At 38.7% G+C, this 121896-nt stretch overlaps 3 protein-coding genes across 3 annotated transcripts; 1 reads left to right on the top strand and 2 right to left on the bottom strand.

The window, feature by feature from the left end:
• Window positions 1-2854: 2854 nt before the first annotated feature.
• On the bottom strand, window positions 2855-74661 carry adamts2a (ADAM metallopeptidase with thrombospondin type 1 motif, 2a). Its single transcript, XM_057360610.1, has 22 exons — window positions 74479-74661; window positions 73242-73660; window positions 43346-43514; window positions 26296-26495; window positions 22163-22246; window positions 20829-20985; window positions 20439-20544; window positions 20097-20240; window positions 18983-19115; window positions 18378-18491; window positions 18145-18290; window positions 17892-18067; window positions 15686-15819; window positions 14704-14827; window positions 13548-13628; window positions 13068-13231; window positions 12773-12932; window positions 12544-12676; window positions 12245-12452; window positions 9146-9275; window positions 8850-8924; window positions 2855-5154 (listed from the first exon to the last, which is right to left on the bottom strand). The coding sequence occupies exons 1-22, from the start codon at window positions 74564-74566 to the stop codon at window positions 4427-4429; spliced, it is 3873 nt and encodes a 1290-aa protein (XP_057216593.1). The 5' UTR covers window positions 74567-74661; the 3' UTR covers window positions 2855-4426.
• Window positions 74662-86018: 11357 nt separating this feature from the next.
• Window positions 86019-99847, bottom strand: cnot6a (CCR4-NOT transcription complex, subunit 6a). The gene is made up of 12 exons (XM_057360538.1): window positions 99739-99847; window positions 96885-97006; window positions 96481-96667; window positions 95800-95885; window positions 95489-95590; window positions 93842-93910; window positions 93441-93598; window positions 90624-90778; window positions 90316-90470; window positions 89970-90203; window positions 89686-89888; window positions 86019-89604 (listed from the first exon to the last, which is right to left on the bottom strand). The coding sequence occupies exons 2-12, from the start codon at window positions 96994-96996 to the stop codon at window positions 89392-89394; spliced, it is 1674 nt and encodes a 557-aa protein (XP_057216521.1). The 5' UTR covers window positions 96997-97006; window positions 99739-99847; the 3' UTR covers window positions 86019-89391.
• A 10384-nt stretch (window positions 99848-110231) lies between these two features.
• Window positions 110232-112143, top strand: adra2db (adrenergic, alpha-2D-, receptor b). Its single transcript, XM_057360602.1, has one exon. It carries the CDS (start codon window positions 110409-110411, stop codon window positions 111783-111785), a length of 1377 nt encoding a protein of 458 aa, XP_057216585.1. The 5' UTR covers window positions 110232-110408; the 3' UTR covers window positions 111786-112143.
• The last annotated feature ends 9753 nt before the right edge of the window (window positions 112144-121896 follow it).

Raw genomic sequence — 121896 nt, 5'->3', positions numbered from 1 at the left:
TCTGTCTACCTGTTATTGTTGCCAAGGATGACTGTAAAACGTCAATCTTTATAGTTGAATGTGGAACTGCTCTTCTCGGAATGGATTTGATTAATGGACTGCATCTCAAATTTGAAGGTTCTTCCATACTTCCAGAATCTGCTCAGTCATCAGTTCCTGTAATGCGCCTTTCTGCTTCTGTGCCTGTTGCTAAGCTAGGATATGCAAAAGGCTTTGCGCATAAGGTAAAATCCAGATGTGAAACCTGTACATCAGAAGCTCAGGTGGCTGCCATTTTCTGTTAGAAATGATGTCAGTGATGAACTTCAACGCCTTCTTGACTTGGGTGTCATTGAACGAGTGGATGCATCGCAGTGGATTTCTCCAATTGTAGTTGTTCAGATGTCAGCCGGTATTCGCATGTGTGTAGATCTGCAAGAAACAAACAAAGATGTTGTTGCAGACAATTATCCTTTGCCCCATATTGATGAGTTGATGCATGGAGCAACTGTCTTTTCTACAACTGACTTGGAGAATGCTTATTTCCGGCTCTTGTTACACGAAGAAAGTCATGATTTGACTGCATTTATCACCCTTGAGGGTTATTCAGATTCTGTCGAGTACCTTATGGCTTGGCTTCAGCCCCCTCTGCATTTCAGAAAATGTTAGCAACTGTACTGCAAAGATTGCCAATGTAGCCAATTATCTGGATGATGTCATTGTCAGGGGATGCACAAAAAGTGAACATGACCACATGCTCAAAGTGGTTATTCAATGCATACATGATGCAGGTTTACAATTGAATGATTCAAAGTGTCACTTTAATAAAAGCAGTTTGTGCTTCCTTGGTCATACTGTGTCTGCACATGGTGTTTACCCAGATGAAGATCATCTCAGTGCAATGCTTCATGCTCCTGTTCCTAATGATGCACACCAGCTCCGTTCTCCCAAATTCATGAAAACAACACCAAACGTATTGTTGCATTTGCTTCAAGAACATTATCTACTGCTGAACGTAAATATTCAACGCTTGAAAAGGAAGCTTTAGCATGTGTCTGGGCTGTTGAAAATGGAGAGCTAACCTTTGGGGTTGAAAATTTCTTCTATGTACAGATCAACAAGTTTTGACATTGCTCCTCTCCTCTGAAAGCACGGATCGCGCTGGAATGAGGATAGCACGTTGTGTAGAAAGCCTCTTGTGATTTAACTATGCGGTGGATTACTATCCTGGCTCTCAAAACCAGGTTGCTGATTATCTTTTCCATCTACCCTTACCTGCTTCTGATGAGGATCTTGCCGATACTGAACCTGAGTTTGTTGCATTTTTGTCTTCTGAAATGTCTGCTGTGTCTCCATTTAAATTAGCTTCAGCCTCTGTATTATGTTCAGAAATGGCTGCATTACCTGCTCAAATTTCTCATGGATGGCCTTCTTCATCAGCTGCTGTGGACGTTGCTTTACGTCCATATTTTCAAGTATAGTACGTGATGAACTTACTGTGCAAAAGGACTACGTATTTAGAGGATCACGCCTTGTTGTTCCTGCTTCATTGCGACGTGTCTTGGTGAATCTTTCCAATGAAGGTCATCAAGGAATAGTGCACATGAAACAGCGCATTCGTGAACTTTACTGGTGGCCTGGGATTGGCTGCTTGGTTAATGAACAGATTAAGGGTTGTGAAGTTTGCTTGTCTTCTGATAAGACTACAAATGTCTGTGTTGCACCTTTACAACCTGTACCTTTTCCATCAGCGCCATGGGAAAACGTGGCTGTTGACATTGTTAGCCCATTCGAAACTGCTACCTGGGATTGTCGGTATATTATGACACTGATTGACTATCATAGTAAGTTGCCAGAAGTAGCATTCACTTCTTCAATCACAAGTAAAAATGTGATCAACTTCTTGACATCAGTTTTCAGCAGATTTGGAAAACCTCACTACATTGTATCTGACAATGGATGTCAATTCAAGTCAGTGGAGTTTGCTGCATTTCTAAATACTAGAGATATTCAACACATACAGTACATACATCAGTGTCTCATCCAGCTGCAAATGGAGGTATTGAAAGGTTTAATCAAGTACTGAAAGTTGTATTCAATCTGCTATTCTGTCTGGAAAGACACAGAATTCAACAGTAACAGAGTTTCTTCAAACCTACCGTGCTACTCCACATTCTGCTACTGGACGGTCTCCTTCAGAATTACTTTCTAGTAGAAAAATGAGTACTCATCTCAATGTTCTCCCTCTTCCTATTGCTTGTAAGGATGCTGCTGTGAGTCATAAAATGTCATTGGCTCAAAAGAAGATGAAAACATACACCTGAGACGAAGAGCTTGTAGCCTACTTAAGACATCAATTCTCGTGTGCTAAATGAGAACTTAATTATGGTTTAATATGCATGGTTACAGAATGTGATATGTATTGTTGAACTATTTGTAATTATTGTATTGAATTTGTTTTTTGCACCAACAATGTATTTTCAAGTAATGGGGAATTGTTGTGTTGTGTATTTGTCAGGAGATGGCGCTGTAGTCCACATGTTGTTGCCTATAAAAGGTGCAGAGTAAGAATGGAAGAGGGTTGCACCTGCTGCCAATCATGTAATTCCTGGCTATGTTGGCTTGCTTATGGACTTGAATAAATCTTTAAGAATTGAGAACCTTCGTGTCCTCATGCTTTGGATTATCTGGATTGAAACATAACACAAATAAAACCACGAATGAAGGGGCACAACAGAATAAATCAGGGAACACTGAAAGTCGAGCCAACAGAGGGTCAACAGGGAGGCTGCGCCATCTTGTGGTCATATGTTTGTAACTCAACCCACTTAAAATATGACGCTTCGGAAATAAACCGGCACTATTGCTTCATTGCAACCTTATTTATTGAAGAATGTGATGAATCAAGAATGTAGACCCCCACTGCAGTGCTCAGACAATGTGGTGAATAAATCATAGTATTGGTCGATGACATGCTTCATGATATGTGCAGAATTCTCACTAATGCCGCATGCACAAAAAAAGCGCAAAATGGACAGATAATGCCTTTGGGAAAAGCACAGGTACGTCAAAAATAAATACCAAAAATAAAATTCTCGTACATATTTACAACATTTAGCAATAGATTGAATAGATGAATGGAAATCTTAAACTAGATTAATGAGTTTAGAAATAGTCATTGTGGAATTTTACGTATGATCTTAAGAGCCATTCACACAGAACGCACCCCAGCCTTCAAAAACTAACAGAGGCGTGCTTTGCAAACTTTTTTATCCTGATTCTGATTAACAAAGGCTTTCAACATCATTTTTGCATCGTTTACTTATATAGGTTGTGTGTCCTAAATGCCCTGTCTAGTGCACACTTTTAAAAGGGCTACTTTTGTCCAAACTGGATTGTTGGTTTCTAGAACGTTCTGGGAAGATTAGTTTTTGGTTGCAAACTAAATGTACAACCAGAGAAATATTCTAGGTTGATCAATGTTTTCGACTATGTGTCACCTTGCCGTAATCTCACGAGTGCCACATTTTAAAACAATATCGAAGCTGATCATCTTTTTTAAAGGTGTTTAAGACACCTGCTGTCTGTTGCATCCGTCAATATGCCTAGCCAGCTAAAATATTTGGTTCCCACAATGTTCTGGCAAGGTTAGTTTTTGTTTGAAAAATTTCAAACTTATAAATAATTACTAAGGAACATTCTTTTTAGGTTGTCTATAAATAACCATTCTTGCAACGTTCTTGGAACGTTATTTATTGGTTGCAGAAATAAACCTAAAATACATTATTTTTTGTTTTGTAAAAAGTATACAAATGGGAAGCAAATACTAATGTTAGGGTAATATTCTGTGTTTGTTGGGTAAATGTTTTTAAACACATGAGTGAGTGTGTCTTGTGTGAACAGCTCCTAGTGGTATGAAAACAACGTTTTTCAACATATGGCTCAACATAAATAAACAGTGTTATACAGGATTCTTGTAACTGGACAGTTAGCTTTATAAAATCTGTATTGTAGAGAATTGCAGCAGATGAACCAGATGTTGAAAAAACATTCAAAAATGAATCCACAACCTTTTAGAATCACAGGTCGGAGAAATATTGCAATACTTTTTGTTGTCCAAATACAAACCATGATTACTGGGCCTCTGAAGCTGACAAATGCAAATTCAAATACTCTCCTGTGTTCATTCCATCTGTTTTCAAACGTGGCAAATCCCTGCAACGGTCTCATTTTCACTTAAGCGTCGACTACGGTCGTTTTTCTTTCCGGATCGCATGTGTTGAAAGGCCTCGACAGATACTGCACGAAAGACTGAGATCTGCTGCAATTTTCTGAATAATAACGTAAATGCCAAGAGTGAGTGTAGCGGCTTTAAAATCACTTTGAAAAAAGTACTCCCAAAACACCACAGGATCAACAGGGATAAGCAAACACAAGAAGCTATTTCTCAGTCTCCTGGTTTCCTTTTCAGTCTGTGAAGGAGATTGTCTTTTCTACTCTCTGCGAGGAGCTCTTGGATTCTTTTATTTTGCGTTTTCTCGTGGAACGGCACTCGCTTTATGGGTATGAGGTGGTTGAGTGAGACTTCATTTGGATTGGTAATACTGTAGGAAACCTTGTCATTTGATTTATGGAGGCTTATTATAGTAGGAGGGCTTGTCGCAATCATTCGAGTCGTGTCGAGGTCATCATGAGTACTTGTGTATCGGGGAGTGGTTGGCCATGGCTTTGTAGATGGAGAGATGTACGCCACTATATGTACTGTTGAAGTTTCACTCCATGTTTCCTCCTCGCTGAAGGTGACGCTGGTATCTTCTTCATAGTGGGCCGTGCTGGGACGGCGATTGTCTGTAGTGGGAAAAGGGCTCTTGTGGGTGGAGGGGGTCAAAGTGGTCATGTGGCTCCAAGGTGTAGGGTCGGTGGTGGGTCTCCATCTGCTTACTGATGGTGTGATTGTTAAAGGGGTTTTGGGCTTCGGTGTGGTGTGAGCAGGAATGGAGGTTATGGGAGGTGCAACAGTGGTGAAGGTCAAGGGTCTGGTAAGGTTGAATTCAGCAGTGTAGTTGCCTTCTTTGCAGGACTTGCAGCACATCTGCCTGTAGCCGGGATTGGAGCAATATTTACTGAGAACCTCCATCCGACAGAACATGGATTTGTCTCCTTTGCAGCGTAACCCTGTAAAACAAATTAAGAGACTTACAACATACATTTGTATATTTTTAAGTTTAATTTAAAGGTGCAATGAGATGGAAATTATAGCAGCATCTAGTGGTGAGATTGCGAAATTGCAACCAATGGCTCACTCCACCATTCACCCCTCCCTTTCAAAGCACTACGGTGGCTGACACAGAACTAAGATGTCGTCACGTTTTCGCTTCTTTGTCGAAGGAGATAACATATTGACGAAACGTGCTCTGTTGAGCAGTTTGTCCGTTTAGGGCAGTTGGTTCTCAACAGGGCGCCCCAGCTGACTTCCAAGGGCGCCTCGGGATGACTGATAATTTAAAATGAGCATTGAAATGCAGATTAAAACAACTTAAAACCAAGATATTTCTTATTATTTGTGCATTTTTATATTGAATAAACACTTTTCCAGGTAATGTCAAGCTCTGAAATATTTTATTGGGTAGGAATTTTGAGTTTTTGTGAGCGGGAGGGGGGCCTTTTAATATTGTTGAATACAGTGGGGGGCCTTGGAGTCAAAAAGGTTGAGAAACCCTGGTTTAGGGCTACTGTATAAACAACATGTCGAATTCCATGTAAGGGAAATGGTGTATTTAGATAGAAATAGCTCATTCTAAGGTAATAAAAACATAACGCATTATGTAAGGTCTTTATAAACCGCTGAACACATGGTTATGTATATTCTATTTCATTTCTGTTAATAGATCCTCTAAATAAATTACACACAGCACCTTTAAATATTGACTTTCTGTAAGTTATAAAAACAAGTTGAAATGGCTCAACTTGTTTGGATGAGGAAAAGTAATGTAGATTTTTTTTCCTTGACTTGGTAGTTTGGATGCAGAGTGAAAGACTTCAATAAAGCCATAGGAAAATAATTAGTAATATACTGAAAAAAGGAAAAAGAAATGAAGACAAGGAAAATTTAAATAAAGTTAGTAAGTATATAGCGAATATAATAGCGAAACAAGTCATTTTTTATCTGTTGCATAAAATTACAAAGAACAAGCACAGAGAGTTTAAATGTCCAATATATTACTTGACCCTTTATTCCCATAAACACAGCAGACAAGAAACCTCATTAGTTACACAGAGACTTTCTGTCAAATACTCTATAGAGCGTGTACAACACATAAAACATTTCTCATTACAATGTAAACTGCTTTGAAATGTCACACAATTTTCAGTTTAGAAAACACTTTGGTTAAACATCTCATAACACCGTCAAATCCATTTAAATTGTACACAATTCTGAGGAATATAACTGTATAAAATGATAATGGCACATCCTTGATGACAACAACACGATGTAACCCCAGATAGCAAAATGAGATGCAACACACTGGAATGAAAGTGTAATGTCAAGTACGACCTGCAGGGGACAGCATTTAGCAGCGTAGCAGGACCAAACGCTGCCTTCAACACCACTATAAATGTAATTAATATCAGGTTTAACCTTAATTAGTCTTCTAATATGTCTACTCATATTGCCTATATGTAATGAAAAATTAAGATGTGAACTGGCAGAACAGTTTTGGTAAATGCTACTGTGCTTCTTTATTGCAAACCTTGTCTTGTGTGTTTGATGTTTAACCTGGACCCTGTTTATTTATTTCACTTGGATAAAGAATCATCCTAATAAAAACAGCAATACCTCACACGCACACACATAAAGTACGCAGACATGAATAAACTTTATAATCTTTTAAAATATCATATTAACATTAAAGCCCCAGTGAAATTAAAAATTACAATGCCTATTTTTTCAAGAAATATTGCAGCGTTTATTGTAAATAGTTTATCAACGTGGGTCATTCTCTTTTTAAAATTTGTGTGCCCTCATAATCTTTATTTAAAATCTGAAAATGCACCTCCTTCCTGTTATGACTATCCATCTTAAATGACATATGTTAGATGGCTTGGGCAGCGCCTTCAACTGTCAGTATACTGCCAATTCCATTTCAAAATGCAATGGCTGTTTTTATACATCCAAAGCCACGCCCACTATTTTTCTCATTAGAAATTCCATTTCACTCGGAAATGATTCAAAATACGGAAGTAAAAACAATCGCAACTTCCGGTTCACGGGGACTTTAAATACTCTGAGCTCTTTCATAATAAAAGTCTCTCAAATCAGGCAAGGAAATCTGGCCTGTAAAGTCAAGAGGATACATATACAAACACAATATTTTTGTTACGGGTGTAAGCGATAACAGTCATTTAATACGTTATTAAGGTTACTAAGTATGTCAACATAATTTAATATGTATATATATACACATAAATATATCTACATAGACACAATTGTTGTATAGTTTATAAAAGGCCTTTAGACATATTGTCTGCATTGCTAAAGCTTTGTCTTTTCACACACTTACAATCATGATACACAAGTGAGATACCACGATATAAACATCTAATGACCAGCAGCTATCTGACTTGACTGTAAACATCCACAATTTGTGGATTTTTAGTTTCTTTCTGATAGCTGCCTCTGTTGGGTGGGCATGCAGACTTAGTGATACCAATGTCACATCTCTTCAACCTAAATTAAGGCAAAAAGTTTTTGATGTGAGTGTAAAATAAACCCTTTTTTACAAGTTATGCAGAAGCATGAGGTATTTTTAACCCTTCACTTCAATGTCAAACATCAACACGCAACCAATATCTAAAATAAAACATATTGTAAAATAGTTCATGTGATTTATGAAAATGTAGGCTACCAGTTTTCCTCAGCATCACTACAGAAACATTTTTCGGGTTAAAAAATTAAAGGGGACTTGGTAATATTTTTCTCACCGAGAATGTTTTATCTCTAAAGTAATAAATAGCATTTTGAAATAAAATTGAAAACCATGTAACTCACATGAGTCTAATAAAAGCTGAATTATTTTACATAGAGAAGGTCGTCTCATGGTGGCGGCCATTTTGAGATCACACGACCAATCAATACTACTCACTTCATCTCAGTAACCCCTGTTACTAGACACACACAAAAACAAGGGCTGACTGCAAATTGTGCATTTTTACAATTGCTTTTGTGTGGCCAAATAAACAAATAACTGAATGCACATTTAAAGAATGAAAGCTGCTTTTTTGTATTGTGATCCGTATCCGCTCTTAAACCACTACTCGAGAAAATATGTACAAAAATACATGACATTTACCGGTCAAAACAAATTGGGATTATAACTTCATCTTTTTATAGATATACAGTCTTTATGCTCATAGTGTATATGCATATTATTAAAATCAAACTGACTGGAACGTTTCAGTCACTAGTGATAGCAAAACACCTCCGATAAACAGAGAACCCTTTTCCGTTTCCTTGTTTAAATGATTCTCCCTGGAAGTCTTAACAACAGTCATATCCATATTACCTGACACAGCCTAACCATCACAGCATTTTAAAACAACCCCCTCGAGCATTTACTGCTCTCTTTTGACGCAATTTCAGAGGCAGTGGTTACCCCTCAGCCCTGCAGAGACCATGTGGAGAGCGGACAAGGGCAGAGCAAAGAAACAGCCCGCAGAATTCCCTCAGAAGGAGAAGTTAGGCGTAGGAGCAGATTGAGAGGGTCAAGGCAAAGTGTAACAGAGCCAGAGTGTAAGAGAGAGAGGAAGAGTCCAGGTCAGAGCAGCCATGCAGCACACAGAAGGCTCCTGACTGGAGAACGGCCGTTTACTTGAGGAGATCTTGGGTGCGGGGAACTCGGGGTCTGCTCTGGAGAGCCACTGGATGAGGAAGTTCCCTCGGTCATCTGAAGGTTGAGAGAAAAACGGTTGAGTAAAATCAATGGTTTGGATTAAGGAAGATAAACTGAAGTCCTAAGGCTGAAGTGTGTAATCGTTAAATACTTTCTCAATTTTTATTACAGATACAGCATTATTTGGTTACACATATTTCTGGCATTTTTTTGTAACAGTGAATTACACACATCACCTTTATATTTACTTTGTATATAACTATGAGGTTACTCACTTGCACATGGGGTCAGCAGACAGGTTCTCATGTTCTCAGGTTTGTTGTCCATACAGATGCCGATGGCATTGTCAGGGGTGCTGCACATAACCTGCCGTTCCTGAGCTCCATTACCACACGTCACCGAGCACTATACACACATACAAAACATATAAACATGCATATATACACTCTAAAAATGCCGGGTTCAACCCTACACTCTTATAAAAGGGTGCCACAAAAGTTCTTGACATCATTTTTGGTTCCTCTAAGAACTATTTACTCAAAGGTTTTTTATAGTCTAATGAACATTTTTCCACTACAAAGAACCTTTTGAGAAATAGAAAAGTTCTTCGAATGTATGACAACCATACTGCTGTCTCGTTTAAATAACCGTAATAAAATTTTATATTACTCCTCGCAAGTTGTAAATAGGGATGGGCGATATTATATCGTTTGCGATATACCGGTAGAAATTCCCCACACGATAGGAATTAGTCTTCCCGCGATTTAAACGATAAATTCTAGTCGATGACGTATTTCTTTGTGAGACCCATTCACAGCTCATATGTGAAGCGAAAACGGGTATAGCGGAGGGCGGACGTGAAGCTGAGAAAGAGTTTGCACTAAAACGGAGCTCTAAATCTCGTTTAGGTTGGCACTGTAGATGCATCCGAGTTAATGTTTAGTTTCACTTTCGTTTTATTTAATTAGTTTGTTAAGTATTCGTTGATAGTCATAATACGTTACACCACAACATTTAGTTTGGCTAAAAGTATTTATTTAAACATTCGTTAGATGTTATGCGCGCGTGCGCAATTTGTTTAATATGATTTCTTGCCTGTTATATACAGGATGAACGGAGCGTCCCGTGCGCAGCTCGCACCCACATGTGCTTTCATAGCGACACAACGCGCACAGCACTGCTGCCTGTTTACATACAGTACAAATTGAGAGTTTGTATTACGTTATTTTAAATACGTTTATGAGCGTATAAAAGCATGGATTATTTAATTAGATTTCTTTTATCCGCATGTTTCTGTTCTCTTTCTGTAGCGAGAGTCATAGACAGATTCAGTGTATGTTGCTGTGAGAAGAGAAGGTTCACACAGTTCAAGAGAGAGTGATTGACAGCGTGATGCGATCGATCGTTTCCACCCAACAATAGAATATATACAGTTTTAGGTATGACATGATGTGTTTATTGAGCTTTAGTTCATTTAACTTTTCTTTACGACAACCTTTTGAAGTTGAATCTCACTATTATATTTACAAAAATACTGTAGGTATATTTTAGGAGCTTTTTGATTTGGGGTAAGTTTTACTCTCTGATAATATTTGTTTTTCTGAGGGTCTAGACTACATGCAGCTACTATCACTTGACGCAAAAAACAGCAGCGGATGGCGTTATGGATATATCGTCATTTTTATCGTTATCGCAACAAATACCAGGAATTATCGTGATACGAGTTTTAGGGCCATATCGCCCATCCCTAGTTGTAAAATAATATAGTAATTCTTTCTAAGTTTGCAATTCTTTCTAAGCTTTGCGTAATAGTACAGGGAAAAGGGTGGAAACTGCTCTGACCCAGATCGTTTGTTTGCTGCAATATGCTGTGATTGTCGCCAACTGGCAACCGAGCTGTCGACATACATTAGTGGGTAAATCGTGAGTGGGCGGGGTCACACGGACCAAAACAAAAACAGACATTACGGCACGAAACGCATACAGAGTGGAATAACTGGCTATAGCATTGTTTTTTGGACAAACCAATATATGAACTTAGCATGTTTCCTAAATGTCTACAAACATATTAAGGTGTTGTTTTGATTTAATACAGTAAAATTATATATTTTACCCACCCGGGTTGATACAAACTAGCATCTTTTAGAGTGTACATAATATAATATATATGTATACAAAGTGTCCAGAACTCATTATTGTAGCATATGAAATTCTTACATTATTTATTATTTGGCATCTAAATTATTTTTCCACCCCTTTATCTCTTATGTAACACATATCCCTTATATAACAGCCTCAATAACAGACTCTAGGCAAAGCCTGGATTACAATATAAAATGTGCCACAACATTTTTCTTAGCATATTGACAGATATTTCTTCTTGTTTTAAAGGTCCAGTATGTGAAATTTAGCGGTATCTAGTGGTGAGGTTATGAATTGCAACCAACGGCTCACTCCACACCTCTCCTCTCCCTTTCGAAGAACTACGGTGGCTGACACATAACTAAGATGTCGTCACATTTTTGCTTCTTTGCTGAAGGAGATAACGTATTTACGAAATGCGCTCTGTAGAGCAGTTTGTCCGTTTAGGGCTACTGTAGAAACAACATGGTCAATTCCACTCAGGGGGACCCGCGGTGTATGTAGATAGAAATAGCTCATTCTGAGGTAATAAAAACATAACGCCTCATTATGGTCTTTAAACACCTCTGAACACATGGTTATGTATAATATATTGCATTTCTGTCAATAGATCCTCCTTAAAGTCACACATTGCTTCTTTTATGCGTAAACAAACTTGATTTTTCAGAAAGCAAGACATAATATCTTCATTTTGATTCTCAGTTTCTAGATTCTTGGACTGAAAGCAAGACAAAAGCACTATGTGAGAAATTCATTTTTCACAATATGATCACTGATATTGTTGAAAATAAACTAGTTACAAGGTCTGACACATTTTCTTTGTCGATACTTCTTTTGGTGTTGAACAGTGATGCTATGAAATAGGCTTTCTCATAAAGTTTAGTTTCGGAGTTTTCAAGTTTCTGATCACATAATTAACGTGTAAACACTCTTCTGTACAACAGATGGATGTGGAAATCAAGTCTTTTTTTGCATCTTGGTTTTAATAAACGCTCTTCTTGGACTGTGGAGGAAGTATTGAGTTCTGAAAGTTACAGTGTGTTCTTTTATCTCAGGAGATCAAGAAAAATGTGATTCCTCATAATCTCTTTAATGTCCTCCTCAACATAAATCATTATTCTTTGTTCTATGGCAGGATGGACTTAGCTTTTGTGCTTTATCAGACAGTGAAAAGTCAAATTTGGGGAGAGAGTCACAGCTCGGGGGCTGTTGTTTCACACCCACATCCTTACCTGAGACCAGGGTCCGGATCTCCACTGCGCAGGGCACAGATGACGATTACACGGCCGGCGTCCTTCGGGCCGATCATCATTACAGTATTTGGCATTGATGGCTTTGTATGAACCTTCCAGTTCAGCTCTGACACAGCGCACAGGTCGTGTTTGAGTACCAGATTTCCCGCACGATTTACTGCACTCCTCCCATTCGCCCGTGACCCAGCTGACGTACAAAACACAACAAATACACATCAAAATTGTTTCTACCAGTCGCACATCCAGTGTTAAACACTTTGTAAACCCAACATGCTTACATTGGTTCCGAGCACTCCTTCTGGTTGCAGGCTCGGCTGATGGCGCGAGGTTTGGGTATGTTGGAGCAGAGCGTGCGGTGGACCATTTTGCCATCCGACTTCCTCCGGCAGCCAAATCGTGTATACTGCTTCCCTACAAACCAGACAAACATGGTCGAGCTGTTCTCTTCTCGGCACTGAAGTTTCAATCAAAGTTCACGAGTCACGACTGTGTATCATGTCTGTGTACCTCCACCGCACGGCTTGGAACAGTGTGACCATTTCCTCAATGCCCACTCGAAGTAAAGCGTGTCGTCTTGAGGAAGCGTGTTCTCCATGGATGAAAGGGGGTCCTCCGGCAGGATGTATTTGTATGAAAGCGTGACCTTAGAAAAACTTTGAGACTGAACCTGCAGTAGATTTGAGTGACATTAAAGCAGCGTGTTATGGCTTGAGACATATTTTGTACAAGCCTTTGGAGAGCCACGTTTTTAACCTTCACCGATGAATGAATCAGAAATATTTTTTTTAACTTTCATTCTCACCATAATGAGAACTCCATATTTGAGCGGTCCAGTCGTCTGGAGCGTCTCCATATCATCATTGTTAGTGTATTCCCACGCCACGCCTTTCTCGATCACCGTACGTGACTCTGGAAAATCACCCTCGTCGTTCAAAAACAGATGATCCGTGGCTTGGTTCTTCACCGCTGTCAGAAGACAAGTCAACTTTAGTAACATCTCCATGTTGTGTAATTCACACAGAGGAACCTCGTGAGAAAAAACATAGATCAATCTCTAAGTCCGACTTTCTATGTGTTTATTCTGACTATAAATCACAGTATTGGAACGCATTACTTCCAACCGGCAAAGGTGCTTCACGGCCGCTGCGCTGGAGCTTGTAATATTCTCCGAGCCAGAAGTCTAAATCTCTCCATCAATATCATCCAGTGGGAGGTCAGACACTTGAGTTATGAGTGCCAGTGTCTAGTTATTAATCACACAGACATCTGCTGATGCTCCTACCTAGAATGTGTGGGGTTCCTTTGAATTCACGAATAATAATGTGGCGTGCCCCTCTGGGAATCTCCAGGATCTTCAGAAAACCTATAAGGAGACAAATCCCCAAAACTGTCAATAAGCCATTAATAGTATAAGATACCTAAACACTAATGAATGAAGAAATCAAAACTGTGGTCTTCACACACTATATTACTTGCATGAAATTACATGACATAATAAAAAAAATTGTCCAGAGCATATTTGATGATTTAAAAGTTTACATATTTACAAAAGCCCTGGTTTTAAGCAAAATCTGAATCAGGAATGTTGCAGGATGTTTCTGTCGTCATGTACTCACCCTCTTGTCATTTCAAACCTGTATGACTTACTTTCTTCTGCAGAACACAAAAGAAGATATTTTGAAGAAAGTTGGTAACCAAAAAACTGTTCGTACCCCTTGACTTCTATTGTATGGACACAAAACCAATGACAGGTCAACTGGTATCTACTTTTTTGTTACCAACATTCTTCAAAATGTGTTTTGCAAAAGAAAGGACATGAAGGTGTTGACATATTTAAAGTAAAGTGAAAGTAAACATAACATGTTTTTAATTTTGGGGTGAGTTCTCCATTTAAGGTTCTTTATCCTGACCTCAAATATACATTTATTCCCAAAGATTGCATAGTCAAATGAGGTTTCCACCGAGCTTTCCAAATATCGCTGATCATGTCCAACTAGAAATTTTAAAGGGATAGTTCTCCCAAAAATCATTTCCCTTCCAGTTGTTCAAAACCTGTATCAATTTCATCGTTTGGTTAAACACAGAGAAAGATATTTGGATGAATGCTCGTAACCAAACAGTTCTTTGGCCCCAGTGACTACCATAGTAGGAAAAATGACAATGGTAGACAAAAGTGCACCAGAACTGTTCCTACGTTCTTCAAAACATCTTCTTTTGTGTTCAACAGAATAAAAAAAAACTATAAAGCAATTTTTCCTACTATGGTAGTCAATGGTGGCCAAGAACTGTTTGGTTATAAGCATTCCTCCAAATATCTTTCTCGAAGGAGAGTAAATGATGACAGAATTTAGATTTTTGAGCGAACTATCCCTTTAAAATGAATGCGGGATAAAAACAGACCTTGCCTCTGAAAGGACATTGTCATGGAGTTTGCTCACCTGGTTTTCTTGTGCTGCGGGTGAAGTTGCCCTTCATGATCTTGCAGGTTGAATTGCCTCCCCCACACACCCCACACTTATCGTCCTCTAGCTCAGACGCGATCACATGGTCACAGCCCACTTTCTGTGCAGAGAGCAGAGTTAACAGAACCAGGAAGATAAAAAAACAGATCTTAATGATCCTAGATCAGCCATGTCAGATCCACAGAAATGTACATTATCGTGAACTTTTAACTTCACGGTGTTTCTTAGGAATTTGGGTGTGACAACACAAAGCGAACTTTAGCCAAAGCTTAATCAATGTCATGTTTTAACTTTCGATTCTGGATTAACCTGAAATGTTGTAGAATTTACATTTGCAAATGTACTGGATGCAGTCTTTTATTAAATGGATTTAGTCAAAAGATTTTTTACATAAATCCAACATAATGGTTTAAATCCCTGTTTAATTCGTTCTGTCATGTCTAAGAGTAACTTGGAGAAAAAAGAAAAAAAAACTATAAATGCAATTATAAGTGAAAGACATGTGTGATATGTGCTGTGTATTTACACGCAAAAGCTCTCTTCAGCAGACTACCTTGTGAAAACAATCACAAATCCCGTCATTCGTTACCCGCCAATACGAATGAAAAAAAACTGTCCTTCTCCAGACGTTCAGATCCCTCACGGATTATAAAGCAATACGTCTTGGCATGCACTCCATCTTTTAATCCCATTAGCAAAACACAGACATCTAAGAATGTACTTTATCAATCTGCTTCAGCCGGATATTCCTGTCATATATTCCACCACAAACAGAACACAAAAACAAACCAAACGCATAACAGGATTCTACTTGAGCTGGCAACAATGAGTGGAAACCTTAATAAACAGAAATAAACTGAGGTTTGTGCGATTAGGCCCGATATTATTCATTCTATGGCATTTCGGAGAATGAACGTCAGTGACGGATGCTCAGTGTGAGTGTCTGAATGACCTTTACCTCACATTCTCCGCGCACACACACGCTGTAAGGGTCTTTGTAGGAGCAACGCGTGCCGTCGTGCACCATTCTCTTCATGGACACCACGTCTCCGGTCTCCTTTGACTGACAGTACAGCTGACATCTCTCCTCATCTGTCCAAAAACACAACACAGTTGGGTTTGACAGGATCGTGTTTGTAGGTATGCATGCATAACAGAATCTAACATGTATAGCTTGTTATGTACGTAAAGATGCTTCAGGGGTCCCCAAGCAGAGATGTTTTTTATGGGGGAACCAAAAATGACTTAAATGATCTTAAAATGATTTTTAAACTAGTTTTCAATAGAAAATATTGTTAGACAATACTAAACATATTATTCTTCATTCAGTTCTATGCAAAAGAATGAAATGTGGCGATATATTAGCACAGACTTTTCCACTTTAATAGAGAGGCACCAAAGAACCAGTACATAACATTACATACAGATGCAGAAGGCTCCATGAATCACGTGACACGCGAAAATTGTGAACTTCCGTTGGCGCAACTCTCCCTCTCAATGACTCTGCACAAGGCATGGAAATGCCGTTGTGATTGGTCGATTAAGTTACCAAATATGTTTTTTGCCCGATAAAGGGTTAAGTCTAGTTTTTACTTTTTATAGGGGGTCCCTAATGCTTTATGGGGGTCCCGGATCACCCCCAATTCAAGCACTGCCTAAAAGTGGTTATTAAAAATAAATGCTAGAATTTAGAGTTATAAGTTTGTTTTCAGTTTTATTCATATTTTAAATTAGCTTTAATTTTTGTATTATATATTTGTATTTTTTTGTGTTGTTTTATAAAAAAATTGTCTATAATTTATTTGTTCTCTTTTTATAGTGCTGAATAAATTTAATTTAATTTAATTTCAGCTTTAGTTTTCGCTTAGTTTTTATTTATTTTCAGTTGATAATTTTAGTGCCATAACTAAACCACAAAAGTAAAAAAGCTGTCATATTTTGGCAGTTGGGGGGCAGAAAAAAATGTAAAATAACATTTATTTATAATGAAATTTACATGATTTCATGTTATTACACAACCGACTTGTAAATATTTTACAGCATTTAAAAAATATGTTAAAATTATTTTGTGAGATTAAACCTTGAAATTTTGTAAAATTACAGTTTTTACAGTGTATTTCAGTTTCCGATATCTTATTTGATTTTAATTAACAGAAATGTTTTAATAGTTTATTTAGTAAACTATAACAACTTGCTAGACTCTTCCTGTACAAACGTGTTTGCAAACCAAATCATCATAAATAATAAAATGTAATAATATTGTCTCTGTTGAAACGTTGTTCATGCTGTTTTCTTTCTCTCAGCAGTAGATGGTGAGGTTGGAACGGTTATTAGCTGGCTAACTGCATTCCCTCTAATGTAAAAGCTATCTGGCCCCAGCGGATAACTGGAGATGCCATTGCTTCTTAATCACATTTCCATATGTTTCTTCCAACCACCGTTGTCCAATGCTTGGCCCAAACCCATCTTCCTGAGAACAACTGGGTCAAACCTTTGGCAAGAGTTTGCAAGCAGCTTAGAGGAACTCTTCAATTAAACAGCAACCATACTGTATCTACAGTCCTATTGGAAAAGTCACTGTAATTGATGTAATTGCAGCATTTTAAGTGAGAGAAATACCAGCAAAAATTCAAGAAACCCAAACCAAAAACCCAGTTTTTCCAGACATCTGTTTGTCATCTTTGTGCCAGGAACTAACCTTCCATTTAGATTATGTAAGAAAAAGTTTTGATGGCGTGCATCAAAGCGCAGAAAGGATTGCAGCATCCAGACACCTGAATGCAAAATATGTTGCATATGCCAAATAAAATTGATATTGTAAACACGCAGGAGATATTTTTCAGTTCCTTATTAATGCATGGAAAATTTGAAGAGAAAAAAAGTCGACTATGGATAATATTTTAAAAGGACATTCCTCTGAATGACAATAAAAACGGTCCAAGACACATGGCAGACATCAGGAGGCATTAAAATGAATATACTCGTCTCCGTCAACGGCATGCGTGTATGCCAACTACAGATACACTTCTGTTTCTCCACCATAAAATATAAATCTTCATTGGGAACACCTCTGTAACTGATTAACAGCTGTTCATTTACAAAATAACAACAATACAATTAATAGCTTTAAGAACGAAAAAAAAAACAAATCCCGTATGACTCACGATCAGGATGTTCGAATGGCAGCCAATGGTGTTTGGTGCCCTCATGCTCAAAGTGGGGGTTCCACATGATGCACTGCTCCTCTCTGAAGTCAGCCAGGTCCTTTTCGCACTCCTCAATGTTGCACAGCTGGAACTCGTAGTTGTTTCCGTAACAAGTGCGCCCCCCATTGGCTGGTCTGCGACATAGCGGATATCAGGCTAGTTCGTGGCGAAAGCGGAGAATTGCAAAGGTCTGATAACAAAAGACACTCACATCGGGTTGTTACACTCACGAGTGCGGAATTGAACCCCACCGCCACAGGTGCGAGAACAAGAACCAAACTTGGTCCACTGACCCCAGTGGCCGTCCTGCCTGAGAATGTCCGGTGTCAACTTAATACAGTGACCCTTGAAACAGTGCTAGAGAGAACGGTAGATTTGTCAGAAATGTATTTTCTTTCGGGCTCTATCAAATGTAATAAACACAGCAGGTTCTGAAGTTCTAACCTTCCCTGTTGCACACTTGGTCCCATCTATAGGAGGGCCCTTCTTGGTCTTGCAGAAGAAAGGGTTCTCGGGATGGCTGCACCACAGCTGCTTGCACGGGTCATAGGTGCTGTACTAAAAGAAACACGCATGCTCGCATTCATACACGCAGTCTGTGAAAGCGAAAGCCAACTACAAGCAGGCCGGACCACATGTACATATGGAACATGGGACAGTAGCAGCTGTCAAGTGTTTACTTGGACAGTTTGGAAATGTTATTTCATTTCACTGGTTGAAGTGAAACCAACAGGGCTTATATTCTTCTGCAGAAAACAAAAGATTTTTTGAAGAATGTTGGTAACCAAAAAACATTGGCCCCTATTCACACAAAACCACATTCTTCTGACATTTCTCAGAGTATCTTCTATTGTGTTCCACAAAAGAGGTCATATACAAGTTTTGAGTGAACTATAGTATCCTTTTAAGTCATGACTTCTCTGTATTTGACAAAATCCTGAAATTAAATTTCTATTTATACTTTTGTACCCCACTGTAATGTGCTTTAGTGAGATGGAGAGGTCATGTATTATGATGATGTCATCAAGATAAGTCACTCTTACACTCACCGCAGTGCACATCATGTAGCCCATGCCAAAGTCAAATCGACACTGTTCATTCATAGAGTAGTGAAGACCGGGCAGCTGGGGTAGAGTCGGCCACTCGTGATCAAACGGGTCATCACGCAGACAATCATATGTACTGTAAACGAATTGGATGAAAGATAGAATTATGTTCATATAAAGCAGTGAGAAAACCATCAAAACCATTAGGAGTATCTGAGAAAGTGCTCAAATCTTGATCGGTCTAGACATTGCGTTCTTCCAAATGACCAAAAAGTAATTCGCTATGATATAAATGCACAGTAGTTAGTTGTAAAGTGTTGCATGAAACAAATATAAAACCAAGTCATGGGAAATTTCTGTTTTCAGCTTTATAGAAAACCATACACTAACCACAGGGTTAGAAAAATCTCAATTTGTTTTTATTATTTATTAAACGTGCAAAAATATGACCCATATAAACGCAAGTTCAATGGTTTTTACAGCTGTTTTTTAAAGAACTTTTAATTGTCTCATTCTTTAAACCATCTACATTGGTGCTGATCCCAGAAACCATTACACTCCATTGTCAAAAGTGAACACTATTCACGTGACACACATCTGTAAAAGCTTTGATAAAAAAATCAAATTAAAGGTCCAGTGTATGAAATTTAGCAGCATCTAGTGGTAAGGTTGCATATTGCAACCAACGGCTCACTCCACCCCTCCCTTTCAAAGCACTACGGTGGCTGACACAGAATATAGATCTCGTTACTGCTTCTTTGCTGAAGGAGATAACGTATTTATGAAACACGCTCTGTAGAGCAGTTTGTCCGTTTAGGGCTACTGTAGAAACAACATGGTGAATTCCATGTAAGGGGACCCGCGGTGTATGTAGATAGAAATAGCTAATTCTAAGGTAATAAAAACATAACGCTTCATTAAGTATGGTCTTTACACACCTGTGAAGACATAGTTATGTATATTATATTACATTTCTGTCAATAAATCCTCCAAAACATTACACATTGGACCTTTAACATAGCTCAGATGCAAATGGTGAATGATGAATCCAGATTAACTACCAGTTGTATGATCTCTCTCTGTGTATGTGACAGGAACAGACGGTGTTGTAACTCACCTGAGGTACCTCCTGAGTTCCTGATGACTGCATCTGGACCAGTGAAAGCGATGAAAGGCTGCTTGAACCAGAGGAGCCATAATACTGCCCATCGGCACCTCATCTCCACATTCATTCGCCTGGCCATCATGTTCCATCCCCAGACTGAACAGATATATATAAATATAATTATAATTTATATAAGTTATACTGTACATTTCCAAACATCGAGTTTGAAAAAAAATTGGGTCTTTTTAAACTACTTCAAAACTGTAAGTTGTCAGGCTATAGGCTACGCATAGTTTAAAGCAGTTTCTCTGGCGGTTTGTAGTGTCGTGGTGAAAGTTCTGATCGAGTTCTCACACATGTCCTGTCTCGTGGGCCACCACGAAAGCAGAGGAGAAGCCGTCCTCGTGGTTCAAAGTGCAGCTTCTTACAGGGTGGCACATACCTGTCACAGGAGCATAACCTACCAAGAGAAAGAAAACAAACTCTGAATACAATTTAGAAGTATTTGCATAATCATAATACAGTTGGATACCAGACCATGCTTAGACAAACAACAACTGTAAACTTAAGCTTCATTCATATTGAAAGCACATAAATCACTATATAAGTAATTCCAACATTATGTATAACGTTGCTTAGTTAACATGGGGTTCAAATTTGGGTTGAAAATGGTTAAGCCCATTGTGAAAAGCCCAATTTGTAGTGTCATGAAAGTCTATGATATTTCAGAAGCACCATTATTACCCTGCATGCCAGTGGGCCCAAACTCTTGTCTGGTGAGAAAGATGGCGTGATCGTGGTATTCTGCATCGTTTTTGTCTTCCTTCTGCTGGAGGAAAGCCCAGCGGCAGACGTTCTCCAGACTCTGAGAGGCGTTACCCAGCTCGATCAAACCAATGGACTGATCATAAAAACAGAAACTACAGGTTAAAACTGTACAACATGATCAAAAGAGACAATCAAGCAACAATTAGAAATCATACAAATTTGAACCAGAGTTATAACAGTTTTGATTTTTAATTTTATTTAGTTTTGTTAATATTTTAAATTAGCTTTTATTTTAAGTTTTAGCAATTTTGGTATATGCTTTTGTCATTTTATAATTTATAGGTTTATTTTTTATGTTGCTACAGTATATAAGACTGATTAATTTTTATTTTAGTGTTTGTTTATTGTTATAATTTTACTGCTTTAAACTTACTTCAGTTTATTTTTGAGGTTTTAAGTTTAGTAAACGAAAATAACCTTGATTTGGACACTTAAAGGGATAGTTCACACAAAAATAAAAATGTTGTCATCATTTATTCATCTTCATGTCATTTGTAAATTTGTATGACCTTCTATCTTCTGTGGAACACAAAAGAAGATATTTTGAGAAATGTTTTGTGTTCATAAAATTGAAGTCAATGGGGGCCAATGTTGCTGTTCTTCAAAATATCTTCTTTTGTGTTCTGCAGAAGAAAGAAACTCATGCAGGTTTGGAATGACAAGAGGATGAATAAATGACAGAATTTTCTTTTTTAAGTAAACTATCCCTTTATGTCACACCTAAAATGCATGAATGTCAATACACACATAATACACAAAACTATAAAACCAAGTTGCATTGACAAACAAATTTTCTCAAAACTAACATCACTTTAATGACCTATTTTTGCTATTACTTTCGACCAACTTTCTTTATTGCGCTTGAAAAGCATGCATGTGCTCTCTATTTTCAAAACATCCTCCACTTGTTTTGATATTTCGTCTTATGTGATGACATTCATGCATTTGGAAGTGTGTCTTACAGCAAGTTTCCAAACATTACAAGCTGCCAATGTGTTTTTCAGAGCAAAGCTTTGCTTTTGCACAACTGTGTCCAGATGCCGAAAGACATCTTAATTTATAGCAATTTTTTCAGCTGTAGTGTTTAGACTGTGCCTTGGATTGCAATATGATAAATCTTCAATGCAACTGCTGTTGGATAGCTACTGCAGACAAATATAATATTTGAGACATTTTGTACTTTGAAGTGCTGTTAAATCATCCTTCAACGTTTCAGAAGTCTGTTGAACACATAACAAATGCAGTCTTACCTTTTGTGAACACAGCATCATGATTCTAACCAGCACAACATTGATCTGGGCACCCAGAGAACTGTCCTGATAAATCTCATTCACCTGTGGAACAATTTATAAGAAAAACAAACAATAAACAAACTGAAAAAAATCAATTGTAGGTTTTCCTCAAAGGGTCTGGTGTGATGAATGGGTGTGTAATTCATCTGGGCAATAACACAGCTACGAAAATTAAGTAGGCATGGAAAACTGTCACACAGCCAAATGCGATTTGAGAACACTTAAAGAGTTTAAATAACAACTCACAAAGTTTACTCTCTTTACAGAACACAGCGCTTAAACCCTATCACCTTCAAAACCTTTTACTGGTTAACCCTGAACTCTTCATCATGTCTGCCAAAAATATATTTTTAATAAAGAAAAAAAATGGGTCCAACTGTTTTGTATATCAAGTCCCTAACAGAATAACCAGATTCAATATCACCAGTGAATGTACAGTAAATAAATCCGCAGTGAATTTGCAGTACCGATTCAGTATCGCATTGTCTTAGAAAACCGAAGCATAGTTTTTATCATATCCACACCTGACTTCATCTCTCCACTCATTTACACAATGCCCCAGGGCATCTTGGGAAGAAATCTGTAAGGTGGAACTGAGAGTCTCGCTGGATGTCCAGGGTGTGTGAAGGAAACCTAATGAAGCCCTGATACAGACCCTGACAGATGAATGACAGCTCGAATAGAGGCTGTTTAAAAATCTGAGTGTGATTAAACAGAACACATTGTAAGACAGGCTTCGTCCGAAATCGCATACTGTGACAGTACGTACTGAATTTGAATAAGTACCTATCCATCGGCCATCAAAACAGTACGTTCTATATAGTATGAGTGGGAGTAGTATGAATACATTTGGACATACTGCGTCCGCCATGTTTTATGGTCATGTGACCCGTATGCTCTTTGACCTATGACCTATTAACAACAACCTACACGTGAGCATTGATTAAAAACATAATTTGAAATTCATTTATTGACACTTACATTGAAAACGGACGTCCGCCTCAAAGTTTTCCGCTATATTTATTTGATTTACGTTTGAAATTTGACCGTTGCTCAGCTCCCGTGGCATCATGGAATAGAGAAGTGTCCATCCGATCCACACTCACGAATCTCGGTGGAAGTAGTAGACCATCCGGGTATTTCTCGTCTACTGCATACTGAGGTTTCGGACATACTATTCATGACTCATACACATTTTTGCCTACTATATAGTATGGAAGTAGGCGATTTCGGACGCAGCCACAGAAATTCTCAACTCCGTCTTTTTTTCTCACAGTGTGTATATACATACAATTTTGCATATACAGTATATTCCTAAAACAACATGTTGTGTTGAAAAATCCAATACAGTAAGTAGGTTTGTGCAGATAACTTCAGGTTGCTTTAGGATGATTGTCACTTTAATAAAACTGTAAAAACACAGCAATCTACTGGAAAATTCTATGGATAAAGGCATCTATTAAATAAAAACTTGCTATAGACGGTTTCCTTGGACGCAGTGTTAGGCCTGGCCTGGACGGATGTTAACTTCCGGTCTGTGGCTAATAAATGTATAATAGAATGCAATGTAAGTCGCTTTGGATAAAAGCGTCTGCCAAATGCATAAATACAAATGTAATAATATAACTCTTTATATTTAACTTATTACACGGCTCGTTGGAATGCTTGATTCTGATTGGCCAGTCGCGACATTTGCAGGTTCGTTATTCCCAGGTAACAACCTCTCAAAACTAATAACACATGGTAACCCGGATGCAGCAAATCATTTTGACAGGTTTTTTTTGACAAATTAAATATAAATATGTCTTTTAATAACATATATGACATTATATTTACAAATAATTAAACCAAATTGCCTGTTTCTTATCATTTGAACATCGTTTCTTACCTTAACACCGAAAATAAACAGCTTTTCCTCGCGGAAGGTCTGCATTCAATAAAAATGAGCTAATAAAATATTTCTAATTCACATTTCATGTCCAGTTTTTTCTCATGTGGCAAGTAGCCATGTAATAAGTGGGACAATGTACAAGCAGCTGGCTGTTATCCTCCGCTTTGCGTCGGGTCCTGATCACACTGTCGGGGCTTATTTCTGCGATAACAACCGGCTGCCTGTACATTATCCCTTACTTAATTTATAATATTGATTTATATTATTATTTTATTGTATAATAATTATATTTAATAAAGGATATATTGAACTTTGTTGTATGTTAATTTTATGAAATAAACAATTTGTTGAATGGGTCGTGTAACTTTGTCGCATTTAAAGAAATTGTATGGGACATTGATATCTAGCGGTTGAGCTTGGTATCACAGTCTAAATTCAAAATATTGGAGAGGCAAGTTTAGCCAAGTAATGGTTCTTGGTTTCTTTAACTTTTTATCAGAAAAAAATCTACAGGCACTCTATTCTTTGCAGATGTGTACCGGAAGTTTTGTTTATGTTGTTGCTTTGAAACCATTTATAATATTCATATTTTAGAGTTAATTTATATGAATATGTTATTGTATATCAATTGTATTGAATTAAATTAAAACTACTAAACGTTTATTGACTCTTTGTGGAGGTCTACCGGAAGTTAGGTTTGGGCCACATAACGTTTTGTTTATGTTGTTGCTGCTGAAACCGTCTATATTATTTACCTTCTGACTTGATATTTAACATACATAACATATTCAGAATGAAATTACATATGTACAGAAAAAGTGAACAAAAAATGCTTTTGATTAATCAATGAAGCATTTAACATAAAACAGCACTAAATGAAAAAATATTAGATCACATGATAAAAAAACTTGATGAAAAACCAACCTAATAGAAATGTCAGAGCACTTCATGTAAACATGTAACAGGAATGCCATTTTTGACCGATTTGGGAAAACCTTAATTTAAATTATATCTTCACTGTCCCGAAACCTTGGGTGTTCAAATTTGATGTTTTTCTGGAAATGGAAAAACACAGTACTTTTTAAAATACTGTGTAGTCAAAGTTGACAAGCACTTTTAATGCTTAGATATTCGTAAAACCCAGAGACAAACTTAAACGGTGACTAATAGTAATGAATTATGGAAACAAAACAAAAAAATATCACGAAATAAGGAGATACAAGGTTTCAGAAGGACAGCAGCCAAATATTCCTCAGTAGAGCAATAAGAGATCGTTTTTCTCTGGGTTATATAACAGTTCATAGTTGTTGTTGCTGAGGTCTGCGTCTGTACCAGGTAACCATGTACACACCTGAAACTTCATAAATACACACCCACCCACACGCACACACACGCACGCACGCACGCACGCACGCACACACACACAAAGGACATTCTCAACCACTGGCGAATAACAGCTCATTAACTTGCCACGTAAATGTCTATTATCAGCAATGCTCAACACACTCTCTCATTACCATGTTTATTTATTCTGTTTATCCATGATCTTGCTCACACACACACACACGCACGCACGCACGCACGCACACATACACACACACACACATACACACACGCACGCACGCACGCACACACACACACACACACACACACACAAAACAGTACTAATCACTTTAGCAGTAAGTCTCTCATTAGCACCGGTCTCTCTCTCTCTCTCTCTGGCCCTCTGCAGGACCCGGTCGGTTATTTATTAGTGCAGATTCTTGCATGTAGCAGGCAGGTAGCTAATTGATGGAGGCCAAAATGCCAGAAAATCATTAGGACCAAATTAATAATGCAGCAAGGTCTTCCATTGGAGCTTCTCTCCTGCTTAGCAACACAACCGTCAGGCGAAAAAATTGTATGTGTATGAGAGAATTACAGGCATGGACAGAACATTGCGAAACACTCAAAAAATAAACAAGACAGAATGGGAGGGACATTGGAAGAGTTGATAACTGGTTAAAGTTCAAGTTCATTGCGAATCTGGTCTTGTCAGGGATCTCGAGTATATCAATCTTTCAGGTAGGAAACCTTGTCAAGGATGTGGATGGAATTTTGAAGTTGTCAGGAATAAAATGAAGGTTCTCAATCAAGCACCCTAATGGTAAACACAGTACAGTAATAAAACAGAAATTACGATGGGGCCTGATAAACTTACAATGTTCATGAGGGTCAGCAAGTACTTCTGGATGTGCTCTCTGCCATGAAACATCACCACAGAGCAGTCGACCCCCAACAGAACCTCAATGTTAAAGATGTCATCTTCATACGTCTCTCTGCGGGCTCGTGCGTTACTTGCTTTCGTCATAACACTGTGGTGTAAATCCTTCATTCCAGCTAGACCGCCCAGAGGGGAACCTGGAGGCAACACACCAAATTGAATTAAAAATGAAAGAGTATCATTAAAATGTTACATCCTCATGCCTATTTTAAACTAGTATTCAGCCTGTCAACAGAGGTGGGTAGAGCAGCCAAAATCTTTACTCAAGTAAAAGTACAAGTAACTAGAGAAATGTTACTCAAGTTTAATTTGATTTATTTTTCCTTTATTTTCCCAGGAAAGTCCCATTGAGATCAAAGGAAATCTCTTCGTCCAGGGAGTCCTGGCCAAGATGAAGGTAAAAGTAAAAGTCACTATTTAAAAAAATTACTCAAGTAAAAGTATGCAATGAAAAAACTACTCAAGTAGCTAGTTACTAGTTACTTTGTATCTGATTACATACTTTTCATAAAATTGAAAAATGTTTTTAATTATTATTATCATAAGCAGATATCTTCAATAGTGACCAATTGCAGAACAGCAGAACCATACGTCACAGCAGCCACAAGGCAGCAGCGCCATGCCGGAAGTGGGCGGAGTCACAATCTCAGATCGGAAGTGGGCGAAAGTAGTGAGAAGCAATCGAACGTCATGGTGGAGAAAGAGTAACCGGTAAAAAGTTGTGTAGTTAATCGATTGTTGTTGGATTATCTGACGTTTAATGAGGAAGACCAGAAACAAGCTCTTCTGCAGCTTTCACAGGCAGAAACGAATGATGAGACTTTCACGTTTCGCTTTGAATTTAAGGGAGATAAGGACATTTTCCTTAATGAGCGCCTAGACAAAACATGCCTCAGGATTAATTGCATGTTTTAAGAATTTTTATTTATTTAGGTTACCGTTAAATCAAATTTAGTTGGTTTCATTTTTGATTATTATTGTTAATTGTGTGCCTTCTGTGCTATAACTTTTGTTTGATTTTGTAATGGTAGTTTATGATGTGTATCATGCAAGAACCTGTGGACTTCATGTGCCATCATCATGCGAGATCCTGTGAACTTAAAAAAATAAAATCAAGAGCCAAAAATCAAGAGCCAAGATGGACCTTTGTTATTTTAAAGGGATCATATGACCCGGCTAAAACAAAAATATTATCGTTTGTTTTAGATGTAATGCAATGTGTATACATGATTTAAGGTTCAAAAACGCTGTATTTTATATATTATTATACTTTATATATAAGATTATTGGACTGAATTACTAGTATCCAAGCTCTGTACGAAATATGTACATTGAACGAGAAGAAGAAGATTCAGAACATCTTGTTAAAAACTAAACAGATTTAGGAACTCCTTTGTGCCAACATCAATCAGACTGCTGAACATGGACCATCTATTTTTATGAGTATGTCTTATCACGTGTATATCTATTGTGTGAATGTTTCTTATGTATTATTGTATAAGGTCGGAGTCAAAACACAACGTTTGCTATTGAAGTCCAATGCAAGAATACGTATGCATCTTTTCAATGAAAACCTTTTAATTAAATACTGACTCAACATTACATTACAACTTTGAAACGCTTCGCAAAACTAAGTAGTTTGATCAAGTTTGCTCCGCCCACTTCCGGTATGAGACTGCTGCCATGGCGCTGCTGCCTTGTTGTGACTGCTGTGACGTATGGTTCTGCTGTTCTGCAATCAGACGTATCTTGATATACACAGAGACTAAAGAATAGACAAACACAGAAGAGACAAGCATGTCTGTAAATTTCCCAATGTATCCTACACAACTTATTTACAATAATAGACCGTGCAAACTAAAGTGAACCTGCAGAGTTTTGCGTTTACAATGCATTTAACTAAACTCAGAGCATTTCCTAAGATGATCTAACATCTGCAGTGCTCTCTTATATGAAATACAAACTGATTTTAGACAAAACTCATGATGTGTCACACAGAAAGATATTTGGAAGAATGCCTATAACCAGACAGAATTTGCCCCCATTGACTTCCATAGAAGGAAAAAAACAATGGTATTCAAAAGTGCCCCAGAACTGTTTGCTGTCCTACATTCTTCAAAATGTCTTCTTTTGTGTTCAACAGAACAAAAAAACCGATAAAGTAATTTTTCCTACTATGGGAGTCAATGGGGGGCAAGATCTGTTTGGTTACAAGCATTCTTCCAAATATCTTTCTCTGTGTTCATCAGAACAGAGAAATTTATACAGATTTGGAACAACTCGAAGGTGAATAAATGATGACAGAATTTTCATTATTGGGTGAACTATCCCTTTAAGTTTCCCGCTACAAGTAGTGAGTAACCCGCCGCTTCAGATCGTGCTGCGATCTAAACAAATCATTTGAACTGATTCGTGAACCTATTCAGACGGTTTTGCCCATTGTTCAATTAATGCTTTCAAAAGAATCAATCACTTGGGAATGCCTGTAAAAAGAGACGTCAACCTTTAAATAAGCAACGCATTTTTAATGCATATTTTAAAATGAAGGAACGTCACGCAGTGTAACGAAGTAAAAGTTCATATTTTCCTAATAGTTACTCATGTAAATGTAGCGCGTTACCCACCTCTGCCTGTCAATGAATATAGAAACAGTATGGCAGCAAGTTAAAGTTTCAACTAAAATGTTTGCAGTCTCTCCATTTCTGTACGTTCTCTCTCTTCACTTAATACACAGTATCAACACAGTCTCAACTCAAAAGCTTTCATGTTGAGATGCCGCAGCACTGAGGCGTGTCTCTCAGACTCTTCTGTGTCAGAACCGCTAGAGCGAGGGACAGTGAGGTGAGAGAGAACTAAACACGATGACAGGCAGAAAAAAAGATCACTGTACAGTTCAGTTATTTCTCTGACTCCTCTACAGAAAAAGATACTGTGGTAATACTACGGTGCAATGAAGACGTCAGATGATAATACAATGGCACATGTCTATAGCAAAAACTCTGTCTATAGAAAACACCGATTGTTGGCTTTGTGTGCATGTCTTTGTATTTCAGGAGTAAATGTGATTTGAATACAAATGTTTATACCAGTTCTCTGTATATTCTGTAAGTAATGAGAAAAACAATTATTTTAAATTTTGGAAATGCATCTTACAAAAAGATCTCCACAGCATGATATCCTCTTGTATATCGTCACTGTCCTTCCAAAACCTCTGATGTCCAAATTCACAATTTTTTAGGAAATGGAAAAAAAACAATTAAATAAAATTATTTTGTAAAATTATTAAATACTGCATTGTCAAAGTTGACAAGCACTTTTTAATACTTTACATTTTATAGAAAAATGCCAAACCGTGCATTTGTTAAGCAATGATTTATGCTTTTGTAAAAGCCACAAGTAATTTTAGCTTTTAAACTACAATACCCATAATTCCAAAAGAAAAACCATCAACTTAAAGGAGTGATGAACCCTTATTCATCAGCTGATGTCATGTAGAGCCTTTCGAAGCTGCGATGAAACAGAAATTTGGACTTTAACCAACAGCCCCCCGTTTAAGTGCACTATATGGAGAAGCCTGGAAAACTTTCTTAAAAAGCCTCAATTTGTTTTCCACAGAAGAAATAATCACACGGACAGCTTGTATGACATGTGGGTGAGTGAATTACCAAAAAATTTTACTTTTAAAGTGAACTAATTCTTTAAAGGTATAGTCCACCCAAAAATGAAAATTCAGTCATCATTTACTCACCCACAAATATTTTGATGATATTTTGAAGAATGTGTGAAACTAAGCAGTTCTGGGTCACCAATGACTATAAGCATAGTAGTTTTTTCCCTACTATGGAAGTCAATGGTGCCCCAACTGTTTGGTTACAAACATTCTTCCAAATATATGAACGAAATTTACACAGGTTTGGAACAACTTGAGTGTGAATAAAGGATGGCAGAAATCAAAATTATTGTATATTTTATAACCAAAATAAACATTTGTATTTTGTATTATCTGATTTGTATTATCATCTTATTTGCATACAAATTAAATGAGTAATTAATTGCCTCATAAAAACACGAACACCTTAAAATTGATTTTAAATGCCATTTGGGGAAATTAAATTGGAATATTTTCTGAAGCGAATTGCCATCTCTGTTTCACTCTGCAGCAGTGACATGTTATTTAGCATGTACTTACTATAGTGCACATAACTGCAGAGCTGGTACCCCTGGAGGAATAACCCAAGGTTAAGTGCCTTCATCGACAGTCATTAAGATGGATTCCTGAGTCGTCTCTACATCAGAACAATCCTCCAATTTCATTCTTAGCCATTCTGCTTCTGGCTCCATCTCTCTACAGAGATCCAACAGCTCTGTGTTCAGTTAAACAACATTCCAACCATTTGCGTAAAACAAGTAAAGATTTTTGGAGGATCAGAGATTGGGATGTTCAGATCAATACACATTGTTAATGTGAAGTCTAATTAGACCTTTCGAACTTATTGGTACACAACATGCACACTCTCTGTTTATCACAGAGTCTAATTTAAACAAATGTTCTTCCTCAGTTGCTTTAATTTCTTAAATAGATACCAACCTGGTCTCATAGGAAATACGTACCTCTGTACACTTTTTGCAGTGCCACAAAATACGTACCATCAGGTACATATTGCAACCCGGTATCACAATTTCCAACAACAGTAACGTTAACAACACCATATTATATTATATTGGGTTGTACTGATTTAGAATTTAATTAGATGTCATCGTATTTTGTGTACGTTTATTATTTAGTACACACAATTTAGACGTATAATATCTCACAGAAGTGAGTACACCCCTCACATTTTTGTAAATATTTTATTATATCGTTTCATGTGACAACACTGAAGAAATGACACTTTGCTAAAATGTAAAGTAGTGAGTGTACAGCTTGTATAACAGTGTACATTTGCTGTCCCCTCAAAATAACTCAACACACAGCCATTAATGTCTAAACCGCTGGCAACAAAAGTGAGTACACCCCTAAGTGAAAATGTCCAAATTGGGCCCAATTAGCCATTTTCCCTCCCAGGAGTCATGTGATTCTTTAGTGTTACAAGGTCTCAGGTGTGAATGGGGAGCAGATGTGTTAAATTTGATGTTATCGCTCTCACTCTCTCATACTGGTCACTGGAAGTTCAACGTGGCAAAGAACTCTCTGAGGATCTGAAAAAAATAATTGTTGCTCTACATAAAGATGGCATAGGCTATAAGAAGATTGCCAAGACCCTGAAACTAAGCTGTGTTGCGTCATTATGCTAGTTTACGTTAAGAAATGGCATAGGGAGCTGAGGAGATGACATATTTTTATATGCAAAACCCGGAAAAGAGTTAGCATTTTAGGCCTTCCGGTTCCATAGGTCCAAAGTCTATGAATTTTTTGGTAAATCGCCCGAAATAAGGTCTGTGGTAAACAAAACCAATTATAACCCGCTTGTGATTTTTTAAAGCCTTATTATGTCTTAAAAACGGCGGTTGCTAACATGTTGCTAAGAGTGACTACTTCCTTTGGCGGGGACGTTAGACGTCATCACGCATATAAAGCTCACAAATAATGCAACAGGGGCACAGATCTCTTAAAACGTAGTTGCAGATTCATTCACGGAGTAGTGAATTTTTAATAAAGTTTGAAAGAGTTGTCGGAGGCTTGGTGGTGGTGACGTTGATATTGAGCAACCATAAGTGTAGTCTGATTATAGCATCGTTATAGCTTTTTACTTCTGCCCATTGTATTTCAGCTTCAAAAGTAACAAATATTGTGTTCATTTGTAAAGATTATCTTGATAGACAAAACGTGTAAACATCATAAACCACTGTCAATCACAGAGCTTATTTTTTGCGATCTTCCAAAAGTCTATGGGAAAAATTAGTTACGTATTTCCTATGAGACCAGGTTGAATAGTACACCCAAAAATGAAAGAATGTTGGCAACCAACCAGCTTTTGCCCGCACTGACTTCTACAAGACCACAGAAACATTTTTCAAAATATCTTCTTTTGTGTTGCACAGAAGAAAGAGTCATATACAGATTTTCAACAGCATGAGTTTGAATAAATGATGACAGATTTTTGGGGGAGCAGTTTCAGGGTAATTTATTTAATACAGTCTATTAACATAGTTACTTAGTTCTTGCAGAGGCCAAGGACTGTACATCTAAATAATAGATTTGATCAACTTTTTGTTATCAACTGGCATATGCAGCCAAAACAGATACACAATAAAGGTCAGCACCCAGTACTGCGTGAATGATTTATAACAGCATACGTTTATATCAAGATACACAACCATCTGACAATGTTTATATGCCTGTTTAACATGAAAAATCGCCATACGAAGAACTTGTAGGCTTTGATTGTGCAACAGACATCTGCTTTCCTATTTCTGAATCATCAGCGTGTATTCAAAAGCCCAGTACAGTATAAACAAATTGGCAACCTTGTACCCTGTGACTCAGACTGTGGAGTTTCAGTATAGAGGTTAATTAGACTCAGGACAACAAGATCTAGCATGTTAGGGTGACCTGTGAATGTGCGTCTGTTGGAATGTCATCAAGTATGAAAGCAATTACCAGGGCATCAACACAAAAGGCCAGTGTCATGGACAAAGGTTAAGAAATGTCTTTAAATGACTTTTAAGCAATAGCACCCCTATGACTGTGCAATTGTATTACATGGATACGGTTTTTGCTCAACGTATGTTTTTTTTTTCTCTGAAGAATCCCTCTGAACAATATGAAACTGATACTAGAATAATATGCCTAATATGCCACATTCAAGTTTTCCAGCATGTGTTTGCAAAAACATTTTTGATGAAAGCAACGTACACAGATGGGCATTCTTGTGCAGTGCAGCACGACTCTACACCATCACTGCAAGCGAGTCAAGTGACTGTCACTTGACACGCATTTGATAAACACAGTCATCATATTTCAAGGGTAACAGCCTTCAATACGCTGTTGTGATCCTTTGCTATTGGCTAAAAATAGAAAGCCAGAAATAAGCACAAAAGACATGAACCCCCCCTTAAAAAAATAAATGGTAGGGGCTCCCCCCAAATCTTGAATACTTGGTTTCTTCCTTGCCCTGACCTATGTCTATGTTCCTTCAATAGCGGTCTGCAGAAATGATGCAGATGTACAGAATATTGATGAAGGCCGGGCAGTCAGTAACTGTTGCCAATTATCATAATTCCTCGGATCGATGAGCGTTGGGGTTGTCAGTTCTGACATGCCTGGCTTAACAGGTTATTTGCATTCAGGAAAAAGAGAGAATCATAATACAGGGATGAAATAAAAGTTTTTCCATTGAAAACACTGCCGTGGATTGCCAGTCTTTACTAGTTTAAGCTGGTTTAGACTGAGGCAAATTACATTTTCAAATGTATAGCTCGGAGTTGCGTCATTGCTAGCAGATGTAACTGTTTCTGGGCAACCCATGAAAAAACAAACAGTGAGGAGTATAAAAGCTGTGCTAAATGAGGAAAACAATCGAATGCTAAAGTGTACATGAATGAAACCATTCTCTAGTTTTGCACTGCAACACTACTAACATGAGGCATGAAGTCTGGTCCTCATTGCAGTTTATTTTGGCCAAGAGAAATCTATTACTCCACTGAAAAACTATGTTGCTTTGCAGCCTATTTGAACGTCCACCTGCTTAGACAAGCAATGACAGAATGACTCAGTATGAGGATATATAAGCCAACATACGTACATAGGCTACTCATGTACGCAAAAAGGCTGATGTACCATCGATGTTTGGGTCAATGCCGACTAGTCACAATTTTTCTTTGTATAGTAAGCCAAATCTATTTGGAATTACGCAAAGGAAAAAGGTGCATTTAAAGAGCATGTTATTTGTGAACAACAAAAAAGACAAATTATGAGACGTAATAAAGTTTTACCTAAAAATACAAATTTTGTCTTTATTTATTCACCTGCATCTCGTTCAAAACCTGTGTTTGATTTCTCTTTATGTGGAACACAAAAGAAGATATTTTGATAAATGTGTCCATACAACTGAAGTCAATGGGGGCCGTTGTTGTTTGGTTACCAGCATATTTCAAAATATCTTCTTTTGTGTTCTGCACAAGAAAATAAAACTTTGCGATGACATGAGGATTAGTACATGGTGAAAGAGTTTTCATTTTCAGGTTAACTATCCCTTTAAAGTGCTCATGCATGCCTTTTTTTACAATAATTTCTCACCTGCATCAGGACATTTCTCTGCTCTGAAAAAATTAAGTGAGTCATTTACAATTAATGTAACAATTTGACTTAGTGCCATATTCTACCAGATCAGCTATAGGACCAATCACTGCAACAATTATGAGTCGAAATGCATGAATATAAATAACAAGTTGGCCAACAAGTTGATCAATAAAATTGTCCTCTCAGGGCCTCTGGAGCCTACACCTAATATGCGTTTTGGTCGATCGGATCACAAGCGGACTACGCTAAATACAGGTGTAAACAGGGTGTGAAACGTTTTGAGCTTGTCGGCTTTCTACCACTTCCAGAAGAAGTCGTAAACGCATTCGACCAGATTGTGTTTGTGGTGTAGACGCTCATGTTTGAAGGCGTTCGAGCAGCCACAAAAGACCTCCTACTCTCCGCGCGCTAGCCAGTCAGGATTTACACTTTACCGGCTAAAGACCTAAAAGGTTGTTTTAAAGACAAAAACAATTATAAAGCACAATGTTTTCTCACCATTCCAGACTTCTATCACACACTTACAGTGTTCAGCATGGCCTCTCGACTGTCAAAGCAGAAATAAAAACCACTGCTTTCAGTTTGTTTTTCTGTAATCTCCGGTCGCGTTCATATATAAACTGCATGCGCTTATTTCGTCCATTAGATCTAACAATTTCTGTATACAGCTGCTTAATAGTGCTCAAGTTTTAACTGTCATCGTCCGCTTAACGGTAAATACCCATTTAACACTTTAAAGGCACCATGCAATCAAACAAGAAAATTTTAAGTGTTTTACACAGTGTTGCAGTGATTATTATAAATGATTTATCTGTGCACACCATTATTATTTTTAAATTCATTTGCACTTGTAATGTTTAATCAAAAACGTTAAGCTCCTCTCCCCCTCTCAACAAAAACTCTTCACCACATGACGTATGGCATTTTTAGCCCTCCCCTCCAGGCCCAACTTACAACAAACCAATCAAAAAGGAAAGGGCAAAATAAAGCCCCGCCCTACATTTTTTTCTAATTTCAGAAGCCGTTTCACTCGGATACACATCACGACACGGAAAAGAAGTCAATCGCAACTTCCAGTTCATGGTGACATTAAAGCGGTCATATGACCCGGCTAAAACAAAAAAATTATCATTTGTTTTAGATGTAATGCAATGTGTATACACGATTTAAGGTTCAAAAACGCTGTATTTTCCACATACCGTGCATGTTTATATCTCCTCTTTGCCCCGCCTCTCTGAAACGGGCAGATATTTTCCAAAGCACATCACTCTGAAAAGCGAGGTGTTCTATGATTGGTCAGTTAACCAGTGTGTAGTGAATGGTAGAATACTGCAAGCGTGTGACGGAAATGTAACGCCTCTTACCATATTTGGAATCAGGTTCCAAAGCAATAAGCCCTTTTCACATGATGTCATGCATATTTCGTTCTGCCGCGACGCAGTGTATCGTTACTTCCGCGAGCACTCCAGTTCATAAGGTGGCAGTAATGCACCTATAAGCTGGTTTACCAACCGCCAGTAAAACTCAAGAAGAAGAAGTTACTTCCGCTAGCGCCTCAGAATGGAGTTTACCAAGTGCCTTGCGCATCTGCCACAAATACGGCTAGATGATGTACAACGTCTTGCAGACAAATTTTCGCTAACGACAAGATCAAAGCTAGAGAAAGGATACAAATTCTTCGTTGAACAGTACTTGTTTGATTATGAAGGTAAGTGTTTTGTTTTCTTTTTGTGCTAGCGAAGGTGCTAGGATAAGTACTTGAATACGTGTTCTGTCAGTTTTTTTCACTGGGTTTAAATTCCAGCGCGACGGCAAAACGGAAGTTCTTCTTCTTCTTCTTGTTTGTTGCAAGACGGATGTTATGATACACTGCTTTGCGAAAAGGCGGAAGTTAAGTGACGTCATTGTGAAAAGGGCCTATTGTACTGACAGGTAAGCCCACCTTACTTGCATATACATTTGGGCGGTCTTAGTCAAATCATACAGATCATCAGATTTGTGGGGGTGTGGTTACACGAGGATTTTCAGGCAGATCTGGGTGAGCCTGCGCTTTTAGATAGAATGCATCTTTTGTTCCGACCCTTTCATTTTTGCAATTTTACGTGTCTAATACATGCATGGGCAACTTATAACACACCAAAGACACAGAAAAACACGTATTCACGCCATATGACCCCTTTAAAGTAAAAAAAAAGCATATGATGGTTGCTGTCACTTAACTTCTCTTTGTCTAACGTTAGAAAACTTGTCAGCTCAGGGCTCACCCGATAGCCAGTGTGAAAGATGCTCAAGACAGTTGATGGATTTGTGACTTGCTCGATCAGGCCACGCCTCAGACATCTCTCTTCCTTTCTTTCTGTGTCTTCTTGTGCTTGAAGGGACAAATACATACAGAAGTATGTCAAAATACCCAAATTGACGAGTATCCTGGAAAACGGTCAGTTAAGTTATGTCATTTTTATATGTAATACAGTGAAGAATATCTGAAAATATTATTCTGCATTTTAATTGGCTATTGCATTTGATTATATCTGTATCTGAACACCATTAAGCCTAAAAACCTAAAGCAATGTTTAATTTACAATGTTCTGTTTATTTATATTATGTGCTATAGCTTGTCATTTTTTGTTCATTTGTTTTTATTTACTGACTGCATGCAGCGTAAAGACACCTGTGGTGACCCGTGATAACGGGAGCAACCCGAAAGAGAGAGATAGTTCTTATTTACTGACTGTTTACTTGTCTTTAATAACATTTGAACAATATATTTGTTTGGTCAATAGTTTTTGCTGTGGTATTAGATGGAATCTAATTGTGGAGACAAATAAATTTACTAATTAGAATACAAGATGACATGATGGGTCAAAAACAACGATAACAACAACTATTTTATTTTTTTGTGGCAGGGCCAGTGAAAATGTTGGCAGAGCAAGTAAAAATTTGAATCACTGCCTGGGTTGCACCAACAAGGATTAAAGTAAACAGAGTTTAGAACTAATCTAGGGTCTGTTGATCCTAGTTTTATTTTAATTCGAGTTGTGTTGCACCACTTAAATTTAAACAAAGATTAACAAATTGTGGATTAAAAATTTAACCCGTATTTAAACTGTCATCTGCGATTAATTTTGTCCGCCATGATGGATTCGCCGGTGTAACTAAATAGCAACAGTGATGACGCTGTCATGTAAAAAGGAAATAAACAGCTTTTGCATGTAAAAGAAACGTAATTTTGCTATTTAAAACCTCTCTCTGGATAATTAACCGGATTATTTTTAAACAAGGTTTACAGTTTGGTGCAACAGAATTATTAAATAAACCTTGATTTAATCTAGATTTAAGCCTCATCCTTGTTGGTGCAACCCACCCTAAATTTCTGTTTATCATCAATAAACCTGCATCATTCTCTAACTCATCTCCAGTGTTTTGTTCAGAAATCTGGTAGTGCCAGCAGCAATTGAAAAATGAAAAAGAATTGCACACTATATACTTGGCCCTCTGCAAATTGTGGCCCCAATGTGGCCCCTGCTTTTAATAAATCCTAGTCCGCCACTGATCCAGACAGGTACGTTTCTCTAAGAATGTGAGGTCAATTTCTCATTCACAGTCATACAGACATACTACATAATTTTTAATCCCGCCAGAATCAAACACTTCTGTGTTTCTTAGAGAAACTTAAGTGGAGAGCAAATTAAGTTTTCATTTTGTGGTATTATTTTTACACACACGTCTTCTTATTTATTACCTTTATCGAACACCATAAATTAAGTTACATGTTTTGCGCTGAAGTACCTTCATATGATTTTTGAGCTTTTGGAAACTAGATATCATCACATGATAGTATCAGTGTCCGGTATGAACCTCACCTTAAAGGGACAGTTCACCCAAAAATATAAATTCTCTAATCATTCATCCTGTATATGACTCATTTCTTCTGTGAAACGAAAGAAGATATTTTGAGAAATGTCTCAGTGTTTTGTGTCTATACAATGGAAGTCAAAGGAGGCCGATGTTGTTTGGTAACCAATGTTCTTCAAAATATCTTTTGTGTTCTGCAGAAGAAAGAAAGTTATACAGGTTTGAAATAAATCAGTGAATGAAATCACACACGTTTTAAAGACGGTGCTAACAAATTCCTCTGTATACAGGGGAGGACAGAACCATGAATCTGAGGCCTTTTCTATGTCAGGCAGCAATATTTTCACAACCATCTATCAGACGCTCTACAAGATATAAAAGTAGTCAAGCAAACCCTGTGATCTCTCAGTTACTGTCTTATTCACCTAAGCGTCATCCGTTACTACAGCACAGATCTTTCACAGAAGTGGAAATCTGAGCCCTCTCTCGAAGGCACAGAGAGATCAGTCTTCATAACCGCTTCAGACAAAAGGCTGCTGGCCTCTTTCTTAAGAGATTCTCTTAACTTGTCAGTTCTAAGTCCCTGCAAAGGTGGCCCAGCACGAATGGAGATATTTCCAGAAGTGGAGGAAGCTGAATGCTCCTCCTCAACACAAGAGCAGGCCAACAGCTATTAGTCAATGGAACACAACTGGAATGCTGTCGTTTCAGGGATGTTAAATGAAAAACACATGCGGTCTGCACTTCTACAGCTATGGACACACACATACAACCACACACACACACAACCCCACATGACCTTCAATAGCTATCTGCCGGCGTTAGGGTATATTTGGGATGCTTTGGTGTTTTATGTATAAGGTCATCTCCAATTAAACAATTAAATGTAGGATGGTAGACTTGTTGTTTAATTTCTACGTAGCTCCCTGGAATACTTGATTCTGATTGGTCAATCTCACTATTCAGCAGTTTGAAATTAACTCCATGCTTTTCCAAGTTTTTACCAAAGGTTTTCACCATGCCGATCAATATTTGGTTTAAATACCCACACTATAAATAACAACGATAGGATTTACTTAAAGATCGGGTAACACACGCAGTTTCTGAGAGTCTCATATTAATCTTGAGTACCTACAGTATACAGTAGTATTGCATACGTCATATCTTCGAGATACAGCCATACGATTGTTTCCGGAAAAAAGACGAGCTGCTGAAGGCAGGCAGGGGGGACGGAACTACAGCACAAGAACACAATACATCATCGCATTAATCCCTTCGTGTTTTTTACTTTATGCACGTACACACGATTGCCAACAAAGCAAAGACATATGACTTAGTTTGACGTGCAGTTCATGTCCGGCATCTTTTAGCACTGGGACCGGGCCATCTATCAGTTTCAAACAATCTCCAAATCCAGCATTATATCCACCGTTTATATAACATCCATCACTGAAATGCCGTGAACAAACAAACACACAACTTCTCTTACTATAGCAGGAGTAACGAGCTGCAGCTGCAGGCCCACAGCGCAGCCAATCTTGACGCAGCGCAGCCAATCTGATAAGCGGGTCTTCCTATTGCTGGTTGGTTGGCGTGTGGGCGGGCTATTTCTTTAACCTTGCCATGGGCATGCTTTTCAGGGAGAACTGCCCAATAAAAGGAGCATCATTTTTCCCCCTTTTAAAATAGAAAACTTGTGCAAAGACTGATATTTTTCTGATGTCTGGATTCTATCATCAAGGATTTAGTAAAACATGAACAGATGATTCAAAATATTGGTAATAAATACATTTTTGAAAAATGTATATTTGAAGTTTTGTCTGAGAATGTCACCTCCATAACGCATTAATTTTTCTCTTTTAAAACAGAAAACTCCTGTGAGACAGATGATTCAACATATTGGTAGTAAATACATTCTCTAAGAATTTCAAGATATTTTAAGATTTGACTTGATAATGTCACATCCATAATGATGGAAGTGCCCAAATAATAACACCCACTATTCCAAGACTTGTATGTTTCACATCGTAATAAAGTAACTTCAAATAAAAAGAAATACTATCTTTGGGTTCCAAGTTTGTGCCCAAACAGTTACTTAAGTTATGTGACAAGTGGCCTTAATAAACTGGACAATGTACAGTCAGCCGGTCATTATCATAAAATAGATTCCTTCTAGATAAAGCGTGATATTTTGCAAGACTGACCGACCGACTGTACATTACCCCTTACTAATGACCATGTCCTCCATTTGTTCGGACAGATAGTGGTCTTCAAGTAGCAAATGGTCCACAGCAGAGGTCATGTTCATCCATCAGTGAAGCAGTGAAGAAAATGTTAGCTGAGAAAGCACAGAGTAATGACGATTTAGTGTTGTGAAATCCTCCTTCTCAGTTTACAGCAACATGAAGTCATTTGATGATCCAGTAAGTGAGTTTTCACTTGTGAATGAAAGTTCTTCAGAATGAGAGCCTCCAGAGCCACTGAGGTCATTTAGATGTTTGGCACGGACCAAAATCCTATACAACCACTTACAGGGAGAGCTTAAAGGGATAGTTCAACAAAAATGAAAATTCTGTCATTATTTATTCTCCCTCATGTCATTAAAAACCAGTATATGACTCTTTCTTCTCTGAAAATGTCTTCGTGGTTTTGTGTCAATACAATGGAGGTCAATGGGGTTCAATGCTGTTTGGTTACCAACGTTCTTCAAAATATCTTCTTTTGTGTTCAGTAGAAGAAAGAAAGTCATACAGGTTTGAAATGACAAGAGGGTGAGTACATGATGAACTATCCATTTTTGGGTCGCAAGTGCAAGATCTTTCTGAAGGTCAAAGAGCAAATCAAGATCCAATGTGCACGGCAAATCCAGAAAACACTCATTTACATTTATATTCAATCCCTCTGACAGACGCTTTCATCCAAAGCGACTTACAAATGAGGAACATCACAAGCAATTTATCATACAAGAGGCAACAATATCCACAGTACCGCAACGAGTTTCAAGTTTCAAGAGTAAGCAACTCCTCTAACACAGTTATCTAAACCATATAAACTATGATCGAATTATGTAAACAAAGCCAAGAAGTTTTTCCAGCAGCTCTGATTATGAAACTCAATTTCGCAGGCTGTGTTCGAAAGGAAAAACTTGCTCACTGTTCTCTCTTTATTTCTTCCCCCGCCACTTTTACAGTAACTCTGAATGTTGAGCTTTCTGCGGCTGCCAAGAGGAGCTTAAACTCTCATCAGACTTTGCCACGTAGACACAGACTGTCTGAGTCCAGCATGCCTCTGCTGGAATTCACTGAGAACAACACTTCCAGAAGGTCTTATGCTTGTGCACACACACACACAGGCACAAAAACACACAGACACAAATAGCGTTGCTCAAGACTAGAGCTTCACATAGGCCTACATCAAATACTGTTCTGTTAGCTTCAGCACCTGCCTGGGCAAATCCACACTTGAAAACAATCTCATGCCTACTGCCACATGTGCAACCCTTCCACCAAGAAAAAACATCTGAAGAATTACATTGTGATTTTTTCTGAGAGTCAGGCACGTCTGTAAGGAACATGACTGACAGATGTACTGCTTTCCTCAGCCAAGCCAAATTCACATCTGATTTTTTAAAATGGAAACAGGACGTAAAGATCCCACATTCCCCTTTTTTATTTGTATTAAATTACAGAGTTTTGTCGAAAGGTACTGCAGTCAAGAGATTCCCGCAGTCCTCCAAAACAACCATCTCAGCAAGAGAAATGAAAAGGGACCGTGACGCATGTCGAGACTCCCCGTATCCCCCGGCTGAACTCCACCGCTCAAACCCAAAGTGACATGTGAATGCTTTTTACAGATGTTTATGACTTGTGCTGCGTCTGTTCTCACACGTCTCACACAGGACGCTGACAGAGTCAGTGGAGGTACTGGACAACAAGGGCAATGACTCAGCCCTGGAGAACTTTGCTCACTATGTCCTCATATCCTGATTCTGACGAATTCTGCAAGTCAAGGAAAATAGTTTGTTTTCTCATCCCAGTGTTGTTCCAAACCCATATTCTGCAAATTTTGCATGTGTAACATGAAAATACATTTTTTCCTGAAGAACACAAATGGTAATGATATAACAATGTCTAAAATGCATGTGGGAGGGACATATTTGTATTTACTTTTATGTCCCCTCAGGTGAGATTATACCAAAATATGAAGTGTATCGTATATTGTATACAACATTGATAAAACGCTAAACTTTAAAGGTATTTACAGGACAAACCACAGCACATCATGAGGGTTTTATTCTAATATACCAAAAAATGCATAGAAGAACAAAAAGCTCAACAAACCTCTCTTGTGGTAATATTTTTTAGACATTTTTAACTTTGCACATGTGTAGCTTTTTGCCAAGTCTTCTTAAATTATTCTCAAAGCTGAGCTTCGGTTTGTACTCCAAAACAGGGCCGGGCATTGCCCCCCCCAGATTTTTCTTGTGCCCCTCCAAAAATATCCACCAGACAATTAAAAAATATACAAAAATAAATTCTTCAAATAAAATTAAAAACATGCAATGACTGAACTATGATTATATATCTGTCCAACCAGGATAATATAATTACCCCCCGCGTTGAGCCAGCCTAGTACCGGGACTGCTACAACATTTTAATGCATTTAAAAATATATACAGTATATCTGAAAAAAAACCCCAGCAAGGATGTCAATTGTTGCCAGACAACTTGTGAGGATGCGCAGAGAGCAACTCGATACAACCGGATAGACCTATTTTCAGCAAACACACTGTAATCCACAGTAAAATAATTCACTTTCTCGACATTACCTCTAGTCATCAACATGCATGCCATTGTGATGTCATGAAGGGAAAGGTTGAGCGGATCTGACCTTTGGGGTGAAAGTCGGCCGGCTGATTGACAGGCGGCCTCTTGATGTCAGAGGAGCGGTAGACGATGTGATGTCGTCCTGGCCCTCCTTCCTCTTCTCCTGTCATGTCTCCTCCTCTCTCCAGCGGCTCGATAAAAAACTCCTCTTGACCTGCTCGGATCATCCCCGCCTGACAGCAGGTGGGCGGGTTGAGAGGGAGAGAAAGAGAAGAAAAGAACAGCACAGAAAGTCAGTAAAAAGAGAGAAACACGTCTTTTTAGAGACAGAGCTTGCACATCAAGTCCATCAAGTGAATCGGCTATAAGGGCTATTTCTGTAGGCCTGCTATCATGTTTTCATCAGCTTTGGAAGGAACCCTCGGGCAACCTGATCTCCAGATCGATTCGTTCTCTTTCTACTTCCAATTCAGCATCCAGGCCACCACCAGTCCAGAAACCCTGTGACACCGGCAGCCATGATAAAAAATCAAATAAACACAAGCTAATATTCCTGTGCACTCACAGATTTTATTACAGAGTGAACATGAGATCTTTTAGTTTATGCAATTTACAAAACCATGGGTGTGCGAGTCCAAAGAGGGAAATTCCAACCGTTTGCAAAGATCAATAAGAATCTCTTTGCCAGGGTGAACAAACCCACTGACAGATATATACTTGACAGCTCTTGTTCAGTTCTTGCAGCATAGTTGAGATTCATTTGGTTTGAGTGACGGGTTGCGCCTGGTGCCAGGGGCACTGTGTGCATAACAACAGAGAAAAGAGAGAGAGAGATTTTCCAGGGCCTTAGACACATAGGTCGAATCGATTAAAGAGCACGGAAGGGACACCCAACGCTCCCAATGACTCGCTGGCTTTCCCTGGTCCTTTCCCTTTGCGTCCATAGCAAATTAGACAGCCCCGAACGAGAGTGCAGATCGATAGCAAGGTTAGCTCCCTTTCCCTGATGTGCCGGAATATCAAATGTGAACTTCAAGTACGGCCATTAAAGTTGTGCCGGAGCTACAGTCATCACAAAACCAAAGCCCAACAGACCGCAGAGCCCAGCCGGGGCCGCTGAGCTGGTCGTTTAGCTCGGTCTCCCAGGAAATATTACACAGAGAGCGGTCCCATCCGCCTCCCTCACTGCCGCCCGCATCCCCCGGGGGTTCATTACGAAGGAAATGCCCACGCAAGGCATAAATCGACACCACTGCATGAAGGGCTGTCGTTGCACGAAGTCACGGAGGAATGCTAGCCAGAGTGAATGTGCTGACAATAAAGCTAAGCAAAACACATAGCATTGTGCTCTCCAAAGAAGCATCCAAAAACCAGTCTGTATGATCTCAAACGCAGCAGGCAACGACTGTGTCGCAGGACAGGTTTAAGAATCTTTTCCTTTCCTAATGTCCTGAATAGGTCTACCAGACATTCAACAATTCGGGAAAAAGTGAGAGGTGAGGGAGAAAATGATGACATAACAAACTTAAGTCATACTGGATTTTTTTAAGAAAAATACGTTTTGTCAGTAAATTAGAATTTGTATTTAATCGCAAATGATTTTATATGTTTGCTAAGGAAAGCCACTAAATTAAAACACAATTAAAACACTGTACTATGGAAAGTAGATTTAAAATGTTTACTTTTTTTTTTTTTGATTTCACGAGTGCCACATTAAGTCTACTTAAAAAATAGTTTAAATTGCATTTTGGTCCCATGTGCATCTACCCAATTACTGTAACATCCAAACTGTGAAACGATATTACCAAGATTTATTTTAGTACAATATTTAATAGTATGTTACAAATCATTAGACTTTTTATTTTGGGCCAAATTTGGTTTTACACATCTTAAATAATTATTAGTCTCATTCAGTTTTACTATATTTAAAATGCTGTATGATGTTTCCACTTTTATATAAGTAGCTCCACATGATCTGCAGAAAAATCTTAATATTTCATTTTAGCCCAGTGGTTCAATTAAAATAAATCAGACTTGAAAAGTATTAAAAAGAGAACTAAAAATGTTCGATTCCTGTTCAAAGACTTTCGTTTATAATGCCATCTTAAAATTCTTTATACTATGAATCTTGGGAAGAACTCGTCAACTGGGGTTTTACTGGACAATCGAACGAGTGTGGCTTTCAAGTGAATAATTCTTTCCATTTGGAGTCCTTTGGGGCATATCCAAATCCTGTAGGCCTAATCTGAAATGGAACCCATCTTCAAAATCAAAGCCTTTCTTTCCTCATGGAAAAACCATGGCTAATGCCTATCTTTTGGCTCACAAAAGCAGAGCATCAACAATTTTAGGGTTTTATAGTCATGTATAAACAGTCCCTAGTAAATGTTTCTAGTCTGTTGGGGTATTTGCAAAAGGAAACAAAATTCAGCAACAGAACCAGTCGAACCAAATGCACCCTTCCATTGATTTCAGGGCCTGTTGGGTGGCCTTTACCTGGACTGAACTGTCTATGTACTAAAAATCAAAAGAGTTAAAAAACAGATACATAATGGGTCATACATTCGTACATACAGTATATGAGTGATTTGCGCGTAAAACGGACCTTCCCGAAAACTCTCCTCCGGAATCACAAATACTTTGTAAACGTCAGATTTGATAGTAAAATGTGTGTATGTTAATGAAATCCAATCATTCGCAAATAAGGCGTGCATGCACGATCATTCATAATTAGCATAATCCCCGCCTATAAATTACAGCTACGCAAATTATGCATCTAGGAATGCTGTGGAATGGGCTCTATGCATGCGTGACTTCTGCGTTTCACGGTCAGAACCCTAGGCAGTTTCCGGTTGGGGAGACTTAAAGAAAAAATGAGAAAATAGTTACATTTAGAGTTAAAATGCAGAGGTCCCCATAGCTGACAAGTAGGTCACTCTCAGAGGACAGGTCCAGTAGAGGATAATCAAGAACTGGCCAGGAAAGAAGAAGCCAATGGCTGTGGTTCAGGCAGATGGACACAGCATGGGCTGCCAGATGACCTTGCAACAAGCGACACACAACCAGGTCAGATCAACCTGCGGTGGGCCTCCCTTGACTGAAGGTGTCTTGTGATAAAGGGCCGAAACACCCAATGAGGCTGAGGTGCACAACTGATGATGTGTCACATTGATGGGAACCACACAAAGGGCATTATCAGCAGCACCTCACCAAAAAGCATCTTTCACCCAGGATAATGGATGTGATGAAAGTGGGTTTGGACACACAACTCATGAGATGCCTCTCTGATAATAGCAAGGAAAGGTAAGTATGCTATGTATTTCTATAATCATTTATCTCACAAACACAGAGGATGCCTACCCGACGAACCAGTGAAACCTCAGACCACCTTTCCTCTATTCATATTCTTGACTGCTCCCCCCCTGTCATGCATAAGGCATGGGAAATGTCCTATTGGGCAATTCAACTGTGCCGAAATAGTGGGATTATAACACCTAGTCCTATTAAAGGTCCAGTGTGTAATTTTTTGGAGGTGCTATTGACAGAAATGCAATATAATATGCATAACTAAGTCTTCAGAGGTGTATAAAGAGCTTACACAATGAAGCGTTATGTTTTTATTACCTTCAAATGAGCTATTTCTATCTACATACACCACGGGTCACCTTGCATATAATTTGCCATGTTCTGTCAGCCGTCGTAGTGTTTCGAACGGGAGGGGTGGAGTGAGCAGTTGGTTGCAATTTGGAACCTTGCCGCTAGATGTTACTGACGAGCTTTAAGCGAATCTGTATTTATATACTATATACGTACACATACACATATTTAGGAAACACATATTTATTTATATATAAATGTTTATTTTTTTTAAATATTTTTCTTAAATGTATGTGTATGCAGTTATAAATTCAAAATTAATATGCACAGTACACAAACATATATTATGTAAACACAAACATACACAAATTGCGATGATTAATCGTCTGACAGCCATAATATGTATTCAAACGTTTATTTGATTTAATATAATATTTTCACAATAAGACAATTCTTATTTCCAGCAATAACAATGAATGTATGCATATTGTTAATATACGCCCCTCCTCTACACAAATGGATTGGCCCCCCATTCAAGATGTGGTTACAGCCCTGATATACTGTATACTAAAAATCCATAAACCCCTGCCTCTGTTGTGACTCTGTATAAGTACTAAAAATGTTGATCTGAAACTTTTTCTGTTTATTGTTTATTCAAATGGAATAAACAACTCAGAATGAATCAGAATTCCCAATGCTCCATTTGAGAGAAGACAACTTGTGTGAGCATTTTCTGCTGCCTCAGTCTACTTGTAGACACAATACAATATAACCTCAAAACAGCTGCATAGTGCACACCATTCCTCGCTGGCAGACACAGCTTGTTACTAGAAAAGCTACACTATTGTGAAAACAATTTGGCTCCCCTCAGGCTCCTGAAATATTAAGTTACTAGATAAGTTACTAGCATTGCCGCCTTTAGTAAATTACCGCTCTCTATGTGTGCGATTGCTGATATTGGTTTTTCGACAGCTATTATTGCAATTCAGTTCCTTCTACTGCCTCCAGTTTTCTCGGCTCCAGGTGGCCGGTTCAGCTCTAGCGTAACTTTTCTGGATGTCGGATGTAACAGGAGTCGATGGCCAAGATGCTTCATCAAGGTGCAATTTCAATCTTCCAGCACCTATCAAATTACTCTCGCCACTTCAAGGAGTAAGAATGGATAGGTTTCATTTACACTCAATTCACACCTGGGAGTAAAAACGATCAGCGTCAATTTGTAAGCTCCCGTTTGCATTGAGGCGTCACGGTGGAAGAGAAACACTGCTTTGTCATTATGATATAAGACACGGCGCTTACGCTTGTCTCCAAGCTGACTGATTCAATTCAAGTTGAAAACGAACAGAGATTGAGACGAGACCGAGTGCTAATGTGTTGGACGGTCAGACACACACAAAGAGGAAAACCAAACAGACAGCGTGAGCTCAACGAATGAGACGGTAGGAAACGCGCTGGAATCCGTTCATGCAGGAGGCTGTTTATATAGTGTAAAACTGAGCTGTGCTTCACGGCCGATGATGAAAAGAGGCGCGTGTGGGTGGTTGTGTGTAATGATATATCAAGACTATAGTGGCGACGGACAGATCACCACACTTACATGTTATATTGTCCCATTACTCACTGGAATGTTGCCAGATTGTGGGTCATGACAAGTAAAAAAACATGAGCTACTATTTGACTCGAGTCAATCGCAGGAGTCATGTGACTACACACTCTTAAAAATAAAGATGCTACACGGTTCCATAAAGAACATCTGAATAACCTTCATGTTTCTCAAAATGCTGTTTGCTGTAGACAAAAAGGTTATAAAAAATAAAGAAAGAAATGCTTCGTTCACTGTAAAAAAAAGTATTGCAATTTAGTTGTTTTAATTTGATTTTTTAAGTTGATACAACTTGCAGTATCTACATTTGATCATTCAACTTAATATTTTGAGTTTTTATTGTCTTAACTAGTTTGTAAGTGGACTTTATGAGGGTATTTGTGGCCTCAAAAACATTTTGTTGAGTCAATTTAATGGCGATATCATATTCTCAACATATACCGCGAGGTCTTGTGGAACAAACATTTTTTTTACAGTGTATATGAACCTTGGAGTGAATGGTTCTTTGGAGAACCAAAAGGGACACCACATGGCATCTTCCATGCATCGCTGTAAAAAAACCTTAGCACAGTTTTCTTTAAATGCAGGATGATCTCTGCTGGGGAAATTTCGGCAAAGAATCTGAACGTTTGTTTTATTCCTGTGGGCTGTTGGGCAGATACTTTCAGGGATGAACAGGTCTGCCATTGACATAAATAGGAATGTTAACAGATTACAGTCTTCCTTCTGCTGGAATTCTTTGCTTTGGATGAGTAGCAGCCAGAAAGGTTGACTGTCATTTGTGGAGTACAGCACATGGTAGACCAGCTGTGTACATTTTAGGCTCTTTGAATTCTGGATGAGAGCAGTTTTTCCATAGTTCCTGATGACTGTTATTTAACACCAGCCTGGGAGTACGAGGGGCGGCAAAGGTTTAGGTTTCATTCGAGATCGAATTTGGACGATCTACAAACATGACCTGGTTATACTGTAGGAAAATGGGATATTAACCTTGTTTTTAAACAGGCTTTGCTTCACTAAGAATCGCAAAGAGAATCTGCTTTGCTTTGTGTTTTCATTCATACAGAACATTAGTAATGTGTGTACACTTTTCATTTTAAGCAAAGCCAAGGCACATCTGAGGTCTTTGAGAGTATTTATACATGACAGTATGTATTGAAGACCAAGATCAGTCAAACTCAACTCGTTCTCACTCCGGACTCATCATATAATGATGTTTGGGAGGAGCAGATAATCAGCTCGGCTGATCCGCTATCAGCAATCACAGCATCTACCCTATCAGCTCAAGCGAGCTCTCCTATAGACAAGCGACATACAAGCGATCAATGTTATACAGTTCAATAAACATGAAGTGAATATTACACAGCATTAAATGACTGTTTTAGCGCTACTTCTTCACCAATTCCAACAGTTTAAAACAGAACGCTTGCTTTTCTCTGAACAACAACAGCAGCCTTTCGTTTTGAATGAATCCTCTTTTCGAACGATTCTGAAGAATCAGTGATTCAGCGAGTCACCGAATCTGTTTTGAATGAATCGATTGAATGTTTCACTGCTGCAACCTACCAGCTGTTTTGCTTTTACGTTTAAAGTAAGTCTATCATTGCTCTACAGATGAACTTTTGCACATTTAATTAATTCCATCGGGAACAGTGTCGTAGAAATACTTTAGAATTTACCTAAAAATGCAAAATGAGTATCATTTTTAGGCTTATATTTTGGTAAATCTTGATTTATTTTGTAGACGTAAATGATGAATCACCACTACTTTGCTTGCACAGTGATACAATTTGGTTTCATGATACTCCAGCTGGTATAGTAGGCTATCGCAAGACGTGTTTATGATATCGTGACAACCCTAGTCTGTACCATACTCTGTATTTTATTAATACATAATACAGCCAAATGATCAATAAATCTGTTCTATTTGCTCACTTCTTTGTTTTTGTTGGCAGACTATAACAATATGAAATGGTGAGCGAATGCAACCAGTTAAGGCTACACGTTAACCAGCAGTCACTTCAACTGAACCGCTAAAATCCATCCGGGTAACACTGTGCCTATTCATAGACAAGCCGCTTTCATGTCTAGCCATACAGTCATATAGGCCTACGATCCTGTTGCTCACTCCACCTCCATACATTATAGCCTTATCTCATTTTAAGAATTACAATTACTACAATACCAAAAGATCAACTAAACCACCACCTTAGCTTTCCTGGGGCTCGGTGGTTAGAGCATGGCGCTAGCAACGCCAAGGTCATGGGTTCGATCCCAGGGGATTGCACATAGTCAGAAACAAATGTATAGTACAATGCAATGTAAGTCGCTTTGGATAAAAGCGTCTGCCAAATGCATAAATGTAAATGTACATTGACATAAACACAGGTCGCGGTGCTTGGCTGGCCAAGTAGACATCACTTCTGCTTACATAGTGATGCCCATTCATCCGGATCGTCAGCATTTATTCGGCATATGCTGCCACAGAAAACTTTCTCTTTCCGTCTGCCTAACTTCCGGCCGCAGAGGCAGCCCTAAAATTCCTCTGTCCACGCGCTCGAGGATCAAAGATCCCTCACTAGCTCAAGCTGCAACAAGCTCAGTTTACGGATAACCTTCCTTGAAGAACGGGACAGCCTATCCTTCTTTCATAAAAAACAGACTTCTCTCCCCATATATACCAAGGCCTCTGGTTCGCATCTACGTGGCCCCCCAACTTTTGGACATACCGCAGTGAGTCACTAACATCCCCAGCACTGTTCGAGTCGTATCCTCTGGTCGTCTCAGCCTTCCCGTGGGGGACAAAACGGTCCACCACCAGCATCACAAAGGCAATGAAGCAACCGTGCATTACATTAATAAAAACCGTTCCCATTTCCTCGCACTAATGCCTTTCCTAAGACACCTTATTTGGATCTCAGCCAGTCCTTCATAACCACAAACATACCACTTAACACCAACATATCACCCATAGCCAAACATCTCTGCTTTAACCGTCCCAGTAGCGCGAGCATGCCTCTGCCGGCGGTTCCGGCCCACCCACTGCCCTTCCCCACCTCTTTCTTAGGGGTGGGAATCTTTAGACACTTTACGATCCGATCCGATTCTGGGAGTAATGATTCGATTCCAAAACGATTCTTAACATACATTTTTGGTAATTAATTATTCTGCTGTGCAAATACATGAACTTTACATTTTAACCAAGTTGCTATGCTTTTTGTTTGTAGTTAGAATCTCTGTTTGACAATATTGCCATCTTAAAAATGATAATGAAGATTTCTTTCAAAACTTTTATTTTATTAACAAAAGCTATTACATTTAGGTCATTTAGGATATACAAGCTAGCATGCAATGGAGCAATTAAACACGCTGTGGGGCTGCTCTCTTCTGACATTAGAAGGGTGGCATCTTTCATAGGCTTAAGGGTGTTTATGACATCCTCAGCGCATGAAATATCCGATTCTGTGAGAGTGAAAATTTCAGCCGCGCCTTTTCTCACCTCGTGTGATAGTAACGCAGCACAGACAGCCAGCTGTTGTTCAAGAAATCTTTCAAGCATCTCGTTCCATCTTGTGACGACGTCTGATTTCAGTTTGTTTTCACTATTTTCCATTCGTTTGCAACATTGTGCAGCAGTTCAGCAATATTCACGCCTGTGTGACTTTCATTCATAGCACGCGTTTGCAAAACACAAGCCGCAAGCTTCCATTCATCTGTAATATAGTGTGCAGTAATTGTGACATACGATTCTGTTGTAATTGATGTCCATGCGTCGCATGTTATTGCCACTCTGTCCGCATTGCTTAGTGAATCTAAGATATGACCTTTAGTCTCACTGTACAGTGCGGGGATCGCTGTCTCACTGAAATAACGCCGTGAGGGCAAACTGTACCACAGCTCAAGAACCTGTAACATAGCGCGAAATCCTTGGTTATCCACGACGGAGTAAGGCCGCAAATCTTAGGCGATAAAACTCGCCACTGACCGGGTAATTCGCTTCGCCTTTTCAGAATCCGGTGGAAGCTTTGCTACTTGCTCGAGGGTCCTTTGACTGAAACTGGTAGTGTGCGAAACAGAATGCTGTTTCTCCAGCTCTGAGTGAAACCGCATAATGTTTCTTCATGTTAGTCGTGTTGCCGAAATATTTGAATGTGGCCCCACAGACTTTGCACACAGTATGGCTCTTATCATTGATACCTTTCTCTTTGTCTTCACAAAATCCAAAATGTTGCCACACAGCCAATTTCAAATTTGATGGCACAGGTCGTAGTTTGTCCATCTGGGTCTAAACGAAGCGAATTCGCCAGCACACTTATGTTCATCTGTCAACGGATATTTCTGTTTGGCCCGCGCCCTTGCACAGTGGCAATTTGAACTGAACACAGAATCGATTCTGAATTTTTGATCGTTAGAAAATGAATCGCGACGCATCGATGCATCGAGTTTATCTCCCACCCCTACCTCTTCTTCCTACGTCCCCCTCCCCCTCCCCCTGCCTGTGGCCCGCTGCCTCTCCGTCCAACTCTAGGTTGGGTTAGCCTCCTTCCCTTTTGCCTCCGCCCCAAGAGCAGACCCTAGCGTGAGGCTGCCTCCGTTAGTGGCTCGGGCGCTATCTATGGTCTTCCATCCTCCTCTTCCTATCCCCCCAAGTGAGTAGCCCGCTGCCCCTCCGTCAAACTTTAGCGTGAGGTTGTCTCCGCTAGCAACGCAGGCCCTGGCTACCCTCCCAACTTTCTACCCTCCCCAGGAGCCATCTCAAGCGAGAGGTTACATCCGGAAGCGGCTCCAGCGGCCGCCTTTCTTCCTCTCTCTCTTCCTCAGGCCCGCCCTTCCTTCATGCTGTCCACAGCCACACCGATGCCCGTTCCACTGAACGCCCTGGCCCTGGAACCACCTCCCGTCCCTAGCAGCATCAGGACGCAGATATTTGCAGTAATTCAGGCTGCTGGCACCTCCAAGCCAGCTCAATTAAAGGCTATCTAAGGGGTATTCAGAGTTTTCAACAAACTCCTTTTTGGCTCTTGGCACATTGACGTGGCAACTACAGCCGGCAAAAAAGGCCTCTCCCAGCCACAAATCCAAGCTCTCGGCCCCTGGACATCAGAGGTATTCAAATGCTACATCCGGTCGGACCGCTCACACATAGAAGAGAGAAGGCCATCGGACCCTCGTCTCCCGAATAATCTAACTTCAGCTCATCCTCATCTCTCTTAATGCCAACCGAACATCTTCGCTCTAAACCGCCGCAGCAGCAATCCTTCACGCAGGAGCCCATGCTTCCAGTTGCCAGGGGTTCGCATCTCTATCCTCCGCTGCCGCAGCAGACACTCCTCTCACAGGAGCCTTCATCTTCTCCCCGCTACCGCAGCAGCGCTCGCACCCTCAGGGCCTAAATCCTCCGTCTCTCGCCTTACTCCAAACGTAGGCTACCACCTCTGCAGCCTCTAGCCTTGCGTCTTTTGGTGGTATGCGTTGCCCGGCTGCTGTCCTGCATTAATTATGCCTTTTGGGGTGCGCTCTGGGTTCGGGCCCGGACCCGCTCCCCGGACAGCAAAGAAAATACGCATACCATTTTCTACCCCTGCTCTATTGTTATTATCTGCATAGGCAAACTCGTGAAATTATGTTTAATTAACAAAGATAGTGTCTGTGTGTTGACGGCAATTGTTTCTCATGGAAAGGAACGGATAGCCCGCATGTCGAAAAACAACGCCAAAGGGCTACCCCGCGCGTTGAAAAGCAATGCAGAGGGGAGCTGCTTGAACATCAATATGTGACGAGTCGGGAGTGAGAATGTGTAGTCAAGCTTGAGCTTTTTCAGGTCTGTTATACAGCACCAAAGCCGATTGTGCTTGCCTGTGATGTAACTTTAATCTGTCTCTTCTATCTACAGTATATTAAATACTGCGGTCTACTGTAAAGCACATAAAAAGGACAGACACACTATTGCTCTGTGCACTATTATGACTTTGTATATTACAATTGCCTGAGCTCATACCCTTGGGATTTTAAATATTTTAAAAGGTGCATATCATGGAAAACAGGATCTTCTTTGGTATTCTAAAATTAAATATTTTGAGATACAGTATAATGTTCATGCAACGCGTCCAAACCATTAAAAAGCTTTGATGTCACAGCCATTAGAATATTAACATACGACTGCTTGTATTTACTGTATTCAGAAACGTCATGATCGACAATGTGCACCACTGTGCAAAAGTTAGCCAGGTGGATCAGGTGGATGAATAGCATCAGTCTGCCTTATTCTAAAGTTCATAAATTATAAACACATCACATTTCGAATGTGAATTTTCGCCATGCCAGTTTGTGTTACCAATGTGACAGATTGTGCTTGTCCAATGATTCAGGTCAGATTACTCAAGGATTATTGAGTCCTGATTTAAGACGGGCCTTGATTCCAAGAAACCTGAGGATGTCTGAACTGACACACAGCCGAGTGGAAGAGTCATTATAAGAGCTATCCCACAGAGAGAGGCATGGCTTTGTGTGCTCCTTCTGATCATTTATCTCCTGAGCTGGGCAAAGAAAAACAAGCTCCCCGAGCCAAAGCTACTGCTCTGCCACAGAGCGTCCAATGGCTGGCCTGGATTTCATACAGATGTCCTCTTCTCTCAATATCTGACTGGGAGTAGACGGCTCTCAGAGTGGAGGAAGAACTTTTAACCTCTTTTACATTTACATTTTAATGCATTTGGCAGACGCTTTTATCCAAAGCGACTTACGTTGCATTATCCTATACATTTGTTTCTAAGTACTGTATGTGCAATCCCCTGGGATCGAACCCACCATGACCTTGGCGTTGTTAACGCCATGCTCTTACCACTGAGCTACAGGAAACCTCTTGCATTTTTGAGGGTTTTGATGACAGATAAAGAAATATACGCTGTTAGAATTCCACAATTCTGGCAAAGAGCTTTGAGGGAATGTTTGTGATAAAGCCAAAAACAAGGTAGTTTTGCAATGCACATTATGTATTTGAATCAAGACAGACCTCACACAAACACACATTCACAGTAGGAAGTCTGGACAAACCTTAATAATTTTAGTCTCAGAAATCCTGACTTTCTGTTGCAATACTTAAAGGTATAGTTCACCGAAAAATAAATATTCTGTCATTTGCTAACCCTAATGTATAGTCTTTTGAGAAGATATTTTGAGAAATCTCTCAGTGGTTTTGTGTCCATACAATGGAAGTCAATGGGGGCCAATGTGGTTTGGTTGCAATCATTCTTCAAAATATCTTCATTTGTGATCTGCTGAAGAAAGAAAGTCACACAGGTTTGGAATGACATGCGGGAGAATAAATGGAAAAAAACCTCTCATTTTATTGTACGAACCATCCCATTAAGCACAAAAAGTTCTTCCCATATTAAAGTGCTAATGACCTATATAAGATGGAAATAAGCATATTTCCACAAAACTCTTGAGCTCTCACTGGAAACCTTTTCTATCAATGGGACTCTGGAGGATTTAGGTCTTTATTGGTAACTGAAACCCATGATCTCATGTTACAAGCTCTTCGCCACATCATCAGCTGCCAAGAATTCATTGTCTTGTTCCTCTCTTCTCCATAAACACAAGGAAACGTCGTCTTCCAACAGCCCAAAAGGGCTCATGTGACAGCCCTTTTCATCTCTCTCCACTGGCTACCGGTTGAAGCCCGTATCAGATTGAAGTCACTAATGCTTGCCTACAGGACTATCACTGGATCTGCACTGGCATACTTTCACACCCTCCTACACCCCATCAAGAACCCTGCGTTCAGCAAACGAGCGGCATCTTTTATTGCCTTCTCATAAGGGCAGTAAATCGCTTTCCCGCTCATTCTCTGTCACAACTCCTTCCTGGTGGAACATTCTTCCTGACTCAATCCGGTCAACCACATCTCTCACAACATTCAAAAAACTACTTAAAACCTTCTGTGAATACTTGACAGACAAATGAAAAAAAACTAACCCTCTCTCTTTCTCTCAACAGGTATTGTTCTGGCTTTTGCTGAAACTAGTAACTTTGTATTAGCACCTATTGTATTATTGCTCCTGTATGACATATCGCTTATTGCTCCCTGAACTCTTTGTAAGTCGCTTTGGATAAAAGCAGAAATGCAATATAATATACATAACTATGTCTTCAGAGGTTTATGAAGACCTTACATAATGAAGCGTTGTTTTTATTACCTTAGAATGAGAATTTCTAGCTACATACACAGCGGGTCCCCTTGTATGGAATTCTCCATGTTGTTTCTACAGTAGCCCTAAACAGACAACTGTTACAGAGCGTGTTTTGTAAATATGTTATCTCCTTCGGCAAAGAAGTGTAAACTTGACGACATCTTAGTCTTCTCTCAGCCTCCGTAGTGCTTCGAAAAGGAGGGGTGAGTGGTGGAGTGAGCCGTTGGTTGCAATTTGCAACCTCACCACTAGACGCCACTAAATTTTATACACTGGACCATTAAAAAGTCAGATTGCATTTATAACTTATAAAATGAAGCTTAAGTTTTACAGTGAAATCCTCCTGCTCTAGTATTCTAAATAATTTTGTAGCTTTTTACATTTACTTTTCTTACTAATTGTCTTAACCTATCCACAAAATTACATTTCTTGCATACATGCAACAAAATGTATTGCGGTACATGCTTAGAAAAGGCATTGGTGTAAGAAATTAATTATTATTTTTAAAATAAGATTATTTTATTATTATTCTCTGAAGAAATCTTAATCAACTATTTTAATAAGCTTCAATTCTCAAGTTAACTTATCTAGTTTTAAGGATTTTTAGGCACTTTTACTGTAAGCCACATGATTATGGCTCGATTCACATTTCGCGTCTAAACCCGCGCAGAAAACGTGAGCTGCACTGCGTTCTCCTTTTTTTCCAAAGCGCCTGGACTTTGCGCTCTCCTGGCGTCTGTCGTCGCTAAGAAACCATGGACCACGATAGCCGTTGAGACGAGGAGGTATAAACAAAGGATATATGGATTCTATGCAATGAAAATACCTTTCAGTAACTCTGCTACTAGATTTAGTTATGCTGTGATCATCTGCGTCTCCGTCTTCATTGATCTTGTCTATATTGGCTGGTTGGTTCTTGTCACATGACCTGCGGTGCGCTTGCGCCTTTCTGAAAAGTTGAGATTTTTTTCATCTCGATGTGTCGCACCGCATGCGCGCCGCCCCGCGTCTACATTTAACGAATATGCTCGCGGAAAAGACGCGAAATGTGAATCGGGCCTATCTTTTGCAGTGGTGTGCTGTGCTAAGCCTGAGACTGTCAATATATCATTGTAAAAGAGCAATATATCACACTATCAGCCCAACTTAGGCTGGAGAGAGCAAGAAACCGAACTAAAAGCAAAAACAAACTGAATGATGTCCAAATGTTTTAAGTGGGAATTACCTCTTTGTCTCCAAGAACAACAACAACAAACATATGAATGTCATTCAATACTTTCAGGAATTTTGCTTCAAGGTTCTTGCAGTGAGTTCAGTTAAGTACAGCCTTAGGGAGGGACTTCTTATATAACTTATGATTTCCTTCACAGTCCTCTCTGAATGTGTGTGTGTGTATCGGTCAGGAAGGAGAATGTTGTGTTTAAGGTATCAGGAGACTCTCTGATGCAGCCCAGACCACTCTCTCATTCACTCTCTTTCACAGATGCCACATCACACTCTTAAATTGAGGTCCACAATAAAAGCTCAGAGGCCATTCCAGAAACGAGAGTCATCTTCCATCTGGAAGTTGAGGATTTGAAAGAGCAGTTGACCAATGCTCTACTGTGATTTCATTTGTAACTCTGAACCTTAATTACTTTAACACACCGAGCAGAGCTCCATGGCATTTTGTTCTAAGTATTTATCTTTTTCTCCATTGCTTTACGTTTTGGAGACCTCGCTGGTGGAATGTTAATGACATCATCAAAGCACTCCGAAAGATTCCCAGGCGACAGGTGCCAGGAGATTTCTGGAACAACCCTACCTGACTAGCTCTCCCCTTTCATCCTCCGCACGATGCGATGACACACACACACACACACACACACACACACACGCACGCACGCACGCACGCACGCACGCACACACACACACACACACACACACACACACACACACACACACACACACAGCAAGGTGCCACCAAGGCCCTGATGCTTAAGTCTGACAGACGGTACTGAAAAACGGCGTCTGGTCTCTCATTTGGAGAGTTTTTCAATTCACTTGAGACACACTGCGTGCCGAGCTTCTGCAATAGTCGCAGCTCTTGTGGCGTCTTCTAAACCCACCCTGAACAAACCTGACATCAAAGAGCGTGTTCGCAAGATTAAAGGCTATTGGTCTGATCCCGAATCAGTGTAATGTACACTCGGTTTCATTAAAGGTGAAAGAGTCCTGTTACAAAAGAGAGGCAAGGTTGTATCAGAACAGAGGCTGACAACAGATAGTAACACAAGCGAATTTGTGCATATGTGCGTGACTTGAATCAGGAAGCACCAATCTGACTAATAGGAAAATGGAGGATTGTTAACATAAAAGTGACTTTTCATTCTCACTCAGTTTTCCAGATGTTTCTGTATTCCCTCATGTGTCGGACTAATAATGGTGCTATAATCATCAGGGTGGGGCACAATTCAGAATCTATGAAATGGGTTCTTTTGGAGACTGGAATTTGAAACGAACAGGTTACACCCAACATGCTTTGAATTTCTTTTGATATATTTTTAGTATTTAATCAAAAACAACACTTAAATAAATTTCATTCTATTTAAAGTCTACTCCTTAAATTGAAACTACAATTCTGCACCCTGTTTGCTCAATTTAATTCAAATTCAGAAATTGCATTGGGATTTAAAAAAGAATTCTCAATTTATTTCTGACTGTTGTACAACCTGATAACAAGTCTCGGCAGTGAAATTATTTGTGACCCTGCCTGTGAAAGGTTCAGTAGACTATTTGCGCTTAATCAATGGTTAATGTCATGGTGTATTGATCAGAAGCTGCTCTTTGTTAATAATTTTGATCTGTTCTGGGAGCGACCTAGGCTCTTCCGCCCTGACAGCCTGCACCCCAGCAGCATCGGAGCGGTTCTTCTGTCTGACAACATCTCAAAGACGCTACGCACCGTTTGACTATGTCTCCCACTGGTAAGTCAAAACTTTAACCATAGTCTGTGTTCCTCCCACTCAACTGTTAAAAACGTTACTGCTTCCAAATGCATAGAGACCGTGTCTGCCCCCCCGAATAATAAAACAAAATAATAATTTGGGAAAAAGTCAGAGAAAAAATCTGATCGTGATTAAACCTGAAGACAATGTAATAAACGAGCAAAACAAACTCATAAAGTTCGGGCTACTTAATATTAGATCACTAAATTCAAAGGCAGTTATTGTAAATGAAATGATCACAGACAACAGTTTTGATATACTCTGCCTTACCGAAACCTGGCTTAAAACAAATGATTATTACGGTCTAAATGAGTGTACCCCACCAAGCTACTGTTATATGCATGAGCCACGCCCGGTTGGTCGAGGTGGTGATGTCGCAACAATCTTTAGAGACTTTCTTACTGTAACTCGTAGAACAGAGCATACATTTAAATCATTTGAAGTGCTTGCATTGAACATAATAAAACATCGTTTTTCACCTATAAAACAGGAAGAAAACCTATAATTAAACTTGTTGCAACATCTAAACCTACAACATGCTTATTAGACCCCATACCAACTAAATTTAAAATAAAATAAGTTACTACCTGTTGCAATTGAGCCCATTTATAACATTATCAACTCATCAATTAATCTAGGCCATGTCCCAGGACCCTTCAAGCTGGCCGTCATTAAGCCTCTTATCAAGAAAGCAAACTTAGGCCCCAGTGAACTAGGAAACTATAGACCGATTTCATATCTCCCTTACCTGTCTAAAATACTAGAAAAAGTAGTGTCCACTCAGTTGTGCTCTTTCTTACAAAATAATGACATACACGAAAAATTTCAGTCAGGCTTTAGACCGCATCATAGCACTGAAACTGCGCTCATTAAAATTACAAACGACATGCTTATAGCATCAGATAAAGGTAACATCTCACTCCTAGTACTGCTTGACCTTAGTGCTGCGTTCGATACTGTAGACCATAACGTACTTTTAGATCGCCTACACAATTATACCGGTATTCAGGGACAGGCACTACAATGGTTCAGATCTTACTTATCAGAAAGATATCAATTTGTCCATTTAAATTGGGAATCATCAAATCTAACGCAAGTAAATTATGGATTACCTCAGGGATCGGTTTTAGGACCCTTGCTATTCTCCATATACATGCTGCCACTTGGAAACATTATTAGAAAACATGGAATTAGCTTCCACTGTTATGCAGATGATACTCAGCTATATATCTCATCAAGACCAGATGATTCCCTCCAGCTATCCAAAATGGCAGAGTGCATCGAAGATATAAAACATTGGATGACTTGTAATTTCCTTCTTTTAAATTCTAATAAAACAGAAATATTACTTATCGGACCAAAGACACGTGAGCAGAATATTTCGGATTATAACCTGCAAATTGAAGGCTGCACTGTTACTCCAACAAATACAGTTAAAGACCTAGGCGTTATATTAGACAGCAACCTGTCATTTAGAAATCACATCTCAAATGTCACAAAAACAGCCTTCTTCCACCTTAGAAATGTTGCCAAATTACGAAATATTACACAAGTAGCTGACACAGAGAAGCTTATTCATGCATTTGTGACCTGAAGACTTGACTACTGTAATGCACTGCTTAGTGGTTGTCCTGCATCATCAATAAACAACTACAGTTAGTTCAGAATGCAGCTGCCAGAGTTCTAACCAGGTCCAGAAAATACCATCACATAACCCCAAAGTTATCAACCCTTCACTGGTTAACAATTAAGTATAGTATTGACTTTAAAGTTCTTTTAATCACTTAAAAAACCCTAAACGGTTTAGCCCCTACCTACATAACAGAGCTTCTACCACACTACAACCCATCACGCTCTCTAAGATCTCAAAACTCTTTTGATAACACCTAGAATAACTAAATACACCAAAGGGGGCGGAGCTTTCTCATACGTAGCACCTAAACTCTGGAATAGCCATCCCGATACTATTCGAGGGTCAGACACACTCTCCCTATTTAAATCTAGCTTAAAGACACATCTTTTCAGCCAAGCATTCACTTAATGCAAAATATGCTAAATAAACCACCGGATACTGCATTTATTAGATATTACTTACTAGAATGATCTTGCTTGTTCTATAAACACCATGCACTGTACTGCGTTTGACCGTTTTTATGTTTTTGTGTTTTTCAAATTTTCTACTGTAAAGCGGCTTTGGAACAATGCACACTGTGAATATGTGTATATAAATAAAATGGAATTGAAAACCCAGCTGAAGCAGGGCCGGGTCATTTCCCCCCGAGATGTTCCTTGGGCCCCTCCAAAAATGTCCATTTGACAAAAAAAAGACATATTTCTTCGATAGATCTATTAAACAATGATTTGTCAAATTAATTTCAGAAAAACATCTAAATTATGCATGCAATAAACTGAGTAAATTAATAGAAAAACTGTTGCCCATCCAGAATATGTGATTGCCCCAACAGTCCAGCCAGCCTAGTACAGGGCCTGCTTTCACGCAAGTCTTTCAATATAAAAGTCTCACATCAGAAAAACATTTTTTTTGTTGTTGATGTTGTTTCTTAGACTTCACACTCCGCCTCCCACTTGGAACGGTCTTGCGACCCACTTTTGGGTCACAACCCACCAGTTAAGAAACAATGATGTAAAGAACCTTCTGTGAAAATATTACACATCTTTAATGTTGACTGTAAGGCCATGTCAAAGATTGAAATCATATTGAAATCAAACTTTGATGCTCCCCATCTCACATTTAGATGTTAAGACTTAGCCTGGTTTTCACAAGCAGGGTCACATTTAATAAAACTACATCTCTTGAGGTTTCACCTCTCTATGTCTACTGATCTATAGGACATGCCCATTTGCAAAGGCAACCTTACTTTTCCACATTTTAAAGTGCATTTAATCCCATTTAATTTTGTTTTCATTAGTTTGATTATCCTAAAAATTTCAGGCTTCCTGTTAGAAAATAGCTTTGGATGCAGTAACAGCTTGTGCCCCTGCTGGAGAACCGAGGCACATGCCCGTGATGTTCATCTCACTCACTTCACACCTAGCAGGGGTTTAGACCTCATGGCGCGCACCTGTGCTACTGAGCATCCCGACTGCCTCTGCATCAATGAGCTTTAAGCTTAAACCTATACTACACACAGAAAATGAGCCCTTCAGTTCTCCTTGTTCAGATTTTAGCTAAGACTACATAGGAATAGAAAAATTGATATGTTTTTCGTATATAATGATAACATATTTTGTTAAAAAAAGTGTTCCTCTGTCAACGTGCATAAGTTATCAATAACCAATTTGTTGGATGACATCCCAGAACAGTAAATACTGTGAATCTGTGTGTTTTTTTCAAACATGACAAGATCAGTCTGTTTGGAACAGCCCGCCTGAATCCAATGTTTGTGTAACACTGTGTCTACTGACATGCATTCATCCGGCCTTTCGCACGTAGCCGTACTCTTTGTGGTTATGGCTGAGTCTGAGTAAAATGGGGCTACTACAAAGAGCTAATGAAAACATTGTACCGCTTGGGTAAGATGAGTCATTGATAGCCTACAAATGCCAACAGCAAAGTTTGGTACCAATTACGGACTTGTGCAATAGGTCTGTGCAATTACGTAATAATGCAATTAAAGATACAAATTACAAAGGTATCAGCCTTTCTAAGAGATGAACGTTAAATGTTTTGCCAAATAAATTAAGTTTTGACCCCAAACCTGAATGGGCGTGGTCAGTGGAGGTGCATTGAGCAGCACATGAACACAGGTTACAGGTACTCAAAGCTGATGCTGAAGATTTACTTTCCAAGTGTAAATTTAGTTCCAATTGTAAACAAAAAAACCTGAAAGAGCAGACTGACATCCTAGGGCAGCGCTATTCAATTAGTTTGTCATGGGGCCAGTTCACGAAAAGCACCCCAAATGAGGGGCCGGAGAGATATGGCTTGCAATAACAATAAGAAATCCGTTTTATTTTTTCCCAAATTCCGTTTTTTATGTTTCGGTTCTTTATTATACAATAGTAATATATTTGCCCACATGAAAAATACTTCAGTATACTACAGTATTCACTTATAAACTATATTAAAAAACCCTGCAGTAGATACGTTGAACCACACAGGGAAAAATAAAAATAGTATAAAAATATCTTTTGTTTTTAAGTCTACTTAAAAAAAAACTACTATGGGTTCAGCCCGCGGGCCGCCAATTGAATAGCCCGGTCCTAGGGTTTACTTCAAAATAGGCAGATATACGGTTGGGATTGAAGCCATCAGGAATGTTGATCTCCAGAAGCACCAGGATTACACACCCCTGACCAAGGGAGGAAAATGAGAGCTGCCTTGGCAACCAGAGATTAGATATTTATCATTCTTTGAGTGTAAATAATAAATCTATATTAAATCTAATCTAATAAATCTATTTTGATTGAAGTATTTATACAGTATTGCTGCGTGCACAGAATAATAGTAGTAGAATTCACATTAACATTAAAAGGTCTACATTAGCAACATCACATTTTACAGCGTAAGTAAGTCCCAAATACAATATATATAATGCTAAACTTGATTGTTTCAGTTGCATAAAGGATAGTCAGACAAAATGCATACAAATGCTCTGACTGTTATGTAATGAATTGAAAGTATGTAAGGAAAGTATTTTTGTAAATAAACTTCCAAAGATAAAAAAGTTTTATAATAAAACATACATTTTTATAAAGTAATAAAGTTTCCTGAACCTTTATATTCCTTGCATTCCTACCAAAAGACTGTATCGACGTTTTATTAGAGGTCACCTATGAACGCACACAGTAAGACACAATGACCTCTTCAGATACGATTTCTGACCTCCCCTCAAATTTTATATAATATTTATATCAGTTCAATATTTTATAAGATTTATTTAATTTTATTATATAAGAAAAAGGTATATGCAGGTGTGGGTGGGGGGGTTCAGACATGAAATATTCATGGAATTGAATATGAAGTCTGCATCAAAAGTAGACGGGCTGCACAGTCACATGCTTTGAACACATTATTAAAAGTACACTGTAAACCCAAATGTTCAAATTAATCAAACAGATTAAGTATTGTAAACTTATTTTTATAAAAAACTTCTACTAGTTCCTAAAACACTTTTTTTACTTTTGAGTAAAGTATAATTATTATTTTTGATTAACTTGAAGTTTTGACTAAAACTCAAAAAATTGATTTGCTCCTTGTTCAATTTACTTAATTTAAACACGTTAATTCAACACAATTGGTCAAGAGGGATTTCCAATTCCCAGCATGCTTTGTGTCAGACTGCATTAGGAGAGTAAATTAAAAAATATATTATTATTTTATGTTTTTAGTAATGTTAAAGACTTGTTAGTGTTTAATGTTCACTTCTCTTAGATATTTAGAAGAGTTTGACATATTTTTCAGTTTTGTGATTACCATGGTTTAGAAGAGTGGTGCATGTGCTTAGGCTCTGCGAAGCATCAATTGACCTGTAACGTGTTATACCAGTGAGCAGTAACTGTGCTAATGCCAGTTCTTAGATCAGTCTCTTCTTGCTCATTCTGGGTTGCACGAGTCAAGGTGTGTGATTTATGCATATTAAGGCTAAGAAATATGTAAAATAAAGAAACTGAAAGAATTTAGTTTAGTTCACTTAAAAATTCAGTTTTGGTGTACTTATTTGTTTAAGTTCTGTCTACTTAATTTCATAAAAAGGATAAATTAAACATTTAAGTCGCACTTGCTAAGATTTGGTAAGAACTTTAACTTAACAGTAATCAAAATTTGAAAGTTCTGCTTACTTAAACCAAGAACCTCTAAAACTCAAAAATGTTGAGGCAACAATTTGCCTCAAAATGTTTGAGTATTGCCAACTTATTTGGGTTTACAGTGTAGCCTATGAACAACTTGGCATTGGCCGAGGATTGCGTACACCGCCCTGTCCGCAAAACTTAGTCTTACAATAACACAACTACACAGAGCTGAGCAGGTGCTTAGATTTAGACTGCGTTTCGAAAGCTTAATGGAAATCGCTCAAAAATGCAACATTAAATCCCTTTTAATCTTTCATGAGGAATCTAAAAAGGTGACCGTTTTCCCTTCAGATTCCACCTCCAGAGTGATAACCTTGCGGGTCAAACGCAATAATCCAGAAATCCACTCTACATCGACTAAAAGCCGGGCCGCTCTCTCCTGTGGTGCTGGATGTGTCTGCGAGTTCACTGCAGGGCTACTGTCTCCCCTCCTCTCCGCCTGCAGTGCAGGAGTCAGCTGGAGTGGAGGAGCAGGGGCTTGTACTTGTGAGGTCACTCTAAAGTGTTTTCCGATGCTGCCCAGACATGCTCAGAACTCCACGTGCTCCAGGCGCAGAAATGTAACACCCTCTGCATGAGGAACGCCACAAAATTGCAAGTACAGACAGTGGATGGCTAGCATACTGTATCCGTTGCTGTGAGGCCTAATGGCAATGGAAAGGTGCTGTTCACTTTATTCTAAATAAAGTCCTTATCTGAATGGAAAAAGCTTATGTAGGCGTAAGTTTGATTTTGACATTGTCACTAAAGTTTAGCGCCGTTTACTTGACTTATTTAAACAATATAATAATTTAACAATGCTTAAAATAGTTTTATTTGAAATAGTTTTCTAAACTGTTTTTCATTGTTGTCACTCTCATTGTTACACTGCCTATTGCTGTCTACAGCAGGATCAGTTTCCTTAGAAATACACCAGAATATACAACTAGCTACTTTTTATATACAGTACATACGTATTTATGCCTACTTTGTTAAAACTACTGCATGTATGACTGAGTGCTTAATAGATATCTATAACAGTGCAACCAGTGCCGATCCTAGACATCTGGGGGCCCTAAGCAAACCTTTTTGAAGGGCCCTTGTCATAATAGTTCAAACTAGATATGAAAATAACTTTAAATTATAAGAAAAAAAATCAATTAACACACTTAAACGAATAAAGACTGAAAGACAAAAAAAACATTAAACTGTCAGCAAGAACAATTAATTCTAAAATAAAATTCACATTTTGTTTGACATGTAAATTAGCAGCTTTCCTGTGGCTCAGTGGTTAGAGCATGGCACTATCAATGCCAAGGTCAAGGCTTCGATCCAGGGGGTATTGCACATAGTCAGAAACAAATATATACATGTATAATACAATGTGCAATGTAAGTCGCTTTGGATAAAAGCATCTGCCAAATGCGTAAATGTAAATTATTATTTACCTTAATTAACATGTGGCTTGGAACCATCTAGCTGTATAACATGCAAATGTGGTGTGTTTTTTCTAACCAAATGAGTGATTAACAAAAATAAAGAATGATAAATATAGTTTACTTAATGAAGCTGAGTATACGAAAACACATCAATAATTCTCTAAATATGATGGCACAAACTAAAAATTGCATATTATCATGGGCAAACCAAATGCAGTGGATTGCAGTGGTGTGCATTATAGCTGAGACTCACATGAACACTGTAGTTGGTTTTGGGCCTGTAAGTCATTCTCTCTAAATGCTATTGAGCTTTAAACAATCATATATCTTTTGTATGAACCCATATAGTAGATGGGTTTAATATACACAGAAAAACACAAAGCAATATTTACATATGATTTGACAGTTTATTGTAATAAATATAAAAAATCAAAACCTGTGCATTATAGCTGACACCCACATGAACACTGTAGAGCTGGTTTTGTGGTCTAAGCTTTTCCCTTTAAATGCTACGGAAGTTAGAAAAGTGTATTAATATGTATGTAGCTTTGGAGACGGTCCCTAAATTCACGAATATCAAATGTCCAACGTCAAGCAACTTTATGCCAGTGTTCAAATACTGAATTTGTAAATACGTTCTTAAATATTTTTTAAAAAAAAAAAAAAAAATAAAAAAAAAAAAAAAAAAAAAACAAATAATAATTTAAATTAAAATAATAGAAATTTTTACATTTTTTCCCTGTGACCCTGCCTATGCCTCTCCACCTGGGCTACAGCTGCTTCTGACACCTAATAAAATGACACAATTTACCCTTCGCAAGCAGTTTGATTGACAGGCGATCTGAAAAATCACAACGCCAATATTATGTGCCCCCGTAACTGTCCGCCATTTTGTCCGACAAACAAACCAGTCCAACAAACCTGGTGTAGTAGAGCTTTGGTGATAATATGAAAAATTGCTTCACATCACAAGTAACGAGTTCACATCACAACTAATTTATACCAATGCAAATACGAGACACGATATTATTGGAATCATTAATGTATTAATTACAGACGGAAGCATTCTGGAAGTGGTGTTTTAAGGCGGAATATAATACGTATTGATTTATTACTTACATATTTCATGTATGAGCAAGCTGCCAAGATATGCTTTGTGTCCTTGTGATGTGATGAGCGCAGCTTCAGCCTTCTGAGAGCAGCATTTGCAGTGACATTTTAAAGGAAATACGTTTTCAGCAATGAAGTCGTAAAGCAACAGCTGTACTGTGTTTGTAGTATTTAACACAAATAAAGATTAACACACTGATGGATTCTTTTCTGTACTGAACTAATATTTAAAAGTTTGCTTTCGTTTTCACAAAGAAGTATCACGACCGACAAAAAGTCTGCCCGAAGTTACTCTCTCTAAAATTGTGATTACTACAAACTCCGGAGTAAATTTAACACTTAATACACCACATTTAGGTTAGCTATACATCCATTTGAGTGACAGTAACATTAGTAGCCTACTGCATCGTGCAAGTTTAGAATTAACGTAACGTTACCGTCTGCTGGTGTGGATGCAAATATAAGTATAATTATTGTTACAGTTATCTAAAATCCTGAAAGTATCCCTCGAATGCATATGGCAGACCTTTCTGTCTGAAATCAGAGTGTCATTTTTCCAGAAATTCTACACCATTTCCCCAGGGAGTGCACAAATTTACACTGGGAGAGGATGGCTGATACCGAAAGCTTGTCGGACATAGTAACAGGAACGAAGGGTGGCGGGGTTTTGCGAAGGGTCAATTGGAGGTGCATGGCATCTAAACAATTCAAACCTCTCAATCTAAACACACACGAAGAAACTATACTGTAAATTGTCAACCTAACATTTGTCACAGTACCTAATTTCACAACTGACCTACTACTACGTCATTGTTTGACCTCACCTGTGACCCTGCCACATCCACAACATGACAGGCCTGCTTCTGACACCTGACCTGACAAAATAATGCATTATGCATTCCATATGAACACATTTATGACTTAGATATCTAGAGCTTATAATCATTACAAATGCAATAAAAAACAATTAAGAAAATGTTTAAGTGACTTACTTTGGTTTGTTTTATATTTATAAGGTTCATGATATACATTTTATATTGCCTAAAACATACACATCAGAACTAATCACTAACAGAAACATAATTTTTGGATCATAATTTGGAAAAATGCTTATTAAAAATAAGCATTTTAGCTAATAAAGGCATATGAAACCGTCGACTGTCATGACATTCAACTATACAGGTATGTATTTATCCTAATAGATGTAGACAAGTACGTACACACACTAACGTTTAAGTTAGCAACTCATCCGGTGAATAGGGATTGTCATGCAATGGGGAAAAAACTGTTCCTGAATCATTATGTGACGCAACTTGTTCCGTATTTTTGTCAATAAACACTTGGTAAGAATGTTTTCTTACCGGGTAATCTGCATTATCATGCTCATCGCGATTTATTGAAAGAGATTTGGCGCTTACTGTCGGTACACGATCCGGGATGCCTGCACGATCCGTCCGCGCATGCGCATAATGACGTAGTAGAAAACGCGCATGCGCAAATGATAATTCTGTTTTGCGACGATTCAAGACACTGCACGATCTGTTCCACGCTTGCGCACCTTTGTACCGCGACTTTCACTACTGCCCACCTCTGGTCTCATGTCACTTGTGTGTGCAAACTATGCGTTCTTTCAAGTAATTTCCATTGTCAGTTTGTACTCTGTAACGTTTCCCCAGACTTGTTTGTAGTTCTTTCTTCATGTATAAGTGCAGATAGTCTAGGCAGAAATGCATATTATGTTCCTTATTGTCTTCTGTAAACACCATTGAAGGGATTATTTTCCTCATTTACATTATATAGATAGATGTATTAGCCTATATAGACCCATACAAATTACTCAATTTAAAGTTAACTAATATCAGCAGCTTTTAATAAAAAAATGACACAAACCGTCTTTGACAATACTACGGACCTCAGATCGAAACACGGCAAGTTAAGTAGGCCTAATGCCATACAGCAATGAATCGCAAAGGGGAGTATGGAGGAAACTGAAGGTTTGCAGTGACAGAAAGACTCAGACTTTATTCCACATCCACACCATATAACAAAATCGTGTATGTTCATGTAACAACTCCTTTATTATTTTGGATTAGCACCACGTAAACACATCGTAATGCATAGTGTAAGATATATTTAAAAACATCAAAATAGACTCGCCGTGAACTGTTAAATGAAAAACACAATGCAGCCTACAAAAATATGCCGCCAGTTGTGCCGCCTGGCCTTCAAGTGTTTTCGTCGCATGCGTGTTACCAATAGTGTAGGGAAACCGTGACGTGGTTTACTATGTAATTACGCGCATGCGCAGAACGGATCGTGCGGGCATCCCGGATCGTGTACCGACACTTACAACCGAACTGAATCAGCTGCAGTCTACGTCACGCATTAGTGAGAAAAGGCTAAACCAATCAGAGAGGTTAGAGGGTTAGAGAGGCGGGGCTCAAGAAAGGCAAAGCCAATCCTATTAGCGACGTGAGCTAAGGAGGCGGGACTCATTGCAGTGAACGAAAATTAACCATTTGTGTACCACAAACTGCGCTATTTTTCCACAACGCGGTTGTAAAAGATTTTTAATTTCAATTAAATGATTACTTGATAAATAAATGTTGAATAACATAAGTAATAAGTACAAAACACAAGACACAGATGGAAATCAGTGGTTATATATAAACAATTTAGACAATTTAGTGTCCCTGAATATTGGTAGTCCACAAGGTGATACACGTCTTTGTGTCATTTGTCACGTACACCATAAGATATGCTTACAGGGGTCATATGGCGCGAATACGTGTTTTTATGTGTCTTTGGTGTGTTATTAGTTTCCCATGCATGTATTAGACACGTAAAATTGCAAAAATTAAAGTGTAGGAACAAAAGATGCATTCTATCTAAAAACGAATGCTCACCCAGACCTGCCTGAAACGCCTCGTGTAACCACACCCCCACAAATCTACGTCAGTTGGTGGTATGATTTGACTAAGACCGCTCAAATGTATACGCAAGTAAGGTGGGCGTACCTGTCAGTACAATTGCTTTGGAACCTGATGTTCCAAATATGGCAAGAAGCGTTACATTTCCGTCACACGCTTGCAATTTTCGTCCAATCACTACGCACTGGTTAACTGGCCAATCAAAGCACACCTCGCTTTTCAAAGATGAGATACAAACATGCACGGTAAGTGGAAAATACAGCATTTTTTAACCTTAAATCATGTATGTACATTGCATTACATCTAAAACAAACGATAATATTCGTTTTAGCCGTGTCATAAGACCCCTTTAACTGTTCTTTACGGAATCCCTGTAGGCCAGGGGAGGTACTGGAATTTGTTGCAATGCATATGCGTTGAACGTCTGTTGCAATACTTTGCAAGGCTGTGCATCTGATTCTGTGCATGCGTGTAAAAAAATAAACTATACTTAAGGTTTATGGAATTGCGTTAGCAGTGCAAAGATTATGGGTACGATCCCAGGAAACAAACATTCATTAAAAATGTGTATGTTGAATGTACTGTAAGTCACTTTAAATAAAAGCATCTGACAAATTGCATGAACATAAACAATGTAAATAACTGGCCACCTTTTCTCGCTGTTTTAAACTGAATATTGTGTTGTGCACACATCTTTGTAGGTGAGCAAGGCGATGATGTCTTCTCTTATGTGTATTTCGGTACAAGTTTGGTCAGGTAAAGTTCCTGCAAGGTATTTCACATCATTCTTTATTAATTGGAGATTAAGGTGGAGTTGTGGTGGGATACAGTAAGAATTGCCACAGGAGGCGATATCGTTTGTATGTTGTGATAGGCAGATGATTAAATGATCTTCCAGATTTTCACTTAAAACCTGAATTTAATTTATGAGCTATTTTGGCTATTTCTGACTTATTTTCTCAGAGCTACAATGCAACAGCATCAGTCATCCATTTAACTGCAATTCCATTTAGTCTATATTTTTCTACAATGTGTAAAAATTTTGATGTAGCTGTTGTAACTAAAGTGTAAGTCGGCAACCTCATAAAATTTACAGGTAAAAAACTTTTGGGCGGAGCTATCTCAGGTCCATGTCCATGTTTATCTATCTTTATCTATCTATCTTATCTATCTTTCTTAACCTTTTTAACTTCAAGGCCGTCAATTGTATTTAACAACATTCAAAGGCCACCCTCCCATTTACAAAAACTCAAGATTTCTACCAATAAAATATTTTAGAGCTTGACAATAACTGGAAAAATGTTTATTAATTTTAAAAATACCCAAATATTAAGAAACATCTTTTTTGCGTATTTCAATACTCATTTTGTCTTAAAATAGTTATATTGAGCCCCGCCTGAGAGTCAGCTGGGGTCCCCCATTGAGAACCACTACGTTATGTGTCAGCGATTAGAGACGTAAAGCATAAAAACTGCCGTATAATTTGTTGAGAAGTTCACACCAGAGCGGACTTGGCAAACCGGAGCATTGGGGCTATATCGCAGAGTCACAGGAGCTCATAAGTTTCTATCTAAATTATAACACTTGGTGTGGACCTGTGCCATTTTACGACGGAGCCTGTGCCAAAATTAAACCTGGGATTATTTTGTGTTTTCAAACAGGAGACAGCCGGTGACATTACCATGCTAGATTTGAAAAACTCCTGCAACTGCGCTTGAATAAAGAATCGCACATCAACTCATCTCCACCACATTCAAACCACCAAAGAGCAGGAGAATTCCTTCAATTTCATCCAAGATATAAGCACATGAATAATATCTATGTCGATGTCTAATTCATGGACCACTTCCAAGCCCGAATAGCTTCTTCAAGGGCGATTTGCGGGGAGAACTGTTTGATGCTGGAGAATACTTGGCATGGTCCCTCAGTAAAGTGATGTTGTGAGGTATGGAAACAAAATGTACACCACATCACTCGCAGGGTTTCTGGCGATGTCAATAAGTTGTAACTGGCAGCCTCTTTTCAAAAGCATTAACCATGCCAATCAGAGGACAAGCACACACAGGAGCCCTGCATGAAGATCCTCTGGCAGAAATCCAATAGAAGAGCCATTCTAAAGTTGCTAAATAACCTGCTCAACACTGATGAAGACGATATGCTGTACACCTCCCTAAGTTATTACTACAGATATCTTTCATGACGACTTTGAAAACATAATTGCCTCATATGGCAATGCTTAACATCATTACTGTACACCTTTAGAGATCAATTTTAAAAATCAGGACCCCGTAATAAATCATCAAACTTACCAGGCCATCACAATTGCTGATAGCCACTGATGTGTCCTGCATGTTGGTAACATGACCCACAAATAAACAGTCACTGGGCAACAAGGGTTCAGAGTGCGTTTGGTTATCATCCTCCAGCCACTCCACTTTGGCTCCTGGGGCCACGAGCCTGGAATTTAGCCTGAGGCGAAGGTGAAGCTCCTGTCCGAAAACAGTAACGTTATAGAAGAGCGTCTCCTCGTGCCTCAGGTGGTCCTGCTCTGAGTTTGTCTCCGACTCATTGGTCTCTCCATGCTGGTTGGCCTGCCTCCTCCTGCGCCGATGGGACCACTGCCCACTCAGCCGGCTGGCAGAGACGGCGTGGGAGAGGAAGCGTCCGTCTGCATCCACGTTCACCGGCTTCACTAGCCCGTACTCCCTCAGGACATGCTGCAGGGAATCTGCCGGGGGTATAAACACAGTTACACACATTCATTTGTGCGCACACAAACACACACAAAGCATTCACCAACAGTCAGAATCTTTCTGCAATAGTTACAGGCACAGTCAAGCAGTCTAAGAAAATGCAATTTTGAGTGTTTACTTAAAAAAAACTTGGCGTCCGGTGCTTATTGAAAACAGAGATGTATATGACAACATGTGAAAATAACATTATGTCATGCATTCCGATCGTTCTGATGAGAGAGCAGTATTTGCTTGCTCTTCCGTTTTATGCATCTCATGCAAGTGTCCTCCACTTTATTAGAAAAGAGACTGCAGCTTACAGGCAGTGTTGTATAGCTGGTTTAAAGTATGATGCATAATATTCTGTTTAATTCAATAATCTGTGCACTCATCAGAAACATAATAGAGCTACATTTAGGACAGTTATTTCAAGCAAGAGACTAAGCGTCTGCTGTTTGAAGTTATTAACAGGTCGCGTGCATTTTTCCGCAATGTAACATTAAATCGCTTATGGGTTTAAATGCATCACACCAACATTGTGCAATGTTGTTCTTTCTACTATAACAAAAGTTAGAGATGTTTAAGTTCAGATGCTGTAAAAAAAGTTACACTGTCTCAAATTCATGGAAAAAGCTAATGACCCTGACATCTTTTAAACTCTTTCGTCTTTTTTCTATACAAGTATAAGTGGCTGAAACATGCAAAGACAACTGAGTTGCAGCTTCATAACGGTGGATCTCTGCACGGATCGCTATCTCCGGCGTAAAGTAGCCTAACCGTGATCAGGACCGACAATAAGCACATCTCCACGTACCTATACTGTCGGCGATGTAAAGAGATTCCGCGTGCTGAAAGTAAAGGAAAATGATAAAGAATAGACATCCAGGAGCAGCAACATCCATGGCAGGTCCGCGGAGAGGGGAGCGCGCACGGACGCGAGGAGGACTTTGAGATCTCAGATAAGCGATCCAGCAGCGACTCAGCGAGCGCTGCCCCCTCCCGCCCTTCCAGACTGACTGCAAAGTGCACGGTGGAAGATATGCTCCCATTCTCAACCCCCCATTCCCCCCCACCACCACACCTCCATCCCTAATCCACGCTAAATGCAGACACTCAACAACACAAGACCACCAGAATTGTTAACATTTGGGTGGGAAAAGGGAGAAATCTGTTATAAGTCACTTTTGCCCAAAAGTTCAGTAAAATCTTGAGTTGCTTCTCTAAAGACAACAAGCATAAGACATAATATTATATAAAAAAACGTAGAAAGAATATGTATAATATTGCATGAGATTACTGAGTTTACTGCATATGTAAAAACCGCGTCTCTCTGGGATGTAGGCTATGGAAATGGGTTTGGTAATGGGTATTAGCTGTGATCAGTTGTGTTTATATGACCAAAAAGAGAGATAACGCCTGCAGATTCGCTATAATACTAAACAACAATCAAAACACATTTTAAAAGACACCCTTAACGTTTTCCATGAGAGCCTTTAAACCATGCAGGAAAGTTTTAAATGCATAGGCGAGGCCTACTCTGATTTGGCAGTGATCAAGTTCTTGTCTTACCTCAAAACCCACAAAGACCCATGAACAGTACCACATTCTCCATTTTTGATTCAAAGTGCTTTAAGACAGATACATTTAACTGCTGCACTTCCGGAAACATTACAACAGAACCGCAACAAAATGACGCAAAGACGCTATTGAAGACGCCACAATAACGCGCATCAGAACGCGCACAGTGCCAAGCATTTCACTGACGAGTGCATAATCTGGGTGTCAAAGGCAGCAGTTGAGGTAAATTTTAAGTAAATTTCAAGACATAGAAATACCACTGTCCATTAAGAAAATAAACCATGGTTTACTACAGTAACATTTAACTATATTTTAACTATTATTTGTATTTCTAGGCTAAAACCATAGCAACCATATACATTTACCATCATCTTACTGCAGGAACAATTATCTTTGTAGTAAAAATGTGGTACTAGGCTAAATCTTGTATAAATGCGATATAATTTTACTTGATATATTTTAATAAAAACCACTGTAAGCACAATAAGAGTTCAATAAAATAACACCAACAGACTTTGCTGTTTGAAAATGAATGTCATTTACATTTATGCATTTGGCAGACGCTTAGACTTACATTGCATTATCCTATACATTTATACATAGGTATGTGCAATCACCTAGGATCGAACCCACAGCCTTGCAATGCTGTTACAACTAAGCTACAGGAAAGCTTGTCATGTTGAAGATGTAAAAAAAAAGAGTCATGTGCCAGTGACGTTCCTATCCATGATGTTGCAGAATATTTTTTGATTTTGCAAAGTAAACACCGCCATTAGGGTGTTTTTAATATCTTGCATTACATTCTGCAAAAAAAGAGCACACCGCAGTTGAAGAAGAAGCATCCCGCTCTGTTATGAAGTTAGTGGATTATTGAAATAAATCACCTGGCGAGATTGGATGCTGGGTTCTTGGAAAAATAATTTCTAATGCATCTCTGAGTTGCGCGGGAGGAAATGGATCATGTGCCATCTATCTGTCAGCACCTTTACTTCTCCAAGCGTCTCAGTGGGGCGAAGCCTCTAAAAGTACAATGTTAGGCCTTCTGTGTATTCCAGTGTGTGTTGTGCACTGACGGGCAATAACATGCAAGGATCCATCACCCGGCGAGTTACTTTGAGGCAGAGAGCTTTCATTTACAGTGGGGTAGAGATTTTAGGCAAACAACTTGATGCTAACTGTTGTAGCTAAATGTGGCTTGTGGTTTTCCTTCTTGGATTATTGAGATACCCCAAATAGTGCATCACAGTCGTGTTTGCTTTTAAATAAAAGGAGTAGTGTGCTCAAAAATGAATTAATTCATCTTTACAAAATTTTCACTGACTTGATTTTCAATGCACTTTTTACTCAAAGCTTGTATTTTTATAGTTATTTTTGTTTCAATAGAAAGCTTTGTAGCCTTTGGTCAATGTGCAATTGTATGTACAAATGTACCTTTTATGACATAATTGCACAGAGACCTCAGATCGTGGGAGTTTTTATGTGCAGAGGAGAGACTTTCTGCAGGGTAAGGCATGAGGACAGCTGGGACTCTGTCCATTTCTCATGCTTCCCTGACTGAGGTAAAAGAATGAGGTTGTCGGTGCGGTTACGGCAGACGGAGGTTTAATCGAAATTCGAAATTCCTGCTCCTTGCTTGGCCAGGGTCATGCCATCACATTCTGCTAGAGTGATCGTCTTACCGCCTGTCCCGTGGTTGGCATTCTTGATGTAAACTGGCAGTGAAGTGTGTATACAGTATTATTAGGCATTACTACATTTTAAGATCTATTTTTTTAATTGCAGCCCATTTTAATCTGTAAATCCTAAAACATTCATGGGGAAGGTCACATCCTATGAATAGCTGAGAATTTTGTGGTATGTGCTTGCACGAGGAGGTCAAATGAGGAAAGGCTACTTGAGTTTTGGTTCACTGAACTGAAAGAAGTTGCAAAAGAGTGATTCTGAAAGCAGATGGTCATGTATATTAATCCTTGTCTAAATAACACCCTCAGAGGCAATCTGCGAAAAAATGAATATTTTCGCATTTTAAAGAATCGCAGTACCTCTATTATGTTGAATAAATGTCTTTCCTATAACACTGGGGTAGTGCATAGCTCACACAGATAAAATTACACCGAATACATATTCATGCAAACCACCTACAGTTAAGAACCCACTTTTTTATCGCTAAATTAGTGAACACCTTAAATATTGTCGGGAAACAAAAGACTTGCTATTCCTACCCATTTACTGCCCACTTTGAACAAAAAGATGACTCAGCAAACTTCATGTAATAGAGCCGGAAGGGAAAAACCAATAGATGCATACTGCAGCTAAACACAACCTTTAGATATATACCGGCAGATACATATAGCATCTAGACTGAACCTACAAAAAACCCAAACACGATTACCCTTGGTAAGTAAGGCAACTTCATTTACATCGTAAGTCACACCACATGTGCCACAACATGTCATACCGTGTGTATCACACAGTGTGGATTTCTATTCCATTCCGGTGCAAACAGCCAAAGCCGCCATATGCATCTGATTCATTCACCCATATGGATGTTCTGTACGCAGCCGTAAATCCAAATGGAAGAGGACACATCAAAAAGCCAGGCGTATATGGAAGAGCTTACCGGCCCTCTGGTTTTAATGTGGAAGTGCACAGATAAAACCCAGAGCTCTGAAGGGACTTGTTACTGGTTAGTGGCTGTAAAAGTGAGTTGGAATTGTTGGCCTTCCAATGAACCATGGCCGAGTCGGTGTGTCCCGCCAGGATGTGTGTTTCACATTTGTTGCTCCGCTCCTTCTCTCCCCTCTCCTCCTGACACTCCTTCTGCGCAAACTCACATGTCACACGAGCTCTGAACAGACGCGGGGATCGCATGAACACATGCACACACGCTTAAAGACATGTACACAAATGGAACTTTGCATGAAATCGGTGAGAATTAGTGTGTCATTGTGTTTGTATGAATTTAACATGCATGATAGCTCATATATCTGTAGGAATATCAGTAAAATGATTTTACAGTTCCACCTGTAAATCTGGAGAAAGGATTACTCCAGTTGTGCCTTAAATAACACTATTAAAAAAACGTAATTTTACAGAATTTTTCTGTTATTCTTTTACAGTTTTTCAACGTATAGTGTAAAAAACTGCACTTTTAAGGCATTTTTCTGTTTTTGTTTTTTTTTTACATATTTTTCATTTTAAAATAAGGTCAAAATTTTTTAAATTACAGAAAAAGACCACAAATTTACAAAAAAACAGGGCAAACGTGAATTTACAGCGCCCCAGCTGCCAGAACAATTCCGGGGATTTTTTACAGGATTTTTTTTACAGTGCAGCATCTCTAGATGTATTGTGGCAATTCCAGTCAGTGTCTGTTGAATTGCAATGGAATCAAACCTCAGGAAAGTCACCCAACAGCAATGTGAAAATGAAGAAAGATGAGAAAATGCAAAGATGTGTAAAAGTTGTGAAAAAGAATCAGGCTAATTCCATCATATTCATTTGTGACATTATCCTCAAATAAATGTAAAACCATTAGTATTGTGTTGTTTAAACATGAACTTGTTTTCTTTGCAGTATTCAAGATCTGCAAACATCACATTTTTACCAGTTTGTCCCTCTTGTAAATAAATGCAAATAAAACCTATTTTCATTTGGAATTGGGAAGAAATGTTGCCACTATTTCACAGAATGAACCAAAAATGATCATTTTACTTAAACACATCTATAAACCGTTCATTCAGAAAAACAGAAAATAATTTTGCAGTGGTCTCTTCATTTTTCTTGACTGAAATAGGGCATTTAGACCTTAGTAACATGTTTTAGTAACATGTTTTACACCTCAGCACCAGTGACCACGTATGTAAAATGTGTTATTGGCATGTTTTTCTATCAAACACAAATCAAATAAACAGAGCAAAAACGGCCATCACCACACACATATTACACTCCTCCTGAGGGTTCATACGCCAACAGCTGATTTTCCACTGCGAACCCGTTTGCTTTCATTTCGTTGAAGGAATGATGATTTCATACCGTGTTTCAACCCATAAGAAGAAAATCCTTTAGGTTCGAGAGCGAAAGACTCAAGAAAAGCTTCATCTCTTGGCAGCATGATTTACATGTGATATTTACAAGACCAGAAAGAAAACAGAGGACCAGTAAAGGGAGCTCACCGGCTCTGTTATGAAAGTTCTTCTGAAGGTCTCACACGCATGTGCATGCTCCTATAACCCTGTTTGGACACACGTTTCCTCATTTTCGACAAACAGAAGTGGACGTGCCAATAAAACCGAATCTGTTTCATCTGTGTCATCAGGATTTGAGATCAGAGCCGAGCTGACTATGAGGAATGGGGAGGGATTTTTGAGGAATGCCTTTAAGGCGTGTGTACATACATCGTTCTTTCAAGCATTACTGTATCTTCATAGCGTTATGGTGAAGGTTATGTTGTTTAATGGAGGAAGATGAGGACAGCTCCCTGCTGTAACACACAATAAACCCACTGAGCAGCCATATGCCAGATCAGCAGTGCACACTGTGGTCCAACAGGACCGCAAGGTCTTCTGGATGATCTTCTTCTCTCTCGTTGACTCAGAATCCACTAAATAGTCACCAATGCAGAACTGCAGGTGAAACCCGAGTGGGCAGCCTAAGATATTGTGACAGCAACCGGCGGGATCTGTCTCTAAAATCGACCAGAGAGACTGTCACGGCGGTTCCACGCAGCGACACCGACGCTCCTCATTAGAGACTGTTTCATAGACAAGGTGTCTCCTGCAGCAAACACGTCCTCCTCTGAAGCTCTTCTTCTCGACGGGCAATCACAGCTGAGGAGAGACGGGGTAGGAGATTAGAAAACCGGGGGGATGTTGCCAAAAACACTCGATACGCTTTTGCACGTCGATGATGAAAAGTCTAAAGACAAGGTGAGAAGAGAATCCTTTACTCAGTAACATCTGAATATATGAACTGAATGTTCACAGAAAACAAATTCATCTGTTTAACCAGAAGCAGCCTCTGTTGCTGGCTTCTGCTTTTAATTCCATGATCAAAGAGATGAAAATGTTGGAAAGGAAAGAAATAGAATGGAATGGGGGGAAATATTCCAACAATTATTTCAAGAATTTAAATCTCCTGTTTTGGGAACAGTTTGTTTTTAACTGTTGGTGCTGTATTTTACCAGATCAGTAAATCTGGTGATAGGCGCTGGGATGTTGACGACAAAAAGCATCAATTAGTCTATTTTTATTTGAAAAAAAATACCAGTAAAAGATACAAACCAAAGCCCTAAATCAGTGGTTCTCAACAGGGGGGCCGGGGCCCACAATGGGACTCCAGCTGACCTCCAAGGGGGCCTCAAGATGACCAATAGTTTAATTTTAGACAAAATTAGCATTGAAATACATAAAACACAAAAATAGAACAAGATATTTCTTATTATTTGGCCATTTTTATAGTAAATAAATGTTTTTCCAGTTAATATTAAGCTCGAAAATATTTTACTTTGTGAGTGGGAGGGGGGTGTTGTAGGTAGGGTGTTTTCAATGCATCTAGAGGTGGATGTTGTAACACACTCAAAACAGTCAGAGTCAAACTTAATGATGGGACTTTTTATTTTCCCAATTAAGGCCAAAGGCAACAAAAAAAAGGTATATATTCAAACATGCAATTAACTAAGCTTTTCCAACAAAACAAAACTGACATGCGAGTCAAAACAAAATAAATCAACTTCCAAAACATGTTTAAACTTGGCATCATGCTATCCAGAAATACACATCACATATGTGACCTTCTTCATTAAAGAGTCTCTTAATAGTCAAACTGCTTCCTTTAAATAGAGTAAATTCCCGCCACACTAATTGGTCTAAACCACTGACAAAATATCTTGGGGGTGTGTGAATTGTGTTAACTTGAAAACATTAGTAAAATACCATATTACAAAAGTAGAAATTTACTACACCTACAATAATTACTTAGACATTTACCATCTTCAATAAACAGAATATGCTAGCACAACTTAACAAAATAACAATACTAAAACAAATTACATTATCCCTCCTGGAGGTAGAAGATATATAAGAGATGCTCACTAGGGGCGCGCGCCCTTAACGAGACCTACTCACAATCAACCATGACGGTAAGACAATGCAAATATGTAAACAGCTTCACCTTCAATAAATGCAATTTTATCAAATGAAAACCGTATATGGAGTGGCTATTTTAACTGATAAGAGTATTCACTTATGATGTGGTATAAATGGTAGATGCAAGTTTGTTCTCTTTACATTGCCATCTATTTAGTCGGTGCACTCAACCAAATAAATGCATATCTGCATAAGTACCATTAAACACATAGTTTACACATAAGTTCCCCAAATCATCAGGTTATTATATACGAGAAACAATGTTTCAAGTTGAAAACCAAATGTTTATAAACAAAACATAATATTAAAAGTACACAGTCCAATGGCAGCAATGACTGCCGTGACGGGACATCATTCATCCCGTCACAGGGGGCCTTTGAATATTGTTGAATACAATGGAGGGCCTGGGGTCAAAACATAAACATTTAAGGCAGCTTTTGAACTAAAGTATTTAAATTGAATTTTTCTTGCACTAACAACTGTATTTTCCCTTTATAATCCCCATAAACATTAAATCCAAAAAGTATATTTTTATCATTGCATCTTAAGGGTGAAAGAGTGACCCATTTGACTTCATTCTTGTGGCGTGAACACTTCAAGGCCAAGCTTTAAAAGCCTTATATGGGCAGTAATGTCAAATCCCCACCCTTTATTTCTCCAGATGGTCAGAAACTTTGCAAAGTTACTTGAGGATGACAGACATCACATCTTATGTAGAAGTTCGGGACGAATAATTTTGTTGGATCCAAGGACACGTTTCCACACGTAAAGTTAGAGCTTCTTTTTTTGTTTTACAGTAAAAAATTGAGATGCAAAAAAACATGCACTGAATTTCCCATATTTCAAGCTTTGAGCTGAAATAGAAACGGCTCTTTTGAAAGCCAAGCACGTTCCCCATAAGCAGATTCTGGTAAACAATACGAAATTCCCATCTGCTCAGCCGTGTTTGCTTGCGCCTCCTCACCCCGCACTTTTGCAAGCTGCCTGTTCTGTTAACTTCACTTCAGACCGCTGAGCTCAGCGTTTCTCCACACATTCAGCAGCAGTTACCTGGAACTGCTGTCACCCTGCATCTCCTCATCCTACCTGCACCTCCAGCTGAGCCTCGCTCCCCCGCTAACAAACATCAGTGTCCTTGATGTCCCGCCGACACTGTGGCAGAGACAAACGCCTCTCCCTGCAGTCCTCTAAATCTCTCAACACAGAGCACGGCTTCATCAACAACTCAATTTCGAGGGATTCGCTTAAATAACTCTTTGCCATAGCCGCGGTCCTTGTGAGTTTTAGATGGATGACGGCGAGAATTTGAAGTGACAAAAGTAAGGAAGCAACTCGCCGGGTGACAAGTAATCAATTGGATTTGTTAGGTAAAGGGTGAAGGGATTTCTCGGAGAAATGAACTTTTTTGCTTTCAGTGAAAGGTGAAAAAACAGGTGGTGATGTAAGTGGAACACAACCCAGGGAAGTGTAGAGGGTGCATTTGGTAGCTGTCTGCACACATTTACATCAAGTCATCCACTCAGAGGTGACTGTAGTCAAGACCCATCTGTGACTCTCTGCATTCACAGCAGTGATATTTGCATTGCCACAAAATATTGCTTCCCCGTCATCGGCATCTGATATGTCGACTTTCACAAACATGTCTTTGTCTGGAGTTAAGAGACTTAGTCTATTATCCTTTTGGACTGGAATCCACTTAAAGGAATTTTGTTACTTGAAACGATTGGATGTACCACAGAAGACTGTTGTGTAAATGATAGCACATGTACAATAAGCAACATCTGAAATTAACACCCAACTTTGCAGTTTATTTCTGTAATTTAACATTTTGTATACCGCATTTAAAAAATGTGTGAAAATTCTGTAAAATTACATTTTGTAAAGTGCAATTTTACAGAATTTTCACACAGTTTTTTTATTCTGTAACAATGGTCAAAATTACAGTAACATGAAAAACATGTCATTTTACTTTGCAAAAAAATGCATGTTTTAAGTTTTATCCTGGCACCCAAGCTGCCGGAACATTAACCTGTTTTTTACAAAAAAATGTACAGTGCGTTGTTAAAGGTCCAGTGAATGAAATTTAGCAGCATCTAGTGGTGAGGTTGCGAATTGCAACCAATGGCTCACTGCACCCCTGCCTTTCGGAGCACTACAGTGGCTGACACAGCACTAAAATTTCATCACATTCTCGTTTCTTTGCTGGAGGAGATGACGTATTTATGAAATTTTGCTCTGTAGAGCAGTTTGTCTGCAGGGCTACTGTAGAAACAACATGGTGAATTCCATGTAAGGGGACCCGCGGTATACTGTATGTCTATATATATAGAAATAGCTCATTCTAAAGCAAAGAAAACATAACGCTTCATTATGTAAGGTCTTTGCACACCTCTGAAGACAAGTTGTGTATATTATATTACATTTCTAACAATAGATCCTCCAAAACACTACACACTGCACCTTTAAAATATGAAATCCCAATTTAACCGAATCCACTACTGCAAGATTAATTCACAACCTCAGGACGCTCCATTTTTTATCTATGAAATCACCAAAGGCCAAAGCAAAATATTTAACCTAAGCGTCCATTTTACACAGAACATAATCAACTTACATCAATAGACTTTTTTAAAACCGTTTATAATATTACACAAGAGTTTAAAGGTTTTAATTACTTTTCCAACCCCAGGCATCACATGTCTTTTTGAGAAAACACAATTGTAAATCTAACAATAAAATTGTATTATGTGAAGATGTAGTAATTAAATAACACACTTCATTTCTAAATCCAACTGAGAGAACTGCTGTGGCCGCAAGGAGTTTTTACCATCCTTAGTCAGGACTCGGGAGCCCCACGTGCTTCCCATTAGGACCAACTCTGGGCTAACAATCCTGCAAACTCTCATTCTGTCAGACAACGCCAGATGGTCCTGAGATCATTACCTTCATTGCTTCTATATGGACCTTATGCACAGCACCAAATATAGACATAATATATGGAGAAAAGTATGGAACCCCCTCTTCTAATAAACATGTCTATCTATTCCAGTAATTCCAATCCAAACAAATATTAGTGTTATACCATGTAATAGCACATTAAAGCATTTTGTTTTAATCTTTGTTGCAACTGTTTTGGAAGGGCCTTTTTCTGTTCTGAAATGACTGTGTAGAAGCCTTTGATAGGTTTGGGTGATGAGTGTTTGGCTAAGGTGTTCAGGTCAGGGCTTTATGCAGACCAGCCAAGTTCTTCCACACCAGACTGATACTTTTGTCCATAAAGTCCAAACTGTCATAATCAAGTTGAAGTGTTTACAAGCTCAACAACAACAAATTTATTAAGCTTTGTATTGGCAAAGCTGTTAGAGTTACAATCAATGTTATAGTCAAACCTAAATGTCTAAATGAAATTTTCAAGCGACCAGCCTAAAACAAATGTCCGTCCCACAGGGACATGTCTAAAAAGTTCTCAGGTGGGATTATTATTTTTGGATCATTATAACAAGCACAAACTTTCAGAGATTCTAGAAAACCTTGAAATGAAACTTCAAAACGAATGAAGTCTTTCCAAGGTGAAACTTAACCTGCAAACAACTTCGGCTTTGAGGCAAAATTATATTAAGATCTTCGAACAGTCTATTATGGCCAGTGTGCTTTTATATACTGCGAGTCCAAATGCTTAATAGTGACGTTTTTATGGGTAAAACTGTTTTCCTTCCACTGTATCAGTTGTGTTAAAACAATATCCAATAATGTGAAGGATATTTCTGTTTCTGTTTTGGTAAAACAACGTTTATTGATGCTATAGTGGTACATAAGACAAAAATTACATTTACTAGCAAAATAATGAATGCAAACCAGCCTACCGATGTCACCTCAGCCTCTCTTCTTGCTAGTACCTAGAATTTTACATTCCTCAATACATTTTTTATGTGTGCGTGTATAAAACAATATCACTAAATATCATCTCATCAGCACGATCTATCTATCGCTGCTTTGTGTCATCATCAATCCCCTGGCCAACAGCAGATAGGCTTTGATATTTTCCACATTGTGTGTATGGATGTGGTTATGCGTCTCAGGTTCTCAGCGATACATCATTTGCAGCACTTGGATGTCTTATTGACAAAATTTAAACAAATTATGACTGACATGATTTATTCATCTTGATGCTGCATCTGTTTGCCGCATTGCTACCCTAGACCGACTGCTACAGTTTCCTGTGATGAAGGTCTTGCAGGTTTGTCTCCATGGTAATTGCATTAAATCACAATGGTACCGAGGGAATGCCATGTACAGACTGTCTAAGAATTCTGCAGGCGATATAATGCATATAATCTTTTGCAAGGGGTCAAAACACTAGAAAACTTATTTTTTAGATATACCTCACATGGTCGTGCTTAAACATGACTTGACACACACTCGAGCGCTTTGACATCCGTGCAGAATTCTGGCCAAGCTTGCAGATGGAAACTAAATCCTAGTTTCTAATCATTTTGAGGAAAAAGGAACGTTATCCATAGTAAACTGTGAAACATGCACCCCATCTACTGGATAAAACACTTCACAACAGTCTGGAGAAAAATACAAATTCAGTAAAACTGCAGGTGAATAAATACAATAAACACAAAACTCCAAGGCTGAAACAGATATAGAATTTATTTAACCATGAGTAGGAAAAAATACATAGGTGTAAAGGAGACAAGCTGACCCTGTTATAAACACATCACTACTCCGAGAACCAAGAGAACTGGAGAAACAGTGAAATCCAAAACGCCTTGTTTACCATTAGGCTTTAATCCCCAACACTTAATATTGAATTAAAAACAGCTGCCATTATTTGATTTTTTAAATATCTATATACGTTTCCTTACACACATATATATATATATATGCAACATTCTTTTTAAAACATTGTGCAAGTGTTATGCTGGTATTCCATAAATGGTAAACAAGAGTTGGTCCAGTGCATTTTAGTGACACACCTAAATACTTATTGACTCTCGGCTGATTCAACCACAATCCTGACCATTGTACTATTACCCCTACTGACAGAGAAAAGTCGACTATGAAACAGGAAAAAGAAATGAAAGAAGCCAGAAACATTTGAGCCTGGTTGATCTGAAATGGGGAGAAAAAAATAATAAAGCTGTAAAAGTCATTATTGCCCAGTTTTGAATATGCTGACATGATCACACAACGCTATTTTTGCTCCACCTGAAACCATTGTCAAAGTAAATGATCCAACTTCTAAACAACATGGCGATGGCAACAATATCTAAACATGCACAATTTATTACATGACTGGCTTTTAAGAGAGCACTGATGCTGAAACACAGAAAACAAGGCAAATAAACACTATAGAACAGGCGATTCGTTTGTCTCATCCTACACTAAACCTTTCTTCTGGAGAGAAAGAAAACACCAAGAAAGTAGGAAACAGCATTAAGATGTTTCTATGCTTTCCACAACCCAAACACATTTAAAAGCACTAACTGGTTCTTCAAACCAGGTGAAATGCCACAAAGCTTCGGGTCGAAGAAATTTTGTTTGGTGACAAAATGACAGCTCTTTATTTCTCTGTGACGGATTTCATTGATGCATTTTTTTTTTCTTAAAAGTATCTTGAAGTGAAGGTTAGCAACAATATAAATCTATAATTCAGTGTGCCAACATTTTTTTACAAAAAAATTTGGTTTTGAGTAATACAAAAAAAGCAAAACGAAAATGACAAAAACTATTAGATATCAATCATAATACTCACATCAACACAATTCAGGTCAAAGAAAGGAAACGTGATACATTATTTATTCACACTTTACAAAAATCTTTTTACTACAACACCATCAGCAATTCAATAGAACCAGACAAGTTGCTTTCATTTAAAAACAACCAGAAGAAATGAACGAAATTTCATAGACTCGGATAATGTGAGGAATTAAAATGGACACCGAAAGGAGAACTACAAGATGGTCCACCCTAGTTCACCGAGATACTCTTGCTTGATAAAAGTCATTAAAATTGACGTCCGCCTTACGGCAAAAGCGTGTTTTCATTTTAAAAAAAGCGATGAGTAGCTGCACCAGTGATCTACAATAAGTGCTTGTCGATCCTTTTGATTTTTAAAACATGACAATAGGGAGGGGAAAAAAACTCAAACAAATTAGCTTTTCAAGCGCACATTAAATGACATGTCTAAGCGATGCGGCCGTAGACGAAATTAAAACGAGACACTTGCGTTTATGGAGCACACAGAGAAACGCACCACCGTGTTTTTCTTCAACAGGTTAGAGCGGGTTTTACAGTAGTAAATGGAGCTTGACACTTGGCCTTGTGGGAGAATGGCACAACACGAGGAGATAACCGTGGACAAGCAGAAATGAACGACAGAAGCGAAATGTATGGTTAGTGAATTGCCTGAGTCAAGAGGAAGTCGGGGTTGGGATCGGAAAGAACTACAAGACCATGGCATGATGATGGGATTTCTCAAAATGACCGGGTTAAAGAAACTGGCCTAAGAAGAGCGGCTGAAGGATAAAAAACACTTATCAGAGGAAAGATGATGGTTTCTAGTATTAAAACAAATGAAAAACGGAAATGAGAGATTGAGGCTGTTCAGGTTCACTGATAGCACTGGCAGTGCGCATAGAGAAACGAATCAGTGAGGCACAACGTTATGCGTTTTTAAATACAAAAGCAGGTAACAGGACCACATCACAACATATCTGCCTCGGCGGGAAAAAGAAACGAAGGATAATTAAACTAGTCACTGGGGGAATAAAGAACCTTGACAAGTGCAACTTTACACAGCAGAAACCTGAAAAAATTATATTACACACGCTGGTTGTCGAATGTTCATTAGAATGAACTGATAGAAATTTCGCATTCATTTACAATACAATCATTTTTCATCCAAATTTAACTCGTGTACATACAAAAAACAAACAAATATAAACAAATGCAGTAGATCAAGACTTGTTGCTTGTGTACAATCATGAAGCGGAAAATAAAACATAACGGAAGTGGGGAAAAGAAAAAAAAATCGAAATCTCTTCAACTGGCCACACCGAGGGGTTAGTTTATTCATCCATATGTAGGATGTGCTTCCCGTGCCTGCACCCTTCATCTTAACATGACCTCCTGCCAAACATCTAACACTCCGGGGCGAAGGCTACAATCATTGGCATATGATAAAAACACAGCTGCCTGTTCCAGATCATTTCCCTTTTCTAAAGCCCCCATCTCTCTACCTCTCTCAGCTGTACACTGCATCACAAAAAGGGCTCATTGGCACGTAAAGATCAGAACGCAAGTCGGGCATTTTGGCTTTCTTAAAAGCATCACTTGCACATGATTTCCTATGAGCAGATCCTTTCGAAATGATACAAGGCCTGTTAGATGGTGACCGTGTGTTACAGCTAGAGATCAGGCAGAACGCCCATGAAGAGGCCACAGCACCACCGAGTGCAAGTGTGAGAGTTCGGCCGGCTCTCTTTACACAAAAGCCCTTACGTAAAGGCTTGCTCCTGGAGATCGAATCTGACCTAAGCTGGTGAAATTGGTTTCGTTTCGGCAAGCTGCTCGCTCTAAAAATGACCCAAATTATGCCGGACACTTGATTCTGGACTCCCTGCATACGTTTCGAAGATATTGCCTTGTAGTCATAAAAAAAAAGCTTTGACTTTTGTCTTAAGGTAAAACTTGCATGATTGCTCAGGGCGCTTTGGGTTTTTAAACAGTCTGAAAAAAGTACAGAAGTTGAAAGATTTGTGCCCGGAAACAGAGAGAGAAAACATGACCAAACGAAAAACAAACGTGGGTGGGTGGTGGTATAGATAAGACTGACATGTCTGTTTCAGTTAAAATCCATGGGAATAAAAGTTTGCCATACCCCATCATCTCCTTATACCGGATTCAGATTTATACAAAACAGCCCCTGCCTTTCTTTCTCCGCTGTGAGAGCATAAGGAGGTGCGGGCTGGAGCTCCCCCTGCTGGCTCGGAGAACTACCTGCGGCCAGGCAGATGAATGCCGTTGACAGCAGGCAGGAAGGGCAGGAGTAGCTCCATTTGTGCAAACAGGGAGAAGTGATCGGAAGGAATGTGGGGATGGGGGCAGCCACTGACATTGTTCTCATGGAGCCAGAGAGGGTCAAGGGGACCCAGCACGCCCAACACGTTAAGCAAAGGTTGAGAGTAGAAGATGTAATCGATGATGCCCTGCAAACAAGATAAACCATTACAACCACGTCAGGTTATACGCAACTATGAAATAGAAGAAATAAAAACATGACGACTAACCTTAAAGTCAAAGGTGTAGTTGGTGTAAGACATCAGGTCGTCCTCATAGGCACTCTTCAACTTGAAGCCGTGCGTGATCCTGGTGCTGGAGGTGCCGTTCTTGCCGTTACAGTTGAAGTTGGTCAAACTGTCGATATATCGCAGCTCTCTGAAGTCCTTGTGTGTGCTGTCCACGCCACCCGTGCTCAGGTACTCCACCACACCTGCGCACGAAAAAACCTCCATCAGCAACAGAGCTTAAAGGAAAAAAATGACGGAATTTCCCACCTCTGACAGATACATACCCGAGTCAGGTAGAGAGTTAAGATCAGCACAGAGGACAAGAGGGATGGCGTTGGGTTCTCCGGAAACAGAAGAGAGCTTTAGACTGCGGGTGGCCTTGTCCACAATGTTCTTCACCTCAGACAGGAACATCATGGTCTGCACTAGCTTCACGTCAGAGTACTCCGGGTCCCAGTGCATATGGGCATTGGCCACCAGGAGGAGCTGTTTCTCCATTCCATGCATGGGCTTCCCAGCTGAGGATGAGAAAGAGACCCCTTAGCTATTGCTCGCAGCGAGATGAAACGGAACAAAACATCATCTTTTGTTTTCCACAAAATACAGTTTTAAGGAATGTAGAAAACGGACCAGACTGCTCCATCATCTCTTTCCGTAGCTCTAGTAGTGCGGCTACACCGATGTTGTCCTTGGTCATCACCCTGTTTAACATGGCCTCTGAGCCCTCTGAATTTGCCATGGCCAGCTGATTGAACTCCACTGTGTGCTTCTGTACCAGACTGAACCTGTTCAACAAAAACAGTGAGGTCAGACCAGCATTTAACTTTAGCATCATTTTCATACCGTCCCATACTAAAAGAAAGCCTGGATTGCTTTAGGTGAACCCGAAGGTTTGCAGTGTGAAAAAGGCAATCAGACGAAACCTTTGCAGGACTCACTTCTCTGTTTTGTAGAAGATGGCACAGCCATCAACATGCTTGCGGTCACACTCCGACATCGTTCTGGCTCGAGACTTGGGGCTGAAGAATCCTTCGTAACCTTGTTCTTTCAGCTCTACTAGGAAGTAGTTGTAGTACTGCTCCGTTTCCACTTCCTGTTGGACAGAAATATAAAAAACTGGTTATGAATACTCACAACAAATAATCAACCAAAAGATTCAAACACAAACCAGCTCTTGTCAGATATGCAAAAACAAACAAACAGATGAACGTCACAAGATGTGAGGAATTACGATATGGTATGTTTTTTTTGTGATCGTATGACCTGATCAGCCTGTGATTGTGCGGCTGGTGGTAATAATTGACAGCACCATCCGGTCCTATAGATTCATCCTCTACAACATTAGGAGAATTAGACCTTTCCTGTCCGAGCATGCTACGCAAGTCCTAGTCCAGGCTCTTGTCCTGTCCAGAATGAACTATAGACCCTGTGCACAAGCGTAGCGACAAACTTCCGCTGTTGCAACTCATCGGGATGTCAGTTTCCGGTTTGCTCTCGCACCACGCAAAATGTCAGTGTTTATTAGATGTCTTCAAGATCTGCCAAAATAAGCATTAACGATATACACCGCATCGTTGATGCCTAGTATACTGCTCCAAAAAGCAAGCGGGACAAAGGATTCAAGATCTACATAACGAGTTATATCCACAACTACGAGGGTAAGTAGTTTAACTTCGCGTCAGGTGGTTCTTGGCCTCCACGTCGTGCATTAAAAACCTTTAACGCACGGCTAGCTGTGGATTAGCCCTTACTTATGCAATCGCAGATGTATGACTGTATTCAGTTAAACGCAAATTAACAATGACTCTATGTAATGAACAATTTTCTAAATTTTGACGCTCCAAAAAGCGCAATCATTATTTAAGGAATGCAAATGACTCCTGCAGATTAAAAATGTCTACTAAAGTGTAATGATACCATTGTTTCTATCTTAAGGTTATTTAGCAAAAATGACATAAACCAGCAGATCTAAGCACTAAAAGAGGCAGCACATCAAATTTCAAATGTCATCGTGTATCATGACTAGATGTTACAAGCTTCACCATTTGGAGCTCCATATAAATTAACATGAGTGTTTCTGCTAGGATTTTATGGAACGACGGCGCTGGACGATGTCACACGCTAACTAGCATATTTGTGATGTCATCACAGCTTTGAGTTGCAATTTCAGACCCGTTTCGATTCTACTCTCTGAACATTCTGTATTTGAATACAGCTTATTGCCCAATAAAGCCATTCTCATTTACATACTTTCTGTTCTTAGGTAATTGTTGCCTCTGGAAGGGTAGTCGCGCTACAGCGCCTCACAGGTCAAACCATGTTATTGCAGGTCCTTAAAATACATCATGGGAAATCAACTACTCGACTACAAAATTATTTGTCTACAATTTTTTTATTGTCGACGTTATCGATAATGTTGACTAAACGTTTCTGTCAAACTGTCTGTTACACCATGTGTTTATTTACAGACAGTGATAGGTTTTGAAAACACTGTTTTGTACAAGTCAGCCACCGCAGGGTGAACTGAAAGTGCTGCTTCTCTCTGCCGCTCACTTCACAGAGTAGACGCCGAGAGAGACCATCAGAGTCCTCGTGCTCACGTGGCAGTACTGTCGACATTTTCCTACTGAAAGCTAAGGTTTATCCAAAAAGCTGCTAGGTTTGTCGTTATGCACGTCATCTGAACAAAAGTCACTAAAGGGGTCAAAAAAAGCCAAATCTAATAAAAGAGTTGCTAACTTGGCAACAAAGGCAAGACAAATTAGGAATTAATGGGAAACAGTGTACCACTGTTGTCTTGGTGGGGAGGATTTTTGGTGTGGTGGCGCACCACGGCTAAATGAATATTGCGCAAACACTGCATGACAACATCTTAACATAAAATTGTTTGTGTTCAACTGATGAAAGGAAATAAAGGGCGAGTAATCTGGGAATTTTCATTAGCACTTTCTCTAGTGCTGGAACGATTCCTCAAGTAACTCGAGTAATTCGAATACAAAAAAAGTCATCGAGGTTTAATCCATTTAACCACAGTACAAACGGAGCACCGCGTTTCCCCACGGACCATTATAACTGACGCATAGCATTTTATTTACGTTTCTTATTTATATATTATATTGCATTTTGAATGTTATATGGCAATGGTATGTACTAAGTGGGTTTGGTTTTCAGAGATATTAATGTATGCAATTTCGCCAATAATTTTTTTTATTATTATAAAAAGGAAACTGATTAGTTGTTCATTTTTTCAGCAAAGCATTCACTTAATGCAAAATATGCTAAATAAACCACCGGGAGACTGCATTTATTAGATATTATTTACTAGAATAATCTTGCTTGTTCTATAAACACCATGCACTGTACTGTTTTTTACCTTTTTTGTGTTTTTCAGTTTTTCTTATTTTCTCCTGTAAAACTGCTTTGGAACAATGCACATTGTGAAAAGCGCTATATAAATAAAATTGAATTGAAGTTGTTCATTTTAAGAGACTTGTCTTATTTTCTCTTGTATATTTAGTATTGCTCTTTAGTTAAGAAAAAGTACTTATCCAAATACTCCATTAATCGATGTAATAATTGGTAGAATACACGATTACTAAAATAATCGATAGCTACAGCCCTAACTCCCCCCCTGAACTTGTTAAATTGATAGCTCAACCAATTACACAAATTCAGTGTTATATTTGCAGCAAACATCTACAAAAGCCTTTCAGTACAGTCGGTCATTATGAGTTATACAAGTGTGACTGACAGACCTGTAAGCTGATGATGTCAGCGCTGCAGTTAAGGATCTCCTGCATGATGGACTTCTTCCTGTAGTCCCAGTTGAGGGCCCAGGAAGGACAATAGCCGTAGAGCTGACGCGTGGCGTACTTATCACACAGCACGTTGTAACACATTACAGAGAACAGAGCTGCAGCGTGAAAAGATTTCAGTGAGATTCTCTTAAAACACTCACACAAACTAAAGGGAATGTCAAATGAGGTGATGTAAAATTACACAGTCTCTAGGCTGTGCTCGGAGGATATTCCTCACATTAATATTATAATAGAAAAATGCTAAATGCTTTTCCAAAGAAATCCAGAGGATAAGGTAGTAAAACAGTGTATGTTTTGCATAACACAACCCAAGCTGGAGTTCTTAAAAAGTTTCTTACCCGCTGGGCGTGTCCTATCCGGCTCCTGCAGTGCTATCCACGAGCGAGGTGGTGGCGGTTCTATAGATACTGTAGAGAGATGGGCATAAAGGAGAAAATCATACACTCTGCAAGTGAACATTTCTATAAAAACCAAGCAATTACTGAACGGGAAGGAAATGCAAGAACATAGCAATTATCTCCACAGTAATTAACTGAGAAAAGAGTTCAAACAGACACAACAATGCCATGACTCATCCGAATGCATGAAATTAATCTGCTCTTAAGAGCTTGTAGGAGAATAGAAACTTTTTTGTGCTTGGTAGGGATGTTGCGGTGATGAAATTTTCCCACCGGTTAATCGAAGTGTAAAAACACCGGTTGTACCGGTGACACTGGGGGTTTGCTGTGGGGTGGTCGAAGATGCGGCCGTGTGCATGACGCATTTTACTTTCAGTTTTAAAATGGCGGCAATTTAGGAATGGCAATTGCTTGAATTAATGGTGGGTTCAATATCTTTCTTAATAAAAACACACGAAACTATAAAAAAGTACAATGACATTTGCTTATATTAAACACAGACCTTACAAAACGAATAATCACAGCACACAAAGCAAAAAATAAATAAAAAAAACGAAAATAAAAACATTTACATTTAGATAAGTTGCCTATATTAACAAAACACGGCACACACATTGTGCAACAAGTAAATAAACATGAAACTAATAAGGGAATACGAAACAAAAACGTTTATGTTAAATAAATATGAAACTAATAAGGGAATACGAAACGAAAACCGTTTATGTTAAATAAATATGAAACTAATAAGGGAATACGAAACGAAAAACGTTTGTTAAATAAATATGAAACTAATAAGAAGGGAATAAGAAACGAAAACATTTATGTTAAATAAATAAATAAAGAAACGAATAAGGAAGGAAATATGAAACGAAAACGTTTATGTTAAATAAATAAATTAACGAATAAGGAAGGAATACAAAAGGAAAAACGTTTATGTTAAATAAATAAATTAACGAATAAGGAAGGAATACAAAAGGAAAAACGTTTATGTTAAATAAATAAATATGAAACTAATAAGAAGGGAATACGAAACGAAAACGTTTATGTTAAATAAATAAGAAACAAACAAGAAAGGAATAGGAAACGAAAAACGTTTATGTTAAATAAATATGAAACTAATAAGGGAATACGAAATGAAAAACGTTTATGTTAAATAAATAAAGAAACGAATACGAAACGAAAAACCTTTATGTTAAATAAATGGCGAAGCACCAGCTTTTGAAAATTAGAACAAAAGAAAATTAAAACTAAACCGGCTCTTGATGACAGTGCTTACGTATTCTAGAAAAGCCTCTGCCATCGTCTTGTCAGTCAGTCCTTAACTCTCCTCAGATGATGAATAAAATCTAACTCCTTCTGCTGACCTTTGCTGCGACACTTGTTCCGTTTGCGCTGAATGCAGCAGCCGCGTTCAGATGCACAGTCTGGTCTTTAACTAAACTAAGTGATTTATTACTATAAAAATGACGGTGGGGGTCGGTGCTGCGGGGGACAAGTGATGTAATCGTTAGGCGGGTGGACACCGTGTATGACCGGTGACACCGACTATCGCAACAAGCCTAGTGCTTGGCGCACGAGCGGACTCACCGCGTTTGGTACCTGCGAGATTGTCCAGCAGGTAGTTGAGAAGCCGGCGCGTCCCATCGGGCTCTTGGTAGAGGATCATGATTTCTTGTGCAAGAGGATTTCCTATGGAACACATTCAGACATATGCGCCAGATTTTCATTATGAACTGCATCATTTACAAAGTTCGTCGTTTCCCACACTCTATGTTTGTTTATAAGCATGTTTACATTTTTACCTCAAACTCACAAGACTTATAAAAAAAGATTCAACTTGGGCCTGCACATAACAGAGCTTATTATTAAGTTTAATGGGTAACAAAGGGAAGTGGTACCTTTCAAACCCAACGTTTGTAACTGAAAGAGTTTTCCAAGCTCAAAAGGCAGAACTCGTAACTGGTTGTTATTTAAAAGCAGTTCCCTGTGAAATAGAAAGGCAAATTCACACCGTCATTATTTTTTTCAGACAAGAGAACACAAGGCAACAGCATTACAGGTGCTTTCTAAAGAGATCAAATATTGCATGAATAGCCTAACGGTACAAAAGAGCCAACATCAAACCTGGTGCGCCACCATAACGCACAAAACCCATTATAGTCTGGTGCACTTTCAACGTTGGATGCAATCCCAACCACTTCCAAAGAAACTTAATACGGTAGCATTACAGCTTCTCTCAAAACATGATTTATAACCAAGCAGAGGAGAAGTAATCACACTTGCAAAGAGGTCCTAACATATTTCAACCTGTAACAAATGAAATTGATTCACAGCAGACACATGTGTAACCCTCGTATTAAAACAGCACTGTTATCAGCAAACAGGGCCTGGAGACAAACAAACACTACCTATAAAAAAGGTGGGACCCAATTAAAGGACTACTATACTCATGCAAGTATGAAGGTAAAAATAACTGCAAGCTAGTTACCGCAACAACCTCATCCATCCACCTTACATCAAACCACTATCTTTATGGCCGACTTAAGCTGTGCAGTTTAAACCAAGCATTAGCTTCTCACCTGAGAGATACCATGTTGCCTAGTTCGGCAGGCAGACTCCTGATCTTATTGGACGAGAGGTCCAGGTACACCAAGTTGTGTAGTTTGGCAATGTCGGGCGGGATACGTGAGAGCGAATTATCACTGATATGAAGAGCAGTGAGGTGGGTGAGGGACCATAATGCTGAACTTAAACTTCTCACCCTACCTGCAAACATGTGAGAGAACAAAAACATATGAGCAAAGACAAATGTATACACCAAAACCTTTAACAGTAGCATATAATAAAGTCTAAATAGCTCTATGCATATAAGCAAACATTATAGTTTGGCATAGATGACGTCACTTGAGAGTCATTTACTAAATCAGACCAATTTCACTATTAAACACTGACTTTAAAATCCCCTAAAAAAAAGCAACATTACCAACAATCTCCAACTCTGCCCAATATGATTTCTTTCCATTGGCCACCTCCTCACTAGACATTATCGTGTACATCCGCCTTGGGTCTGGCGGATCATATTTTTCCTTGGGCATCCCTGTAACACTAAAAAACAAAAACAATTTCAATGCAAAACTACTACATGATATTCACTTTCTATATGTGCCTTGTCTTCACATGACCGTGTTAGGTCTGTGCTAGTAGTCTAAAATATAAAACTAGTGTATTGTACAAAAAGGTAAGAGGCCTAGTGATGTCAGTAAGGGCAAGCACGTGCATCTTCCTGAAAGAGCACAGGGCAGGAAAAGAGATCATCTCTCAGTGAGAAGTACAAGAGCAGCTGAAGGATCAATAGCTAAAGGATTTTCCATTACGGCTATGACAAATGGAAATACTAGTGCGTAGTGTTGTCAAAAATATCAATATTTCGATAAGTATCGATACTGAAGAATCTGAAACGGTTCCAATACCCATGTCCCACGCATCGATATCAGCTGCGCGTTCCCGCTCTCTCTTTTCCGACAGTGAGTTAACACACACTGCACGTGAACGCATAACAACAGAGCCCCGCCTCCTCTCACATACTTGACTAGTTTGTGGCAGTTAAATCGTGTTTATGTTAGAAAAGATGGCCAGTCTCAGTAACACATCTGGCGTGGTGCACGCTCGTTACGCTTCCCGTGTTTACCATAGCGAACCATGTATGTGCGCTGATCAATAATTTTATCCACTCATTTCATTCGCCCTGGTTATATGTTGTTTGTTAGTACAGAGTCTCCGCAACAGTTCTCATGTTTAATGCACGCGTTTCTGTCTTTATGTGCGCTCATCAATGATTTCATCCACTCGTCTCGTTCGCTCCGGTTAATTTGATGTTTGAAATAATGCTGGTGCGGGTAAAGTCTCCGCAACAGTTCTCGCGTGTGATACACGTTTGCACTTCCGTGTTTACCATAGCGCTCTATGTATGTGCGCTGTTCAATGATTTCATCCACTCGTCTCATTCGCTCCGGTTAAAAGTTGTTAATGTTAGAAAGATGTCCAGTGCGGAGTCTCTGCAACAGTTCTTGCGTTTAAGTTTGCGTTTCTGTCTATATGTGCGCTGATCAATGATTACAGTATGGGCCTATGTGAATAAAAGCCAATTTAGCCAAATAAAAATGTAGGCTATTAACTAACATTAACGAACAATGAATGAGCAATACATTTGTTCAAGTATTTATTAATCTCTTTTAAATGTTAGTTAAAAAATACAACCATTTATGTAAGCTCCCCTGTTGAAAAATCCAGTATATGCTGGGTAAGGTATGTTTTGATCGATGCTGGTTTGATCTTAAACCAGCTAAGAACCATCTTAAATCAGCATATGACCATCTTAAACCAGCACATGAACAGTTTAAACCAGCACAAACCAGCATCAAAACATACCAAACCAGCATAGGCTGGTTTTTTCAACAGGGTCTGGTCCATTAATACTGACAAATACAACTTTGATTTTAAATAGTAAATGTGTTCGTAAAATTAACATCAGATTAACAATTAATAAATAATGTAAAAATATATACCTCATTGTCTAGTCTTGTTCAATTTAACGTCAAATAAAAATTAAAAAGGCCTATATTGCTATTGCTTATTAGGGCCTTATTGCTATGGCAGTTTATTCCCCGTGGTATCGAAAATGGTATCGAATATCGATTTTTTTAGGTATTGAATCGAAGTTAGAAATTCCAGTATCGTGACAACACTACTAGTGCGCTTCTCAAATGTACATAAACGTATAACCCACAAAAGGGGACAATTCAAACCACGAGCATTAAAAACGAAACGCACAATTCATCGCTTCGTTACAACGTTAAAATCTTATAAGAAATTAAATATAGGCAATGAAGTGGCACATAGTTTAGCACGTTCATCTTGCAACATTTTAGGCATCTCTGCTAAGACTACAAGTTAGTCAGTTAATGTAATAATAAAAAAAGAAAAAGTAGGCTAGTTAAAACTAGTATAACCTGAAGCGCTTGCCAAACCGACAAACACTCATATTACAATTCTTAACAAAGGTGCAGCCGTGCGCGGTGTACTTATGTTTTCATTAATCGCCAACTAACAGTTAAGTCATTTTTGCGCTTTCATCATCGCGGTGCAATTCAACCCAAACAAAACATCACCACCACCACCTCGTGTTTGTGTCCCAGAGCCACGTTACGAAGCTAAGAGGGCTAACGTTAGTTAGCTGTGAGTGAATACATCACTTCAGCAACAATCTTCCAGATAACTTAACTGCATCCTGCCATGAGTCCTAATCAGAGCACGTGATTACGAAATTAAACGACTTTAGATCGTAATGTGTGCTTGTCACAGATCTGCAGTCTAACTAATGAAGCGAATTAGCTTGAACTGAACCCCTGCGACGTTACAGAAGTCATTTGCAAATTAACTTTACGAGATAATTTGTGTAATATGAATGGCGTAAAACGCCTGAAAGCAACGAAAATATTATGTACTGTTTATAAGACACAGCAGGCTGCTTACATAATCAACCATAAAGACCTCAACATTCAAGACCGTTGATCGAGGTTTTCCACCATTTATTATCGTGTTCAATGTGTCCACACAATACTGGCGATGCTAAAATACATTTAAGCTTTAACGTTACCTTATGTACCGATCAATTCCTCTCGGTTCAGACTGACCAAATTAGCTCATGGGCTAACAAGCGATTATGCATTTAGAAACTAGACCAACAACGTAGCAAAGTAATCTGAAAGAAAATGCATTTACTGCTTTAAGTGCAATCAAAGAAGGTGTCAAATGTCCATAAAACGTGTTAGTTTTACCTGTAAGCTCATACCAATTGACAAAGACGAGTGCGCGTTTCCTTTGTTTCTGAGCCGCTGCTCTTTCTTACTGAACGCAAACAAGCATCATGGCGGCCGTGAGAATTTCAGGGCGCGATAAGAAGCGCTTTCCTCATTGGCTGTCTATGAAACGAGTGATTTGATTGGTGTGCACGTCCGCATGACGCCTCCAGTGTTTACGCCAGCGAGGCACGCCAAAAATGGGAGTCACAAAAATAGGTCAATTTTGTGGATGTTGACGAAGAAAATAAAACAAATATGGTATTTCACAGACATCTGCATCTCCAGGTGTTCTGTCACCAACTTTTGTTACTTTTTATCGCAGCCACACAAAAAAAACTCCCATGTAATTAGGAATCTAGAGAGAAGTCTAGACATCTGATGATTAAAGTTATTGTATATGCCTATTATTTTACACATTACTTTTTGATTATGCTCAACTTTTTTTAGTATTCACTTATATATATTTATATGCTCTGAGGTATTTATTTAGTATGTATTTATTTATTTATTTTGTATAATTGTTAAAATACTGGGACTGTAGAAGTTCTGTTATTTAAAAATGCTATCAAGCAAAAATGTGTTACTAATAAACGTGATTTTTATATGATAGGTTAATTATGGTATGATAAAAGTAGGCCTAATATAGCCTAGATGGATCACATCTTCTAAACAACCCATCCATTATTTTAAATAGCCTAGCCTACTCTATTTTACTGACGTGACTGAAGAAAAACAGTCTGTCCTTAAAATTTTAAAGCATCAATGCAGAAAATCTTAGCTGTCTAAAATACCCGTTTTTAAAAACTGCAGTGCAGTTGATGAACACCGGAGGGCAATAAAGACCTTTTAAAGAAATTAAATGAATTTAAACCGCTGGTGCTGGTCGAGTTTGAGCAGTCAGATAAGTTTTACAATTTGATCAAGTGTGGTTTCATATTTGTTACCTTAAGCCAACATATTTACATTTATGACAAAACCCCCAAGACGTCATTTATAAATCGTCACCACAAAATATTTAGTCCACAAATCAAGTTTCCGAATCAAGGAAGCTTGTTTTCGTCCAGTGCAATTTAGTGGTGGAAAACCCCATGAAAGAGTTCTGTGCTCGTTGTGGTGTAGACAATGCAATTTAAATTGTGTAGCTAATTCTCGTAAAGTAGCCTAATTATTCATTTACACTCCTTATACTCCTTTTTAAAGATGCAACAAAAGAAATTTGAGGAACTAAAGTCTCACTCTGGAATGTAAAACAGATTATAATAATTCAAACATTGGCTGCATGTCCCTTTGGATTAAAGTGTCTGCCAAATGCATATGCTCATGAATTCATATATCTAACTTAAACTCTCCTCTGCTACTGAAAATGAATAAAACCTCTTTTTAAATCAACCATCACTGAAAAAACGATACTTTAAACTAACTTAATTAAATTATGGACAGGGGTTCCACACAACAGAAATATGTTATCTCTACTCAAATATTCAAGTTATTGTTAACTTAATTTATTTAAGTAAATTGACCAAGCATCAAATATGCAATGCAATAAAATCTTATTTTGATCTTGATTGAAACATTTAGTTAAGCCAAAGCATTACTGTTTTCAGCCCGTTTAACACAATGCAATTGTGTTTGAACATAAAATCTAATACAATGGTGTTAAAACGAAATTAATTGTTTAAATAAAGTGAACAGTATCGTAAAATATTTTTTTTGAGTAAATGCAGGATGTTAAGATCCCACAAACACACTCCCACCAGCTGAGGGCTAAAAATAGTATCAGTACTGAGTCTGACATCTACATGAATACATTCAACTAAGAGCAAACCTACTAAACAACATAGAGGTTGGGGTCAGTAGATAACTCTATTTAATAATTCAATGTTTTATTTACTAAATGCAGATTCAGAAAATTAAATATAACAAAGTGAACAAAAAATCTAAAGAAAATAGAATGAAATATAGATCATCACCACCTTGATTTAACACTTTTAAAGCCAATTCTCTGACTCATTCATCTGTAACTGTGGTGTTGGAATTCTGCAATGTAGATGTGTGTGGGCGAGAACATTTACTATAACAAAGAAATGAATAGAATACTGGAGACTGAAGATACTGAAGATGCAAGGAATTAAAAAAATAGTTGGGAAAGTGCACCGCAACATTAAATCAAAAACATCAAAACATTACCAAATTATCAAAACTCCAAGCAATATCACATCTAATATCAGATCTGTGAATTATCTCACTATTCTATTAAGTAGATAAATTAAAATTGTAAACATTTATTTATCTATCACATATGCCCAAATTATAATCCAATTAGCACGTACATTCTAAATCTTCTCTTTTAGTAGCATCCTCTCATTTTAGCAGAACACCACTGAAATTCGACAGATGCTCTTGCCTCTTTAACTTATCTGAGATTGAATTTTGCATCATCTTATGTTTATCTATAATCTCTTTCCTTCCGCTGACAGTGCGGATGTGCTGCGGAAAACTCTCCAACGTAAGGACTTTGTGCTTTGAACTGTGCGATTCATTTAAATAACTATGATTGAGACGTCCCTGCCAAAAGCCATTGAAAGGTTTTCAATAGCTTTTAAGTGTCAGCGTTATTAGGTCTTTTAAGATGCAGAATGCCTCGGGTTATATAAATCAAACGCTTGATCATTATCCCAGTGTTGTGGCAGAGGGGTGAGGTCGTGGTTTTCTATCTCTAATGAATAGGCACAGAAGGTCAAAGCAAAGGTTGAGTTGGAGAAAAGCAGGATTTTTTTATTTTATGATTGCAGCGCCGCTCATGAAATGAGTACTGATACGTTTTGGCATGTAGCTGCCATCTCTCTTTGCCCGGCAAATCTCCATCAAGTCCTCCAACCAGCATATTTTTAATTTCACCCTTGATTCATATTCATGCAATTTATGGCTGGCAGCTGGAAAGCGTAGAGGGATATAGGGGCTCACGGAGGCTTGTATAAATACACGTGGCAATATTAAGCAGAGTTTTGGGTTCACTTTATGTAACCAGTAATATATTTTGTTGTTTTGCTCTGTGTTCAAACTCATAGAAAATGCAATATCAACAAACAGTGTTGCTCAATAAAGAGAATAAAGGCAATAAACTGATGAATTATTGTTTACAGAGACTCCTCTGTGTTTGAATTGGACGGGATTAAGCATCTCTTGTTTGTAATTGGTTTATTGGAGCCTGAAGAACCATTCTCACACGTGTAAATCACTAATGCACAGGCTAAGGCATGTGTGGTTTTTTGTTCTTAATATCAATTACATCAACAAATGTTCTGTCTAAGTAATTTGTAATAATTTATTGTTGCATGTCAGGAAGAAAAGACAATATTTATTATAAATTTATGGGAAGAATTGTTCTTAATATACAGTATGGTATGACCAGCCTGGTCTCAATAAAACAGAATCGGTATAGTCATCTGCCAGATAATGTATTTCTACAGCAGGGAGAAATTTATGTGGCACAAAAACAAATGGGATTTTAATCAGGGATGCAAGATTAAACCTACACAGATCAATTTACACAAAATTCAATGAAAAGAAAAACAAGAACACACAATAAATCCTAGGCTATAACTCAGTTAGAAAAATAAAAATGGCAAACAGCTGTAATATTACAGAATTTCACTGTTTTATTTGACAAAATTTTCACATTTTTAAAATGCAGTAAAGAAAACACTAAAAAATGAAGAACATCTAATTTCATTTTACAAAAATGTTACTTAATGATTTTTTTCTGGCGCCGCAGCTGTCGGAATAGACATTTTGAACAAATAGCCTCATCTTCTTTCCCTCTTTTATTTCTTACTCTTACAACTTATAAGGATTTATCTCCTTCATTCAGCTCTCAATGCCTCCTGTTTATTTGTGAAAGACCCGAGTCTGTTCAACTTAACAGCAAACAAAGAAACTGCTTATGGATGTGACTCACGCACAGAAATGGCCCTGGGGTATCCCTGAAAGACACAGTGGCCAGGGAATGTGTCACAGGGGAACTAGAGGTCATGTTCTGATCTATGACAATCCTGATCATCCTCTTGTTTAATAATGCAGGGTAAACAGGGTTGATTTTTTATTGTTGATATTGTTGTGACTCCCTGTTTAATTCTCACACTCACACCCCCACATTCTCACCTTCAGTAAGCGCGTTAAGAGAAATGCTATTATCACATTTACAGTAACTCTTTGCATACCCATAAGAAAGAAAAGGAAAAATGAGATCCCTTTCATATCAATTGACTTGCAATGGAGAGCAAATTTTTAAGTAACCTGCATTTCAGACATTTCAGTGGAGATTGTTATAAACAGTCAGTATATTACTGAAGATGTCTCCATATTGATAATGTACAGTATTTTTGTCTCGTTTCTAGTTCTCCTAAGCTAGTTTCTCTTTTAGGATAAACATTGGATAAAAGTTATACCTCCTGAGCTATGAAAGCATTTTCTCTGGGGAAACAATATAAATGATCAAGTACATTTACTAGCTATTTCAAGTGCCAATAAAGCATTAAATTACATGCAAAAAAAAAACCCGGACCCGTGTACACGATAGGCTATGCTGATTCACGACCTCGGGAACAAGGGAGCTGATCGAGTCACAGAGACAGACTGACCGATTTAATGCATTTTAGAGGCATGGCTAACTTCTGCCATGGGTTTTCATCACGCTCTTCCATGGTTTAAAGGGACAGTTCAGCCAAAAGTATAAGTTTTGTCATCAGTTTTCACCCTCGTGTGGTTCAAAACCTTATGACTCTTTCTTCTGGAACACAAAAGAAGATTTGTGTCTATACAGTGGAAGTCAATGGGGGACAATGTTCTTTGGTTACCAACTTTCTTCAAAATATCTTATTTTGTGTTCTGCAGAAGAAAGTCATAAATAAATAAATAAAAACGTGTTTTTGTTTTGTTTTTGGGTGAACATTTAAATCCTTTAGCCATTACTTGAACTTCCAAACACTGTCTCACCTTTTGAAATGATTGTGCCAAACACACACTTCAGTAATAATCAAACCGTTTTCCAGTTTTTCTTTTTATAAACATTATTTTAAGGCAGGTTGACTTTAGCGACAGTATGAAATCTGTAATAAAAATGCCAATCAACCTTAAAAGCCCTTTTAAAGTTTGGGCCATTACACGCACGAATGAACAGCTAAATCACGGTTCGATGAAAGCGCTAAATATTTGATACATTCTTCCTTTAAAGCTTGAAATAGAGAAGCTCATTAGCTGAAGGGCAAAATGCAGAACAAACCAAAATAGTTTGGATTGGAAACCGGTCCAAGGCTGTTTTGTAAAACAGATTATTGCCTCATGTTTTCCACCAGCCATACAGAAAGATGTCATAGAGCAGAACAGCTGCGATGCCGGAAAACTACAAAGTCATTACAGAAACTGAGTGAGTTCAATATCAGAGCATTGATGAGCTTGACGTATTCCACGAAAAGAGTTTTTATATCTGTACTATTACATGAATATTGTGTGTTATCTGCATGCACGTGTGTTACCAGCACATGTTTGTGTGAGCCAGTTTGCAAAAGTTAGACGAACGCACCCAGGCTCTGTGCAAGCAACTAGTGATCTGTCAAGACGTGGTACGGCACTCCTGTGAACAATCAAATGAAAGCTTATAGCACACACTCAATTTCTGATATGACCAAGTATATCAGCATCCATCATCCAGCGTTTTTGTTCTGTGGCTCTGACATTATTGCAAAATATTCACCCTGTGCTCTGAATCAGCCACAAATCTCTTCACAGTACGATGATCTCGCTTAAGTTTTCGTGAAATATCTAATGTTTTCATACCTTGTCCAAGACATTGCACTATTTGACGCTTTTCGGCAGCAGACAGATCCTTTTTCTTTCCCATATTGCTTGAAACCTGTGGCCTGCTTAATAATGTGGAACGTCCTTCTTAAGTAGTTTCCTTTAATTGGGCTCACCTGGCAAACTACTTATCACAGGTGTCTGAGATTGATTTCAGTGATCCAAAGAGCACTGAGACACAATACCATCCATAAGTTTAATTGAACAATATAAAATTAAATGTTTACGACACTTAAATCCAATTTGCATAATAANTTTGGAACGCAGTGTACAGTGGAAGTCAATGGGGGACATTGTTCTTTGGTTACCAACTTTCTTCAAAATATCTTATTTTGTGTTCTGCAGAAGAAAGTCATAAATAAATAAATAAAAACGTGTTTTTGTTTTGTTTTTGGGTGAACATTTAAATCCTTTAGCCATTACTTGAACTTCCAAACACTGTCTCACCTTTTGAAATGATTGTGCCAAACACACACTTCAGTAATAATCAAACCGTTTTCCAGTTTTTCTTTTTATAAACATTATTTTAAGGCAGGTTGACTTTAGCGACAGTATGAAATCTGTAATAAAAATGCCAATCAACCTTAAAAGCCCTTTTAAAGTTTGGGCCATTACACGCACGAATGAACAGCTAAATCACGGTTCGATGAAAGCGCTAAATATTTGATACATTCTTCCTTTAAAGCTTGAAATAGAGAAGCTCATTAGCTGAAGGGCAAAATGCAGAACAAACCAAAATAGTTTGGATTGGAAACCAGTCCAAGGCTGTTTTGTAAAACAGATTATTGCCTCATGTTTTCCACCAGCCATACAGAAAGATGTCATAGAGCAGAACAGCTGCGATGCCGGAAAACTACAAAGTCATTACAGAAACTGAGTGAGTTCAATATCAGAGCATTGATGAGCTTGACGTATTCCACGAAAAGAGTTTTTATATCTGTACTATTACATGAATATTGTGTGTTATCTGCATGCACGTGTGTTAACAGCACATGTTTGTGTGAGCCAGTTTGCAAAAGTTAGACGAACGCACCCAGGCTCTGTGCAAGCAACTAGTGATCTGTCAAGACGTGGTACGGCACTCCTGTGAACAATCAAATGAAAGCTTATAGCACACACTCAATTTCTGATATGACCAAGTATATCAGCATCCATCATCCAGCGTTTTTGTTCTGTGGCTCTGACATTATTGCAAAATATTCACCCTTCTCTGAATTACAATTAAGAGGGCTGAACTGAATTTGTAATCGCATCAATCAGCACTTCCAAGCCAGAACATGTTCCCTATAGAGCACATATAAAGAGAGAATGGCCACCAAACACCAGATGCTGACAAACGCCAGTCTTGAGTAATGCAGAATATAGACCATCAGTCTCTTTCCTAACCCAAGAATATGCGTAATTTTCAATAGCATACAAATGAATATTTTCTCTCGCACAACAAATTAAAAGTCATTTTTTAAATGCAATTGATTAATAAAAGGCACAGGAAATGTTTTGCATTTACAATCACACGTGGCTCAAATGTGATGGAACACGTGCCCCCTCAGATTGAAGAGGCGTATCGGGTACTCGCTTAGAGAGACTTCTTCACGATGAGACACGATGCTGTAAGCTCCCCAAAATAACACTTTAAAAGCTTTTTCTCTCTCTACCTGAAAACATCTGACCCCAAACTAGTGAACTCAAAATATATTTACATAGCAATATATCACCTCAACAACCAGCTTTGTGCAATTTGTCCATTTAGCATCCCGTTGTGCAAGCACTTTCTAGTCGTTTTGACATTATGCCAGAAGTTTTAATGCCTCAGTGTTGACTGAATCTAAGCATTAAGAGTCATTATCTGAAGAATACCGATTCTGACTTGCAGGTCAACTGGGAATATTAGCCTCTAGACTCAAGGATGTTAAGAAAACCATTACATTTTCAGTAAAAGTCAGTAACAATAGGTACATTCTACTGTAACAACTTGTATCATGTGAAAGAAAATGTGTTCAATTATAATTTTTAGGCAATATACAGGTTTGAGTCAGGTTAGGTTTGAGTCACGTTTGTAGCAAAGACTTTTAAAAGTGTGACAACTAGCCCCGGTCTTCACTACAGTACATATTTCTTTTAAAGGTGCAGTGAACTAGGACCACAATTTTAACCCAAGCTTTTGTTATATAAGAGGGAATCGTATTCAAGCGAACATCATGTAAGTGTCAGACCTGAAACGCCCTTGTTACTGAAATAGCAACTGTTATTGACACGAGGCTCAGCGAACGGCACGTCCTGGAATGCACCTATAGGTTGAACACCGCCTCCACAGAAAAATATCAACGCCTACTTCTCGAGCCCCGCCCACTGGTTCGCGCATGACAGTACTGAACACAAGCTGCACAGAACCAGATAAAGCGAGTGTAAGCATCATGCCGTTAAAGATCGCAAAATATTGTGCAGTGCCTGGTTGTGGAAGAACACAGTCGCTGCATAACCGTCCTTCAGATTCCGACAGTAGGAATGCGTGAAGTTCATTTTTAAAGACGTTCCAGCTCACGTGGGGAAAACATTGAGCATTTGTTCACTTCATTTCAACGCAGATTCCTTGAACAAGTTTTTGCAGAGAGACTCAAATGAAAAAGCAGTGCTGTGCCGTCAATATTGGATCCGATAGGAATGGCGCAGCAATCTTATATGTAAAACATATACTGTGCGTCACTATTGCTTTGTTAGAGATCACTTGATATGACCTGATAGTATTACCTGGGGACCTCTAGTCATTTGTAATAATTGTAATCGGCATCTCTGTGATTTGGCGGGCTCATATATCATTTTTCAAGGTTTTATCCACCATTTGCGAATAATGGAGGCTGTTTTGAAGTGTTTTGATATTATTTCTGGTGCTGGGTCATTTTGGCCGGGAGTCTACCGTTTGTTTATTTATCATGAAAACTATAACATTTTGAGCCATGCGATTGCGGTGATCTTCTGTCCGGTTCGCGGGATGCTGACATGTACGATCATATATCACTAAACACCATACACAACTATAGGCTATACAAACTATACGCAAATCCTTGCCATCACATCCGGGAAATAAGTCCGTAAATTTGAGTAAAATCACGTTACGTAACGTTACGTGTCTAACCAAATTCACAGAAAGCTCCAACTAAGTCAACTACACAAGCTGCTATCCAATCATAGCAGTGGGCGTTTACTTCCAAGTCTTCTATGCGGCCCGCCCTTAAAAACTGAGCGTTTCTCCAGCCGGCCTCAAAACCAGGGTAGAAAATAGCCTATTCCTTATTGATTTTGATGTTTTCGAATGTAAAAACCACGCGAACGTCATAAGTAGACATCAGACAATAGTATAAAACAATAAAAACGGCCAGTTCACTGCACCTTTAAGTATCCTATACTGATCTCTAAAGCTTTAATTTAAGGAATATTCATTATAAATTATAAAATGTCTGCTAAATTAATAAAATAATAGAAAATGTCCAGTGGTATTTATAGTTGGCTACTGATACCTTTAAGGCAGTGGTTCTCAAACTTTTTCGTTGTAAGGCCCCCTTTGTGTTAAGTGCATCGCTTGCGGCCCCCCATATAAAGATGTATAATCTTAAACTTAGAATTTTAATTAAACCAAAAACATTCAGTTATACAATGCTGGAACCTCAATTATTTTGGTTGGTGGTGTCATTTTTCTGATGTTTGATTGCATAAAATCTATGATAAATTTCTATATTTCATAAAATGCCACAAATCTGTGGCCCCACTGGATCCATCTTGGGGCCCCCCAGGGGGCCACGGCCCCCAGTTTGAGAACCACTGCTTTAAGGGACAGTTCAACCAATAATAACAATTCTGTCTTCATTTACTCACCCTCAAATCTGTATAAATTTCATTGCTCTGATGAACACAGAGAAAGATATTTAGAAGAATGCTTGTAACCAAACAGTTCTTCGCCACCATTGACTACCACAGCAGAAAAAAATGTCAAAAATATATTGGATTTTAAAAATAAATTTATAAAGTGATTTTTCCTACTAGTCAATCGTGGCCAGGAACTGTTTGGTTACAAGCATTTTTCCAAATATCTTTCTCTGTGTTCATCAGAACAATGAAATTTATACAGATTTAGAACAACTTGAGGGTGAGTAAATGATGACAGAATTTTCATTTTTGGGTGAACAGTTCCTATAAATCTACTTATTTACCTGTTGTAAATGGTAAATAAATCTAATTATTTCTGTTGATTATTGTTAACTAATTGGCTTAATATATGGACATTTTACAAAAAATGTACTAAAAATAAACTAAGATATTTGTTACCAAAGCAATGAGTTACAATGCATCCAAATAACCACAAAGAGCAAGTGCTGCATAATTTATGTAAACCATATTATCTTATTTACTGGGAATTTCATTTCTTGATTACATTTCATTATTAATGAAAGTTATAACATGGGATTGATTGTGGGTTTTTCAAAAATTGTTCTACTGTTATTAAATCAAGTACCAAAATAATGTGCAAATTTGCCGCCGCCGTGCAAAGTGAGAGAGGGAGAGACAAAGGCACAAATCGCTCAGTATCTCCCATATACTCGTTCAGTGCGACACACGGGAGCGCGCCAAATATTCAACCCCCGTCTGCACCAGACCTCTCTTTTTGTCTCCAGTGCGCTTCTTTCAGTAACAAAACATGTCTTGAGGTGCACTACTGCGCCATCAATAGCGAGCGAAACAGACAACATATATTTATATCATCCGAGAGTTATAAAAGTTAGAACATCATCTTTGGTATGATAGGTTTGGTGTGGACTCTCCGCCGGATTGCGCAGCGCTTTAGATCGGAGGCAAGTTTAAAGTCGAAACGCGTCTTGGATGAGAATACGCTTGGAAATGGAGAAGCAACATCAAACGCATCCAGAATGGATTTGACAACAATCCCTAATTTCTCGCTGAACTCAACTGCGGATACTAATGACACGAACGCACCGAGACCCCCGCCACATTCACAGTACGCGGCGGTGTTGATTATTCTCGTGGTCACCGTTATCATCCTGGTGACCATCGTGGGAAATGTATTAGTAGTGGTGGCCGTTTTTACCAGCCGTGCGCTCCGTGCGCCACAAAACCTCTTTTTGGTCTCTTTGGCATCTGCTGATATTTTGGTGGCCACTTTGGTCATCCCGTTCTCCCTGGCCAATGAAGTTATGGGATACTGGTTCTTTGGCAGCACCTGGTGTGCCTTTTACCTGGCTCTGGACGTGCTATTCTGCACGTCATCTATTGTCCATCTTTGCGCCATAAGTTTGGACAGGTACTGGTCGGTGACCAAAGCGGTCAGCTACAACCTGAAGAGGACCCCACGGAGAATAAAAAGCATGATTGCGGTGGTGTGGGTTATATCGGCTGTGATCTCTTTCCCACCACTAATCATGACCAAACACGACGAGATGGAGTGCTTGCTGAACAACGAGACGTGGTACATCCTCTCATCCTGCATGGTCTCGTTTTTTGCACCTGGTCTCATCATGATTTTGGTGTATTGTAAAATCTACAGGGTGGCCAAACAGCGCGCAGCCACCGTTTTTGTGGCTAAGAACGGGATGGAGCGACAGCCATCGCAGTCGGAGACATGCTTCGTGCGTAAAGGCAAGTCGGAGGTGGAGAGCCCCAGCAGCAACAGCTCTGGCAGCCGAGAGCGCAAAGGCGAGCTGGATGACATCGATTTGGAGGAGAGTAGCTTCTCCAACAAACAGAGGAACTCTCGCTTCACCAAAAGCAGGAGAGTGGACGGGGCACAGCCGTGCCCAAGGCAAAACGGACGCCTGTCATGGGCATGTAGTCGCACCTCAGACCTCGATCAGGATCCGAGGGCGCGCAAGCTGTCCTTATCCAAGTCCAAACTGGCACAGATGCGCGAGAAGCGCTTCACATTCGTGCTGGCCGTGGTCATGGGAGTGTTCGTGCTCTGCTGGTTCCCCTTTTTCTTCACGTACAGCCTTCATGCCATATGTCGGGAAAGTTGCACAATACCGGATTCTCTGTTCAATCTGTTTTTCTGGATTGGCTACTGCAACAGCTCAGTGAACCCTATAATTTATACGATTTTCAACAGAGACTTTAGGAAAGCGTTTACAAAGATTATGTGCCATAGCCATGCGCGCTCGTAAATGTAGGTTCTGGCGTGTGTACATGTGAACGTTTACCTGCGTTTGACATTGTGCGGGCACTCTCAACGGAAAAAAGTGTTTGTTCGCGTGGTCCGCGTCTCTGTAAATAGCATTAAAATATGAGTGTTTTTCTCGCAATTTGTTTACTGGAGTGTTGTGCACTTACAAGTGAGATTTTTAACACCATTCTGTACGCAGGCAGGTAGCCTGAACAAATGTGAAAAGGAATTCCAAGATCACACATGTGCCAGTCCGATTTACACGTTTATTTATGGAAGATGACTAATGTTTGATTAGTGAAAAACTGGATGAAGTCTGTCACTGACACTTTATTTGAGGACATACATGTGAGACATTTAAAATAAAGTTTTTTGAATTGCATTTTCAGGACCAGTGTTTGTGTTTTTGAATGAACAATAATTATTGAATTTTAAATAAAAAATGAATTATATTAATATTGTATAGCACTAGAAAGAGTGAAGCGCCCTTGTTGCTGGTCCTGAAATTGATGCCAAAACCAGAAAGTGGAAAGCTGTTAAATATATATACTGCATACATAAACACATTGTTTCCCAATTTCAGCTAATAATAACTAATAATACATTTTTAAGGTCACACTGTAGGTTGCTCAAGCTGAGAATATCTGTCTATATTCCATTATCATAATTTAAATGCAATTTATATGTCAATGCCACCATATCTATTCAACGAGCTCTCCACATCATATGAATCTTAGCTGAACTGTTGTAAAGTAGCCTCTTTATATCTTTACCATCTCACACTAGTCAAAAGAGTATTGAGCCAGAACCCTATATGGAGTTTGTTACTCAAGTAACTTTACAATTAAGCGCTTTAAGGCCTTTATGGAGTCAGTCTTCAGTTTTCACAGGAATGCGTGAACTGCAGTAATGTTGCAGTAGAGAAATTGCTGTTTTGAAGGATTTTCAAAGAAGCCCAAATGGTGCTTCAGGAATCTATTTGAAAAATGCACGAATCTGCATAAAGAATGTCTGTTGTCATCTATAGATTAAATAAAGTGCACATTTTACATAAAATAAACGTAAAATATTTTAGGAGGAATAATCAATAGTGGTAATTAATTTACCATCGCGCTTTTAATGTTTAACGTAGGTTCTGTGTTTGATGCACTTCTTTAAAACCTCAGCCTGGTGTTGTATCCTGGTTGTTCTTTTCTGGCATCAACCGGTACCATATGTCCTAACAAGACAGCTGTCAGAACGGGTATAACATTATAACAGGCAATTCTTGCTCTCCTACTTGAAAGCTATTGAAAAACTTCCATCTCTGAAATCTGCTTTGGAGAACAGCTACATCCTATCCGATGGCCAGAGCTACACTTCGAAGAGAATAAAACAGAATAGAAAATTCTGCCTGCCATTCATGTACACACCACACACAAAAGCATTCAACAACATACAGTGACGTTACACTGGACACATTTGCTGTTTAAATAAAGTGATGTTTTGTCACTTTTGAAAAGTTTATGTAAGTGAACTCTTTAATAAGCTTAGTTTGTTGGGGTTGGATGTATATTCTGTATGCAGGTAGATCTCCAGGAGCACGATTGAGCATGCAGGCCCATGCATAAGATAACACTTTCCATCAAGACTTGAAGAGAAATCTCAACATATGTTTCAATGTACAGTGATTGCAGTCGGTTGTAGTCCAAGTAAAAAAGAAAAAAAAGAAAAAGATAAAGAACAGAGCATTTGCTGAAACGGGTTGGCTGAAATGACTAAAAACACATCCACTTTTCTTGTTTATTGATGACTGTAAAAGAGAAAAGAAAATCACATGAGAGAAAGACAGTGGGGTTAGATCAGGGAAGGCCGGGGGCGTGCAACAGATGCAACATACGCCTCTGATGAGGAGCAGCATTGTATACACCGACAAATAGTTAAGGAATAGGAATGCATGAAACCTCAAAGCAAAACAGCTTTTCTTGTTGAAGTTAATTAGTAGAGGAGAAATAAGGCAGGGCAGATGCTTTTGTCGTTCATCCCATGACTGAGATGATCTGAGAAAATGGTGCTCTCTTGTGCCACAAACCGTGTTTTAAGGACATGTCTGCTGGTCCAAAACACCTCCTTTAACACCACAATGAAAATTCAGGATTCTAAGTTATTTAAACCGGCAAAAAAGGAACAGATGGGATTTCAGACATGAATTAAAAAGAAATCTTATGTAAAATGACTATGAAATATTTAAGATTATGCAGTAAAGAACTATTGATGCCAGTGATTGCCTATAGAGAAGCCTGAGGTAATCTGCCTATAGCCTTTAACTGACAGATACCTGGTCAGATGGTCTTCTCTACCGGGCGCTGTAGTTATAGCTGCCTACTGCTCCGGGTGTACGTGTGTTCACCACTTGCTGTGCGTGTGTTCACTACTCTCTGGATGGGTTAAATGCAGAGGTCACATTTCGGGTATGGGTCACCATATCTGACTGATAGGTCACTTTCACTTTCACTTTCACTTTCACTAAAGATCATTAATCAAATGTAAGCTTATTCATGACATTGAACACTGAATACCTAACATAACATAACATAACATAACATAACATAACATAACATAACATAACATAACATAACATAACATAACATAACATAACATAACATAACATAACATAACATAACATAACATAACATAACATAACATAACAAAAACCACTGTGGTACAATTATTGCCAGTAAAATAGCCATTTTATTCTAAATGAAAAAACCTGCCTAAACTAGTTTTCTGGTCTCTCTGTCTGGTTAGGTTGGACTGGTTTGATGGAAATTTGAACTGGTCAGACAGCAAAACCAACTGATCTTACCCAGACTGGTACATCAAGACCACTAAACCACACTCTAAAAAAAGCACTAAAAGTGGTTCTTGGCTCGTAATCATCGGGGAACCACTTTTGGTGCTATATAAAACCAGATTTTGGTGCTTCAGTGGTTCTTCAGCGGTTCTTTGGGATGACGAAGGAGCGATATAGAACTGCTAAAGAACCATAACGGGGCTTAACAGATTCTTTATATGGAAACGGTGCTATATGAGACCTCCATCACCCCAAAGAACCTCTGAAGAACCACTGAAGCACAAAGATATGGCACCAAAGTGGTTCCCCTATGATTACAAGCAAATAACCACTTTTAGTGCTATATAGCACCATTGTTTTTTAAGTGCATCTTCAAGCTATTTTTTCATCACTGGTTGTGATTGACAGGATTCAATCAGAATGAACAGACCTCATCCAATCTTTCATTCAGAACTCTTTTAAATGAATGAATGAATGAATGCAGCTTGACATTTCGGCAGATTGATTTCAAATGAGAGCAGCTCTGTAGAGAAGACCATCTGACCTGGTATCTGTCAGTTAAAGGCTAGCAGATTACCTCAGGCTTCTCTATAGGCAATCACTGGCATCAATAGTTCTTGATGGCTGAAATGCAAGGGGTCCAAAGAAACACACTTTGCCCGCTTACATATTAATTTATGTAATTGTCTCTTTGAGGCAACCGTGAGTTTACCTCTCACAGGTGTCAGCTGAGGTAAACAAATTGAGTCGAGAGCTCCTTATGATGTCAAGAAATAAAATTGTCTCCTATCAGGATTTTACAGGAGGAAATAACACACATGTGTTGTGGTGTATTTCCCTTCTACCACTTAAGTGATGTTTATTATCGCTCACAAATTCAATTATTTAATACAACATTTGCCAAACTTCAAGTCAGATAACACAGCTGCTTCAAATAATGTTTCATACATTAAGCACCAGGGCCTCATATTCTGCTTCCTATCAATATGGCGTTCCAAGTGGGGAAGCTTATAAAGTCTCTATACTCTCTCAGCTTTAGATCCATCACTGGGAAATGAATTGGATGAAAAAATTATAAATAATCTGCAATGTTCCAAGGCGCCTAAAATCTCCTGAAGCCTACTGCACAATAAAGTTTATTCTCTTCTGGTTTTATTCTTAAAATGCATCAGCAAGCACTCCAGCCTCAGTTACTTCTTTGCACTCATACCTTTCGGATCTCTATAGATGTGTCAAAATGAGATTGCAGTATTTCTGATATCCCCAACCTGAGGATCATGCGAGAAGCAGGTGGAGGAAATCATAGCAGTGGTTGAGTGACGCAAGAAAGCGCAATGTAGACAAACGTTTTTTTGCATTGCATTTGTTTCAGAATCTAGATTTGTACATTTGACATCAAGTGGTAAATCAACCAACAAAATATTTTTAAAATGAAATAAGACATCTCATTCTTACCATGCACATCATTTTTAAACATGTAAAGAGGTGTGATTTAACACAGATATCAATATCAGTTTGGTTAGACGCACAACCTTTGGTGTCAACAACAAAAGAACGTTTGCATGTTGCTCTCCTTCATTTTAAAAACACATTTCTTTTATTTTTCCCTGCTGTCCACTATCATGTCAGAACCAACATCCAGTCTTTTTTCATTATTGTATTTTCTATTATTACTCTGACAGTGTTGTGCGTTTATTAAAAATGTTTAATAGAATAAAAATTGTTAAAAAAGAACAGACCTCCAGTCAAACTACAATAGAACACCACTGTTCTGTTGTATATCTATAGGTTTGTTTTGCATTCTTGAACTGTTTAAAAGAGAGAAATTTGGTTGCTTAAAATGTGAATTCACAACATTTCTGGTACTTAAATCAAAATGTAGCATGTACAAGGTGACGTAATTGTTGTTGTTATTCAGGGATTTAAGGTTTAAAATACTTTTTGCTTTTATACCGGTCTGGATGCAACCACAGCTGCCAGTTTTTTACAGTACATTTAACAGTTAAAGTTACTCTTAAAGGGATAGTTCACCTAAGAATAAACATTCTGTCTTCATTTAATCACCCTCAACCAGGGGCGTATCTAGGATATAAAACCATCAGGGGCTGAGCCTAAAACATTAGGGGATAATGTAGGGGATTTGGATTAGGTTGTAAGGGGTATTTTTTAATGCAATATAGTTTATTAGCAAACACAAAATAATCACATAAATTTAAGTTTTTCTTCCCAAGGAAAATATGCTTTGCATGAACACATTTATGCAATGTATTATCAAACACAAAATAATCTGTAACTTTATAAATCTGACCCGCATTGTTATCTATGTCTAGCTACGTATGTCTACTGTACTTCATTCTCTTGTGGACTTTTCAAAGTTCTTTATGATTCTGATTTCCTGTTCATTTTTTGATGGTGGAATCATCAGAGAGTATCTTCCAGACTCGACTTGAGCAAAAAAAGCGTATGGTAATGTTTGTAATGCATTAGTGCTTTCACGTTTATGAGCTGGGCGATAATAATGCATGAAATTAACAGTCAGTCCTTCAAGGATTTTTCCTTGTTTGTAAATTGTGTAAATATTTGTAATGTTTTTTTACAACTTGAATTACTTAAATACTAAAAGTATTTATATGAATAGAAATACTTAATAACTATAATTGATAATGCTTAACCTAATGTAAATAAAAAATGAAAGGTTTTGAAGTAAATTTTTAAGTAAACACAGCCAGTGGCCTAATAACTGCTGGTGTGACTGAGCTGCTGGCACTTTAAGATGTTTAAAGCGTTAATGCACGGATGCAGTGATACACGTCCCAAAAAGTTTCTCCCAAAAACTGTTTGTTTACTTTTTGTGTTTAAAAAACTCAACGGACATTTTGACATAATTATATGTGTATTTTCCATTCAAGCAATAAGCCTGAAAGACAAGATTCGCGCGCTGACGGGAAGCATTTGCTCAAGGATGATGTTTTTTACAAGAAATAAAAAACAGTATTGCTCCACTATGCTGTCATATATTAAGATATTATTGCCTCGCCCGGTCCTTGGCACTTATGTGAGGCAGCAGCAGGTAAGAAAGGTTCACACACACCACTCACTGACCTCACATGAGCGACAGGCAACATCTGTGCATTATCCTCGTAAAAATATTGCATCACAAATTGATCAAATTAATTTTTGCTATCTTTGCATTGATTTTGATTAAGATTATGCTGCAATAGCAGAATCACGAAAAACTGTCCGGGCTTGTTGTGATAATCCGGATTTTTATATCATGAGTTATAGGTGTACATTTTCGTCTGCGTGTACTCGCACACTAAAGTTACCTTTCTTCGTCTTCAACGCCGTTCTGTAGTCTTCTCTGCCCTCACACTATTATATTTTATTTTATTTTGTCGAGCAGCTCAACTGCATGGTGATGTTCTAGGATAGGTTGAAATCAGTCACGTGGTGTGTGTGTATGTGCGCGCCTGTGTGTGTGCGTGCGTGCGTGCGTGCGTGCGTGCGTGCGTGCGTGCGTGCGTGCGTGCGTGCGTGTGTGTGTGTGTGTGTGTGTGTGCGTGTGACTCGGCGCGTGTGGGAGAGAGGCCAGTCAGCATCGTGTACACAGCGAATTTTAAATGTCCAGTTACTGAATTCCTGTTATTATATTTCCAGGCCAAAACATTCCGGGCTAGATTACAAACAATCGGGGCTAGAGCCCCGAATAAATAGTGCTAGCGACGCCCATGCCCTCAACCAAACCTGTATAAATTGAGATTTCTGGGGCACCATTAACTACCACTGTAAACCCAAATGCACAAAATAATCAAACAGATTAAGTAGTGTAAACTTAATTTTATAAAACAGTTCTACTTACTTTAATACTTTAAATTCCTGAAACACATTTTTACTTTTGAGTAATGTAAAATGATTATTTTGATTAACTTTCAGTTTTGACCAAAACTCAAAAAAATGATTTGCTCTTTGTTAAATTTACTTTATTGAAACATGATAATTCAACACCATTGGTCGAGAAGGATTTCCAATTCTCAGCATGCTTTGTGTCAGACTGCATTAGGAGAGTATATTTTAAAATATGATTATTTTAAGTGTTTTTCAGTAAAGTTGTGTTCAATGTTCATTTATCTTGGATATTTAGAAGTTTGACATAGGTTACATAATTCATGACAGAATTTTTATTTTTGGGTGAACTATCCCTTTAAGTGTGCCGTAAATATAATTATATATTATAATTATATATAAATTTTTTCCTTATTTTTCACAGTACATTTCTGCCACCATAGCTGTTTTTACCGTCATTTTATCAGTTCACTTCTTTGTGTATAACCCAAATGACATTTTAATGTATTTTTTACGAACCACAGCTGCTGTCTTTTACTGTAAATTTGACAGACTTTTTGTACGATGAAGAAGAAACTTACAGGCATTTAAAAAACAACATTGGGTGACTCTGGATGTGGTTTCTACTGGTCATCAGCATTCAAATTATATTCGTGGGACACAGCTGGCACAGACAAATTCACAACAGGCAAGACAACAAAAGTGAAAAGGTAGAAGATCAAAAACAAAATGAACGCCACACATGTTCAAAGCCAGGAAAAGAGAGTCAGCACATGACATAGAACAGACAAAGACAGATAAAAGAGACGCTCTGTTCCAAAAACTATTGAGCTAATTCTGTGAGGCGTACTTCAAACGCAAAGACTGTTCTTAATGGTAGGCAGAATAATTATGTCATTTTGGTGTAATTCTAAAGCAGCATTGCAAATATGCTTTTATAGAGATTATAATCGCTGCATGCATTTTTCAGGTTGCTGCCATAGAAGGCAATCTAGTGAGAAAATCTAGTGAGTGAAGATAATCTATTTCGTAAAATAGTTTCAAATTCCTGTGAAATCTGGCTGGAGAAGGAAACAAGTTAAGGTTAAACAGACTGCTGAAGACCGTGTGTGGAAACAGAAAAAAACAATGGTTGCAGAATTTCCTCCAGGTTTTCATTATGCATATTGGATGTACAAGGCAATAATGCCTTTCAGCATCTACAAATCTCATAAACAACATGAATAATATATTTGGCTTGCAGGACATCACATCTTCAATAAAACCTTGAACTTTTCATAAGGAGTACGCATATATCCACTCTTGTGTTTGAGCGAACAGATGCATGGAAACAATTTAAACGGCACAATTTGTTGGCACATGCAGCATTCTTAAAAGACCTTTGATGTGAGGAAGGCTTTAGAAAACAACCTTTCAAAACAACCTTTGCTCTCTTTGTTATCTTCGTATACTAGAACATTTACTAACCAAGATGCTGGCGACGTTATTCAGAAGAACCAACTTCATGCATTAGATACAAATAAGTATCGGTAGTGAAGTAGTGTAATACAGATGCCCTGAAAAATCACTCAAGTAGATACAGTTTTAAATAAATGTTATTTCCATAGATCAAGACCTTTATGTTTTATTGTGCCCTCTGGCATTCGTATTGCGCCTTGCACTTTAGACCATGCGCTTAGATTGTTAAAATAGGGCCCCTTAAGTTTTTACTGTCTCAACTAGTTTGTAAGTTGACTTGACAAGAGTATTTGTCGCTTCGACTTAAAAACACAGGTTGAGTTAAATTAGTAGCAATCACGTTCGCGTTCTCAGCATTTACCACGAGATCTTGTGCAGCACGAAGCTGACTGAAGATGTTCGTCGGCCATGATGGAAACTTCTCGACACAAGATTAAAACTTAAACTGTCATCAAATTTGGTAATTAAACGTTTGTTTATGATCATGCAATAACTGCGACCTGTTTTCAAAACTGTACAGAACGTTCGCTATTAAGTACCTCAGAGATGACTTAGCGAGTTAGCTTCCGGTTCCATCGCCCCAAAGTCTATGGGTTTTTTGAATGGGTTTTTGGTAAATCGCCTGAAATAAGGTCAGTGCTTATTGTAACAAAACCTCTAAATATTTTCACGTTTTATTCTCTGGGCATTCTCATGAATTGCGTATAAATAACAAGCGCGTTGCATTATCGTGAAATACATACGCCAAAGTTCGATTTTGCATGCATAAATACGCCTATTTTTGCGTGCATATGATACGCCAATTTAGCGCGCGTGCATATTAACTGGCAATTTGTCTTATTAACCTGTCCCCTAACTCAAACCCTAAACCTAATGTTAGCGTGCGTGCATATTATAACCTCTACCCTAACCCAAACCCTAAACCTAACAGTATTATTTTAATTATTTCAGTGTTTCCTCTTCATGTACGTTTCAAAATGGCTGCTCTCCAGCGAGGTGCACGCATACATTGGCGTATTTATGCACGCAAAATCGAACTTTGGCGTACGTATTTCACGATAATGCAACAGCTTGTTATTTATACGCAAATCGATGAGAACGGGTTGTTATTCTATGACATAACACACACCAATTATAACCCGCTTGTGTTTTTTTAAAGCCTTATTGTGTCTTAAAAATGGTGGTTGCAAGTTGCTAAAAGCGACTACTTCCTGTGGCGGGGACGTTAGACGTCACCGTGCATATAAAGCTCACAAACAATGCAGCATGGGCACAAATCTCTTAAAACTTAGATGCGGATTTATTCACGGAGTAATTACTTACCAGGGAACACATTAGGCTTGTTTGAGATGTGCCTTGCCTCGCCTGAAAAGAAGACTAGAGTAGGCGGCTGTAGTAGGCTAAGGGGAGGAGTGAAATCAGCGTAAGCAAGACAGAGGCTGGTTCCGAAATCGCCCCCTTAACCTTCATTCACTATTACCTTCATTAGTTCACTAATATAGTCCGCTTTAATCAGGGCTTGATCGCTTTTTGAAGAGGTTTGCTCGTAAATGCATTCAAAATAACTGTAATACCATTGCGCAAACCGCCTGCTGCTGTTAAGACGCACGGTGTGCGCTGTTGTGCCAAAAAATGCACCCCTGCCAGATTATGTGTTAGGGGAGGGGTTAGGATTAGGTGTTAAGGGAGGGGTTAGGATTAGGATTAGGTGTGGGAAGGGGAGGTGTTAGAATTAGCCAATCGGACAGCGTGTTATTGAAGGAGGTGCATAATCTGGCAGGGGTGCATTTCTCGGCACAACAGCGCACACCGCGCGGTTTAACAGCAGCAGACGGTTTGCGCAATGGTATTACAGTTATTTTGAATGCATTTACGAGCAAACCTCTTCAAAAAGCGATCGAGCCCTGATGAAACCATCTAAGAAAAATTCAGATTCTACCCATAGCCTATTATGTTGTTAATGTTAGGAAAGTTAAAA

This window comes from Triplophysa rosa, linkage group LG19 (genome assembly GCF_024868665.1).
Source record: "Triplophysa rosa linkage group LG19, Trosa_1v2, whole genome shotgun sequence".
Lineage (NCBI taxonomy): Eukaryota > Metazoa > Chordata > Actinopteri > Cypriniformes > Nemacheilidae > Triplophysa > Triplophysa rosa.
The sequence above is the reverse complement of the archived record's forward strand: the minus strand, read 5'-3'. Positions and strand labels throughout refer to the sequence as shown.

Coding starts and splice junctions, on each gene's coding strand:
- adra2db (XM_057360602.1), top strand. CDS start 110,409: ATGATAGGTTTGGTGTGGACTCTCCGCCGGATTGCGCAGCGCTTTAGA.
- cnot6a (XM_057360538.1), bottom strand. CDS start 96,996: ATGCCCAAGGAAAAATATGATCCGCCAGACCCAAGGCGGATGTACACG. Junction 90,779..93,440: donor CTGACATCATCAGCTTACAG/GTCTGTCAGTCA, acceptor TCTGTCCAACAG/GAAGTGGAAACGGAGCAGTA. Junction 89,889..89,969: donor TAACTCTCTACCTGACTCGG/GTATGTATCTGT, acceptor TTTCGTGCGCAG/GTGTGGTGGAGTACCTGAGC.
- adamts2a (XM_057360610.1), bottom strand. CDS start 74,566: ATGGATGTTGCTGCTCCTGGATGTCTATTCTTTATCATTTTCCTTTAC. Junction 22,247..26,295: donor TGCTGACCCTCATGAACATT/GTAAGTTTATCA, acceptor ATTGTTCCACAG/GTGAATGAGATTTATCAGGA. Junction 18,291..18,377: donor CCAAGTGTGCAACAGGGAAG/GTTAGAACTTCA, acceptor CGTTCTCTCTAG/CACTGTTTCAAGGGTCACTG.